The 128,489-nt window shown below is 36.0% G+C and overlaps 1 protein-coding gene across 5 annotated transcripts; it reads right to left on the bottom strand.

Annotated features, from left to right (window-relative positions):
* Positions 1-30,381: 30,381 nt before the first annotated feature.
* Positions 30,382-91,832, bottom strand: LOC102968284 (UDP-glucuronosyltransferase 2A1). Of its 5 annotated transcripts, XM_042982738.1 has the most exons (7): positions 91,117-91,832; positions 78,674-79,305; positions 42,180-42,328; positions 39,351-39,482; positions 37,164-37,251; positions 35,696-35,915; positions 30,382-31,393 (listed from the first exon to the last, which is right to left on the bottom strand). In XM_042982738.1, the coding sequence occupies exons 1-7, from the start codon at positions 91,830-91,832 to the stop codon at positions 31,114-31,116; spliced, it is 2,217 nt and encodes a 738-aa protein (XP_042838672.1). In that variant the 3' UTR covers positions 30,382-31,113. The 5 variants fall into 5 exon arrangements, with proteins under 5 accessions (XP_042838672.1, XP_007086969.1, XP_007086967.1 ...); XM_007086907.3 differs by lacking the exon at positions 78,674-79,305 and having other exon boundaries at positions 91,115-91,832; XM_007086905.3 differs by lacking the exon at positions 39,351-39,482.
* Positions 91,833-128,489: the final 36,657 nt, after the last annotated feature.

The following is a 128,489-nucleotide window of genomic DNA, read 5'->3' as shown; positions in this document are numbered from 1 at the left end:
GTAAAAAAGATCTTTGGTTAAAAAGACTAAAGATAATTTCCACACAAAGCCTTGGATATGTTTCAATTACTCTTCTCAATCTATCGAACAATGCTTTATAAATGGATGGTAAAACACAAAATAAAAGGAGGGTAGGAATGCTAGGTGAGGCCCAGCAAGATTTGGCCCAACGCTCTGGATTATGTTAGATTTCCCTCCTCCTGCAATATGATCGCCCATATTTTGGTCTTACCTTGTCAAGTCAGTCAGATATTTCCAACTCTAATACCTGGGATATTGAGAATATCAAAACAGAAACTTATATAATCTTTTTGTTGATTTTTTTTCCACACATCTCATAGAAAAATAAATTGCAGATGGCATAAAGAACCAAATATTGTATGCAACAATTTTTAAGTCCATGCATAAGAAAACATTTGAAATAGCAAAAAGATCTCCAAAGCTTGCCTTTAAATATTGGTAATCGAGCCTTTCGAACACAACTTAAAAAGTGAACCACAAAGAGAAGAAAGAAACCAAGTTAAGAGCAGTTCTTCTGCCTGACAAGAGACATGTTTAAACAGTTGGACAGAAATGAGGCATACTTTGCACTTTTGATATACGGGGATATTTTTATAGCATTCTTCTATACAACAAAATTATTTTCAGCAATAATCACTGATGAAACTAATTATAATAATATCCAGAAAGGAAACAATGAATATTTATTAAACTTGGAACATATAATAGTAAAGTACAAAAAAGAAAAAAAGTAAGGCATTAGTGTTCTTTAATACATTAATATCTTTTTTAAAAAAAATAGGAGAGCGGGGGAGGCATCAGAGGAGAGAAGCCTTACACATACGTATACATTAGCATGAGGCATAAGGAAGCCCCACTGTGCAATACTGAAACTGAATTCCAACCTATTGGTTTTCTTAATGAAGTTAACTTCTGCAGATTAGGTAATGACTTTGTCAAAACTGATCTTTTCAGGAGGAGGAGCCAAGATGGCAGAAGAGCATGGAAGTTTTTTGTATGTCTTGCGTCCATGAAATACAGCCAGACCAACACTAAACCATCCTGCACACCTAGAAAACTGACTGGAGGATTAACACAACAGTCTGCACAACCTGAACCACAGAATTCAGCAGGTACGAAGCATGGAGAGGTGAACTTGGGGAGAGAGAAGCCACGGCGGCCAGGGAGGTGCTCTTGCGTGCAGAGAGAGGATGGAGATGGTGGGGAGATTACGGGAAAAACACCCCTCCCCAAAAGCAGCTTGGAGAGAAAGTGGAAAATTGGAAACAGCCGCAGGGACTGAACTAAAAAAGGAGAAAGGAGAAAGGATAAAGGAGAAAGTAGAGGGTTTAAATTCCATTAAGACTGTAAACAGGGGGGAGCGCAGAGTCTGAAACTCCGCAGCTCAATACCTGGCGGTGCTCTGGTGGGAAGGGTGAATACCCAAGAGCAGAGTGGGGTCTAGGAGGTTCTTGGGCCACATGGGGAGAAGTGGTTCCACTGCTGGAAGGACATTTGGTAGAGGCTGTGAGACCACCTGGACCCAACAGACCCCAGAGAATGGCCACATTTGCTGCTACTGGAACAAGTTCATTGTGGGTGAAGCCTGGTGCCAGATGTGTGTTGTGATTTTCCATAATCCCTGAGGCACTGCTGCTACACTGTCTTGCAAACTTTTTCTGGGGTGGGCCGGCACCTGGCCACAGTCTATGGGCATCGGCAGCAGCACAGTCCCACAAGCATTCCTGGGTGCGGCCGGCACCCGGCCATTGCTCGGTGAGACCCTCCACAGAGGGGGAGAGTGGGTCAAAGCTGCAGTTCCTCAGAAGTGGGGGGCTGGAGAAGGCAGCTGCATCTGAGACAAAACTCAGGAGGGATGTGCTTCCTGGAGCTTGGTCATGGACAGTGTGGAAAAGAGGGGTGGACTGAACCCAAGACGGACTGGTGCTCGATTGCTGACCAGGGAGAATAGAGTTCCAATACTAGAGACTGAAGGTGGGTGATGCCATTTTCACCACTCCTGCGCATGCACATACGCAACTACAAGCGCCACAACAATTCACCCCAGTAGGCTAGCAGCGCCATCTAGTGGATAACAGAGCCGTTACACTAAGCCCTGCCCAACTGGGCCAACCTCGCTCTTCAGGAACACAAGTCTCATGCCTACTTAGTTTATGAACTATAAAGCGCCTCATAGTTGGACTTCTAGGGGAAAACGAAGGAATTTCAGTCATGTTTGAGTCTGTTAGCTGGTCCATCTATTCAATTTTCTTTCTTTCTTTTTTTTTCTTTTTCATTTTTCTTTTTCTTGAATACAGAAAAAGAAAAAATTCATTTTTATTATCAATTTTTATTAAAAATATTTTTAAAAATTTGTTTCTACTATATTTTTTACTTTTGTGAAAATTTATTCAAATTCTGTTTTACTTCCATCATCTCATCTTAGTCTACTTCAGTGTATTCATTTTTTCAAATTTTCAAACAATTCTTTTCCTCTTTTTTTCTCTAATCTATCAAGCCACTTTCCACACACAGAGCAAAACACACCTAGGATCTAGCATCAGCTATTCAATTTTTTGTGTGTGTGTGTTTCGAATTTTTGAATTAATATTTTTTTAATTTTATTTTTTTCTACCTCACTAATTCCTTTTCTCCCTTCAAAATGACAAAATGAAGGAATTCACCCCAAAAGAAAGAGCATGAAGAAACGACAGCCAGTCACTTCACCAATACCGATACAAGCAAGATGTCTGAACCAGAATTTAGAAACATGATAATAAGAATACTAGCTGGAGTCGAAAATGGATTAGAATCCCTTTCTGCAGAGATAAAAGAAGTAAAAGCTACTCAGGATGAAATTAAAAATGCTATAACTGAGCTGCAATCACGGATTGGTGCAGTGGTGGTGCCAAGGATGGATGAGGCAGAACAAAGAATTAGCGACATAGAGGACAAACTTATGGAGAATAATGAAGCAGAAAAAAAGAGGGAGATTAAGGCAAAAGAGCACGATTTAAGAATTAGAGAAATCAGTGACTCATTAAAAAGGAGCAACATCAGAATCATAGGGGTCCCAGAAGAGGAAGAGAGAGAAATAGGGTTGGAAGGGTTATGTGAGCAAATCATAGTGGAAAACTTTCCTAACCTGGGGAAAGACACAGACATCAAAATCCAGGAAGCACAGAGGACCCCCATTAGATTCAACAAAAACTGACCATCAACAAGGCACATCATAGTCAAATTCACAAAATACTCAAGCAAGGAGAGAATCATGAAAGAAGCAAGGGAAAAAGAGTCTCTAACCTATAAGGGAAGACAGATCAGGTTTGCAGCAGACCTATCCACAGACACTTGGCAGGCCAGAAAGAAGTGGCAGGATATATTCAATGTACTGAATCAGAATAATATGCAGCCAAGAATTCTTTATCCAGCAAGGATGTCATTCAAATTGAAGGAGAGATAAATAGTTTCCCAGACAAACAAAAATTAAAGGCGTTTGTGACCACTAAACCAGCCCTGTAAGAAATTTTAAGGGAGCTCTCTGAAGGGAGAAAAGATGAAAATATAAATAAATAAATAAATAAATAAATAAATAAATAAATAAATTCCAAAAGCAACAAAGATTAGAAAGGACCAGAGAACACCACCAGAAACTCCAACTCTACAAGTATCATAATGGCAGTAAATTCATATCTTTCAGTACTTACTCTAAATGTCAATGGACTCAATGCTCCAATCAGAAGACATAGGGTAACAGAATGGATAAGAAAACAAGACCCATCTATATTCTGTTTACAAGAGACCCACTTTAGACCTAAAGACACCTTCACATTGAAAATAAGGGGATGGAGAACCATGTATCATGCTAACTGTCAACAAAAGAAAGCTGGAGTAGCCATACTTATATCAATCTAGACTTTAAAATAAAGACTGTACCAAGAAATGCAGAAGGGCATTATATCATAATCAAGGGCTCTATAGACCAAGAAGACCTAACAATTGTAAACATTTATGCGCCAAATGTGGAAGCACCCAAATATATAAATCAATTAATCACAAACATAAAGAAACTCATCAGTAGTAATACCATAATAGTAGGAGACTTCAACACCCCACTCACAAGATGGACAGATTGTCTAATCAAAAAATCAACAAGGACACAATGACTTTGAATGACACACTGGACCAGATGGACTTAACAGATATATTCAGAACATTTCATCCTAAAGCAGCATAATATACATTCTCCAGTGCACATAGACCAGAATAGTCTATTCTCCAGAATAGACCATATACTGGGACACAAATCAGCCCTCAGCAAGTACAAAAAGATCGAGATCATACCGTGCATATTTTCAGACCACAATGCTATGAAATTCGAAATCAACAACAAGAAAATTTGGAAAGGTAACAAATACTTGGAGACTAAAGAACATCCTTCTAAAGAATGAATGGACCAAAAAGAAGTTAAAGAGGAAATTAAAAAGTATATGGAAGTCAATGAAAATTATAGCACCACAACCCCAAACCTCTGGGACACAGCAAAGGCAGTCATAAGAGGAAAGCATATAGCAATCCAGGCCTTCCTTTTTAAAAAAGGAAGAAAGATGTCAGATACACAACCTAACCTTACGCCTTAAGGAGCTGGAAAAAGAACAACAAATAAAACCCAAAACCAGCAGAACACATGAAATAATAAAGATTACAGCAGAAATTAATGCTATCAAAACCAAAAAAATAGCACAACCGATCAATGAAACCAGAAGCTGGTTCTTTGAAAGATTTAACAAAATTGATAAACCACTAGCCAGTTTGATCAAAAAGAAAAAGGAAAGGACCCAGATAAATAAAATCAAGAATGAAAGAGGAGAGATCACAACAAACACAGCAGAAATACAAACAATAATAAGAGAATATTATGAGCAATTATATGTCAATACAATGGACAATCTGGAAGAAATGGACAAATTCCTAGAAACAGATACACTACCAAAACTGAAATAGGAAGAAATAGAAAATTTGAACAGACCCATAACCAGTAAGGAAATCAAATTAGTAACCAAAATCTGCCAAAAAGCAAGAGTCCAGGGCCAGATGACTTTCCAGGGGAATTCTACCAAACATTTAAGGAAGAGTTAACACCTATTCTCTTGAAGCTGTTCCAAAAAATAGAACTGGAAGGAAAACTGCAACAATTCCACTGCAAACAATTAACGTGATTCATCACATCAATAAAAGAAAGGACAAGAACCATATGATCCTCTCAATAGATGCAGAGAAAGCATTTGACAAAATACAGCATCCTTTCTTGATAAAAACCCTCAAGAAAGTAGGGATAGAAGGAGCATGCCTCGAGATCATAAAAGCCATATATGAACGACCCAACACTAATATCATCCTCAATGGGGAAAAACTGAGAGCTTGTGCCAATGACAAAGTATACCTCTTCAATTATATATTTTGGGGACTGAGAAAATCATCAGTTGTTCCAGGGATTCTGTTGTCCCTTTAGGAAAAAATTGAGGGAGTTATTAGCAAGTACACGCACTGTGATGTTACAGGATTTTTTCTCTGGGGGACCCACTCTTATATCAGTCAATGAATTTGAGGTATGAAAATACTCAGGTCCAAAAACTTGGCAAGTGATTGTGATTCTAGGGAAGCAATTGTCCTCACCCTTTAGATATCTATCTTTGAAGTAATCTGGTAGTATAGACTGAGCAATGCCGTTTTTGGTGGCTTATCTATTTTGTCCCTAGCTCTGCCTGCTGTATAACCATATCCATAGCTTTAGGCCTGCCTGGCTGCCACTCTGACCTTACTGCTCATTGTGATCATCCTTTTTGGTTGACTTCTGATGACCGAAGCACCATCAAGTGTCTCTATTATTTTCAGATTTGATTATAATTAACCTAAAACTCAGTTTTGTAATTACCAAAAGAACTAATTGTCAGAGAACAGCCACATTGAGCATTTCTTGTAACTTAAGTAAATAATCACTGGTAGATTTTCCAGACTTATATAGTACCTCTATCTTAGTATATCCACTGCTCTAAGCCTTTTGATTCCTTCTTCCACTATTTACCATGGCACTTTCAGCCTGTCAGTTTTACTTTGTGTAGGCCATTGCTTTTCCCAAGGTTCTGTGGGCATCCTAGTAGTCTGTTACCACCATGTCCTGGAGTTTGAACACAGGTATTCTGTGTTTTGAGAGAGTGCTACGAAATAAAACTATTCTTCCTTCTGCAGTTTTACATTCTACTTTCCTTAATCTTGTCCCTCAGCATACAGTTTCCAATATAATCTCCTAGTTACTACTAGGAGATATTTTCTAGGTCCTCCAGTTCTTTTGAATTAGAGTAATATCTTTTCTCCCTTAATAGGTCCAGCTTATACCTGGCTGTTGACAATGTGATTTAACCCTACTTATTGAACTATGGCCAAGAGCTATGGTTCTGAGAGGGACACATGAAGCCCTGTGGAAAAGATCATAATATATCATCTTCAAACAATGGAAAAGTGTTATTTCTTAACAGCGAGGAGCAGGCCACTGTAGACTCAAAGCGTTCAGGGGAATCTTGGGATTCAAGATTGCCAAATACAATTAACCATTTCTCATATGACTTGGGATTCTATTCTCTTTCAACTAGGGCCCTGACATTGGTAAGAGATCAGACTAGGTTGGGAATTTAAGTAGAACTGGAAATGTCCTATTTTAAAAATGTACACTTTTTTTTTTGCCTTTTGCTAGAGATGAGAATCTCTTTATATGCCACAAAGGAGGCCTCTCTGGCTTTCACACTTTGCCTTAATTTGATGGTTAATAACCATCACCTTTTCATTTTATTTTCCAAAGCATGAATTTTGCAGAAACCACTATCTCCACTGTCTTCGTAATTTGTCCTGTGTTCAAACTCCAGGAGATGGAGTTGTTTATCAAATACCTGAAATATCAAACTACTAGTGCCTTTTCTCCCAAAAGTATATGAACCCATTCACCATAGCTGAAAGTAATAAATATTTCAGTTCACACTGTCCAGGGCTCTCTGGGTCAACACTGGAGTATTAGGTAAGTGAATTGTTTATTTATTACATTTTCCCTGCAGTTAAATAGAAACTTTGATTTGTGTCATATGTACATATGTATGTTTGTATGTATATATATATATATATATATATACACACACACATATATACACACATAATCATTATAACAATTTAATATGATATATTATATATTATACACGTACATAATACATATATTCATATATGTTTATATAATACATATATTCATATATGTTTATATAATACATACATTCATATATGTACATAATACATATATTCATATATGTACATAATACATATATTCATATATGTACATAATACATATATTCATATATGTTTATATAATACATATATTCATATATGTTTATATAATATATATATTCATATATGTTTATATAATACATATATTCATATATGTTTATATAATACATATATTCATATATGTTTATATAATACATATATTCATATATGTTTATATAATACATATATTCATATATGTTTATATAATACATATATTCATATATGTTTATATAATACATATATTCATATATGTATATAATACATATATTCATATATATGAATTAAAATATTTTACATCTGTTAGGAGTAGTGAGGAAGTGGAAATATGATGGTTTCTTAGTCAAAATATATTTAGGCCATTATAGACAGCTTGTGCAAAGTATCCTGTAATAGTCCAGACCTCTCTCCAGTTAAACATTTATCCATTATATTTACATTCTTAGGGCTTATTTGAAGAGCAAAATATGCATGGTATTTTTCACAAATCCTAATGTCTCTGTTTATTGCTGTGTAACCCACTATCTTAAAACTTAGGGTTTAAATCAGAAACATTATTTGCTCATGATCCTGTGGACCAGCAATTTGGGCTGGACTCAAGGAAATGTTTCTTCTTTGGGGCTTTCCTGGGCTCACTCAGTAGGCTGAAGCTAGCTCTCAACTTAACTAAGGAGGAAAGGTCCAGGAAAGTGTCACTCATGTGGCTAGGTTTTCTAGATTAGCAGGACACTTTGATTCTCACTTCATGTGGTCTCTCCAGTGGACCATCTTGTGCTTTTTCTAGTGACAGCAGAAGTCTACAAGAGCTTGCATGAAAGTTCTAGGCCTAAATGTAGCAGTCACTCTATGTCATTTCTGCCACCTCTATTGGTAAAACAGGTCATGAGGCAAGTCCAATCAAAGATTGGAGAAATAGTCTCACCCCCTGATAGGAGAAATTGCAAAAAAATGTAACCATTTTTAATATACTATAGCAAAAAACTTCATTAAATATATTTATGAAATCAAGTGAAAGTTAGTCTTGGGGAAATATATTTTCCAAATTTGTTTATAATAAAAATATATACTTTATCTGTATGGAAGTATGACTACTTTGCATGAACTTTAAGTTTATTGTCCTTTACAATTAAACATTTCTATGAACTTATAGCTAAGGTTCCACTCAGCTTTGAAAATCAAAGTCTCTGATATCTGTTTTCTAGATTCAATTTTCAGTTATATCTGTATTATTTCTTTGATCTGATCATGGAATATCTCCCTTAGGAAAGAAAATTGCCTAGTTGTGGATGAGTTATTTCTGGGAATTATTTACTATTACTCCTTTCTTTTCATTGGATCAAAATTATCTGCTAAGTAAACCTAAAATATTGGGAATTACATTAGAATTATCAATTTCTGTTTTTTGATGCTAGATTCAGCACTTCTCCTCAGTTTGAAAAATGAAGAAATATTTGAGGGTCCAATGTATTTTTCATATCCGACTGATTCCTGTCATGATTCTGTGATCACATTCATTCAATAACAAAAATTTACTGAGCTTCACTTATGTCTTTTGGTTAAAGGGGAAATTAATAAACATTTGTTGAGAATTTACTGTCTCCCAGAAAATCTTCTATATTTATTAACTCATGAAAAACACACGGAGAAATCCTTACTTTTTTTAAGTTTGTTTTCATTTATTTTGAGAGAGAGAGAGAGAGAGAGGGAGGGAAGGGGAGAGAGAGAGAGAGAGAGAGAGAGAGAGAGAGCTGGGGAGGGGCAGAGAGAGAGGAAGAAAGGGAATTCCAAATTCCAAGCAGGCTCCATGCTCAGCAAAGAGCCCAACATGGGGCTCATTCCCACAAGTGTGAGATGATGACCTGAGCTGAAATCAAGAGTCAGATCTTAACCCACTGAACCACCCAGGTGCCCCCAGAAATCCTTTTTTTTTTTTTTTTGGGACAGAGAGAGACAGAGCATGAACGGGGGAGGGGCAGAGAGAGAGGGAGACACAGAATCGGAAACAGGCTCCAGGCTCTGAGCCATCAGCCCAGAGCCTGATGTGGGGCTCGAACTCACCGACCGCGAGATCATGACCTGGCTGAAGTCGGAAGCTTAACCGACTGTGCCACCCAGGCACCCCCAGAAATCCTTTTTATAGGCTTATTCTTTTCATTTTACAGATGTGGAAACTGTAGTACAGAAAGTTCAGGTAACTTACCCTAGCTATCATGGAGAGAAAGTGGTGGAGATGTGATTGAAATTAGCAGCAGTCTGGCTCCTGGACCCAATCACTTCCATATTGCATTTAATAAAAGGAAATAGAGGGAACCTGACTTCAAAACCCAACATATTACTCATAAAGACATTGTACCAAGCACCAAGGAAGACCATTAGGTTAGTTTTTTTTGATCTGGGTGGTGTTTTTAACAGACACCTTCCATAGCTAGAATATCACTCACCTATCCAAATTTATATTTCCTAAGAGAGATGTTCCCTCACTGCCATTTACTAAGATATGTGAAGCATTTTTGGTTGGGGCATTATTGTAAACATTTTAGTAACCTAAAAAAATCCCTTTTGAATGGAACTTAACTGTCCTTAGCATAAATGTAATAATTACTCTCAAAGACTAAGAAGGTATGCAAGATTAATTTACAGTTACAGAGGAAATAAATACTTGAGTTCTAATAAAATATTAACCTTTGTCTGTATATATATAATACATGAGGATACCAGTGCCAGTGAGTTGAAGCATAGGCCAAGACCAAAGTCTCCAGTATAAATCTGTAAAAATTAATCATGTATCACAGGTCACAGAAAATAAGCTCTTGGAATGAGATTCCGAAGAAAGGCATGCAAGGTGACGTGAAGGAAAACAGTTCATCAATGGTAAAGAATCAAAGTAGAAAGCTGGATGGTGATTGAAATGAATCAGTGGGTTTGTGGATCTGTGGGAATAAAAGACTAAAATGAATAATCTGAAGTCACAAAGAAGCTTAGGGAACATTTTAGGTACCCTAAGCGATCCATATTTTATAGGTAATAAAAAGTATCTTGCCAAAAATCATAGAACTTGTCACATGGTGGGCCATCTGATTGTGAAATGGAGATGTGTGACCAAGATAATTATTAGAGGCAATGGTTGTATAAAAATTAGACTTATTCAACACATAATAATAGTCTTACTTCAGTCCTGTGATATTTATTTTGCACACTGGCTTCTGTTCACTTAAGTTTTACATTCAAATATATATAGATGATTGACTTCGTGCATGTATAATTTCTTCAAAATAATATTTAAAAATCACTATATTCAGTCATAGTCCCAATAAATATTCTATTATCCAAAGATTATATTGTGAGCTAACCTCTAATGACTTGTGTAAGACATAAAATGAGAAAGAAAGAGAGGAAAATGGTTAGTATATACAAATAAAACATGTAAGTGAGAAGCAAAGAGAAAATGTCAAAGCTACTGTAGTCCTCACTTCTGTAAATTGGTCATGATGTCATAGTTGATATCGATGGCTTCCTTCCTTAGCACCCATCTCATACTTCCCTTATCTTCAGCCAAAAACTTCTCGGGATTCTTTATCTGGTGGAGTGACTTAAATCTTTATTTCTGAAAGGTCTGAGTCTTTAGTCATTCTTCCTTTTTTGGTTGCTGTTAGTGCTCTCTTAACATTTACAATTTGACATGGAAGTAAAAAGGCATTCTAGAGAATCCCCTGGGTTCCATACATGGTCCTATTTACCTCCATTGTGTAGCAGTAACAACTTCTCCATGTTAATCAGAATAAACCACTCCATACAGTAGACTACCTTTTTCCACCCTGTGGTTCAGAGGCATAAAAAGTCCAAAATGGCTAGGTGGTCATCTCGTCTTTCAATAGAACCATTACTGTGTTCCCTGGCAGAAACATTTCCCATTGAGGATTAAGATCAATTGCTGGAATGGGAAGCAAAAATTCTGCAGGGGTAATAGTGTAATCCCACTTCTACCCCTTGATTCTTGCACCCATATATTCTGGCTATGAGGAGAAGCACTATATAACAGTCTCTGAATCAAAGCATACACTATCTCCTATAACAAAGAACCCCACCTTTTAGGTGTTGCCTCTCAAGTGTTACCATAACTTACTCATCAGTAAGCCACCCCTCCTTTCAGTTAGGCCAGATACTTCTGGTCATATGATAAAGTCCATTACAAACTTGTCCACTCACTCTATGCCTTGTCTATTCACTGTTTTCATGGTGTCTTTAATGGGTTAAAGTTCTTTCCTTTGATGTGCTTAAGTTTGTAATTTTTTTTATGATTAGTGCTATCACTGTCTTCTTTTCTAGAGATTTTTCTCTGTGTTGAGATCATGGAAATGTTGTTCTATAACATACTTTTTAAAATAGTTGATAGTTTTGCCTTTCACATCAGGTTTTCCATACCTTGGGGTTGATTTTGTTTTGTATGCTGTGAGAAAAGGGGATTTTTTTTTCCTATGAAGATAAACAATTGTCCCAATGCAGTAAAATGGAACATGTACCCTTCTCCTCTTATGCCTCTAATCATTCCTGTCATATAGCAAATATCCATACATGCATTTGGTTCCATTTCTCAATCTGCCTTTCTGCTCTAATGTCATATTGTCCCAATGGTTATAGTTTTCTCATGTGTTTAAAGTTGGGTCCGCATTACAGAAGGCCTGTTACCAGGTTGCTTGCATGGATGTGGTTCTCTCCATGTTCCTGGGAGGATTCCTACTGAGTCATTGGGTTGGTCCTTGGGCAGGTAAGACTAGCCCTGTACCACAGCTAAGTGGGGTCTGGAACTAAGTCACAGAGATGCTTTAAGGTCCACAACTGAATCCAAGGTTTGCAGGCCTGCCTGTGGGAGCATTAATAGGCATCTCTCCTACTAGATTCCTACTCATGCAAGACATCTCCTGGATTGTGACTAGGAGGGGTAGGAACTCAATGAAAGGATTGCATCAGGACTTGCAGTGGACTGAGGTTTGCAGACCTGCCTCTAGGGGACAACGATGGGCATGTCTCCCATCGGGCCTCTGGGCTGCACCACGGCTAGGGTGGGGCTGGAGCCTCATGAGTTACAGAACTACTTCAAGGATTCATAGCAGGGACCAAGGTCAGCAGGCCTGTTACCCAAGGCACACGTAGGCGTAGCTCCTCCTGGGTCCCTCCTTAAATGATACTAATGGCAGGACCAGGATCAGTCATGACTCTAGCAAAATCCACAAGGGTATGGGGATATTTCTGGTCTGTAGCTAGCATTATGGTTGGCCAGCCTGCCACCTGAGTGCCTGCCTTTTTAAAGGCCTTTTTAAAAATAGCCTTTCTTAGTCCTAGGCTTCATCGGGGTTTCCAAACTTCCTACCTGGATCCCAAAGCTCCCACAAAAGCACTTTTGTTGACAGATGGCTGCAAAATTATTGTTGCTGTTGGTGGATATGAGTAGGGATCTCCTATTCTGCCATCTTGTTGGCATCACCTAGCCATGGGCATTTTCCTAACTGTATAATTCGAACAAGTCTCTAAGGTTATTCCTTAATATAGCAAACAATAGTCCATTCTGTTCTGTATTGAGCAAACTATACCCTCAGCATCATGTTCATATTCTAAATGCTACAATCAAGAATTATGTTTAAAAACAGAATTCTTTGCATATCAGAATTTCTTGGAGCAAAGAAAGCTAGAACGCTATTTTATCTCAGATGAAAAATACAGGTGAAGCTATGTGACACTATCATGAAGAAAATAAGCGTTAGTGATTAAAGCTTGAAACTTATCTATAATGAGGTTATATTTTAAAATGCATTTATAGAAAAGCTGCCAAACACTTAGATGTATTTTATTCAAGCAATTTTTGTGATATTGGTGGTTTGAATAAAGATTGATTTTTAAGTACATGGTGGCAGTTGTAGTTGCTGTGTAGGGAAAAATGGGTTGAAAAAACAGCTCTGTTGAGATTTGTCAGGACAGACAATTTTGTTTTTTCTTTTGAAGGACTAAATTATTACTACAATATAAATGCAGTTATTTCTCTGGACTTTAATAAATGAGAAATATATAGGACTCAGAAATGAGCAGCAATATGAAACTAATTATGAAAATTGAGATTTTTAGATCTTTCTCCTGTGATTTGGTATTGATATCATGTAATATACTTATATTACTATAAAATATTTAAGTATAGACATATTGGCAGTAAGAGTATAAAAGTGTATATGTGTGTGTGTGTGTGTGTGTGTGTGTTTTCTTTAATTGATACCTTAGCAGTAGTTACCTAACATATGGTCTGCCCTAATTAGATTACATGCCAGAGGAAGCTCCTAAAGTCATTTTAATTTTTCATTTAAAAAAGTCTTTCTCTAGGGGCACCTAGGTGGCTCAGTCAGTTAAGCAAATGACTTCGGCTCAGGTCATGATCTCACGGTTCGTAAGTTCAAGCCCCACTTTGGCTCTGTGGTGACAGCTCAGAGCCTGGAGCCTACTTTGGATTCTCTGTCTCCCTCTCCTCTCCCCCAGCCCTCGCTCATGCTCTGTCTCTTTCTCTCTCTCTCTCTCTCTCAAAAAATGAATAAACATAAAAAAAAAACAAAAACAAAAACAGAGGTCTTGCTCTAACTAAACCCAGACTCAAATCAAGCACAGGAAGCTCATAATCCAGAGTTATGATAAATGTATTCCATACTTCATTCTTTCATCCAGTTAATGGTGAATGGACTGAACTTTGGACAGCCTGCCTATGCCAGCATTTGAAATTGAGTATAGTAGTTCTGATGTAAAATGTCAATAAAATTGAGAAACATTGCTCAAACTACCAACATTTTTCTAAAAGCCACATTTAGAGGATAGGAATACAAGTGCTTAAAATTTAATCAGAGTAGTTTCTAATTGAATCTGAAAGAAGTCATCATTGTACACAAGTGATCATTGTATTATCAGTACTTTTGCTATTCAAAGGAGAGTCTGCAAAACAGAGAACACTGACATCACCTGGGATTTTGTTAGAACTGCAGAAACAGGTTCTACTCTGAATTGCCTGAATCAGACCCTGCATTTTAACAAGAATCCAGGTGATTTGTTGCACATTAAAATTTGAGAATCACTGCTTTAAAATGTATGCGAATTCTATGAGTCTTCTTTTATATTTAATATATATTTAATAAGAACTATTTTAGAGTATTGAAAAAGAGCTCATCATCAATGCCTGTTCAAATATAATACTTGGTTTCTTTAGATTAATTTGAATATTCATTTGAGCAGAATATATATTTTCTCTCACTGTTGTATTTTCTTAATATTGGAGTGATGGTAGATGTATGCTTTGAGGACTCATACTCTGATTTACAACTTTTTTGGTTTTGTTTTTGTTTTCATTTTGTAACTGGTTTATTTCACTTAGTATAATGTTCTGAAGGTTCATCCATGTTATGGCAAATGATAAGATTTCTTTTGTTTTTAATGCTGAATAACATTCTTTTGTATGTGCATCCCCATTTTATCTATTCATCTGTTAATGAATATTTGGATGACTTTCACATCCTGGCTATCGTAAATAATGCTTCATGAGTGTGCAAATATCACTTTGAATATATACCCATAAGTGAGATTTCCAGATCATATGGTAACTTTGGGAACTTGCATAGTTTTCCATAGTATCTACACCACTTTACATTCCCACCACCAGTGCACAAGTGTTCCTTTTTATCCACATATTTGCCAACGCTTGTCATTTTGTTTTTAGCTAATGGACAGGTCCAAAAGTTTCCTTATAACTTAGTAGTCTAGAGTTCAGAATCTCTTTCTCTTATAGAAACAACTTATGCTCTATGACCCAGCAATTGCACTACTAGGTATTTATCCAAATGATACAAAAATACATTTGAAAGGACACATGCACCCTAATGTTTATAGCAGCACTATCAACAATAGCCAAATTATGGAAAGAACCCAAATATCCATCAACTGATGAATGCATAAAGAAGAGGTGGTATGTGTGTATATATATATATATATATACATATATATATATGAATAATATATATGATTAATATATAATCATAATATATAATGTATAATATGTAATAGTAATATAATATAATATATAAGAATATAAGAATATTTTTCAGCAATCAAAAAGAATGAACTGTTGCCATTTGCAATAACATGGATGGAACTAGAGTGCATATACTAAGCAAAATTAGTTAGAGAAAGACAAATACCATATAATTTCACTCAATGTGGAACTTGTGAAACAAAACAGATAACCATAGGGGAAGGGAAGGAAAAATAAAATAAGATAAAAACAGACAGAGAGGCAAGCCATAAGAGACTCTTAACTATAGAGAACAGACTAGGGGTTGCTGAAGGGGAGGTGGGTGGGGAATGGGCTAAATGGGTGATGGGCATTAAGAAGGGCACTTGTTGGGATGATCACTGGGTGTTACATGTAAGTGATGAATCACTAAATTCTACTCCTAAAACTAACACTACACTATATGTTAAGCAATTTGAATTTAAATAAAATCTTAGAAGAAAAAAAAAGAGGAAAAAAAAACTAGGTTTGAATTTTGTCTTTGCTATTAACAAATTGTGTTAACTGGGCCATTTAACCTTTTTAGACCTCTGTTTCTTATACATACAAGGTTGTTTTAAGAATCAAAGGATAAATGAGGTGCCTGGGTGGCTCATTTGGTTAAGCGTCCGACTTTATCTCAGGCCATGATCTCGTGGTTTGTGAGTTCGATTCCCCCCCACCCCGTCAGGCTCTGTGCTGACAGTTCAGAGTCTGGGGCCTGTTTTGGATTCTGTGTGTGTGTGTGTGTGTCTCTCTGCCCCTCCCTGGCTCACACTGTCTTTCTCTCAAAAATAAATAAGCATTAAAAAAAAGAATCAAAGGATAACCATAGCAAAATAAAATCCCTAGGTTTATACTATAAGTTAAAACAATGCAAATTATATTTACTGAGTGAAATGAAAAACAAAACAGAAAAATAAGTCTGCCTATTTAAAATAAAGGACAAAAAAATCAACAACAACAAAAAACCAGTATTTGCCTAAGTGATAAGATATCAAAAATTTGATATTTATTTATTTATTTATTTATTTATTTATTTATTTATTTTTCAACGTTTTTTATTTATTTTTGGGACAAAGAGAGACAGAGCATGAACGGGGGAGGGGCAGAGAGAGAGGGAGACACAGAATCGGAAACAGGTTCCAGGCTCCGAGCCATCAGCCCAGAGCCTGACGCGGGGCTCGAACTCACAGACCGCGAGATCGTGACCTGGCTGAAGTTGGACGCTTAACCGACTGCGCCACCCAGGCGCCCCAAAATTTTGATATTTAAACATTGAATGATTGTGAGGAATAATGTAGCTGTGGGTTTAAATAAAATATCTAAACAAAATCATTATATAATCATTATATAATCAATATATGTTACATATAATCATTATGTATATAATCATTATATATAATTATTTTTAGAGAAGACTGTATTTGACATTATGCAGAAATAAATAGTAAGCAGTGTAGAAAACCTACTTTTGATGTTCAGGTTTATCACCTAAGTCATTCCTGTTGATTCATTTCATAACTCATATTTGGATATGTTGATTGAAAGGCCAGACTAGCATGTTCTGAGGAGATTTGAGTCTATTAATGTTATCTGTAAAGTGCAATGACAACATCAACAACATCAACATATGGAATTATTGAGAATTATAAGTTACTATATGAAAATCATGTAACATGATTTCTGGTAATGTTCAGTGTGTTGGAAATGGCGAATACTATGACATCACAGTGTAAGTAGCATATTTGTTGATAATAAAATAGAAAATAAATAATAATGTTGAAACTTTCAAAAGGTATTTTCTTTTGCAGAAAGCAGAAATGGGAGAAAACTAAAATAGATTTTAAAGAGAAAATGGCCACTCGTCAATAAGACTGATATGGATAAAACACATACAGTGGAACATAAGCATGTAGGGAGCAAGACAATCATAACACAGGCTTCTTACCTCCACTGTATCACACAAAGCTGTTTCTGAGAAAAAGACATTAAATAAACTTATTTCTGGGCTGGCCAATAGATGACATGGTTGGACTCGATAAGACTAACAAAATCAGGACCTAGGGAATGTGGAAACAGTGTGACTAAATTCATGTGCACCAATGAATGGCATAGAAACAAGGAATGCCACTCTTTTGAATAGTATTAATACTTTGGAAGGAATCTTTTAAAATCATTTACTTAGTTTGCACAAATGTGGTAAAACTTATGCATAGGCTTTTAATGACATACATACTTGATACTTAATTTAGGCAACAGAATGGCTGACACTTAATTGACTAAACCATCCCCAAAATTTATCTGTAAATTATGGATCCCAAATAGAGTAATAACTATGTTCTCTGCTGAAATTGGATAAAAATGTATCAGTAGTTTTATTTATATGACCTAAATTTAATAGCATTTTCCTATATCTGCTAAAATTCTTCCTATACTTCGTGACTTATCATATTCTCCAGGCTTTTCATCTACCTTCTATTTGTTCCACTTAGTGTTTTCCACCTCCCCCCCACCCCCGTTATAGTAGCTTCTGTCTGTCTAGTAAATATGAGGGTTCCTTATTTATTCACTATTCCAGTTAATAATTACTAAGTATCTTCTATATCTTCCATTGTTGTGGTCTCTGGATGGGATGCCCCTTCATTTTTTCTGTCTTTTTTTCCAATTTTTTATTTAAATTCTAGTTAGTTAACACATAGTATAATATTAGTTTCAGAAGTAGAATTTAGTGGTTCATCACTTACATATAACACCAAGTGCTCAATGCAACGAGTGCCCTTCTTAATACCCAGCACCATTTATCCCATCCCCCTATCCACCTCTCCTCCAGTAATATGTTGAATAAAAGTTGTGAGAGTGGAATCCTTTCTTGTTCTTGACCTTACATGAAAACCTCTGTTTTTCCCCACTGAGGATAATATTAGCTGTGTTTCTTTGTTATATGGCCTTTATGATTTTGAGGTGTGTTCCCTCTATCTCTTCTTTGTTGAGGATTTTTATCAAGAATGGATACTGTATTTTGTCAAATATTTTTACTGTATCCATTGAGAGGATCATATTATTATTAATTCTCTTATTAATGTGGTGAATGACATTGATTGATTTGTGAATATTGAACTACTCTTGCAGTCTGGGAATAAATTTCACATGCTTGTGGTGAATAATTCTTTTAATGTACTATTGGATTGGATTTGCTAGTATCTTGTTGAGAATTTTTGCATGTTCATCAGGGATATTGGCTTGTAATTCTCTGTTTTAGTGGGTCTTGGTCTGGTGTTGGAATCAAGGTATGGTTGGCATCGTAGAGTGAGTTTGGAAGTTTTTCTTCAGTTTCTGTGTTTTGGAATAGTTTGAGAAGGATAGCTCTTAACTCTTCCTTAAATGTCTGGTAGAATTTCCCTGTGAAGCCATCTGCCCTGGACATTTGTTTTTGGGGAGACTTTTGATTACTGATTTCAGTTTCTTTGTTGGTTATCAGTCTGTTCAAAGTTTATATTTCTTCTATTTCAGTTTTGGGAGTTTGTATGTTTCTAGGAATTTATCAATTTCTTCCAGATTGCCCAATTTGTTGCAATATAATTTGTCATAATATTCTCTTATAATTGTTTGAATTTCTGTGGTGTTGGTTGTGATCTCTCCCCTCTCATTTGTGATTTTATTTATTTGGGTCTATTTTTCTTTTTGATAAGTCTAGCTAGAGGTTTATCAATTATATATAAATCAAAAAAACAGCTCCTGGTTTCATCAATCTGTTCTACTCTTACTTTGTTTCTTTATCATTTATTTCTGCTCTAGTCTTTATTATTTCCCTTCTTATGTTGGCTTTAGGTTTCACTTTCTGTTCCTTTTCTAACTCCTTTATGTATAAGTTCAGGTTGTTTATTTGAGACTTTTCTTGCTTTTTGAGGTAGGCCTGTGTTGCTATATACTTTTCTCTTAGGACTGTCTTTGCTGCTTCCCAACGGTTCTGGATTGTTGTGTTTTCATCTTCATTTGCTTCTGTCTTTTTTTTTCTTTAATTTCCTGGTTAACCTATTCATTTTTTAGTAGGATGTTCTTTAACCTCCAAGTATTTGTGGTCTTCCAAATTTTTTCTTGCAGTTGACTTCATTTCATAGTGTTATGGCTGGAAATATGCATGGTATAACAGCAATCTTTTTGTACTTCTTGAGGCCTGACTTGTGACCTAGTGTCTGATCTATTCTAGACAGCATTTCATGTGAATTGGAAAAGAATGTGTATTCTGCTGCTTTAGGATGAAATGTTCTGAATATATCTGTTAAGTCTATCCAGTCCAGTGTGCCATTCAGAGCCATTGTTTTCTTGTTGATTTTCTGCTTAGATGATATGTCCATTATTGTAAGTGGGATGTTAAAGTCCCCTACTATTATTGTTATTATCAATGAGTTTGTTTATGTTTGTTATTAATTGTTTTATATATTTTGGTGTTTCAGGTTTGAGGCATAAATATTTACAGTTCTTGGGGATTGCCTGAAGCATGGCCAGTACACACTTTAGCTGTTTCCCCCCGCCTAAACACATTAGGCTGTTTCCCCCCGCTTAATTATCCTTTGATAATGCTTCTGTCCTCTTGTTATCAACATGAGTCCTTCCAGAGGTCTTTACTAAAATAATCCAATTTATAGTTCCATCTCTTTAACTTACCTCTGAGGTGGACTTGAGGCCAAGATCCTTATGTTTTTTACCCAATCTATATATAGTCTAACATGTAGTCTGCATCTAGGCAATGTGTACTGATTATTAAATTAATTAAATATAGTAAATCAATGCATTTACATTAAAATCATGTCTAAATCTAAGGACTTTTGAAGTGGGTTCCTTTGAACATCAATTTGGTGAGATAATTAGACATTCAATGAATTAAATTAGGTAATATTTTCTTTCTAATATGAACCTTTGTTCATTACTTCATATCTATGTCTAATACTCAGAGACAATTGAAGTGGAAGTCTGAGTTGATCGATTCTGACCATACTTGAGTTTATGAAAATTTCAAAGAAAAAGCATTTTTATCAGAAAAGGCAAGGAATTAAAAACAAGTAGAATAAATTTATCAGTGAAGTAAAAAAAGTCTCTTTTTTACTGCTAAGAAACAACGTTTCTTAGAGTTTTCTAATTGCTTTTTCAGGATTTTGTATGGTACTCTCTCCAAAAATATAAAGCATTCTAGGAAACTTTTCAGTGACAAGCCATGATGAAACTTTCCAAATATGACTTTCTGAAGTTTCATCTAAAATTTATAAGAGGGCAAAAATGATGAGCAGTCTGTTCCAATAGGAATGGTATAAGATTGGGTGTAATAATCCCTAATTATCAATAATTTTTGGAGCAGATTCAGATAAATTAAATCTTTTTGTTAATCTCCTTGTTAATGTTGACATATTTCAATTTACTACTGGTGTCAGTAAGTAGGTTTTATCTTACTCTTAGAATAAATATTATACTATTTTTACCAAGAATATCTACAATTTCTTCCTATATGAAAACTCTTGGTACTGAACTTGTATGTCATAACCAAACCTGATAAACAATCTCTCTTACAGAGGATTAATAATTTTTTGAGTGTTTTGCATTGTTTTGGACATGAATTTAACAAATATGAAGGTATCTTATGGGAAATGATTTGATGACTATAAAGAGTAACCATGGCAAGAAATTTCTTGTCTCCATTCTCACTTAGTTTTTGATAACCAGTTCATTGTTGTCACTTGCAGAGTTAAAATGGAAGACGAATGTTTTAAAATGTATTCCTTTCATTGATATAGATTTCACTTAAATCTTTCTAAATTTCTTCTGATAACAAGTTTAAAATGAAAAGCAGTGTCTCTTAGCTAATGCCTCACTATAAAACTGTTTCAAAATGAATGTCATAATCCTGGATCCAGAAGTCAAAGAAAACAGAAAGCATTGCATTTCTCATTCCTTCCGGAAAGGACATTCTGTTAATCCTGTCATGTGAACAACTACATAGGAAGGTAGGGCTGGAAGTTTCCCACAATGTTTCTCCTTCATGCTTCCTACAGAGGCTCTTAACGTGGTCACAAAAGGGACTGCAAGCAATTCTGCCACCAGCTCCCCAGAGGGCATCACAGGATCTGTAATCATTACATTGTAGTTGATTTCCTGGAATGTGATTGTAGATTATACTCTCCCACAGGACTTTTTTAGTTTCAGTCATTTCGACAAAGAAATCTCTGTTTCATTGTTGACTACCAGTATGTTAATTCTGGCAAGACATTAAGAGGTAGGTCTATAAGTTTATTATTTGAATTTTCAAATAATGTTTTGATATCCACTGAATAGATTACCTTGAAGTTCAGAGCAGGAAAGCTTCTTCTAGTCAATGAGGAGAGCATATGAAGGAGTCAACACTGTTACCTCATGGTCTTTCACTGTGAGTTTGTCCAGAATGATCTTCCCATGAAGCCAGTGGCTCATGTCACAGGGTCAACCCCAGAATCTTCCCACAGAGTCTACAACCAGAGCAGAGCTGCAACAGGAGAACTGCCCTAGCCCCCTTCTCGGACACCAAGACAACAGCACCCTCACACATTGTTCTGCAGAGGTTGCAGTATGTTGCTGCTGGATGCAGAGAAAAAATGACAGTTTAGACACAGAAAAAGTTAAAAATTAATTTTAAAGGAAAAATTTTATTTATTGCTTGCAAGTTTATGTTGATTGAGAGAATAAAACATACAGGCAAAAATACCTAGGAAAAATTATTCCAAACTTATAGAACTAACATAAAATAGAGATACACGTATTCTCTGGATTGACAATGAGATAAACAACAAATAAGAACGCTCTATAATTAGTATTTCACACATTGAAACACACACACACACACACACACACACACACACACACACACACACACTATGTTTAAAGGGGCCAGGTGGTTTAGGCAAACATATTCCACATCTTTTTCCCAACGTGGAATAGCAACTAGTTTGCTTAAATACACTTGGATACCTAGAGGAATACATTGGTAAAAGTCAAATAAATAGTGCGGGGTGTTCAGAATTCCAGAGGAAAATAAACGTCATTATTGCTATGGAACAATTAGAAACAACTTTAGTAAGTCAGATAACACATGAGATGAGATGAAAGCTTTGGTAGAATCTAGGCAGAGTATGGCAAAAAGGCAGGTTTCACGATATATAGAAGAAGGGGGAAAGTTAAAGGATATTAGGGAAGTATTCAAATGGATATGGATCTCAGATAAAGCTGTGGGCAGTAGGTTATAGAAGAAAGTTGGATTGACATAAGAGACATTAAGTTAAACTTGAATAATATAAAATAAGTTTGGATTTTAATTCATAGGCAAAAAATATTTACTTAGGTTTAAAAAATCACAAGATCAAATTTTTCCTTTAGCAGACAGTTCTGGCAGCTAAATATAAATTGGCATACAAAGGCAAGAGTTTAAAGAACAGAAAATGAAAAAAAAGAACAGAAAATCTTTAAAAATATGGGTTAATAACTTAAACATGGAATCAAAATAGCCTGAAACATGGACTGCTACTAGTAAATGTTAGAAACATAGTTGAAATTTGTAATTACTGATTAGGTCTGTGACTAGAAAAAATATATTAGAGTAAAGATGTATGGTTTTGTACAAAGAGGTGAAGAAATGTGATTTCTGCCTCAATAACCAAATGGCTGATAATATCATTAGGTAAGATGTGATACACAAAACACAGCAGGTCTAGGAATAAATATCATCTATTTGAGATTTTTTTTCCCTACAGTGATTGATTTAATAAGACAACTTTATGGGAATGTTTATATGCCCCTTGAATATTAAGATTTAAGTACATGATAATGTTTCAAGATATGAAGTGGATAATCATTCATCTATCTATCCCTCCATGTTAATAATGAATGTACATCAATGTAATTCTTTTTTTATTAACACACTCAATATACAATGTCTACCCTGTTGAATGAAAATGTTTCCAGCAGTACTCAAACTGCACAAGATTTTATATCAATAGGTGAATTTGGAAAGGGAGGAAGAGTATGATTTTTCCCATCTTGCATCACTGAGATGACTGTGAAGAATTGTGACTCATTGTGTGGTATGTGTATGTGCATGTGAATATGTGTGTGTGTTTATGTGTGAAAAATGAGAGTAGAAGAAAAAATATAATATTAAAGAATGGGATATTATCTAGAGAGCCATGAAAAATGTCATGCCTTATTTTTTATGTCTAATAAATATTGACTCATTACTCCTACAATAGTAACTCTCAGTCGAGGTTGGATTGCAACTATAACTTGACTAGGGAAAAAAAAGGATATTCAAAATCTTGAAATAAAATTTCAAACATCAGTACACATTGTACCATAAATAGGAATCAAGATCCCTCCTTTACCTTGCAATCTTCCCAAAGAGATTTTACTCATATTCCTACAACCCAAGCAAAAGATGGCCTCTCTTCACAGACCCTATTATTAGCTAAATAGTATTGGTCCCTATTTATTGTTACTATCTTTTCCTTCTCAGTACTGTTTCTTTCCAAAATCCCTAACACACTACATTTCTTTTTTGGAGACTTGGAATGTGTTATGCAATTTTTTTTTTTTTACTTAAAAACAATCTACCATCACACTGATAGAGAACCAACCCATGTTTAGGTCTCTCATTTCCATAAAGTCTCCTTTCTGCTGTTGAGTTTCAATTTATTTCTTTTGCTGTTTGCTGAGATTGAGACCTTGTGTTATCCAAATGACTTCTAAAAATCTCCATCCAAATATCACTTTGGCTCTTCAAAGTAAATAAGTTCGAGACAGAACACAGCATATTAATCTCAGTGAAGCTGCCCATCAAGTTGTTTTCTATTTCTGTAAAAGCAAACTCTGTCCAAATACACTCACAAGGTAGAAATCCAGGAGTCCATCTTAATTTTCTCCTCCCTGGACACTTCCCTTTCATTGTACTTTTCTCTATGAAAACTTGAAATCTAATAGAAGCTCTTAAAGGGCACCTAACTTAATTTCTGTTGTTGATAAATGGATAAGGACAGCCATATTTATGGTAGAAAAATACAGAAAGACATAATGGTCATAAACTTCTCAATATTATTTTCATATCCACACTTGCAATTCTTTTCTCTAGAAAATTACTCATTTTTCATAAAGAAGTACAGTGTTTAATTTATTAACTATCATATCCTCTGTAATAGCACAATTATTCTCCAAAATTTCTCCATGTTTTCTCTAAAAATATTTGTTGAATAAATGAGTGAATTAAATCAACATTGAATGAAGTTTCATATTTCTAGTCATTGTTCATTAGCACATATAATTTTTACAAGTGTAATTATACTTATATAAATGAGTTATATGTAACTATTTTTTCCCCTAAACTGAAGGTTGATGGCGGATGGGGAAGAGGGGAAAGTGGGTGATGGGCATTGAGGAGGGCACTTGTTGGGATGAGCACTTGGTGTTGTATGTAAGCCAATTTGACAATTATATTAAAAAAAATTCTAAGTCAAATGTAAGAGGAGACTATTATAAAAAATAAAAATATATATGCACTGTTAACATGTAGTTTATGTACATAGTTATATATAAACATTTGTTTTTTCATGTATCTTATGATTTTATTTTTTATTTTTTTATTAAAAATTTTTTTATGTTTATTTGTTTTTGAGAGAGAGAGAGACAGACCATGAGTGGGTGAGGGGCAGAGAGAGAAGGAGACACAGAAACCAAAGCAGGCTCCAGTCTCTGAGCCATCAGCACAAAGCCTGATGTGGGGCTTGAACTCACGAGCAGTAAGATAATGACCTGAACTGAAGTTGAACACTCAACGGACTGAGCCATCCAGGTGCCCCTGATGTATCTTCTGATTTTATGTCCCCACAAAATAACATTAAGTACATACATATGGCTTTCTTACTCATTCTACTAAGATGAATATGTCTGCATCATGGAGTTGTTTTAAGTACTACAGAAATGTGTATAAATCACCTCACAAATACTTGGGAAAAGTTTACTCAGTAAGTTCAAGGATGTAGAATTTTTAGTATCTGCTCATTTTACTGAGCTTCTATTAATTCTAATAGTTATTTGATTAAATAAGTTTAGACCTTCAGGTAAACAATTGTATCTGTAAAATTGATTACATTGGTGTCCTTCTCAGTGATAACTCATGCGTGTCTTAAAAGTTAGTGTATTGTAAAAGTTTCCCTGGTTTTGCATCATGTATCAATGAGAATGCTTAAATAATTTCACAATTATTCTTTCCCTCCTTCTTGAAGCAGCATCCTCTCCTGGTTTCCCTAACAATAAAATCTCCAGTTTTACTCCTGATACCTAGTCATTCTTTCTTATTCTCACTTTATAACTTCTGTTTCTTTGTCTCTGTTCTGAATGGTGGACCTGGAATGCTCTAATTATTCTTTATTTATATTCCCAGATTTATTATCCTCAATTTTCTTTTCTACTTTTGGCTCTCAGGAAGCTCACATCTGTGCACTGTATCATGTGAGTTCCTCTGCCTTGTCACTTCTGGTTCAGACAATGGTAGAACAGAGCAATTGTAGTTTTTTTGCTGTTTCCTCCCTGATTTGGGACCTTGTCTTCGGCAATTGGTTTGTCTTTCCATTACTACATCTCTTGTCATTGGTTTCTTCCTACACAGTTCCTATTCTCGCTAGTCTCTGGAAATATTACCGCTTTCTTTTATGCCTTAGCCTAATGGGTTAATGGTTTGAACTGTTGTTAGTCTGGGGGCCTCACCATTCCTTTTAGTATCCTTCACACTGCCCAGATATTTGCTAAGTATTCTTTTCATTGAAGTGATCTTGTTTGAAACATCTTAGGTGACTTTTGTCATCTGCATGGAAATTGTGTGATTAAATCTGAATAAAGTGAGCAGAAGATCTGAATAGACATATCTCCAAAGAAGACATACAGGTGGCCAATGTGTATATGAAAAAATGCTCAACATAAATAATCATTAGGGAAATGCAAATCAAAACCACAATGAGACATCACCTCACATCTGTTGTTAGAGTGGCCATTATAAAAGAAAGTATTGGTGACGATATGGAGATATCAGAATCATTGTGCACTGTTATAATATAAATGTAAGTAATGTAACACATATGGAAAGTAAAATGATGCATCCACTATTGAAAACAGTATGGATATTACTCAAAAAATTAAAAATTTATTTTTCTATGATACAGCAAGTCCTTTTCTGGATACTTCTCCAAAAGAATTAAAATCAGTATCTCAAAGAGATATCTGTACTCCCTGGTTAATTGTAGCATTATTCACAATAGCTCAGACGTGGAAGTAACATAAATGTCTACCCATAGATGAATGGATAAAGAAAATGTGGCATAAACATAAAATAGAATATTAATCAGCATTAAAAAAAGAAGGAAATCCTGTCATATGCTACAACATGGAAGAAACTTGAGGCCATTATGCTAAGTGAAATAAGCCAGGCGTAGAAGGAAAAATACTGCATGATTCCACTTATACGAGGTGTCTAAAGTAAGCAAACTTATTGAAGCAGAAGGTAGAATGGTAGATGCCAGAGGCTAGAGGGATGGGTCAACAGGAGTTGCTGCTCAAGAAGCAAAACATTTCAGTTATGCAAGATGAATGATCTCTAGCGATCTTTTGTACAAACACTGGGCTTATGCTTTAATAACACCGTACCATATACTTAAAATTTTGGTAAGAGGGTAGATCTCATGTGTTGCTTTGTTTACCACAATAATAAAGAAAATCCAAGGGTAACTACTATGCCAGTACCAGATAGCAATGTTAAATAAACTTTTGACAACCCCCAAAAAAGAGAATCTTAGGATGTTGAAGCAAAAATATGATCCATTTTCATGATATCTTTTTCCCATAGGAAAAAAAAAAAACATCGCCTGGCTTATTACTGAGCTCTGGCTGAGATGAGACACTTGACCATGGGCACCAAGTGACTCTGCTACTTGTGATGGCCTATGTTGTGGTAGCAAGAAAAATGTGACTGAACGTTAGCAGCAACATAACACAATTAAATAGATACAGTATATATGAGAACAGGCCAAGCAGGCCCAGAAAAACAAGTAAATTTTCTCTGCAGGTGGCTTAGACTCTCATGGAACTTAACGAATATTTTTAAATAAATTTGTCAATCCTCACTTTCAGAATCACAAAGGAATTACCCTTTGAAAATAGGGAAAACATTCCCAGGGCTAATTTATGTATGAGTATACATGATATTCTCCCAGCAGCAGGAAGTAGCCATTGTTACAGCTCCACTGAAAGGTGTCTCTGAAAGATAGTGGTGAAAACAAAATTTTCCCCATGTGTAAAATATCAAGGAGTATATCTAGGTAACTCTGTTTTTATGGGGAAAAGGTGCTTTACAACTCTATAGATTCATAGGCAAAGACTAATGGATTGAGTGGTTTGTCAAAGACAGGAATAATTAGAGAGAAGATTAAAGGCAAGAAGATCTGAGGGTAGAGGTATGTGAATAAGCCTCTTGGAGCTTGCATAGATTATGAAGATACTTATATTCTGTAAAAATTCCCTTCAGAAGTCATGTGCTATAGACAACGGTATCAATAATAAGGTGGTTTGGATGAGCAGTCCTGTACTGTTGGAGTCTTTTTCCAGACAGTCCAGAATTTTATCATAAAGCTCATGCACAAAGCAGTGAAGACTGGGATGAAACTATGTATGAATGCACAGCAAGGAGTTCACCTCACCAAGGCTCATCTGGCTGTGCCAGCTGTTACATGCTCAATCTGTTATTAGCAAATATGTCCCCACCTCCTTCCCAATATGGTAAACTGCCTAAGGTTCTAGCTAGCTAGAAAGTAGAAAAATTGGTCACCTTCCACTGAAAGGATGAACCATTTTATTCTTCATAGAAGTAGTTATAATTTCAAGATAACAGATTTCCCCTTCACCTTATCTGTAGTATTTCTGCCAGATCACAAACTATGCACATGAGGCCTTAGTAAAAATGTTGGTTTTGATATCAACATTGTGTATGACCAGGAAACATATTTACAGCCAAGGAAATGCAGCAAAATCTAATATTCATGGAATTTGCTGATTTTACCAAATACCCCCTTAGCTAATGAAAGATTTTCAGGGTTTTAGCTGGGAGACAATATCCTATGTATTTTAGTTGCTGTCTCAAAGGATGCAATGTATGCTTCAAATCAGAGTCTCATATAAAAAGTCTTCTGTATTTTAGTTTGAATACATGGTTCAGGTCTCAAGGGGTTGAAAATGGTAATGAGTCCCCTACACGTATGCTTCACCATTTTCCTTAGACAAGTTTGTTTTCCAGTATTAAAACTTGAAGTCAGGCAGTTGGAGGTTGCATTTCTCAAAAGAGGAATGATATGGCCATGATTTACTTAGATTATAAACCATGAATGTTTCTTGATTATTTTGAGCTCCTCTGCTTCAGAATTCAGTCAAAGATTGTGTTACTCTCTTGGCTGTAGTCATGGATTCAAAATACCAAAGGTAATTAAGCTGCTGACGTTTATTTGCTGTGGATGAAGTTTTGGATCACCCTATCAGGTAAAGAACCCTAACTAGAGGAGATGCTGCCAGAGGATAAGGGGAACATGTAATGCTTATGAACAAAATAAGTAAAAGTATTAAGTGCAGCCTCTTGAGTATCTCTAAGTTCTGAGAATGTAAGGGCTGTGGAACAGTGCTCTGATAGGACTTGGTTTCTGCTTGTTAGGGATGAGAGTTTCCTCATTTGAATAGTTCTACAAACAACCACTCAGGAAAGTTCATTTTCAGTGGGTATGTATGTATGTATGTATAAATGTATGTATGTGCATATGTATTATTTTTATTTAATTGTTTGTTTATTATCCAAATACATGTTGCAGTTAGACAGCTAACTAACAGGAATTTTTGCCAGCTGCCTTCTGATGTTCAGGCAAAGGAAGAAACCTGAAGATAACCAGTAGGAGGGGAGAAAGGAGGTGAGCAGTGGCTATTGAACAGAAACAAATCTCTATGTGGTAGGTGGCCAGTCTCTGAAACCAAATGGGTGTCTGAACATGGGTAGTGCTCAACACCATGAATAGCTAGCCAACCTCTCATTGGACCTTAAGCCATTTACTGCAATCCAATAGCAGAAAGTGAACTGGGCATAGAACAAACAAAAGCAGCTCTTCTGGGAACATAATCAAATTGTAAAATTAAAAACACATCAACATGAATCAACTACTAAAATGTTAACATTTAACAAACACATTTTCAGCCTTCACAAAAAATTTTTTTAAGAGTTTATTTGCATTTCCAGTCATGTACATATTCAAAAAGAAATTCTTATATGTTCATGTATCATATATCATTCAGTTATTTTAAAATTGGAAGTAATTTTCAAAATGCCACATTGAAATGACAACAGATTTCAAAATTTTCAGTAAGCCAATGGATGTTATTTATTGCCTCAACTATACAGCTAATACTGGAATTAAAACTTTAATTAGAACATGTCATTAAGTTTATAAAGGGTAAAGAAAGTGCAGTCTTTAATCTAGTTGCTAAATTAATGCAAAGCTGATTCAAATATGATCTTTGCATGATAACTATTTACTATAGCATGCCCTTAGTCATGTAGACCTGCTAATACCATACGTCCTTGGCATAATGCTTAATTAATAAATTTAAATTTGTAGAAGACAAAGAATGAAAAATGATACAATGATCTTATATTCCAAGTAAATGTTTGTTTTTGCTAGAAAACTGAACAAATTTGATTATAAAGAGTGATTATAGATTATGTGCATTAGTCATTTTTCAATATACTAAATTGGCATTTAACTTTATCAATTGTACTGTTAATTAAACATTTCATAAAATTACTAAAATATTTTCTATATTTCTTAGTTATTTCTTCCATAAATGATCTCTTCATCTTTAACATTGCTGACATTCTCTGTCCCTGAGAGCAAATAATGACCCACTTAATCTCTTTTGTTTGAGGGAAGTCCCCAGACCCTTGCATTAGAGTCCACACAAGAGTACTGGTTGATTACAGGCTGGAACATAGGCCATGATTATCTGTGTGTTCAGTGGGAATTTGTAGACTTTCCCTAGAATGATACATTATTACAGTTATCAATATAGGCTCTGACTCCAGTCGCTTTGGGCTAGCAGAAGGGCTTATTTTTATGCAAAAAGAAATAATTACTCTTATTATAGCATACTAATATTTTATGGTGGTTCCTTGATTTGTATATTCTAGGGGAACTTGTAAAGTTTAGTCTTCTATGTTCCCTACATCCATCACATTCAGCTCATACTTTGTGTGTTCCTGAGGATTCAGCATGTTGTCAGCCAGCATGTTCCTAAGGTTAAGCATACTGAAAAATAGTGGTATTTTGAATACAGTATACATAAAATTATTAGTGTCCCTGTGTCAGGAAAATGAGAAGAAGAGAGTAAAGGCACCTGGGAGAAGACAAAAGAAGACTGGGACGTGTTTACTAGTTAATGATCATGTTGAATTCTAGGCTTTATCTCTAAGCTAAGGTAGAGGAAAGGGAATTTTGAAAACAGGATGGAGATCATGTGTTTTCATTAAGGTCACTGTGGCTAGAATGAACAGGATTGCCCATTAAGGCCTTTGCCAAACTTAGAAAGATCTATTCCTTCTTTTTCTTCTTTCCTGTTTTACCAAGTTTTTGGCAAGAAAACAAACAACATTTTGTGACCAAGAAGATAGCAGTTGCTACACAGACCAGCAGGAAACCAATCACATCGAAAGAATGGTACTGGAACCAGGTGAGGTCATGGGCAGCTGGACGCAGGTGCTTGGCTCCTTTGTGACGCATGACAAACTCTATCCAGAAGACTGCTCGATCTAGGGGCTTTACAGGTTGATCATGTTGAATCCTTGATAACCTTGTAGCATTCTCTTTATAACTGGTAGGCAAAAATAGACAATTGAGAAACTACATAGGAATTAGAAAAAGGTTTTCTTCTCATTATAGGCAATATGTCATGCATGTTATATGTTAATTAAGCCAAAGGCCATAGATACCTTGAGAAAAAATTCATTCTTTGTGAGACATTAACTTTGTTGATTGTATAGAATCTCAAAAGAGGTGTTAAGAGAGGATGTAGAAGAAATATATTCTTAACAGAATGCGGTGAAATGCAAACATAAGAGATGGAATAAATTTGTTACAAATGTATAGCCTAAGTTTTCCAAGCAGCAATTTTGATCTTGTGTAAAGTACAGTTTCCAGGATCGTTCCAAAACCAAGACTGTGAATAACCCAATGTTGTGGGGAAATATCCATAAGAAGGTCCATAAGCATGGTCTCTAATCTCTGGCTAGTTCATGACGATAGACAAGTAACTGATAATTAACATAAGTAAACCATTTCTTCGGTGTCTAAGACCTTGACTCTGTGATAATTCCTCTGCTGCACGCACTTGTGTTTTTGTAATGCAAAAGACAGTGTCTATATAGGCAATATCAAGATTGTGTAAAGATAATAGGGTAATTTTGGAAGTATCAAGGACATGAACTTTCAGTTTTTCAGAATAATAGAAATATCTTGTTAGAATTATTGTCCCTAATCAATGTGACATCACTGTAGCAATAGTTATATAGAGTTTTAACAACTCTAATCTCTCAAATAACAATGGGCATAAGTATGTATTTGAAAAGCAAGTAATGTCTTCACTGGACATTTCTTGGCTGGTGAGCTAGAATTAGTATATTTTATTTTGGTTTTGTGTTAGAAATAAAAGTTCCAAATGGAGACATGAAGCTAAAGGAAGGTTGGTGAAATGCGAAGAGATGTCCTGATGTGAGTCGGACATTTGGGATTGGAAAAGGAGGAATGTGATCATCAATCACCAGTGAACATGGTATGCTAGATCCAGTAGCAGGGGGTAACTTACTTGTATTCTTTTTTGGTGTGCAGGGAGAAAGGATAGTCATACTATTTCAACTGGATTGTAATATAGGTAGGGTTAAGTAGAATTTCACATAGCTCATCCTAAAACATTTCAGGCAAACTGTGGTGGCAATAAATGCCTATTTTTCCAAATCATATTTTTGTTCAAGGTTTTCTCCATTTATAGACAGAGATTTAAAATCTGAAATACATATATACTAGATAGATACACTTGCATTTGTAAAATATACTTTCCTATCAATGTGAAAAGAAAGACCTATGCTCATATTTAAAATGATCATTTAATATTTTATCATACACTAATGTTATATGACTGTTATCTCAAAACATTCAATTAATTAAAATTACTATAGTTTATGTATTTAAGTGTAATCTTTTGTGTTCCTTAATTCCTTTATGGATTAAGAAAAATGGAAACTAAATATATCCATATATACACTCTACAGTAAACCCTTTTGTTCCCAGATAATTTCAGAATTAGAATTAGGTTTAGAGTTAATGGTAAGATATTTCAAAAGAAATAATTTTAGGTATTTTACTGGAAAATTCTGATTATTTATGTTTCTATCTTTTGTGTCAATAGTTTCCAAATTTACAATAAAATTTACTGGCATTCTATGCAATAAAGTAGAGTTTTAAAAAATTACAGAACTGACTTACTCTGATATTTAGTAAAAGGAACCACATTGTCAGCAATTAACAACCCAGCAAGTCTAATGCATTAGACATCGAGATCATCATTTATGAGAAACAGAAGATCATAGTAAGCCTTGATGAAGCTCTTAACCCTAGATCCAGCTCCTGAATTGATGATACCAAGACTATTTTGAAAATTAAGACTTAAAATGCATTTAATAAAAATCATTTGATTGGAATGTGTGTGAGAGGGGGAAATGAACTACTAGCACTGACTTTTTAAGTTGGATATAAAGCAAACATTGAGTGTTCTCCCGCTTGGGAATCAATACCTTGACCCCTTTGTCTAAAAAATCCTGCAAGTAGGGCTTTGAATAGATGGTTTTACATAGATTAGTTCCACCAAAAAAAAAAAAAAAAGCTGCACAACATTGCCTTTGAGTTTACCTTCTCCTCTACCTCCTGAATTTCAGATTTCAGTAATATAAACAGAATGTGATAACTATCCTTTGAGTTTTGCCTCTGAATAAAATAATGGAGTCTCAGATAACCTGGAAACAAGTTTAAATACAAGGCACCTGTACAAATTCAGAACAAACACCGAGAGAGCTAGATGAAAAAATATACAATATTGGGGGGAAACATAAAAATGATGGACTCAGAATGTAGTTAGGCATAATACATAGCTTAAGGAGAGTTGAATTTTAATAAGAATGCAATGGTGATCAACAAAAGATTAAAAAATCAAGTTATAAAACAAAAAACAGTGATAAAGGATAGAAATGGGCTGTTTGAATGGTTAAAATACCTCCTTAAAGGATTAATAATGAAATTAGAAACAGTAATTTTTTTTTTTTTTTTAATTTATTTTTGGGACAGAGAGAGACAGAGCATGAACGGGGGAGGGGCAGAGAGAGAGGGAGACACAGAATCGGAAACAGGCTCCAGGCTCCGAGCCATCAGCCCAGAGCCTGACGCGGGGCTCGAACTCACGGACCGGACCGCGAGATCGTGACTTGGCTGAAGTCGGACGCTTAACCGACTGCGCCACCCAGGCGCCCCAGAAACAGTAATTTTTTAATGGCAAAAAGTAAATTTACTAATTATGGATTGTTTGAGGAAATCTCAATGAGTTAAGAAAAGTAAAAAATATTAGGACACTTAGAAAATAATACAGAAGCAAAACAATCCAAAATATTTTAACATAGAGAACATTGAACTTTGATGTCTCTGAAATAGAAAAAAAACGTAACAAACATTCTAATAAATAACAAACAAAAAATTTTCTGAGAAGAAAAAAATTAAATATTTTTTATTCTAGATTAATAGTATTGAAAGGACATACCATAACCCAGGAAAAGTGTAGACAATAACTGATAAAGATACATCATTAACTAGGTTTCTGAATTTAGAAAAAAAGATGATTTTTTTCCAAACTGAAAAAGAAACAACCAAAAATAATCAGACAAGCTTCAAGTTCTTACAGAAGGAGTTAAAGCCAGAATACCATGAGTAATATTTACACAGTTCTGAAGAAAAGAGAGAGCTAAATATATTATATTCAGAGAGGTGTCATTCTTATATCAAGGCATTCAGCAAATAAGGCTAAACATGTTCTCGGGGAATTCATACAATATATTCAGTTAAGAATGAATCCAAAATATTTTGGAGTAAAAAATCTCTGAATCAATGGCAAATCCAGATTCCCTTAAGATACAGCCAAAAGAGTAAATATGAGGAAAATAAGTGGCATACATATTGACATGTTAAAAAATAATTTGGAGGTGGGGGAGAGAGAGAAGGAGATCACGAGTTGGGGGACATGCAGGGCCCAACATAGGGCTTGATCCCAGGATTGTGACATCATGACCTGAGTTGAAATCAAGAATCACCTGCTTAACTGACTGAGCCACTCAGGCAAGCCAACAAATTAAAATTTTAAGTAATACATATTAGAGATTATTTCTATAGCAGGAGTTCAACTATTGCTAAAATTAAAAATACATAGTTAAAAATAAAGACAAAACTGAGTTCATGTATTAATTCTTAATCTTGGTGAGATCTTTCAGGGAAAAAAAACCATAATGATATATACCTGAAGTTCAATATAGTTTATTGATTTATTGCAATTAATCTTTACCTAATTCAGATAAAATACAAAATTTTGTTTAAAAATCAACACATAGTAATAACCAATATTTATAAAATTATTGCCTACTCTATATTTATCCTCCCTGTGTATATTCATAAACTGCAGAATGGTATATAGTCAGCGTTAATGATGGGTATTTTTGAATGGCAGTGTTAATTATTACTTCCAATTTTGTACTTACTGAATGGTTATACTATTTAAATAAGCATATATATGTGTGTCTATACATATAAGCAGATTATTAAAAAATATCTGGGAGTTTATGTCATCATGGAAATTATTGATTTTGAAATTACATTGATAAAATATTTGAAGTATTAGTCTTCTTTTGCAATTTCAGCAAATTACTCCAGTGTATGGGAAATGAAATAATAGAGTGGTTCTTATATTGATAATGTTATTGTTATTTGAAAATAAATCAGTTAAAAGGCATGAGACAATGGATGTTTTTCCAGGAGTGATGGGCAGTATAAACAATGGTAAGCTTTTAAAAGCAGTAGTACTTACGAAGGTTCATTAATGACTGTTCTCAAGGCATTGAGCAGATCTTCACTTGTCATTGTGTTTATGTTCACCTCCACAGCTGCTCCTTTGGCCTTCATGTGAGCGATATTATCAGGCTGATCAGCAAACATGGGAACTCCCACCATAGGAACCCCATGATAAATAGCTTCATAGATCCCATTGGTTCCACCATGAGTGATAAAAGCTTTTGTTTTGGGATGACCTAGTTCGGGAATTGGGTGAGAAGTGGGTGAGGATTTCATTAAGACAGGTTAACAGAGTTTCAGGAAGAGACAGGGAAAAAACTACAGGGTAAGTCAGTGAAGAAAGCAGCATTTTCCACAAAAGCTGAGCACATGGGCTATTTCTATGCACATAGAAAACAATGATCCCAGGAAAGGAGGAATTAGTTCCTTCTGCATTGTGCAGAAAGATTTGCTTGAGGAAGTAACACCTGAACTGAGATTGAAACTTGAAGAATAATGAGAGTCTTAATTGAAGATGCTCTTTTGTGAACCGAAGAAAGCATTGAATCTATAAAATCCAGAGCCAATTCTCAAATTATTTCTGCTTTGAAACTGTAAGTAAAATGTAACATTTTATTATTTTTTCTAGCTTTAGTTTTTAATTTATTTTTTAAATTTTATTTTAAATTCCGGTATGGTTAACATACAGTGTTCTATTAGTTTCAGGTATACAACACAGTGATTCAATAATTCCATATTTCACCCAGTGCTCATCACCATAATGGCACACCTTAATCCCCAGCATTTGTTTGATCTACCTCTCCCCCACCTCCCCTCTGGTAACCATCCATTTGTTCTCTGTAGTTAAGAGTCTGTTTCTTGCATTGTCTCTCTTTTATTTTTCCTATGCTCATTTCTTTTGTTGCTGTTTCTTAAATTCCTCATATGAGTGAAATTATGTGGTATTTGTCTTTCTCTGACTCAGTTCTCTTAGCATTACACTCTCTAGATCCGTCCATGTCTTTGCATATGGCAAGATTTAATTCTTTTTTTATGGCTAAATAATATTCCATTGTGTAAATATACCACATCTTCATCCATTCATCCATTGGTTACACTTGGGCTGCTTCCATATCTTGGCTACTGTAAATAATACTGCTATAGATATAGGGGTGCATATATCCCTTTTAATTATTGTTTTTATATTCTTTGGGTAAATGCCCAGTAGTGTGATTACCAAATCATATGGCACGTCTATTTTTTTTTTTTTTTTTGAGGAACATCCATACTGTTTTCCAGAGTGGCTGCACCAGTTTGCATTTTCACTAACAATGCAAGAGAGTTCCTTTTCCTCCACACCCTTGCCAACACTTGTTTCTTGTGTTTTTCATTTTAGCCTAAAATGTGACATTTTTAATTACATACTTATTGAATTTGTTTGTTGTTAAACAGTCACTTTACTTGTCCATTTCCAATTGTACAGCTTTTTTTCTCCTCAGTCTTACCAAGAAGATCATTCTGGGGTATCCAATCATAGAGCCGAGTATTGGCTCCTAATGTGGCTGGTTTCTTTCCTTTGTATCTCCATAAAACCTGTGGAAGACAGTACTTTAATTTTGCAAGTGAAAACACACAATGAAGTCAACTTAAGGCTATAGAGTTATTTATAAGTCATGTAGCCCACCACTACTTTATGTGATAGTGAGAAAAGTGGACATAAGGGATAGTTTGCAAACATGGAGATATAGTGGGACTGTTTACATCAACCTTGTCAAAAAGGGCTTGTGCTAATAGTCTATTAAATATAGTTTTATCATTTTTATATTTGTCACTCAAAGTATTGAGGTGTGAGATTGTAAGTGAAGAGAGAGAAAAGACTAATTTAATCAACCAGAGTGTGGAGGTTCTAAAAAACATTAAAATAAACATGAATACTGTGTAAATTTATTTATGTCATAAGGCCATCCTAACTCTCATGTTTCAAATGCAATGTTTTCCAGAAATATAATTAGCTTTAAAATTGTATTGTCTGGTTTTTGAATGATAGTCTTTCCTTCTTTCCTTCTTCCCTCTCTCCCTCCATCTGCCTCTTTTTCTTTCTCCATTCTTCTGTTTTTCCTTCCTTCCTTCCTTCCTTCCTTCCTTTCTTCCTTCCTTCCTTCCTTCCTTTCTCTCTGCCTTGTTCTCCTTCCTTCTGAAGTTGGAAGGAGGAGGAGACAGAGGTTTGCCTTCTGTAATTATTTAATAAAGTATCTTCTTGGGATGTTAACCTTTTGTTACATACTTTTAGGGGTGAGCTCTGTATGACTAAGTTCAGATTGAATATAAGTAAGTGGCACACTGTTTAAGTTTTTATTTTATTCAACAATTCCATAACTCAGTGCTCATCACAACAAGTGAATTCCTTAATGCCCATCACCTATTTAACTCGTCCCCCCAAACTCTTCCCTTCTGGTACCATCAGTTTGTTCTCTATAACTAAGAGTCTGTTTCTTGGTTTGTCTGTCTCTCTTTTCTCCCCCTATGCTCATTTGTTTCTTAAATTCCGCATATAAGTGAAATCATATGGCATTTGTCTTTGACTTATTTTGCTAAGCATTATACTCTATAGCTCCACCCATGTCTTTGCAAATGGAAAGATTTCACTTTTTTTTTTTGGCTGAATAGTATTCTACTGTGTATCTATACCACATCTTCTTTATCCATTCATCAGTTGATGGACGTTTGTGCCCTTTCCATAATTTGACTATTGTTGATGGTGCTGCCATAACATCAGGTGCATGTATCCCTCTGAATCAGTAGTATTGTATTCTTTGGTCAATCTCTAGCAGTGAAATTGCTGGATCATAGGGTAGTTCTATTTTTAACTATTTGAGGAACCTCTATATTATTTTCCACAGGGACTGTACCAGTTTGCATTCCCAACAGTGCAAGAGAGTTCCTTTTTCTCCCCATTCTCAGATGGCAAAATTTTAGCAGAAAAGCTTAGAAATAAAAATTCAAAGGTTTAACAAGCCTCATTAGTGCACTCACGGTTATAGAGTTTTATATAGTTTAACTAATATGCCAATATAATGAATTCTAGGGTATTTAATGAACAGGAGTATATAAAGAGTAGAAATCTCGAACTATAATGACAACAAAAAGTTAATTGAGTATCATAAATCAGAAAATACATACTGTTTGATAATAATACTAGGATTTTTAATTGTGTTTGTAGAAATTTCAGTTTAGAAAGATGAAGCTTCTATTTCTAAACCAACTAGATCATGATAAAATCTTAATAAAACCTAGAGATATAAAGTATATCCTTGAGTATGATTCCTGTCTACTTTATGTAGAACCTCTCTCCTTTCCTGGACCTTGGAGTTAACATTCTTGAGAATTTGAGGAGTACTCAGCGCAGGTCCTAAGATTTCAAAAGGTTATTGGGATCTTAACATTTTAATCTCTATTTCATTGAAAATAAATGATAGTATAAAAAGATGTATTTCCATAGCAACGCAAAAGTTTATTAAACAAGTGATCAAATGTGCCCCAATACACCGTTTTAATATTTTTAGAAAATTTTACTTACAGATGGTACTAGTTATGCTCAGTGTTTCAACTTCGATCTAGAAAGAGAACTGTTAGCCACACTTTCTCTCCATTTGGCAAAGTTGCTTTGCACCAGGATCCAATGTTGTACTAACCTTTTGTGGAATCTGGGCCAGGGCTGAGGCAATGAGATTGGCTTTTTCATCTGAGAGGTTTCTGACCATTGACCCCAGAGAAAACACCACAATACCATCTTCACCTGAACTTTGGACAAATTCTTCCATTTCCTACAAAGACAAAATTATTTTCATTGCAAATATGCAGGATCATAGGGGGAGAAAAGTTTTCTCATTTATGCATGACATGTGTTAAAATTGTACCATGTCAATTTAGATCCAATAAATTATTAAAAAATCAATCTAACGCCCTATTAGGCATTCAGGATATTTTTCTCGTGTTTATTCTTTTCCTGACTAATAGGCCTACAAATGAATTTTTTAGAACTTCAATATATAATTATATGTTTTAAAAGGTAAACTTCTGGGGCGCCTGGGTGGCTTGGTTGGTTAAGCGTCCGACTTCGGCTCAGGTCATGATCTCACGGTCCGTGAGTTCGAGCCCCGCGTCGGGCTCTGTGCTGACTGCTCGGAGCCTGGAGCCTGTTTCGGATTCTGTGTCTCCCTCTCTCTCTGACTCTCCCCCGTTCATGCTCTGTCTCTCTCTGTCTCAAAAATAAACGTTAAAAAAAATTAAAAAAAAAAAAGAAAAAAAATAAAAGGTAAACTTCTGCTATTGTCCTATCATGATAGCATTTATGAGACATTATTTGTCTACCCTCCCACAAGTAGCTGACCTGCCCTTAACTTGAGCCTTAGCGCACTGGTAAATATAAATTTTTCGACAAATAAAATTTTCTGGGTCACCACTTACAGTTATGCAGGTTGGGCTTTGCAAAGTCTGGGATTACAGTCTTTTGTATCATAATTTATGTGAATGTCAACTTCTAGAGATCTGTTATGCATGCCCTGTGCAACTATTGTGGCTTCCTTGTAATATTTCTCAATATATTTATTACAATGATCAATTATATTTATTTCTCAATGTATTTATCAATTTAAAGGTAGTAAAATTACTAGGGAAAGGATGATGTCATAAATGAAAGTAGATTGCTATTTTAGCTTAGTTAATGTTAGGAGAATATCTCTGAAGTCCCAGGAATTGGTGTTTTGCCATTTTGATTTACCACCCTAAGGACAGTGATTGAATAAACACACACACACACACACACACACACACACACACACACACACGTACATGAAGCCTTACACATCTAGCAGCTGGATTTGGATTCTTGATTTGGCTGTTGTTCATTTTTTTTTTTTTTCTGTGTATCCAATGACTGGCATAATTTTTTCATCAGAGATATAAGCTATGATTGGTGTCCATATTGTCCAAATGTTTGTATTAGTAATTGGGCTTGGGATGGAATAATTTTTCCTCCTTTACAAAAACATGTCTGAACTATGTTGTGAAATTGTGTGTGTGTGTGTGTGAAAAGTGAGGATGGGAAGATAAATATAATAGTGTGGTATGGGATTTTATCTAGTGAGCAAGGAATATGTCACATCTCTTTCTGTAACTCTGTTTAGATACTGGTTCATTATCTGCTATAATAACACTCAGTAGAGCTTACCTGCAGCTATAACTTGAGTGGTAAGAAAAGTATATCCAGAATCCTGCCATAAGATTTAAACTTAAATGTGCATTTTACCCTAAATAGAAATTGAGAACTCTCCTAAGAGCACTATTTAACCTGCAATTGTCTCAGAGATTGTTTGTTTATCTGCAACACGAGCAAATGAGTGTCTGCCTCTTCAATTCTTTCATAAAGACAGTTATTGATAAAGAGACTTAAATACAATATTCTTATCATGTTTTTCTCTCATTCTCTTTTACTTCTCAATATTGTCTTCTTCCAACATTTTTGGCTATCAATATTTATTTGTTGGTGACTTTGGAATGCGGTACACAATTTTCCTTTTTACTTCAGAGAAACCAGGCATCATGGTACTAAAGAACAAATTCAGTGACTGGGTTTCTCAGTTCTATGACTACTTTACCTAATCTGTTCCTAATGCTCTCTCTGAAACCCAGACTTTGCATTACCTGAATGATTCCTAGAAATATCCACCTGAAAATTCCTTTGGCTCCTAAAAGTGAATAGGTCTGAACTGAATCCATCCTTGTCATCTCAAAAAAGCTTTTCTGTGAATTATTTTCTGTCTCGGTAAAGGTCACTGTTATCCAAGAACTGCTACCTAATTCCATGTCTTCTGTCAACACTTACTTCTTACTGACCAAAGTCTGTGAAATCTATCTGAGAGTTTTCATGAAGGCATCGTTATCGCTCAAGGAATCATAGTAACTGTCTCACCTCATAACCCCATCACACTTGTTAGGAAGACCAAAGCACTTTCCTGAGGGAATTCCAAGGCTATAGCTTCCTGTTCCTTCCATACAGTACCCAAACTATAGACACATTGATGTTTTATTTTAAATTTTATTTGTTTATTTTGAGACATAGGGAGAGTGCAAGTGGGGAAGGGGCAAAGAGAGAGGGAGAGAGAATCCCAAGCAGGGTCTGCACTGACAGCACAGAGACTGACATGGAGGCTCGATTTCATGAATTGTGAGATCATGAACTGAGCTGAGATCAAGAGTTAGTTGCATAACTGACCCAGCCAGCCAGGTGCTCAACACACTGATATTTTAACATGCCACTTGAATCACTTCTTTCTTCAGCTGAAATATCAAAGTGAAGTTCAAAAAGGTAATATAATTCATAAAAGACTCCTATGGTTTGTAAAATAGATTTGGAGTAGCAAATAGTATATCTCTGTTATTGAGGCAGCACACTTTAAATAAAGAAATAATAGGATTATATCATACGGTACACAAAACATCCTCCACTGTAATAGACATACCTTAGGTAATGGTTTGGCTGGTTTACAGTGCAACCCTCCTACAAACTCAAAATTAGGTAAGTATGGACGAGGAAATTCAAAATCCCAATATGTCCGGATTAGCCAAATTTCTGCTTTCCCCATAACCTCACATAATGTAGTGGGTCTTCCTAGAGAAAATGAAAAAAAGGTAAGTGAAAGTTATTAGCATATATGTGTTTTAGGATAAAATGTACCACTAATTTTCTGACAAACAAGGGAAATCTTTGTCCTCTAGCTATCTATCACATCTAGAGGAAAAGGAAGATGTGAAAAGGAAGATCACATCTAGTTAAAAGGAAGGGGAAATTAAGATTATAAGGAGAGAGGGAGAAAGAGAAGGAGGGAAGAAAGAAAGTGGGGTGGGGGTTGGAGGAAGGAAGGAAGGAAGGAAGGAAGGAAGGAAGGAAGGAAGAGAATAAGGGAGGAAAGAGGGAGGGAGGGAGGAAAGGGGGTAAGGAAAAGAAGGATGAGAGGCGAGAAGGAGAGAAGGTAAGAATATATTTGGGTAGGAATAGTAATATGCAAATGAAGTTTCACAACTTCAAATTCAATCTAAAATTTAACCACAACTCCATGTACTGATGAACTTAATACTCATTGTTTTTCTCCGGTTAAATGGCAGATGACAGATTAGCCCCAGCATATCAGCACCAAATTCCCTATCAATGGTTTTCTAACTATCTTCCAGCTTGTTATAGTCTCTGATTTACTCCTATTGTTTAAGAATCCCACCAGTATTTGTTTACTTTATCTTCCTCAATAAAATGCCATTATTTTCCACTACAACTGATTTGCCACTATTTTCTTAGTAGGAATTCCCTGATTCATACCCAATACAACCCCCTTTGGAATGTGAAATATACATGTCACCAATATCACACAGTTATTTTAGTGTTATCTTTGAATTATATTTTTTGAAAGGGATATTCTACGTATTAATTTTAGAAGATTTGTGGAGAAGAACGAGTGTTTGCAAATGACCAGATCAACCAGTTTTAGACACAGGAAACATGTTTTGCCCTAAATAAAGAAAAATTCAGATGAGAAATCTCCTTTTTTAAGGATTATAAGCAAACTTGGTGATCATGTGCAACACAGAATGGATAGACTCTCTTTCTATAGTCATTGCTTTGTAGTGCTTGAATTTACATCTGAAGCTAAATGGTCAGATGCCTTAATTTACTAATGAAGAGGAATTTCTCAAGGAAACTTAACTTGAAATTGCCAGAGATTGGATGAAAACCCCACCTCACAACCTCCATGTCAATATATTTATGTACTTTAGTTGTCTTATTCCATGTGTGTGACATCCGGTCTTGATTACCAACTCCCTTGGTGAAATTACTGTGTATAATGTACAGATCACATTTTAAGAAATACCCAAATTAAAGTATTGACTAAAATTCTATATTTGAGATAGTGGTGCACAGTTACAAATACAAAGGCAATCAAAAGTAAAGGAAATAAGGGGAGGGACCATGATAGCAGAGCAACATGGAAGATTTTGCTCCTCTTGTCCATAAAATGCAGCTAGAAATTCAACTCATCCCTGAAATGCAACAACAAACCATCTTGCACACCTGTAAGATTGATCTGAGGATCAACCCCACAATCTACATAACTTGAGTCACAGAATTTGGCAGGTATGTGGCACAGAGGTGAACTGGGAGAGAGAAGCTGCAGAGTGTAGGGAGCTATTTTTGCTTGTGAAGAGAGGACAGAGACAGAGGGGAGAGTACAGGAAAAGCACTCTCCCTGAAAGTAGCTGGAGAGAAAGTGAACGAGTGGAAATACCCATAAGGGACTGAACAAGAAAGGAAGAAAGGAGAAAGGAGAGGCTTTAAATATGATTAGGACTCTATAAACAGGGAGCACAGATTCTGGAACTCCACAGCTCGATAACTGGTGGAGCTCTGGTGGGAAGGGCCAATCCCCAGGATTGAGGGGTCCTCGGACCACATGGGAGAGAGGCAGTTCCCCTGGTGAAAAGACATTTGGTAGAGGTTGTGCGGCCTCCTCACAGGCAAAGGTCTCAGCAGACCCCAGAGAACATCCACGTTTGCTGGTCTTGGAACAAAGACATTAGAGGGAGGTGAAGCTTCGCGCCAGATGTGTGTTTTGATTTACCATAATCCCTGAAACGCTGCTTCTACATGATCTCATGGACTTTTTCTGGGGCAGGCTGGCACCTGGCCGCAGTCTCTGGCATCTGCAGCAGTACGGTCACACAAATGTTCCTGTGGACTGGCTGATACCTGGCCATTGCTCGGCAAGATACTCCCCCAGATGGTCAGAGCAGGTCAAAGCCACAGGGACCTCAGAAGTGAGGGGTTTAGAAACACATCCTCATCTGAGATAAAATTTTGGAGAGAGGTGCCATCTGGTAGGCTGACAGCTTGATCATGACAGTGTAGAAGTAGGGAGTGGACAGTAGCCAGAGACAAAGGAGGGGTGTTTTATTGCCGGTGGGAGAGACTACAGAGTTCTGTTGCCAGAGACTATGTAGCCAGGTGATACCATTTTTACCTTTTCTATGCATGTGCATACACGTGTACATGTGCCATAAGGATCCACACCAATAAGCTAAGCAGTACCATCTAGTGGAGAACAGAGCCGTTACACCAAGTCCGTCCAACTGTTCCAACTGTGCTCTAGAGGAACACCACCAGTCTCTCTGCCTGCTAGTTTATAGACTATAAAGTGCTTCATAGTTTGACTGTTAGGGCAAACTGGATGTAATTTCAATAATATTTATTCTTTTCTCTGATCCATCTATTCAATTTTTTTCTTTTTCTTTTTCTTTTCCTTTCCTTTCTTTTCTTTCCTATTCTTGAATACAGAAAGAGAAAGGGTTAATTTTATTTTATGCTTTATAAAAAACATTTTTCTTTATTGTTTTCTACTGTATTTTTAAATTTTTTATTTCATTTTACTTTCCTCATTTCATTTGAATCTATTTTATTATATATATATTTAAAATTTTTCATACGTTTTCCAACCTTTTTTCCTTTCCTTTTCTTTTCTTTCTTTCTTTTTTTTCCTTTTCTCTTCTTTCCCTTTTTTCTCTATTCTACCAAGCTTCTTTCATCCACAAGACCAAAACACACCTAGGATCTAGAATCCTTCATTTGATTTTTAAATTTTTATTTATTTTATTCTTTTTCTTCCTTCAAAATGATGAAGCAAAGGAATTCACTCTAAAAGAAAGAATAGGAGTAAATGAGAGCCAGGGACTTAGTCAAAACAGATATGAACAAGATGTCTGAACCAGAATTTAGAATCATAGTTAGAATACTAGCTCGGATTGAAAAAAGTGTAGAATCCCTTTCTGGGAGATAAAAGGGTTAAAATTTAGTCAGGACAAAATAAAAAATGTTACAACTGAGCTGTGATCTCAAATGGATGCCATGGTGGCAAGGATGGATAAAACAGAACAGTGAATCAGCAGTATAGGGGACAAACTTATGGAAAAAAATGAACCAGAAAAAAAGAGGGAAACTAAAGCAAAAGAGTGTGATATAAAATCTAGAGAACTCGCTGCCTCATTAAAAAAGGAATAACATCTGAATCATAGGGTTCCCAGAAGGTGAACCGAGAAAAAAAGGGGTACAAGTTTTATATGAGCAAATCATAGTAGAAAACTTTCCTAACCTGGGGAAAGACACAGCATCCAAATCCAGGAAGCACAGAGAACTCCCATTAGATTAGACAAAAAACAACCATCAACAAGGCATATCATAGCGAAATTCACAAAATACACAGAGAAGGAAAGAATCATGAAAGAAGCAAGGGAAAAAAGTCCTTAATCTACAAGGGAAGACAGATCAGTATCATTGCAGACCTATCCACAGAAACTTGGCAGGCCAGAAGCGAGTGGCAGGATATATTTAACATGGTGAATCTGAAAAAATGCAGCCAAGAATTCTTCACCCAGCAAGGCTGTCATTCAAAATAGAAGGAGAGATAAAGAGTTTCCCAAACAAAAACTAAAGGAGTTTGTGACCACTACACCAGCCCTGCAAGAAATTTTAAGGGGGACTCTCTGAAGGAAGAAATGATGAAACAAAACAAAACAAAAAGTCCCAAAGCATCAAAGACTAGAAAGCACCAGAGAACACCACCAGTGACTCCAACTCTATAGGGTACACAATGGCAATAAATTCATATCTTTCAGTACTGACTCTAAATGTCAATGGACTAAACGCTCCAATCAAAAGACATAGGGTAATAGAAGGATAAGAAAACAAGATCCATCTATATGTTGTTTACAAGAGATCCATTTGAGACCTAAAGACCAGATTGAAAGTAAAGGGTTGGAGAACCATCTATCATGCTAATGGTAGCCAAGAGAAAGCCGAAATTGCCATACTTATATCAATCTAAGTTTTAAAATTAAGATGGTAACAAGAGTTGAAGGAGGGTGTTATATCATAGTTAAGAGGTCTATCCACCCAGAATACCTAAAAATTCTAAACATTTGTGCCCCCATGTGTAAACATGCAAATATATAAATCAACTAATCACAAGCATAAAGAAACACATTGACAATAATACGATAATAGTAGGGGACTTCAACACCCACTTACAGATGGAAAGTTCATCTAAGCAGAAAATCAACAAGAAAACAATGGTTTTGAATGACACACTGGACCAGATGGACTTAACAGATATATTCAGAACATTTCACCCTAAAGCAGCAGAATACACATTCTTCTCCAGTGCACATGGAACATTCTCCAGAATAGATCATAAACTGGGATGAAATCATCCCTCAACAAATACAAAATCGTACCATGTATATTTTCAGACTACAACACTATGAAACTCGAAATCAACCATAAGAAAAAATTTGGAAAGACAACAAATACTTGGAGACTAAAGAACATCCTACTAAAGAAGGAATGGGCTAACCAAGAAGTTAAAGAGGAAATTAAAAAGGACATGGAAGCCAATGAAAATGATAACACCACAGCCCAAAACCTCTGGAACACAGCAAAGGCAGTCATAAGAGGGCAGTATATAGCAATCCAGGCCTTCCCAAAGAAGAAAGAAAGGTCACAGATACACAACCTAACTTTACACCTTAAAGAGCTGGAAAAAGAATAACAAAACCCCAACCTGGCAGAAGACAGGAAATAATAAAAGATTGGAGCAGAAACCAATGCTATCATAAAAAAATAAATAAATAAAAGAAAGAAAGAAAGAAAAAGCAAAAACAAAGTAAAAACAAAAAGCAGTAGAAGAGATCAATGAAACAGGAATTGATTCTTTGAAAGAATTAACAAAATTGGTAAATGACTAGCCAGTCTGATCAAAAAGAAAAAGGAAACAACCCAAATAAATAAAATCAAGAATGAAAGAGGAGAGATCACAATCAACACTGCAGAAATACCAACAATAATAAGGGAATATTATGCGCAATCATATACCAATAAGATGGGCAATATGGAAGAAATGGACAAATTCCTAAACACATATAAACTACTAAAACTCAAATAGGAAGAAATAGAAAATTTGAACAGGCCCATAACCAGGAAGAAAATCAAATTAGTAACCAAAAATCTCCCATAAAACAGGAGTCCAGGGCTGGATGGCTTTCCAGGGGAATTCTACCAAACATTGAAGGAAGAATTAACACCTATTCTTTTGAAGTTGTTCCAAAAAAAACAGAAATGGAAGGAAAACTTCCAGACTCATTCTATGAAGCCAACATTACCTTGATTCCAAAATCAGAGAAAGACTCCAGTAAAAAGGAGACCTACAGACCAATTTCTCTGATGAACATGGATGCAAAAATTCTCAACAAGATATTAGCCAACCAGATCCAACAATACTTTAAAAGAATTATTTATCAGGACCAAATGAGGTTCACGCCTGTGATGCAGGGCTGGTTCAATATCCACAAACCAATCAATGTGATACATCACATCAGTAAAAGAAAGGACAAGAACCACATGATCCTCTCAACAGATGCAGAGATAGCATCTGACAAATTACAGCATCCTTTCTTGATAAAAACCTTCAGGAAAGTAGGGATAGAAGGATCATACCTCAAGATCATAAAAGCCATATATGAAAGACCCACTGCTAATATCATTCTCAATAGGGAAAAACTGAGAGCTTTCCCCCTAAGTTCAGGAATATGACAGGGATGTCCACTGTCACCACTGTTATTCAGAATATGTTTATCTTTGTAAGAAACCACCAAAATGTCTTCCAAAGTGGCTGTACCATTTTGCATTCCCACTCGCAGAATGTGAGAGTTCCTGTTCCACAACTTGCCAGCATTTAGCCTTTGTCACTATTCTGCATTTTGACCATTCTAATAGATGTAGAGTACTATCTTATTATTTTAATTTGCATTTCTTTCATGGCACATGATATGGAGCATCTTTATATATGCTTATTTGCCAACTGTATATCTTCTTTGATGAGGTGTCTCTCTTTGTCCTATTTTTAATTGTTATGTGTTTTCTTATTATTGAGTTTTAAGAGTTTAAAAACATATATAACAATCTTTTATCAGATATGCCTGTTGCAAATATGTTCTATCAATCAACGTCTTATCTTTTCATTCTCTTGACACTGTCTTTTATAGAGCAGAAGTTTTTTAATTTTGATGAAGTCCAGCTTATTCATTATTTTTATTTTGTGTCTTTGGTGTTGTTTATAAAAAGCCATTGACATACCCAACATCATCTATGTTTTTTCCTATGTTATCTTCTAGAAGTTTTATAGTGTTGGGTTTTACATTTAGATCTATGATTCACTAATAGCTAAATTTTGTGAAGGGTGTATGTTCTGTACCTACATGCTTTTTTTTTTTTTTTTTTGCATGTGGATATCCGGTTGTTCCAGCATCATTTCTTGAAAAGACTATCTTTATCTATTGTACTACTTTTGCTTCCTTGTCAAAGATCAGTTGACTCTCTTGTGTGGGTCTATTCCTGGCCTCTCTATTATTTCCTTTTCTTGTCTTAGTCCCTTAGCTAGAACTTTCAGTATTACATTAAAGAGGTATGGAGAGAGATGACATCTTGCCTAGTATACGATCTTGGAAGAAAAGCTTTCAGTTTTCCATCATTAAAGATGATTTTAGCTGTAGGATTTTATTTTTAACTTTTTTTGTTTTTGTTTTTTAGCTATATGTTTTTTATGGATATTATTTATCAAATTGAAGAAAGTCCTTGTTATGCCTAATTTACTGAGAATTTTTAACATGAATTGGGGTTGGATTTTAACAAATAATTTTTCTGCATCTATTGATATCCTCTTGTGTTTTTTGTTTGTTTGGTTTTTTTTTTTTTTTTTTTTAGTCTCTTGTGATGGGTAACATTAATTGATTTTTGAATGGTGAACTGGTCTTGCATACTTAGAGTAAATCCTACCTGATGATGGTATATAATTTTTTTTATACATTGTTGGATTCACTTTGCTAATATTTTGTTAAGGATTTTGGATCTATGTTTATGAGAAATATTGGTCTATAGTTTTCTTTTGCTGTAATGTTTTTGTCTGGTTTTGATATTTGGACAATACTGGCACCATAGAATGACTTAGGAAGTATTCCCTCTGCTTCTATCCTCTATAAGTGATTATAGAAAATTAGTATAATGTCATTATTAAATATTTTGTAGAGGGGGCAGCTGGGAGGCTCAGTCAGTTAAGCATCTGACTCTTGGTTTCGGCTCAGGTCATGATCTCATGGTCATGGGATTGAGCCCCATGTTGGGCTCCATGCTGAGCATGGAGCCTGCTTGGAATTCTCTCTCCCTCTTTCTCTGCCTCTTTCTCTGTCTCTCTATCAAAATAAATAAATAAACATTTAAGAAAAAAATAAATATTTAGTAAAATTCACCAACAAACAGCCTGGTGCTTTCTGTCTTGGATGAGTAATTATTAACCCAATTTATTAGATACAGGGTTATTTAGATTGTCTACTTGTCCTCGTGTGAGATTTGGCAAATTATGTATTTCAAGGAACTGTGTTTTTCATGGAATTTGTGGGCAAATAATTATTCATAGTGTACACTTGTTATCCTTTTTAATGTCCATAGCATCCGTAGTGATATCCTTTCTTTTAAGTTTTTTATTTTGTTTAGGTTGGCTAGAGTCTGATCAATTTTATTGATCTTTTCAACATATCACATTTTTTTTCCTTGATTTTTTCTGTTGATTTCCTGTTTTCTGTTTCATTGATTTCTGCTTTAATTCTTATTATTTATTTTCTTCTGCTTACTTTGAATTTAATTTACTCTTCTTTTGCTAGTTTTCCAAGGTGGAAATTTAGATTATTGATTTTAGATCTTTCTTTTCCTTTTTTATATTGAGGTATAATTGACATACATTGTATTAATTTCAAATGTACAATATGGTGATTTCATATTTGCATATATTGCTAAATGGTCAACACGACACATCTAGTTTACATCCATAACCATAAGTAGTTACAGAATTTTTTTCTTTTGATGACAACTTTTAAGACCTACTTTGTCAACAACTTTCAAATATGCTATGTAGTATTATTAACTATAGTCGCCATGCTGTACATTACATTTTCATGACTTTTTATTTTATAACCGCAAGTTTGTACCTTTTGCCTCCCTTCACCCATTTTACCCAGCCCCCACCCCTGCTTTGGTAATGACCAATCTGTTCTGTTTATGAGCTTGTCATTTTGTTTGTTTGCTTTTCTCACAGGTAACTGAAATTATATTGTATTTGTCTTTCTCTGTCTGGTTTATTTCACTTAACATAAACCAAACTCGGGAATGAGAGTAGAATGCTGGTTAACAGTGCTCGGGGCTGGGGCAAATGGGGATTGTTGGTCAAAAGGTACAAAATTCCAACCACAAGATGAGGAAGTTCTGGGGATCTATTATTCAACATAGTCACTACAGTTAACAATATTGTATTATATACTTGATAGTTGCTAGGAGAGTAGATATTGAATGAATAGTTTAATGATTTGTTAGATCCATTGACATCACTACAATTAAGTCGATGTAAAGAATAATGTAGATTTTAAAATATTCTGTGTCAAATATATATTTGTTAAAAAGAAAGGCAAAATGAATATTTAGTAATTGCTCCTATTGGCAAAAAAGAAAAAAAAGACATATATAAATACTTATGCTTAATGATGCATAGATAATATCTTGATGTAATGACAAGAATAGTTAATAATACTTATGTAGAGGAAATATGAAGCCAGTTATTATTCATTATATATATTTTTGTTCCGTTTGAATTTTTTTACCCATTTGTATTAGTTATCTTTTATTATGAGATTGAGAATTAAATCATATTCATGGTGCATTCAGAATTTCCTGATAAAGAAAATGAGAGAATGAAAATCAACAAAAGTACACAACCAAACAAACAAACAAACAAACTTGTTAAAGATGATAGAGTTGAAAAATTACCATAGATCCTAAGGACTACATTTAATCCATAAAATTTATACATACAGAATCTTATAACTTTCCCCTATTTATGCATAATATGACAAATGTCCTAAAAACTTATTGATTAGAACTAGGAAAACATCCTTAGTTTTCAGAATATATTTATTTTTTTATATCTTGCATTTCTTTTCCTGACAATAGAATTGAGGCCAAGATACTGTCTGATTTACTTTAAATCCATAGAGCCCAACACACTGCCTACACCCAGGTAGTGTTTCTGGTGCTTGAATTATTTACTGTGAAATTGACATAGTATAGATTTAAATCATGTATAAACCTTAGGATTTTTAAAGTGGCTTCCTTTGAATATCCGTTTGTGAAAAAAGGTATCTACTGGAAGTCAGCATTATGGACTGACTTGTGTTCCTCTAACAATCATATGTTGAAATCTGATTATATTTTGAGTCAGGTCCTTTAAAGACATAATAAAGCTTAAGTGAGGTCCTAAGAGTGGGCCTTAATCCAATATCACTGGTCTTCTTATAAGAAGAGGGGGAGACACTGGGATTATATATACACAGAGGAAATACCATGAGAGAACATAGCAAAAAAAGTGGTCACATTACAAGCTAGGAGACAGGCCTGAAGAGAAACTGGCCTGGCAACACCTTGGTTATGGACTTCTAGCATCCAAACTATGAGAAGACAAATTTCTGTTGTTTCTGCCACTTAGTCTGTGGTATTTAGTTGTGGCAGACCTACAAAACTAATACAATCAGAGAGTTAAATTAGTTAATATTGATGGAATCAAATGAGAGCTATCTGTGTAAAAATAACAAAGCAAAACCATTCCTGATAGAAAAATGCAAACCATTAAAAATAGATGAAATATATTTGTAAGTAGTGAAGTAAAAAAAACATGCTTCTTTCAACACCTAAAGCTATAATTTTTTACAGTTTTCCATTTCATTGTTCAGGTTTCTGTGTAGTACTCCCTGAAGAAGTACAAAGTATCCTAGGAAACTTTTCAGTATGACTAGCTACGATGAAACAGTTCACTTAAGACTTACTGAAGCTTCATCCGAAATTTACGAAAGGGATAAGAATGTCAGGGACTCAGATTCAACACAGAGAATACTATAAATTTTGAATGTAATAATCCATGATTCTCAAAATTTGTGGGTCACAATTCAGACAAAATAAATTACATGCAAAGTTAATCCCATTGTTAATATAGCTCAGTTTTCAGTTTATTAGTGGAATAAGGCAAGGAGATTATATTATTCTTACAACAAATGTTACACTTTTTTGACCAATAAAAAGTCAAATCTCTTCCACTATAAAAACTCAGTGTACAAGACTTTTTTGTGATACCCTATATTGGACAAAAAATACATCTTCCATTAGGTTGACATTTATTAGTATGTTTCATATTTTGTTTTGTTTTGATAACAATCTTTAAGTATCAAGGTTTCTTACAAAATGGTTAGATGACTTTAAAGAAAGGGTAACCAAGACTTTTCTTGCCTCTCCCTCCCAATTGGTTGTTGATAACAGTCATTGCTATCACTTATGAAGTTTCATGTGAAAGTGAAACTTAAAAATACACTCTTTTCATTTTCCTAGGCTTTTCTTAAACCACCTAAGTTTCTTAACTCCTTTAGAATGAGGAGCACTCTCTTACCTAACGCATCACTGTAAAACTGGTCCCAAAGCTGAGTATCATATTGTTGGATCCAGAAGTCAAAGAAAATGGAGAACATTAAATTTTTTACCCTTTCCAGAAAGGTCATTCTCTCTGATAGTGCCGCCACGGCAACAGGCACATAGGAAAGTGGAACCGGAAGTTTCCCACAATATTTTTCCAGCGTGTAACCCATGGAATTCCTTATTGTATACACAAAAGGGACTGCCAGCAACTCAGCAATCAGCTCTCCACAGGGTAACACCGGGTCTATGACCATTACATTGTAGTTCGTTTCCTGGAGTTTCTTCATCATTGACTGGTTGTAGACTATACTCTCACACTGGAGTTTTAAATGCCCAGTTATTTGAAGAAGGAATTGTTGCAGTTTCATCGTTGACTGCCAGAGTGACAATGTTGGCATAACATTAGCAGCTATATCTAAAAAGTCATTTAGCGTTTTCTCAGCAGTCTCTCTGTTTTGTGGCACAGGGACCACCTCAAAGTTCATTGCAGAAGGCTTGCTGTAGTCGATGATGAAACTCTGTGGAGACACCAACACGGTCACCTCGTGGCCCCTTTCTGTGAGTTCCTCCAGTATGATCTTTAGGTTGAGCCAGTGGCTCATGTCACAGGGCCACACCAGGACCTTCCCACAGAGTCCACAGCCAGCGTAGCAGAGCTGCAGCAGCACAATTGCTGAAATCCATTTGTTAGGGACCATGACAGCGGTTCCCTCAGACACTGCTCTGCAGAGGTTAAATGTTTGCAGAGCACAGAGCTGAAGACGCAATTTAGATACAGATCAAGTTAAAAATTAATTTCTAGAGTTAGGAAATGATACCATGTAGAGAACTTTGTCAGTAGCGTGCACCGGGCACAATACTATAGGATATTTGTTAGGAGAATGCATGAAATATTTAAATATTCTGGAGGAAATGGCTGCAGCATTTTAGGAGTTCATTTCAAATATATTAAAATAAAAATGATACTTTTCAATGGACACTTTTTAATTACAATAGAACCCATTTAAGAAAGTCTAGTAAATAATATGGTATATCTTATGGAACATGATGATTGAAAATTTGGGAAAACAAAAATGTAGGTCTTGACATAAATTTGGTTGTATGATAGTATGTGGACAAGATGCACACATCACATCACATCACAATAACAATAGGAAGAGTATGCTAAATATTATACTAAGGTACAATATTTCCAGGCTCCAGAAGATGCTATCACTCCAATGTGGAAAAAAATCTCACAAAGCTTCAGGATGTGGGTGCCTTTCATTGAGCCCAGTAGCAAACATGACAGAAGATGGGTTCTGAAGGTGAATGGAAGACAAGGAGAAAAAGAATGATGATGTGGAAATGATGGCCATTTAAGTATGCAGTTATCAGTTCAGTATGCATAGAGTCAAGGCTAACACAGAACAGTACAGACAAAGAAAATACTAGTTAAAACAGAACACTTTGGAGAGTCTTGAGTGCTATACTCTGGGATCAATTTCAGTTTCCACAAAAGAGGTCTACTTAGATTTTCAAATCATGTCCAGAAAATGATCATATGTGTCCTATAATAAAACTCTTCCAGAATCTAAATAGGATTTGAGTGGTAGGGAAAAAACAATCTGTAACAGGCTAAAAGTAAATATTAGGAAAACAAGATTTGATGAGTGTCAGGGAAAATATGATATTGGTTTGTGAATGGAAATCACAGAATGAGTCTTAAAAAACAGAGAAGTGCTCAGTTTGTGGTTTGACCAACCGGAGTAATGGATAATGACTAGCAAAACCACAAAATGTTAGATAAGTAGTAGCTACGGAAAGGTTTTTGACCTTCAGTGTGTGAGTTAATAATTGGACATGTCTGTGGAAATATTAATTGGGCTGTGAACACTACAATCTCAAGGGAGGGGTACAATTTAGAAGTGTAGATGTTGTGTGCAATCATCCATCTATACTTTAACCCAATTTCAGTTCCTCTACAAATCCTTTAATATTTCCTACCTCCAAAAGACAAGTTTTTAGCGCATAGTGTATGCCAGATTCTATATTATGCACAGGGCATAAACAAGAAAGACCACTTCAGGTTCAAAATGAGTTCACAGATTACTGAAGAAAATGTCATTGGAACCAATACTTATTCTACAAATATAATGGAGATGGATCTTAGATGGTCAGAACGAGTTGAGGAAGGCAAGCCCATGAAGGAAGTTGCTTCCTGGAAGAAGAGAATAATGCAATAATGCTTTAGCTAAGTCTTTAAGAGTGCTTGGTAGCCACCAGGTTGAAAAGTATCATTTGGAAGTAAAAGAGAATACTAATGTATCTATGTTCTAAGAAGTGTAACATAGTTATATCAATGTTATATTCAGTGACAAAATTATATTCAATTAGATAAATTGACAGGGACATACTGAAATTTCAAGTCCCTTGAGAGTTTTTCTGTTGCACTAAAAAGAAGACCCAAAGTAGAATTGTTTAAAAGATGCAAAGATAAATCTAGCGTCAAATCTGCAGCCAATCCTGCATAATTAGAATTTGTTTATAAGGAAAGGAGGCTTCATGACTGAGATCCATAAATATTAACAGAGACCATAAATATTAACAGAAACAGAGACCATAAATACTAACACAGTGATTTGAAATATTATTCGAAATGAAGTATATAATTATTTTTTTCAGTGTTTAAGATGATGAAAGCAAAGCCTAAAAGCATAAGGAGCAAGAGATTAAAAAGAATAATTGCCGGGACACCTGGGTGATTCAATTGCTTAAGCATCAGACTCTTGATCTGGGCTCTGGTTGTGATCTCATGGTTTGTGAGTTTGAGACCTCCATCCGGCTCTTTGCTGATGGCACTGACACTGCTTGGGGTTCTGTCTCTCCCTCTCTCTACCCCTCCCCCATCTGTGCTCTCTCTCTAAAATACTCTCTGTCAAAATAAATAAATTAAAAAAAAAACAAAAAGAATAATTGTGAAAAATTACTAAAGAACCAAAAATAATTTCTAGAAATTACAAATTCAACAAATGAAATTTAAAACTCAATAGATATAGTAAAGAGTAAATTAGATACCCCTGTAGAAATAAAACATAACCCAGAAGAGAAATCTTAAAGATAGTCTTTAGAATTAAGTTCTGAATAAAAACACATGGAATAGGAAATAGGATAGAATGGTTAAGAGACATGGAGATTAGACTAAGATATCTGCATCCAAACGTTGGTTTGACCTACTTGGTGTCTCCTCTCTCAACTCCTTTTCTACTCTTTAAAGCTGGCTCTTCTTCATGCAACCAGACTGCAAAACTAAGCCCTAAATTTTAGTTCTCTCAAACATATCTTCCAGTTTCTTTTAATTTTTTAATAATAATTTTAGACAAAAAAGTTACAAGTGAAGTATTGAGACTTCTTTATACCCTGCAGTAATTATTACTCTATCACTATTGTGTTGGCCTAATGGTGAATTACCATTTTCATGATTCCTTATGTAGTTACTAACTGGAATTTTACTGTAAAGGATTGTAAAAATATGTGAAAACATATGGTTAGTATAATTTGCATGGTTTTACAGTATCTCCCTACAAGATATGTATTAATTACATAGGGAGAATCCTGGCAGAAACTATCTTATATAAATTATAAAAATTATCATCAATAGTGATAATCGATTTATATTTTGTACCTCCAGATATGCCACACTGTGAAGGACACAAATTGCTTCTGTAGTATTCTTACCGAAAATGTAGAATCCCACTCTAATCATGAGAATATATCAGAAAACCCAAGTTGAGGGATATATATGTATACATATATATGTATAATGCCTCATACTCTTCATAAAGAAGAGGCAAAGAAAGACTGTGTGAACTATCACAAGTTGGAAAAAAGTAAGGACCCTGGGCAAATAAATGCAAGAGGGGAACCTGCATTATTTACTGGAAAGAAAAAAATTAGAAAGATAATTGACATTTTATAAGAATCCTAGTTTTGATCATTTTATTATGCTTATGTAAAATGTTATTATTAAAAACATAATTAAAATTTTTTCACTCTTTCTATTTTTAATTTTTTAATGTTTATTTTTGAAGGAGAGAGAGATAGTGTGTGAAGAGAGGAGAGAGAGAGAGAGAGGGAGACACAGAATCTGAAACAGGCTCCAGGCTCTGAGCTGCCAGCACCAAGCCTGTGCGGGACTCCAACGCATGAACCAGGAGATCATGACGCTGAGCCGAAGTCGGACTCTTAACCCACTGAGCCACCCAGGCGCCCCATCATTCTTTCTATTTTTAATTGGCATTTAAGAAATTGCCTGTTTATTAATTTATTTATGCATATCAGTATAATGCATATAAATTTATTTTATTTTATATATTTTATCTAGCTATTATCATTATTTAAAATTTTTTTCAATTTATTTTTTGAGAGAGAGCAAGCCAGGGAAGGGCAGAGAGAGAGGGAGAGAGAAAAATCCCAAGCAGTTCTGTGCTGTCAGGGTAGAGCCCGACGCAGGGCTCCAACGCAGGAACTGTGAGTCAGAACCAGGAGTCAGATGCTTAACCAACTGAGACCCCCCCCCCCCCCCAGGGGCCTCTCAGCTATTGTCATTATTTATTTTTATTATTCAGGTTGTCCCAGATTTTGGAAACTTTTCCATATATTGTTTCCTATTTCCTTTTGATATGACCCCATTCTTTTAAAGCAATTTTCACTTTCTATTACTATAAGATATTTCAGGCTTAGTTACTATTTTCACTGCCTCAACCTTAAAATCAACCATGTCTCCAAGGAACACTGTTTCATTTTAGTAGAGAATGGCCTTTAAAAATCAAGATGAGAATGCTAAATGTGTTCATTGCTACCGACATGTTAGTTTTAATCAGAAAGTAAACAAGCAAATATAATTGCACATCCTAATACTGTTATAAATCCCTATCTATAGTTGTTTCTATATCTAGCCTTCTCTGTTTATTCCCAAGTCCTTTCAACAGTGAGAAACCTGTCTCCAATACCACTTTATGCTTACTTATTTGATCAGTTTTAGTAGACACATAAAATAGTTTCAGAATTGTTAGTCTATAGACCTGTAAAAAATTTTTTTGCAACCAGAGTAAAATATTTGCCATATAGATTCATTTGTTAAAAGAACAGAGACAGCAGTCAAATTCCTTTGCATGGAGAGAATACTACCCCCATATGATTTTACAGGTATACACTAATAAAATTACAGGTAATAAATCTTTATTCCAAAGGTTGGTGGGAAGGAAGAGGAAGAAATATTCATTTCATTCATCTCCCCCACCCCACACCAAAAAAACAGTACAATCTTATAGGAAAATATTGAAATAGAAACATATTCAGAATCTATAATCACTCATGAATACAAAGGTATTTCTATTTCTATCAACACATGAGCAAAATGTACTACTAGGTATTTATCCAAAGGATACAAAAATGCTGATTTGAAGGGGTACATGCACCCCAATAGCAGCTCTATCAACAATAGCTAAATTATGGAAAAAATTCAAATGTGCATTGACTGATGAATGGATAAGAAAGATGTGGGATGGATACACACACACACACACACACACACACACACACACACACTGGAATAGTACTCGGCAATCAAAAAGAATGAAATCTTGCCATTTGCAACAACATGAATTGAACTACAGTAATATGCTAAGTAAAATAAATCAGTCAGAGAAAGACAGACATCATATGATTTCACTGATATGTGGAATTTAAGAAACAAAACAGGTGAACATAGGGGAAGGGAAGGAAAAATAAGGTAAAAACAGAGAGGGAGGCAAACCATAAAAGACTTAAATACAGAGAACAAACTGATGGTTGCTGGAGTGGAAATGGATGGAGACGGGCTAAATGGGTGATGGGCATTAGGGAGTGCTCTTGGGATGAACACTGGGTGTTATATTAAGTGATGAATCATTGAAACCAAGATTACACTGAATGTTAACTAACATGAATTTAAATATGTAAATTAAAAAATAATAGTAATCAAATGAAATAAAATATGAGACTGCCCTATAATACCAACTTCTATTTAATATTAAATGGAAAATCTCACTAACCATAAGAAAAATATATTAAATACCTAAGAATTAAAAAGAATGTGACTGCCATATTGAAATTCAAAGAAACCTACAGCCACTGCCAAGTTATAGTTTTGCACAGAGTCAAGATTTAAATTTATATACGTAAATTATTATAAATTATAAAATATACAGATATTTTAATTATGTAATTCTATAAATTTATAATTATATATTTAATATATATAATTTTACATATATTAGAAGATGTCATACATATGTATTTTTTTTTAAGTCCCACATATGCATGTTTAACTAGATATGATATTACATAGGGTATTCTATATATAATATTATATAAGATATAATACTTTATGTAGATAGATATGTTCAACTTTAAAAAACAATATGAACATCACTATGAACATAGATACACACACATATATAATATTGATGATTTTGGAATCAGAAAGTCATTAGAATAAGAAGTAAACCATAATGGATAATTTATTAAAACAATGCAGTTCATGACTGCAATGTCAATTTCTTTGTAAAATGTTTTCTCTAAACCCCTTAACCTTGAATGTGTATTTATAGCAAGTATTCCGAAAACAGCATGGAAACTATTTTAATTTATTTCCCAGACTTAAATGTGACTTTGAGTAGATATTGAAGATTATCTTCTTTATCCATTCATCAGAGAAGGACAGATATCATGTATTTTCACTCATATGTGGACCTTGAAAAACTTAACCGAAGACCATGGGGGAAGGAAAGGAGAAAAAAAATAGTCACAAACAGAGGAGGGAGGCGAACCATAAGAAACTCTTAAATACAGAGAACAAACTGAGGGTGGACAGGGGTGGGGAAGAGGGGAAAATGGGTGATGGGCATTGAGGAGGGCACTTGTTGGGATGAGCACGGGGTGTTGTATGTAAGCCAATTTGACAATAAATTATATTCATAAAAAGATATTGAGGATCGTATAAAAAGAAATTATCTCAAATCCAACCTAATAAGTTGGAACTTTAATGAGACTTTATCCTAGTAGAGTCTTACCTTTCTCTTTGTTTTAAAGAAGATTTACCAATAGTAACAGCTCAATCTACTCATATACATTCTCCTGTATTTTTTCTCTATTTCTGAGACAGCTAGAGTAGGACCATATACATCAAGACCTGTACAAAATTTCTTTCTCCCCAAATGTTCTCTGGGTGGTCTTTACTCCCCATGGTTCTCCTCTTCCACCTCCTTCTGGTTATAGTCTTATGCTGACTATGCCAAAGCTATATTTGTCATTTCCCCGGGACCATAAGCTATCATTTTTCACACCCTTACTATATCATCTCCTACTTTTTATAAGCTTCATTACAGTTATGCAGATTTTATATTTACAATTTCAATTCTGAATTCCTACAAATCACTCCAAATATGGATCTCCCTCACTCCAAGTAGAAAATATTATAAACAAGGAATTACAAAATAAGCATCTAAATAAACACCAAGAGAAATGCAAATAAAATGATATAAATATTCAATAATTAAACCGATTAAAGGCATTGATTATAGCTGAGTTGTCAAGGACATATTAAAATTATACACCTCAAATATTTTATTTTGTTAGTGGCATGGAATTACTTAGGACAAAACCATGAATGCAATCCTATAATCCCCTGGAGAAATCACTGGGGAACAGCTACTATAGTGCGTGTGCATGCTGCTTGCACACACACACACACACACACACACACACACATTTACATTATACTTCAATTACACATACGTATGTGCAAAATTACTACATGGTGGTGTTTACTAAAGAATCCATGACTATGTGTCAGAGCTAACAATATTACCTAAACACTATTAATAATTGGTATCTGCTTTCTGTATTGGATCCCTCACTCCCCAGCTATAGACAAACATTAATATAACTTTCTTTACTGTTCCCTTTTGAAAGAATATAGTGTTATTTTCCTATTCTGTAAAAGAAAATGAGTGTTACATGACCAATACCAAATGATTTTTTTTTTTTGGCGGGGGTGCTTTTCCACTGGTTTATTTTCCTAAAAGCAGAGAAGTAAGGTTTGCGTTAATCCTAGAACCATGGGGATTCATATAAGGTCTTTAGTGAAATTAGTTGGGTGGACTTTGGGGATAAAGAGAACTCTGTTTATATACTGTACAAAATGATGTTTATGAATGAGAGTTACTAAATCTTAGCCTTTATTTCATTATCCATAAAAATGGAGTTAATGATATTTTGTTAGTAAGTTGTGAAAATTGTAATACTAACAGAAATATTTAGGAAGATGCTTCAGCAGAGGGTTAAATCGCTATATATTTTAATACTAAACTGAAGATAATGCCAAAAGAAAGTATGCCATCCACAGATTAACCACCTAGACATCAATATTGAGAAATAGGTCAGAGACACTTCCACATTCCAAAATATGACAGAATTCATAATATTATTTTGAACAAAAGTATTATTAACATAATCATAAAATCAACAAAAATTGTCAGACAAGAAAAATACAATGCTTAGTATGAGAAATAAATGAAAGTTAAATGTTGATTTTTATTTAGTTGGCTTAGTTTAGAAAGATGTGGAGTAAATACATAGAAGGATACACAGTGTAGAGTTTAAAAGGTGCAGTAAATATAACCTGAGTTTAAATTTTTTTTTAATTTTAAGTTTTTATTAAATTCTAGTTGGTTAACATGCAGTGTAATATCAGTTTCAGGTGCACAATTCAGTGGCTCAACACTTCCATATAACAGCCAGTGCTCACCACAACAAGTGCACTCCTTAATCCCCATTACCTATTTCACCCATTCCCCAACTCACCTCTCCTCTGGTAACCACCAGTTGGTTCTCTATAGTTAAGGGTCTGTTTCTTGGTTTGCCTCCTCTTTTTTCTCCCCTTTGTCATTTGTTTTATTTCTTAAGTTCCACATGTGAGTGAAATCATATATTTGTGCTTGACTGACCTATTTCGCTTAGCATTATGCTTGTTAGCTCCATCCATGTCATCACAAATGGCAAGATTTCATTCTTTTTTATGGATGAGTCATATTCCATTGTATATGTATATGGCTGAGTATATATATTCCATTATTTGGCTACTATAGATAATGCTGCTATAAACACCAGGGCGCATAATATCCCTTTGAATTTGTATTTTGTATTCTTTGGGTAAATACCTAGAGTGATTCCTGTTCCTGCCCATCTTCACCAGCATGTGGCTCTAGTTTGTGTTCCAGATTTTGGCCATTCTACGAGGTGTGTAGTAGTATCTAATTATCATTTTAATTTGAATTTCTCTAATGACAAATGATGTGGAGCATCTTTTCCTATGCTTATTTGCCATCTGTATGTCTTTGGTAAGGTGTCTGTTAATGTCTTTGAACCATATTTTCATTGGGTTGTATGTTTTCTTAATGTTGAGTTTTAAGAATTCTTTTTATACTTATAATTGTTCTTTATCAGGCATGTCCTTTGCAAATATTTTCTCCCAGTCTATAGCTTGCATTCTCATTCTTTTGACATTGTCTTCCACAGAGCAGAAGTTTTTAATGAAACCCAGCTTAAAAACTATTTCTTGGGGCGCCTGGGTGGCTCAGTCGGTTAAGTGGCCGACTTTGGCTCAGGTCATGATCTCGCAGTCCGTGAGTTCGAGCCCCGTGTCTGGCTCTGTGCTGACAGCTCAGAGCCTGAAGCCTGTTTCGGATTCTGCGTCTCCCTCTCTCTGACCCTCCCCTGTTCATGCTCTGTCTCAAAAATAAATAAACGTTAAAAAAATTAAAAAAAAAAAACTATTTCTTTCATGGATTGTTTCCAAGAGTGAAGACATAGCATAATACAACAAAGTTAAAAAGAATTAAGTTTGTTAGTTTAGTGAGGCACACGTACTAAAGTGTAGTAAAAATTTTCCCATAATTGGAGGAAATTCCTTCCTAATCTCTAAGTGGCATTATTCTATTATAGCATCATCAAATTAACATGTGGATTAAAATATTTTTTCCAACTTCCGTTTGAAATGTTACCTTCATGAAATATAAAGCATGGTCAGGTATTGAGCTTCTATTACCTTTAAGGGCTAGAAGAGTGTGATACATCAGAGATCCAGTATTTCCTTGGATGCCCATTGTCAAAAGTTAATAAAAAGTGTGATTGTCTTTGTGTTTGTATTTTTGATAGTATCTACATGGTCTGACATGTCAAGTTTAGTGCACATTTACATTATTAGGGAAATATATAAGCAGTAAAAGGCCTGTAACATGCAGAACAGTTGACCTGATCCAAAAATACTAAATTCTAAAAGTAATTACTATTTTTATATATATTAAAATGTTTATTTTGAGAGAGAGTGCACAAGTGCGGGGTGGGGGAGGGAGAGAGAGAGGGAGAGAAAGAATCTCAAGCAGGCTCCACACTCAGCGTGGAGCCTGACATAAGGCTCAGTCTCATGAACCATGAGATCATGACCTGAGCTGAAATCAAGAGTTGGATGCTTAACCAACTAAGCCTCCCAAGTGCCCCTAGAAGAAATTACTAATTTTTAAATAAAGGAAATTAAGAATACTGCATGAAATAATCAATTGTTACTTTTCATTTTTTTCTTCTCTTTTATATAGGTATCTAGTGCATAAAAGACTTTTTTTGAAATTTCAAGTATCCTGTGGCAGTGTACTAGATTAGTAAGTTGTTGAACTAGTTCTTTATTGTAGTATTGTTAGATTGCATATTATTTTTTCTGGAACATGATCCTTCCTAGAAGGTAAACTTTTTAGTAGTATCTTGGAAGACATTGGGAAAGAGAGTTATTGTATCCATTTAACTTTTCAGAAATATTTAAAAAGTGACAATTTTCTTGAAGAGTAAAAAATGATGTATTTTAAAAATGTATGTATGTAAGTGGAGATGGGAGTTCTGTGGCTATAAAAATGATCTACAGAGGAGGGCATTTATTTATTGCCCAAGATTTCTCTTGAGGAACAGATTTCTCCAAGAGAGAAGCTTCTGCTTTACTAAACACATAATTTGTATAAGCTTATAGTTTGTTATATAAAGAAATCTCTGGGTACAATATCCATAGGCCCAGATATTAGTCTGTAGCATGTGTTGGAGCAAAGACTATTTTTCAGCATAATAAGACTTATGTCCATGAACTTTGGGCATCTGAATGGATCAATGCTGGTGTCATAAATGGATACGCTAGAGATTATCTGGACCTGGTTATTGCAGGCTAATGAAAGTTAATTGTTATCTTCCATGTGTTTTGCCAAGTTGCTCGTTATATAACAAATAGCTTGAAACTAGTCAAGGTGGAAGGTTTTACACCACAGATATTGGTAAATGCTATGCAAAAGTGTTTTTTTTTCTTTTTTCACCACAGAAAGCCAATTGGTAAACATTTATAGCACATCATCAGATACTGAAGTGCAAAAAAAGAGAGTGCATATGTAGAGAGAGCAAAGTAGAGTTCCAGGATTTAACAAATGGAGTACCTAAAAGCTAGAAGTATTTTTATTAGTTTTCCATTATTGAATGATTTAGAGTCTTAAAACAACTTTCTATTTAACTTTGACTCTGCTCCCAATTCTGCTTTAGACTAGAGAGGTTTTCTAGGCTGGCTTTGTTCATGTTCATGTGAATCAGACTCATCAGAGGGTGAGCTTATCTTAGAGGTCATCACATGCATGTTTTGCAGTTGTCTCTCTCATATCTCTGTGGGTCAATCTCCCGAGTTGTGTGTCCCTCAGCATTCAGCATGCCTGAAGGTTAAATCACAGAACAAAGAGTTCACAGCAATATGGATGGACCTTAAGGGTATCATGCTAAGTGAAACAAATTAGACAGTGAAAGACAAATACTGTATGATCTTACTTGTATGTAGAAAATAACAACAACAAACAACAAGCTTATGGATACAGAGAAAAGTTGGTGGCTACTGAAGGCACAGAGTGGGTAAAATAAGTAAGGGGGGTCAAAAGGTACAAAGTTCTACTTATAAAATAAATAATGGGGAAGTAATATGTAGCAAACTAACTACAGTTAACAATACTGTGTTGTATACTTGAAACTTGTTAAGAGAGTGAATCTTAAGGCTTAAGATTAAAGACTTTCCCAGACAAACAAAAACTGAAGGAGTTCATGACCACTAAACCAACCCTGCAAGAGATCCTAAGGGGGACTCTGTGAGTAGAACACTGCACAGGCTACAAAGGACCAGAGACATCACCACAAGCATGAAACCTTCAGATAACACAACGACACTAAATCCATATCTTTCAATAATAACGTTGAATGTAAATGGGCTAAATGCTCAAATCAAAAGAGATAGGGTATCAGAATGGATTAAAAAATCCATCTTTATGCTGTCTACAAGAGACCCATTTTAGACCTGAGGACACCTTCAGATTGAAAGTGAGGGGATGGAGAACCATCTATCATGCTACTGGAAGTCAAAAGAAAGCCAGAGTAGCCATACTTATGTCAGACAAACAAGATTTTAAACTAAAGGCTGTAACAAGAGAGGAAAAAGGGCATTATATCATAATTACAGGGTCTACCATCAGGAAGAGCTAACAATTATAAATGGTTATGCCCCCAACTTGATGACACCCAAATATATACGTCAATTAATCACAAACATAAACAATCCTATTCATAAGAATATGATAATTGCAGGGGACTTTAATACTCCACTTACAACAATAGATTGATCATCTAGGCAGAAAAGCAGTAAAGAAACAATGGCCTTGGGCTCAGGTCATGATCTCACAGTTCGTGAGTTTGAGCCCCACGTTGGGCTCTGTGCTGACAGCAAGGAGCCTGCCTGCGATTCTCTCTCTCCCTCTCTCTCTGCCCCTCTTCCACTCTCTCTGTCTCTCAAAATAAATAAACTTAAAAAAATTAAAAAAAAGAAACAATGTCCTTGAATGATACACTGGACTACATGGATTTTACACATATATTCAGAAGTTTTCATCCAAGAGCAGCAGAATACACATTCTTCTCAAGTGCAAATGGAACATTCTCCAAGATAGATCACAAATGGGGTCACAAAACAGCCCTCAATAAATATAAAATAATTGACATCATACCGTGCATATTTTCAGATCACAATGCCATGAAACTTGAAATCAACCACATGAAAAAAACTGCAAAGCCTCCAAATGCATGGAGGTTATAGAATATCCGACTAAAAGCAGAATGGGTCAACAAGGCAATTAAAGAAGAAATTAAAAAAGACATGGAAGGAAATGAAAATGAAAACATGGAGGTCTAAAGCTTTTGGGATTCAGCAAAAGCAGTCCTAAGAGGAAAATACATTATAATCCAGTCCTATCTCAAGAAATGAGAAAAATCCCAAATACGAAACAAAACAGCACACCTAAAGGAACTAGAAGCAGAACAGCAAGGAAACCCCAAAGTAAGCAGAAGAAGAGAAATAATAAAGATTAGAGCAGAAATAAACAACATAGAATCCAAAAGAACCAGTAGAACAGATTAATGAATCTAAGTCCTGGTTTTTTTGAAAAAAATAAATAAATAAACAAAATTGATTAACCCCTAGCCAGACTTCTCAAAAAGAAAAGAGAGAGGACCCAAATAGATAAAATCACAAATGAAAGAGGACAGATCACAACCAACACCACAGAAATACAAACAATTATTAGAGGATACTATGAAGAATTATATGCCAACAAACTGGACAACCTGGAAGAAATGGATAAATTCCTAGACATCCACATGCTACCAAAACTCAAATGGGAAGAAACAGGAAATTTGAACAGACCCATAACCAGTGAAGAAATTGAATCAGTTATCAAAAATCTCCCAACAAATAAGAGTCCAGGACCAGATGGCTTCCCAGGGAAATTCTACCAGACATTTAAAGGAGAGTTAATACCTACCCTTCTCAAGCTGTTCCAAGAAATAGAAATGGAAAGAAAGTTTCCAGACTCATTCTATGAAGCCAACATTACCTTGATTTCTAGAGCAACAGAGACATCACTAAAAAAGAGAATTACAGGCCAATATCCGTGATGAATACGGATGGAAAAATTCTCAACCAGATACTAGAAAATCTAATTCAACAGTATATTAAAAGAATTATTCACTATGATCATTTGGGATTCATTCCTGGGCTGCAGGGCTGGTTCAATATTCGCAAATCAATCAATGTGATACATCATATTAATAGAAGAAAGGATAAGAACCACATGATCCTATCAATAGTTGCAGAAAAAGCATTGGATAAAATACAGCATCCTTTCTTAATAAAAGCCCTCAAGAAAGTCAGGATAGAAGGAACATACCTTAACATCATGAAAGCCATATATGAAAAGCCCATAGCTAATATCATCCTCAATGGGGAAAAACTGAGAGCTTTCCCCCTGGCATCAGGAACACGATAGGAATGTACACCCTCACCACTGTTGTTTAACATAGTGTTGGAAGTCCTAGCTTCAGCAATCAGACAACAAAATGAAATAAAAAGCATCCAAATAGGCAAAGTAGAAGTCAAACTTTCACTTTTCACAGATGACATAATACTCTATATCGAAAACCTAAAAGCCTCCACCAAAAGGCTGCTAGAACTGATACATGAATTCAGCAAAGTTGTATGGTACAAAATCAAGGTACAAAAGTCGGTTGCATTTGTAAACACCAATAATGAAGCAACAGAAAGAGAAATCAAGAAATTGATCTCATTTACAATTGCATCAAGAACCATAAAATACTTAGGAATAAACCCAACCAAGGATGTAAAAGATCTGTATGCTGAAAACTATAGAAAACTTATCAAGGAAATTGAGAAGATACAAAGAAATGGAAAAACATTCCATGCTCATGGATTGGAAGAATAAATGTTGTTAAAATGTCAATACTACCCAAACCAATCTACACATTCAATGCAATCCCAATCAAATTTGCACCAGCATTCTTCTCAAAGCTAGAACAAACAATCCTAAAATTTGTATGGAACCACAAAAGACCCTGAGTAGCCTGAGTAATGTTGAAAAAAAAAAAGTGAGAGGCATCACAATCCCAGACTTTAGTCTCTACTACAAAGCTGTAATCATCAAGACAGATTGGTATAGGCACAAGAACAGACACAAAGACCAATGGAATAAAATAGAGAACCCAGAACTGGACCCACAAATGTATGGCCAACTAATCTTTGACAAAGGAAGAAAGAGTATCGAACGGAAAAAGACAGTCTCCAGCAAATGGTGCTGGGAGAAATGGACAGCAACATGCAGAAGAATGAAACTGGACCACTTTCTTACACTATACACAAAAATAAACTCAAAATGGATGAAAGACTCAAAGGTGAGAGAGGAAACCATGAAAACCCTAGAGGAGAAAACAGGCAACAACCTCTTTGACCTCAGCTGCAGCAACTTCTTACTTGACACGTCTCTGAAGGCAAGGGAAATAAAAGCAAAAATGAACTATTGGGACCTCATCAAGATAAAACCTTCCGCACTGTAAACAGTCAACAAAACTAAAAGGCAATCGACAGAATGGTAGAAGATATTTGCAAATGACATATTGGATAAAGGGTTATAACCAAAATGTACAAAGAACATACCAAACTCAACACCCTAAAAACAAATAATCTGGTGAATAAATGGGCAAAAGACATGAATAGACACCTTTCCAAAGGAAATATCCATATGGCCAACAGACACATGAAAAGATGCTAAACATCTCTCATCATCAGGGAAATACAAATGAAAACCACATTGAGATACCAACTCACACTTGTCAGAGTGACCAAAATGAACAACTCAGGAAACAACAGATATTGGTGAGGATGCAGAGAAATGAGAACCCTCTTGCACTGTTGGTGGGAATGCAAACTGGTGGAATCGCTCTGGAAAACTGTGTAGAGGTTCCTCAAAAAATTAAAAATAAAAAAAAAAATCCTATAACCCAGCAATAGCACTACTAGGAATTTATCCAAAGGATACAGGAGTGCTGATTCAGAGGGGCACATGTACCGACTGTTTATAGCAGCACTTTCAACAATAGCCGAATTATGGTAAGAGCCCAAATGTCCATCAACTGATGACTGGATAAGGAAGATGTGGTTTATATATATGATGGAATACTACTTGGCAATTGGAAAGAATGAAATTCTGCCATTTGCAGCAACATGGATAGAGCTGGAGGGTATTATGCTAACTGAAATAAGTCAGTCAGAGAAAGACAGATATCATATGTTTTCACTCATATGTGGAACTTGAGGAACTAATAGAAGACCATGGGGGATGGAAGGAGAAAAAATACTTTCAAACAGAGAAGGAGGCAAACCATAAGAGACTCTTAAATACAGAGAACAAACTGAAGGTTGATATGGGGACAAGGGAGAGGGGAAAGTGGGTGACAGGCATTGAGGAGGGCACTTGTGATGAGCACTGGCTGTTGTATGAAAGTGATGAATCACAGGAATCTACCCCTGAAGCCAAGAGCACACCGTATACACTGTATGTTAGCTAACTTGACAATAAATTATTATTAAAAATTTTTTTAATGTTTATTTATTTCTGAGACAGAGAGACGCAGAGGATGATTGGGGAAAGGGCAGAGAGAGAGGGAGACGCAGAATCCGAAGCAGGCTCCAGGCTATGAGCTGTCAGCACAGAGCCCGTTGCGGGGCTCAAACTCACAGACCGTGAGATCATGACCTGAGCTGAAGTCAGATGCTCAACCGACTGAGCCACCCAGGTGCCCTGACATTAAATTATATTTAAAAAAAAAAAGACACACCAAAAAGCCAAAAAGAAAAAAAAAAGAGAGTGACTCTTAAAAGTTTTCATTAAACAAAAAAATTTTGTAACTGTGTATAGTGACAGATGTTAACTAGACTTATTGTGATTATTTTGCAATATATACAAATTTGGTTCATTACGTTTTATACCTGAAACTAATATAGTGTATGTTACTTACACCTGAATTTAAAATAAAAATTAAAATTAAAATTAAAAAAAAAAATTAAAAACTCTACAGAGCCAAAATTTGGTATATGGAATGTTCTTTCAAACCTTACAGCTGTTTTAAAAGAAACCTGACAGAGGTTTTCTCAAACTTGGCAGTAATTCTTAAAGTTTACCTGATATGACCCAAAAGCAAGTTGTGGAACTGAAAAAAATTTTTTTTAATTTTGAATAGTAAAAAATACATTTTGGTCAACCATGCTAGACAATAGGTTGAAATACCCTTATTCTCTATAGAATATTGAATTATAAAATGTCATGTGAATAGGGCAAGCAAAGAATGTTCAGCCAAAAAAATTATGAAAAAGGGTTATAACGAAATGCCAGGAAGTAAATTTAAAAATGTGTTATTTTTCTGGGGCACCTGTGTAGCTCAGTACGTTAAGCATTTGACTCTTGGTTTCTGTTCAGGTCATGATCTCACAGTTTGTGGGTTTGAGCACAATGTCAGGCTCTGCCCTGAGAGTGTGGAGCCTGCTTGGAATTCTCTCTCTTCCTTTCTCTCTGCCCCTCCCCTGCTCGTGCTCTCTCTCTCTCTCCCTCTCTCAAAATAAATAAACTTAAAAAAATGAAAAATAAAAATGTGTTATTTTTCTGGATTTTGTGATGCTTATGGTATTTGTCAGTTTTTAAAAACCCAACATATTGAAGGGCAGCTGGGTGGTTAAGCCTCAGACTTTGGCTCAGGTCATGATCTCACGATTTGTGAGTCAGGGCCCCACATCGGGGCTCTGTGCTGACAGCTCGGAGCCTGGAGCCTGCTTCAGATTCAGTTTCCTTCTCTCTCTGTCCCTCTCCCACTCACTCTCTCTCTCTCTCTCTCAAAAATAAATAAACATTAGAAAAATTAAATAAAAAACCAAAACTCAATATGTTGTAATGGTTTCTTTTTTTAAAATTTTTTTATATTTATTTTTTTTGAGAAACAGAGCAAGACAAAGCGTGAGTGGGGGAGGGGCAGAGAGAGAAGGAGACACAGAATCTGAAGCAGGCTTCAGGCTCATCTGAGGCGGGCTCCAGGCTCATCTGAGGCGGGCTCCAAGCTCTGAGCAAGCAGTCAGCACGGAGCCTGATGTGGGGCTCAAACCCACAAACTGTGAGATCATGACCTCATGACCTGGGCCGAAGTCAGATGCTCAACCAACTGAGCCACCCAGGTGCCCCTGTTGTAATGGTTTCTTATGCTAAATGAATATTTCCATTAATAGTTTTAAAAATAATTTCACAGAGCAGTGAGAGTAAGCTGCTTGTAAGAGTCCACTTGTATTACATTCACATAGGCCAAAGCAATGTAAATAGCTAAGACCAGAGTCAGAGTGGGAGATGACTCCATATGGGAATGCATTATAGGGAAAGCTGGAAAATCATAATAAAAAAGAACTTTAAAAAAGTAAAGAGAATAGATATAAAGAAGACACTTAAAAAGCTAGTTACCAGAACTCTAAGAAAATACATTTGACAACTTAAAGATGGGTAAGATTACCTACCATATTATCTATGTATCTACATATCCATGTATCTGTGTATCTATATATCTATGTGTCTATGTATCTATCTACTTATCTATCTCTATCTATCTATCTATCTATCTATCTATCTATCTAACTGTCATCTATCTATCCTATTTAACATTAGCCAAAATTGACATAAGTAGAAAAAGAAATCTTCTAAATTTTAGGAAGTATAGGTATTGCCAAAGACTCCCCTGCAATAAATTCCCCAACCCAAGATATTTGACAGAAAATTATAAGAAACCCATAGCTAACATCATCCACAATGGTGAAAGGTCAAAAGTTTTTCCTCTAAAATCTGAAACAACGCAATGTTGCCCACTCTCAGCATTCCTATTCAACATAGTATTGGAAGTCCTAGTAAGACAGTCAGGCAAGAAAAAAGAAATAAAAGATATCTGAATTAGAAAAGAAATAGTGAAATTTTCTCTGCTTGAAGACGGCACCATTTTATATATAGAAAGTTTAAACGACTTCACCAAAAATCTGTTAGAATTAATAAATGAATTTAGTAAAGATGCAAGATACAAAGTCAACATACAAAAATCAGTTGTTTCTATACACTAACAACAAAATAACTGTAAAATTAATTAAAAATTATTTTTATCCCATTTGCAACAGCACCAAAAATAATAAAATACTTAGGAATAAATTTAACCAAGAAAGTAAAAAATTTGTACTCGGAAAATTTTATTATTTTTAAATTTAATTACAGTATAGTTAACATACAGTGTTCATCATGAGAAGTGTACTTTTAATTCCCCATCACCTATTTCATCTATCACTCCAGTCCCCACCAACTCTCCTCCGGTAACCATCAGTTTGTTCTTTATAGTTAAGAGTCTCTTTTCTTCTTGGTTTTGTTTTTTAAATTCCACATATAAGTGAAGTCATACAGTATTTGTCCTGCTCTAACTTATTTCACTTAGCATCATACCCTCTGGATCTGTCCAAATTGTTGCAAATGGCAAGATTTCGTTATTTTTCATGGCTGGAGAGTGTTCCATTGTGTATATGTATAGCACATCTTCTTTACCCATTCATCTATCAGTGGATACTTGCGTTGCTTCCATAATTTGGCTGTTATAAATAATGCTGCAATAAACATAGGGATGCATGTATTTTTTTGAATTAGTGTTTTCATATTCTTTGGGTAAATACCTAGTAGTGGAATTACTGGATCATATGGCAGTTCTACTTTTAATTTTTTGAGAAACCTCTATACTGTTTTCCACAGTGGCTATGACAGTTTGCATCTCATTAACAGTGCATAAGCTTTCCTTTTTGTCTTTATCCTTGTCAACACTTGTTTTTTGCGGTTTTGATTTTAGCCATTCTGACAGGTGTGAAGTGATACCTTACCTCACCTGGTTTTGATTTGCATTTGCCTGATGATGAGTGATGTTGCTTATCTTTTTAATGTGTCTGTTGATCATCTGTATGTCTTCTTTGGAGAAATGTCTGTTCATGTCTTCTGCCTAATTTTAATTGGATTGTTTGTTTGGGGAGGGAGTTTGAGTTAATATGAATTCTTTATAGATTTTGGATACTAACCCTTTATTGGATATATCATTTGCCAGTATCTTCTCTCATTCTGTAGGTTGCCTTTTAGGTTTGTTGATGGTTTCCTTCACTGCACAGAAGCTTTTTATTTTGATGTAGTTGTAATAGTTTTTTTTTTCTTTTGTTTCTCTTCCCTGAGGAGACATATCTACAAAACTGTTTCTATGATTGATGTCAGAGAAATTGCTACCTGTGCTCTCTTCTAGGATTTTTGTGGTTTCAGGTTTCACATTTAGACCCTTAATTATACATGGAGAACTTTAAAACATTAATGAAAAAATTGAAGAAGACACAAATAAAGGGAAAGGTATCCTATGTTCAGGATTATAAAAGTGAATATGGTTAAAATGTACATACTACCCAAAGCAATCTACAGATACAAGCAAATTCTTATTAAGATTCCAATTCCATTTTTCCATTTTTTATAGAAATAGAAAAAGCCATCCTAAAATTTGTATAGAACCATAAAATACCCTGAATAGCCAGAGTAATCCCAAGAAAAAAGGATCAAAGTTGGAGGGATCACACTTCTTGTTGTTAAACTATATTTATAAGGTACAGTAATTAATATGATACTGATATAAAAACAGACACATAGACTAATAGATCAGAATTGAGAACTCAGAAATAAACCCATGCATCTATGGTTAACTAATATTTGACAGGGGAACCACAAATACTCAATAGAGATAAGATAATCTCTTAAGGAAAGGTAGCTGGGAAAACTGGATATTCATATGCAAATGAGTGAAATTGGATTCCTATCTTACATCACTCACAAAAATGGTAAAGACAAATATAAGACCTAAAACCATAAAACTCCTAGAAGAAAACAGAATCAAAGCTGCTTGATATTGGTCTTGGCAATTGTTTTATGGATAAGACAACCAAAGCACAAACAAAGGAAAAAATAAGTAGTACTGCATCAAACTCAAAAGCTTCTTCACAGCAAAAGAAATGAAATGAGGAAGCAACCTATGGAACAGGAGAAAATATTTGCAAACGACATATCTGATAAAGGGTTAATATTCAAAATATGTAAGGGACTCATACAACTCAATCCCAGAAAACCTCAAATAATCCACTTAAAAGTGGGAAGAGGAACTGAAGAGATATTTTTTCAAAGAAAACATAAAAATCACCAACAGATACATGAAAAGGTGTTCAACATCACTAATCATCAATAAATGCAAATCAAAACCACCATGAGGTATCATCTCACACTTGTTAAAATGGTTATTATCAAAAAGACAAGTTATGGGTGTTGGTGAGGATGTGGAGGAAAGGAAACCCTTGTGCACTGTTGGTGAGAATGTAAATTGGTGCAGCCACAGTGGAAAACAGTATGGAAGTTTCTCAAAAAGTTAAACGTGGAGGTACCATATGATCCAACAATTTCACTTCTGGGTTTATATATAAAGGAAATGAAATTACTGTCTTAAAAAGATATCTACACTCCCATGTTTACTGCAACGTTCTCATAATAGACAAGATATGGAAACCATCTAAGTGTCAGTACTGACAGTACAGTATGGTACTGACATGTAAAATAGGCTACATTGGCCAAATGGTGCCTAGATTAATACTGGGTTTCTGCTCTCTTGATATGTACTGTGCTTAGAAAGATGGAAACCAACTGGGAAACCAAAAGGTACAGACAAAATGGGGACATGCAGTTGCTGTACCTGTTTAGTTTTACTATAGCATTCAGCCCTCATCCTTCCTAGAGCTGTAGAAAAGGCCAGTCCCCAATCCTACCCACATTAGAGCTATCTACATGCCATACAGCAGATTTCTCAGAGGCTGGGGGGAGATCAAGCTCAGTACAATTTGAAGGTACTCTACAGAACACTTGGCTTGACCAAGATTTATTATCCATTCACTCCTGTATATGAATAGCAATGATTGTCATTTCTCAGATATGCCTGCTCCATTAGGCATTAGAAGCATATTTAAAATTGAATTGATGATGATTTTTATTTGCTTCATCTATAAAATTTAACATCACACTGATAAATAAAACAAGATTTTTAACCAATGTAGTTAGATATTTCCTTGTCACTGACTTGTTTCCTTCAATATAGATATTTGGGTATATTCTTTACCATGGTTAAATATGCTATTTTTCTCATCTGCTTTTCCCAGAGACCTAAAGAATAGTCATTTAGAAGTGAACTCCACAGAAATTTGGGGTTATTAAATCTCCTGTGTTCTCCTATGCTTGAGGATAATATGAAGTGCAAGGCACCTGCCCTATTTCAGTATCAGTTTACAGTTACCAGGTGTCCTGAATAAGAATGTAATTGCAAACAAAAGACAAATTGGATTATACCACTCCTCCTGATTTGAAATAAAATACCCAAGAGAGTTATTTGTTGTTCAAGTATGTTTAGTAACATGAGAAGTATAAAGGATATAGATAAATAAAATATTTAATTTCTCAGAATCTAGGATTTCTGAAACTATTATCCTGTGAAAACAAGAAGTCAAGAACATTGTGTTTTACAAAGGCTTTTCCATGTATTATATAACTTGTTATGGGTCCCTTTGAAAAGGGAGATTTAGTAAACTCCAGAGGCCATTTATTCTTCATACACACACACACACACACACACACACACACACACACACACACACATATACACACACTACTCTACAAGCACAAAGCCCCATGGTAGTATAATTAGGGTTTTGTCATTGCAGAGTTCTTGTGCAGTTTGGTATAAACAATATTTAACATAAGTATAATTCTTTATAATTGACATAGCATATCCATATATATGGTGTCTAATGGTCATCCTAAAGAGTACAGTGAAATAATTACCCTCTTTTAAAGAGGCGGAAATGTTGTGACTCAGAGTTTAAGTCATTTGCCTGAAGATACATAGCAAATGGAACTTGAACTCAGAGCCTCATGACTTTCCAGGAACCGTCACCATGTTACTTTTTGTAATCCCCTTTTTTAAGGAATATAGACTGCTATCTCACCAATACCTGCAATAGTTGGTATGTGATACATATATGGGCAGGGGTAATTATTATAGAACACATTTAAAATGTCTTGGGAAATAATCAGATGAATAACATCTAAATTTAAATCAAAATATGTCTTTGAGGCATAAGAAATTTGGAATCCAGGAAAAGCAAAATATAATTAGGTGACATTATAATGAATATAAAAACACAACATTTTACTTTCAAAATTCTAATTACTGTATGTATCTTCAAAAGTCTATGTAAATCTAATTATCTTGCATATGTTTTATTTATATGTGTGATGTGTTTGATATTTTCTCTCTAGACCAATTCTATGAAGCAATTTAAAAGTTTAAGTGATGGAAAATTGGATGAAAAATATTCCAAAATCCAATAAAGAAAAAATATATACAAAATCTGTTTGTGAAAGGTAAGATTAAGGTCAAGTTACAGCAAGGATATTCCTGGTTCTATGACTTACCACAGATCTTTCCATCTACTTGTTCTTATCGATGTCTAAAATACTTTCCCTCAGGGGTACATGGGTGGCTCAGTGGGTTAAGCGCCTGACTCTTGATCTTGGCTCAGGTCATGCTTTCATGGTTCCTGAGTTCAGGCCCCACATAGGTATCTGTGCTGACAGCACTTGTGATTCTGTCTCTTTCTCTCTGCCAGCTCCCACCCCCTGCTCTCTCTCTCTCTCTGTCTTTCTTTCTGTCTCTCCCCCACTGGCACACATTCTCTCTTTCTCAAAATAAATAAATAAACTTAAAAAAAAACTAAAAAACAATTTTAATAAAATGCTTTTCGCCCAGGGATCCAATGGCGCTCACCCTCACTGCCCTCAAGTCTTCATTCAAATGTCACCTTTTGAGACCTTCCCTGACCACCGTATTTAAAAGTGTAACCCTCCTCCCAGAACTATTTATTCTTATTTTACTATACAGCATATATCACAGTCTAACATCTTATATTGTATTCATTTATTGTCTGTATCTTCTTACTGGGATGTAAGCTCCATGGGGGTAGAGATTTTGATCTGTTTTGCCAACTGTACTTAGAAAAGTGGCAGGTACTGGGTTGGTGTTCAAGAAATGCTGTTTTTTACACAATGAAAGCATGATAGAAGGAAGGAAGGAGGGGAGGGAGGGAAAGAAGAGAGGAAGGAGAAAGAAAGGAAAATAAAGAGTGAGAGAGAGGGAGCCTGAAAGGTATGTAAAAGGACAATATTTTGCATCTTATCTTCGTGAAAAAGTAGCATTGATATCATCAACAGTTAATTTCTGCTGTTAATTAATACTCCTGGTGCTACAGATAAATCTAGATAAAAAAAACATTCAGGAGAGAAGAAAATAGAAAAATGAAGGAGGGTTCATAAGTATCAGAAAGAGATCAGAAATATAAACAACCAACCAGAGCTGGCCTTGTTTATATTATTTTATTTGATCCTCCTAAGGGATCTGTGAGGCCATGAAACTTGAGGATTGCCAAAAGATACAGGGAAATTAAGTTGGAGCCATGCTAGTCTAAGCACCCAAAGGAGCCTAAGGATGGAGAGATAGAGAAGGGCAGGGTATAAAGTCAGGTTTCCAATCCCCAATGCTAGGCCTTTTATCAGGGTTGAACCTTTTTTTTTTAATGTTTATTTATTATTTTTGACAGACAGACAGAGTGTGACCCGGGTAGAGGCAGAGAAAGAGGGAGGCACAGAATCCGAACCAGGCTCCAGGCTCCGAGCTGTCAACACAGAGCCTGATGCGGGGCTCAAACTCACGAACCATGAGATCATGACCTGAGATGAAGTTGGATGCTCAACTGACTGAAACACTCAGGTGCCCCCCAGTCCTAGGCCTTTTAAAGTTTTCTGCAGACCTACAAAAGAATGAGCAGTGAAGAAGAGAAAGTAAATCATGTATACTTCAAAATATTGGGCAGGTATTTTTTAGCGGGGTTGCAGTTCATCCTAGTAAAGACACTTTCATTTATATAGGAAGATTGATTTACTCACTGGAAAGCCACTACCTAAATAGGCACGAGATTATTTGCATTGAAACACTACATACATATTAATAACACCATTACATTTTTTACAAACTTATCCAAAAATAATGATCTTGTAGAGAGAATTATATTTATAATAACTATCTGTACTTCGCCTGGCATGTGCAGTGGAATAGAAACCTTTGCTGTATTACTGTCAAGATAAATAAGGTATCTGGAGTCATTAATAAGACAATATTTTAGAGACTTACCTAGAACTTTGCTGTAGTATGAATTCCATTCTCCCCAATAGGATTCAAATATGTAGTCTTGCAGAAGATAGGATATAGTATTTTTTACCCTCTCACCAAAGGTCATGTGGTCAGTGAGCTCTGACAAAGCTGCAGGAACATAGGAGGCAGGTGCGGGGATTTTCCCACAGTGTCTCTCCACTGTTGAGGCTGGAGAGAACCTCAGTGTGTACACAAATGGAATTCCTAATTTCAGAGCAACCAGGTCCCCACAGACAGTTACTGGGTCTGCTAACAATACATCAAAACCACCTTCCTGAAGTCTTGCCAGTAACTTGGTGTTGTTTAATACTCCATCACAGATTTGTATATTCATTCGAAAAGCAGCATCTAGAAATTTTCCTAGTTCTTTGTAGAAAGTCCAGAGAGTGAGAGGAGTTGGTCTGTGGTCTATCCACAGCATTATCATGTGTTCAATTAAGGAGTCTATATTGCTGCTCTTATAGGAGATAGGTATCACTTCAAAATTCACAGGAGAATCAGGATTGGAGTTGATGAATAGAGTTGCTGATGAAGCCAGTACAGTCACATTGTGATTTCTTTGGATCAGCTCTTCTAGAATGAGCTCAATATTTAACCAATGGCTACCATCCGTTGGCCAAATTAGCACATTTTCATTAAGAACAATTTTAGTCAAAGTCAAAATAAAAACCAGCAGCTGGATAAACTTCTTAGACATGGGGATATCCACAACAAAAACCATCCTACTGTAGATCTTTTAATATAAAAAGAAATTTTCAAAGTATATTTAGGCATATTTTTCAAATAAAATAATATTTAATGTGATGGCTACACTCATTCATAGGTCAATTGATCTATAGATTAAAAGGAAAAAGATATAATTCAAACCTTTATATGCATTAATATGATTATTCTGACAACAGAAATGATATTTTAAATGATATTTCAAATCCTATTTTAAAGGAAAAGAAGTCAAGTTATAAGCCTGGTATCTGTGTACTCTGTGATAATAACTATAAAATGTGTCTTCAATTTAATAAACCTTTTCCCAAATTAGGTTAACAAAAAATATTAGTTCTTATTGCTAAAGCCATTTACTCAGAACTTATGGTATCTTCAAATTAGATGTCCTTTATTACAAGGCATATTTTTAGTCTTTACTTTTTACTTATTTATTTTTGAGAAAGAGCAAGAGAGCAAGCAGGGGGAGGGGCAGAGACAGAGGGAGAGAGAGAATCCCAAGCAGGCTCCACACCGTCAATTCAGAGCCTGATTTGGGGCTTGAACTCACAAACCGTGAGATTATAAACTGAGCCAAAATCAAGAGCCAGACCCTTTACTGACTGAGCCACTCAGGAGCAGCTAATATTTATTTATTTATTTATTTATTTATTTATTTATTTATTTATTCTTTAGAGAGAGAAAAAGCACGAGTAGGGGAGGGGCAGAAAGAGAGGGAGAAAGGATCCGAAGCAGACCCCATGCTAACAGCAGAGAGTCTGATGTGAGGCTTAAATTCATGAACCAAACCCTGAGATCATGACCTGAGCCGAAGTCCAATGCTTCACTGACTGAGCCACGCAGGCCACCCATATCACAAGGCATTTTTACATACATTGTCTAATTCAGTCTTTCATGGAACCTGTGAGGCACAAATGATTTGCTCCATTTCATACATAGTGAAATTATTACTGAGTTGCATACCCAAAAGCATATGACAAAATAGGGCAATTTGGGCCATTATCATACCATCATTTGAGAAATTGCTGGAGATCTACAGTATTATGCCTCATCTTTGAAAGTGTTAGAAGCTTTGGGAATGCACAATGACCAGCCTTATGATCACTTCCCCATGGCTCATATTTAGGAAAAAAATTAAAAACAACCTTCATTTAGAAGAGGTTTCTTGGACATTTCAAGATGTTTTAGATTAATTGGGTTATAGAGTAAATTACTACACATTTGATAGAGGAGAGTTTTCTTCTCTGATAAAGCATATTTACAATCATCTCCTTGGTGCAGGGAATTTTTCACTTTCTTCCATATGGCATCTTCACACCAAATCAGGAGGATAGGGCCTGGCACCAGAAGGAACAACATGCTTTTTCACTTGGAGCTGTGTAGTAGCTTAAAATATGTGGACACTAGCATTCAATAGCCCCAGATTTAAAAACTTCTTTTACAAGCACTGTGACCCTGGAAAACTACCTAGACCCTTTCAGCCTTGGTTTTCTCATGCATAAATGAGAGATAATGATATTCATTTGTTATATTACTTTGTGGATTAGCAATAATACCTGCAAAGTTGTCTTGTAAACTGCTTGGTTCAAAGCAGTATTTGGTAATATTCATAGTTTAATAAATTTACCTAAGGATTGATCAGGAAACCAATGGGTTAGCTACGGAATGACCAGCTAGACATAGATAAAATAATATCTATCAGTTGAGATTCTTACTAAATGCCAAACTGAAGGAGGGCAGCTATATCATGGTTCTATTTGAAAAATTAAAATTATTAGAGGTTTCTATTAAAAAGAGAAAATAAGAACAATAAAGTGATTAAAAGGATAGAAAGCAGGAATTGAGAGTGGAAATAAAGTGGTTTGCTTTTTTTTCATGCTCTGTTGCCTCTGAATTGACTAATTACAGGCCTTTGAGTAACAAAAAGACCAGAAAGACAGAGAAAGGGAAAGAGAGGAGAGGGAAGTGATGCTTTTAGAATTATTGTGCTTGTATACTTTTAAGAGTCAGCCTCAATTTCAATATTATGTCTTTAAATTTTTTTTGATGTTTATTTATTTATTTATTTATTTATTTATTTATTATGAGACAGAGAGAGAGAGAGAGAGTATGAGCAGGGGAGGGGCAGAGAGAGAGTGGGAGAGACAGAATCCCAAGAAGGCTTCTCCCTGTGAGTGCAAAGCCTGACTTGGGGCTTGAACCTATGAACCATGAGATCATGACCTGAGCCTAAATCAGTTGGACGTTTAACCGACTGAGCCACCCTGACACCCCTGTACTTTTAAAATTTATTAGATTTTGAAACACAACAGCAAAGGAGAGTATGAGTAATCCTGGAGACCATTAAAATTGACCTAGTAGAAAGAATTTGAAGTGTCCTCATAAATCTGTGCTATCACAACCTTCCAATAAATAGGACACAAAACACAGCAATGTACAAGGCATAATCAAAAGTTTATCTATAAAATACTTAGATATGTCTAATTATGGACGTCCGGATAAATAGAATATAATAAGTAATTAAGGATTATTCATTAACAATAGTTATATTAGCACTTAAAGCTTATCAAAATATATGCCTGAATCAAATACATGTAGGCAGCCCTAAATCACCCTGAATAAAAAACAAGGAGAGTCCAAGGAGTCAATTTGTCAGTGTTAAACAGCGGCCTTTCCAGGACAATAACATAATTATCTAATTATTGAAGAACAATAGCATATAATAGAATTTATTAATAGCTAATATATATGCTTTTTGATATAAAATTATACTTTGATGTTACAGTGTTTAATTTCACAGGTGTTGGTAGAGATGTCTGTTATACTTATCCTCTGGTTTCCTGTATGCCTGAAATATATCATAGTTGCAAATTCAAAAATTTTAAAAGATAAAAAATAAATTATGTTTGGGGACAGATGTAGGTATAACCTTAGATTTAAATTTCCATCAATGGGAAAAATAACAACTCTTGCCAAATATGCCTGGTTTCATGACAAAAATGAAGTTCAGTGATTTAAAATTATCACGTTTGTTTGCTAATAGGTAATCTGAATAAAGTTTGGGTAAGAGCATAGTGGATTGTCATTCTGCAGAGAGCATGGGTCCAGTTTGTCCAACTCCATCATTTTATATGTAAGAAAACAGATCAAGAAAGGTTTAAGTAATCTCAAAGTCACATTGCTAGTAAGTGGCAGAATAGATGAACACATGAGTATCCACTTCCCAGCCCAGTATTCTTTCTTTTTTTATTCTACTTTTAATTAATTAATTAATTAATTAATTTGATGTTTATTTATGTTTGAAAGAGATACAGAGCACAAGTGGGGGGTCCAGAAAGAGAGGGAGACACAGAATCAAAAGCAGGCCCCAGGATCTGAGCTGTCAGCACAGAGACCGATGCAGGGCTCGAACTCATGAACCGTGAGATCATGACCTAAGCCGAAGTCAGATGCTTAACAGACTGAGTCACCCAGGAGACCCTTTATTCTACTTTTTAAAATGTGAGATATAATTTATAACAGCAAAAATTAGAAAAACATATTTTGTAGTGGTGAATATTTGATAATATGACATCTTAAACATAAAGAGTCCAGAAAATGATATTTTTAAATATGTTTCTGAAACATGAACATATGAGTAGGTATGAGTGAAAACTAAGTCAGCCAGAGAAAGTTTGCACCAATTAGCATATAATCCTTGTGCTTTGAATCAAGTTCTCATTTTCATTCTGCTTATGTTGAAAGGAAGTATTCCAAATGGTGATAAAATAAACAGAAAGTTCTCTCAATCTTATTTGATAAAATTTGTGTTTTTAAAGAGAGAAGTGCAGGCCCCAAATGAAGCCATGCTAAGGTTCCACATCAGTAAACAAAGATTTAATATCTAATCTAATTGCAGTTTCAATCCTCAGTTTGAAACCTTTAACCAGCCAAGCTGGAATATCCGGGTAAACCTCAGGAAGTAATCTGCTGAACTTTCTGTTCCCCTTAGGAAGGCAACTTTGCCTAAAACACTGCATTCTTTGGTAATAATTCTCCCCAACCAGTCCTGTTTCAACCTTTCCTTTTCTATAGCTCTACAGAGCTCCCCTCTACTTACTAGATGGGATGCTGTCCAATCCCTGAACCATTTAATAAATCCAATTAGATATTCAAATTTACTCAGTTGAATTTGTGTTGTTTAACTGTGTATATAACACTTGTTGGAGAATATCATCCGTATGAAATTAAATTAAGATTCAAATTCTTTAAAATATGTATAATACTACCAGTTTGAATTGAGAATCCTTAAAATAACATTTTTGTATTCAAGTTCTTTCTTACAATTTTTTTCCCCCCAATTACATGCCCTGGCTTGAAGGTTTCCTCTTCCTGTGTGTGCTCACTGAGTATTATAATGAATGGGTAGAATTTAATTGTACTAATTCATTTCTCATGGATTTGGAGATGGTCCCAAAGGCCATAAAAGCCTGGAGACCATCCTCCATACTGATATGGAGAACAAAGGCAGAAGAAATTTAGAACAAATTACATTTCCTTACAACTTACAGCTGAAGTACTTAGGACTAACAGAGTGACCTTCCTCCAGAAACTCAACTGCCCTGATGTTAATACTTTGCTAAAAGCAAAAGGCAAACAACTTAACATTATCCTGACCTCCAGGACCCTGTAAGTCTCCTTTTACATATAAAAATTACTTTGGAAGATTCCTTTATCTTGAGGCCCTCAAGATATATGTTAGTAATCAACTTCCAAGCATATGGTCCCCTGATGTACAACTAAAGGGTCTCATGACTAAAGTTTTACTAGATGGTAATAAATGACCTTTGCCTAACAACAGCTAGCCCCATCAAGGTCCTGGAAACCTTGCTTCATAAATTCCTTAGAGACTTTTGCTATCCCTAACTCCCTCCCAGCTTGAAAGTATATAATCAGCCACTCCTCACAACCCCAGTGCAGCTCTTTCTGCCCACGGGTCCTGTCCCTGTGCCTTAATAAAACCACCAAAGATGCTCCAAAAATTCATTTCTGAGCATTTGCTCTTAACCCCAACATTTTCCCATCAATACTATTTTAAAAAACTGAGTAATCAACTCCTTAGTGATGTTAGAGTTTTAGCTTCACATTAGAGTTTCCTTTTTTTTTTTTTTTTTTTTTTGAGTACCTTGTTTGGTATTTAGTTAAACCTTTTGAAAGTGTTCAATTAGATTACTTTTTCCCCCTTTTGTTTTGTTGTATATAAACTGAGTATCTTTCTAGAACTTTCCTTTTAGCTCAGTGTCTTGCATCAAATGCTTCACGACTTTCTTGATTGTAACCTCAGGCAAGTTATTCAGCCTCCTCATTACAAAGTGGTGGAGAATGATGGTGCCTATTTCCTATCGTTATGAGGACTAAATGAAAAAAAAAATGCATGTAAATTATTCAGAATGGCATCCATGCTCAATAAGTGTTAGCTATTTATGATAATGTAAGGAGAAAATCTTACTTTAAGAATTACCAATTCAGTGGCGCCTGGGTGGCTCAGTCAGCTAAGCAACCGACTTCAGCTCAGGTCATGATCTCACGGTCCCTGGGTTTGAGCCCCGCGTCAGGCTCTGTGCTGACAGCTCAGAGCCTGGAGCCTGCTTCAGATTCAGTGTCTCCCTCTCTCTCTGCCCCTCCCCCGCTTGTGCTCTGTCTTTCAAATAAATAAACATTAAAAAAATTTACATAAAAAATAAAAAAGAATTACCAATTTAACCAGATCTCATCACCTAGACCCACCTCCTCTCTTCCACTTCTCAGGTAATGCTCCCCTGGGGCACCTGAGCTTTGGTGCAGGTTTTCCTGTGTCAGTCATGCTCAGTCTGAGGCCCATCACAAATGATATGGTTAACAATGTATTCAGTACCAAAGTTCACAAAGGGTTTACTTTAAGAAGTCCACACATATAGAATTCAAGATTATACCCATAAAAATGATCATCTTCATTCCCTTTCATTGAGTGGGGGTAAAAGAGTGACCATACTCTTGAAACTGCTCATGTCCCATACCAAATTCTATCTTGGATGTCATCTCATGGCTGTCAGCCCACTCAGAGGTTATTATGGAAAAGGAGATGCTACCAGAGGTCATTTGATTGGTTCTAACCAATCAAAATTAATTTACATAAAAAAACTGAAGGAGAAAGGAAGGAAGAGAGGAGAGAAGGGAGCAAGAAAAAGGTTGGGAAGAGAGAGAAAAAGAAAAAAAAATGTTCCGAACCAACATGTATTACTCTTTAGGGAAAAAACTCCAATACATTTTTTTTTCTCCTTTAAAATATCTACTGGAAATCAAGCATTTTGGAGATATACACATTCACATTTGTTTCATTTCTAGCACTTTATTTTACATTAATTACCTGTGCTTAGTGTTTAGTTCATGCAAAGGTCTGAATATTACAATCATAAATTTTTTTGAAGATCTGTTGTTTTTCTTATTTAATATATTTACAGGAAAGTCTATTGTTATTATAGATGGCATTAGTTCTCAGAGATTATTCACCAAATATTCATGGATAATAAAACATATGTATTCATATAAATCTAATATATAAAGATTATTCACATAAAAAAAGCTATTTGTTTCTATACTGGCTAAAGGATAAAACTGTTGATAGCAATAGGTAATGTTTATGGATTATAAATATTTTTTACTGGCATTAAAATGCCATATTATTATTTTCTTAATTGTTCCCCCAATTTTGGTGGAGTTTTATTGTTATTAATATGTACACAAAAATATAATTTTCTTGGTTCAGTTTTATATAAATACATTTGAAATCTGCAGAAGCCTTTTCATACTTTCAGTTAAAGTTTGCTTTTAAAGTTCTTTTAGGACCAGAAACCTATCCTCAGACAATTCGCTCCAGGCAACAGTCACATGGAGACATATGCCTAAAGAAACAACAAGTTTCCTGGTGATAACATGAGTTAATTAAACTCCATTTAGCAAATTTAATTAAGTAAAAGCTGGGATAGCAGATTTCAAAAGCTAAGTCCACCTAAAGGAAGAGGAAAAGTACCCAAGCAAGTTTAACCTAAAAAATATTCTGAATAATTGATGGATTTGCAACTGAAACTTTGAAAGGAAAGAAAAATTGTTCTAGAAGTTTTGGTGTCAGACTTTCATATGAAAACTGTTTTCTCCTACCAGTCACTATATAATTTTATGTTGACAATCGATATTTCCAAGCCTCAATATTCTCACCTGTGATAGTAGTTTTTTCTTCATAAATTCATTGCAAAGATAAAGAGATATAATATGTGAAGGACTTATCACAGTATCTAGTGCACAGGAAGGAATCAACAAATGTTAACTGCTATTGCTATTAAGATTTTGAACCATGAGTTTGAACCAAATACCCACAACCTGGGATAAAAGAAGTAATTTAGACATTATAAGATCTGATTCCTAATAATTAGCAGAGATTAAGAACTCACTCTGAGCTTATTATTGCATTCCACTACAGAAAAGTAATCTTAGAGAAAGTCCTAATTTTTGCTCAGGTGTGCCAGTTTGAGACTTGAGAGTTCATTGCAACGACTTTGATCAGAGCATTCAAACTAAAGTAGAAGAAATTACACATTGGAAGGAAGTGATTTTTATGTCAGCACTATTTATCATTCTCCCTGTACAAAGGCTTGCACAAAAATAAACTACTCTGTCATGTCAATACTTTTACTTTCTTACCTGGTCTTTTCAATATGAGTGTTCATGTCCCTCAGCATCAATAAGAAGAATATTGCTTGTAAAGACAAACTTAAATAGTCATTTTAAGTCAAAAGAGTGTAATTTGATTGGAAACATGATATTATCAAAATCGAAGGATAAGAACATTTTTAGAAATCTTTATTACACTTCCATGAACACATGGTTAAGAAAGAATAGTCTCATGTCTTATGACGGGAAAATTGTGTAGTCTTATTACCAGTATTAATTTACAAGCAAAATACAAAGGAACATGTGATTCTATGACTCCCAGTATGAGGAAGGTTTATCTGGGGAATAATCTCACCAATATGAATAAGAGGCATTACGATCGTGATACTTATTATTTCAAGACTGAGAACAAATAGTTGAAAAAAAATAAGTAATAAGATAAAAATGTAAACATATCATGACCAAGGAGCTCTCTACCTACATTCCTCTATTTCATTAACTGAGATACTGCGCATGTTCAGATGTCCCTGTTTACTATATGCATGAGAAGATTAAAGGGTTTTTGCAGATCTTGACAACTTAATTGCCTCATAAAATTGTCATTTCATTATCCTCTTTCTTCATTTTTAAGATCCTGTTTTAGCCCTACAATATTGATCATTCACTTCTATCTTCATAGGATAGTTTATAATCAACATAGTAGCTATGCTTATTCTCTCTGAATAACAGTACAACTCAAGTCTTCATTTACATCCCAGGAGATAAAACATCTACTTTTGAATTTGGGGAAAACTATTTAACATACCCACAGGAGATGATGAGCCAGTTAACAATCCTCTTAACAATCCTCATCAATGAACCCACACATTTATGGTCAATTAATTTATGACAAAGAAGCCAAGAAAATGTAATGGGGGAAAAGATAGCCTCTTCAATAAGTGGTGTTGGGAAAACTGGACCGGCAGAAGAATGAAACTGGATCATTTTCTTACACCATACACAAAAACTAACTGAAAATTGTTTAAAGACTTGATGATAAGACCTGAAACCATAAAACTCCTAGAATAAAACTTAAGTGGTAAGCAGATTGACCTCAGTCTTGGTGATGATTTGACTCCAAAAGCAAAAGTAACAAAAGAAAACAAAAACAAAACAAATGTAACTACATCAAACTAAAAAGTTTCTACACAGCAAAGGAAAGCACCAGAAAATGAAGAAACAACTTACCTAATGGGAAAAATATTTGCAAATCATACATCTGATAAGAGGTCACTATCTGAAATATATAAAAACTCATATAACTCAAGAGCAAACAAAACAAAACCACCTGATTAAAAAAAAAAAAACAGCCAGAGGATATGAATAGATATTTTTCCAAAGAAAATATACTAATGGCCAACAGGTACAAAAAAAAGTGGTCAGCATCACCAATCATGAGGGAAATGGAAATCAAAACTACAATGAGATATTACCTGACACCTGTCAGAATGGTAATTATCAAAAAGATAAGGCATAACAACTGTTGGCAAGGATATGGGGAAAAAGGGAACCCTTGGGTACTGTTGATGGGACTGTAAATTGGTACAGTCACTATGGAAAACAGTATAGATATTCCTCAAAAAATTAAAAATAGAACTACTATGTCATCCAATAATTTTACTTCTGGGTTATACATAAAGGAAACAAAATCACTCTTTCGAAAAGATATCTGCACCCCACATGTTCATTTCATAATTATTTACACTAGCCAAGACATGGAAACCACCTAGGTGTCCATCAATGGGTGAATGAATAAAAAAGCTGTGGCATATGTATCTAGAATTGAATATTATTCAGCCATAAAAAGAAGGGAATCCTGTTATTTATGACAATGTGAATGGACTTTGAGGGCATATGCTAAGTGAAATAAGTCAGAGAAAGACAAATATTGTATGATTTCATTTATACATGGAATATGAAAAAAAAAATCTCATTGTTACAGAGAACAAATTGGTGGTTGCCAGAGGTGGAGAGTTGGAGGGTGGTGAAATGGGCGAAGAGGGTCAAAAGGAACAAACTTCCAGTTACAAAGTAAATTAAGTCCTAGAGATGTAATAATATACAGCATGGCAACTATAGTTAATACTGTATTGTGTATTTGAAAGTTGCTAGAAGAGTAGATCTTAAAAGTTCTTACCACAGGAAAAAATTATTTATGTATGGTGACAAGTGTTAACTAGACTTAATGTGCTGATCATTTTGTATATATATATATATATACACACAATCTCTCTCTCTCTCTAAATATATATATAATATACAATATATATAATATATAATAATATAATAATATTAATATAATATATAATATATAATATTATATATTAATATAAAATAATATTATATATTATGATATATAATATAATAATACAATAATAATTTATTATTATATATACTATATAACATATAGTATATATAATATATGTAATATCTCTATAATCTCTCTCTAAATATATATAAATATAAATATAGATATAGATATAAATATATAAATATAAATATATATATTTAGAGAGAATCATTAGATTGTACACCTGAAACCAATATGTTATATGTCAATTAAACCTCCATTAAAAAAAGAAACCATCTTAATCTCTTCCTCATGCCTCTTAACATGCCTTACCAATTAGCCATTAGCTTTTACTAATTTCACAGCTAACACAGCTAACACAAATTGAATGGTTCTAGCTCATAGACACTTTTGTAAAATCCTTGTATTGTTAACTAATTTAGTCCTTGCAGTAGCCCTGTTAGAGATGGGATAAATAAATGCAGGTGTAAAGAGAATTAATTACTTCTCCATGGTCGCACACTTGTAACCAGAAATTGTTTATCAAGAGCCTTCTTTCCTAATTGCCTTACTACACAGTTTCATCTACATTATTCTTCTCCACCCGTAAGCTACTTCATTCATACATGCTCTTACCACATCTTTCCTGGAGTCACGCAGAAGCCTGTAGCCTAAGACCATCTCAGTCTGGGTCCACATCTATCTAGATATTTTATATAAGATGCAATCTATACATCCCTTTAAACAGTTCCCAGTTGTTCAATAGATAAAAAACCAAATGATTAGCATAACATACAAGAGGCTCTGAAAATAATTATTGGATTAATTCATTTTTGCAATCCTGATATCTCCATGGTTCTTTTACATGCATCTTACACTTTGACCTTCATAAAAAATGAATCATCAGTAATACCCAGCACACATGTGCTATTTTAAGACTCCACAACATTGGGCACAGTTTCCTTCCCCACACTTATTTTGCAGGGAAATTCATATTCACTGTTTAAATTTTTCTTTGTATATCACCTCTAGTTTCTCAGAATGTCACTCTCTTCTGTCACATACTGTTCATCTCCTTTATGCCCTCTCTGTTCTTTATACATATTTCCATTACCCAATCGTTCATATTATAAACATTCTCTTTCTTGTATGACTTCTCTGCTTGACTTAAATTCTTGAAGCCAGGAACTTCATCTTAATCTATGTTGTAACCTCCCTACCTAAGGGCATACCTAGTAAACAGTGAGAGATATATGAACAATGATCAGAGATTATCTGTATGCCTGTATGTTTTTAAACACACACACACACACACACACACATTCTATGTTAATAATGGACTTGTAGGAAACAATCTCTTCCAGTTTTCCCTACACACCACTGAAGTTTCTAGGCAATATGTGTTTTCAGTGCAATATCTAAATGAGAATTCAGTCCTATTTTTAAACTAAAATATTTGCTGTTATATGTTACCCATAAAAGAATTTAGTTGGCAGCTTTGAGTCCATAAAATTAGAAAACCCATGATAGTTACAAAGCATATTGTTACTTATCTTCCTTCCTGCTCTCAAGTGATACTAATAGTAATCAATAGGTAGGATTGAAAAATAATAGCCACAGGGAAGTAAAGAGGTGATACAAAGCTCTGTTCTAATTCAGATAATAATAAAAAAAATATTACATACCCAAAGCTTTACTATAGTAGGAATCCCATGATTTCCAAAGAGTGTTAAACATGTAGTCCTGTAGACTGTAGGAGATGAAATTTCTTATTCTGTCAGTGAAAGACATCTGGTCCGTGAGTTCTGATAAAGTGGCAGGAACATAGGAAGGAGGGAATGGTACCTTCCCACAATGTTTTTCCACTGTTGAGGCTGGAGAAAACCTGAGGGAGTACATAAATGGAATTCCCAGCTTTAAAGCTACTATATCACCACAAGGAAATACTGGATCTGATATCAGGACCTCAAATTTGCTTTTCTTCAGCTTGTCCATCAGCTTTTGGTTTTTAAGAACACCATCACAGATTTCTCTAGATACCATGTGGAAGTCCTTGATGACTTTGGCTATATCTTGATAGAATCTCCAAATGGTTGAAGGAGATGGCCTCTTTTCCATCCATGTCAAAACAAAGTCCTTGATCAGTCCTTCTATTCTTTCTTTGCCAAAGGCCACCTTATATATTTCAAATGTCAGAGATGGGGTCGAGGTTGGCGTGATGAAAAGTGCACCAGAGGCAACTAAAACAGTCACATTATGCCCTTTTTCAATCAACTCATCTATAATTATCTTAATGTTCAGCCAGTGACTACCTTCCATTGGCCAAATCAGAACATTCCCACCAAGAGTGATTCCTAGGAGACTAATCTGGAGACACAACAGCAGAATGTTCTTGTTTAACATGATGTAGCTTGATGTAGAAGATTTGATGAGATATGACAAACGAATTTCTCTGTTTTTCAAGCAAAAAAGAAAGAAAAATTATTTCAGTTTTGATTCAAAATGATACCCTTAAGAGCCTTCTCTCTACCAAATGGTTTTCCTCATGGTAGCACCATATTTTATGATAATTATAGGCTTGGAGTAACATGTGTCTTACCTCTCAACCTGTTGCTTTAGCTTGGGTCATGATTCCTGCTCTCTGATCATTTTCTTAAACTTGATCCTTTAACTTTTTCATTGCATCTCATAATTGTGAAATTCTTACTGTTAAATTGCTTGAAGCTGTTGTGTACATCAACTCTACCCTCAGGCCTGGCTACTGAAGCCTCAGTTTGGGGCAGAACTTATTCAGAAATGTGGAGAGGCTAAGGCTATCAGTTTTCCAATATTTAACACATTCAATATAGTGTCGATAGCAACAATGAAACATTATTATAGTAGTTACTGGTTGTTAATAGATAAGATTATTACAAAGGGAATACTTAGAAAAAATGTGAAGTACAAGCAGATAGAGTAATTATAATGTTTATTGCTACTTTAATAATATGTTTAGGAAAATATTTTATGTTAATACTGAGAAAAAATTATCAGTAAATGGATGAACTGTGTACAAGTATACATTCAAGAGATGATGGGTAACATTACTAGTCAATAGGAGTTCTTTGAAGAGGAATGCTAACTCAAGCATGCTTTTATGGAAAGTGGTGCTTGAAAGCTAGTTGGCTGGTCTGAGTAATAAATAATTTACATCAACATTCAACCTTTCATAATTGCTAGCATTAATTAAGCACTCACCGTGTGTCAAACAAGACATTGTGTAAAGTGTTTTACATATGTTAATCTCATTTATTTCTCACTAAAAATAGATTCAATGAAGTCGATCCTATCTTCTCCCATCAGAGAAGGAAGAACCATTGCTCGGAGAAGTTTAGTAATTTGCCAAGTTCACATACTAGAATAAGAAAAGAACTGGTAGTAGCAGCCTTCAGGCTCTTTGGCTTCCAGGGTCTATTGTATAAACCACTAAGATAGATTGCCCTATCAGCGTGTATCATGTCCCCTTATCAAGTATAAGCAACCTACCCATGTAAACCACAAAGTGCCCAAAACATGCTGACACAATATAAATTTGTGTCACAAATTCACACATTATGAATTTGTGCAGCCGACACTGGATAATGTAGGACAAATCATCTGAAGAAAATCACCTCTATGAAAAGTGTACATGTATGTGTATGCATATATCTGTGAATAAGTAGAAATGACTTATATTTGTTTTAATAAATCTATTGAAATTAGAAATCCTATGTTTTTTAATGATGCCTTTGCTGAACTCCCCTATAACCACAGATAATCAATAGTGAGACATTTGCTGCTTCTTTAAAGCAGTTACTAACTCATCGTACAGTTCTTGGGAGTAGATTTCAATTCAAGACTCTGTATACTAAGATTTTATGGTATGCACAAAATTTTTGCCTGCTGGCGTCAACCTCATCCATAGTTAATTGCCAGGATACTTTAAAATAGTTGTCATGATTCACTAGAATGAACAATCGGTCACAATTCACTGATATTTTACTCATGTTATTCACTATCAGGGAATCAGATTCAGTTCTAAACAATTAAACTGTAGCCTTTATTAAGTTTATTTGTGTTTATTGTGTGGCTACTAGACAGAGAACTCCCTGCTAAGTGAAAGGCAGATGAATAAAGGAGATAATCTCATATCCATTTTATGCTCTCTGTGAAGATAATTGCAGACGTAACTATAACAAAAATAGGCATAGTATATTAGAGTCAGCATGATATCATGAGAAGAATTTAGGTTTTAGAATCAGGCCAAAGAATTTTGGCCTGTTTAACATTTATGAGACTCAGTTTTCTCCTTTGTAAGGTAGAAATGAAAGGCGATTTAAGAGGATTTTATATTAAGTAATATAAGATAAATAAAATGTTTATTAATATATAATAAATGAATAACTATTCAATAAATACTATAAATTATGTAATGATATGAGCATCATATAAGATAAAGTTATATGTTTAAATAAATAAAATAATATCGATTAAGCTACAACTATAGTGCCTGGAATAAAAGACACATTTAAAATCTATTATCTCTCTCATTTAATTCCTTCTCCTTCTCCTAACTTTAGAGAAAGCGACGAGTACCTTCAGATGAAATGACACAGGTAAAATGTGTCAGAGCTTTGTACAGATTGCTTTCTGTTTTTTGGGAATTAGAGGTAGGGGTAAAGAGAGGGAAGTTTTTATTAGAAATGTGGTATTTGAGGCTCATCTTGGAGCTTGAAGTGTTTGCGCATGAGTGATAGGCAATGACCAGTATTATGTCATAAATTAACTTTTTGATTTTTTATTTATTTATTTTTTTAAATTTTTTTTTTAACGTTTATTCATTTTTGAGACAGAGAGAGACAGAGCATGAATGGGGGAGGGTCAGAGAGAGGGAGACACAGAATCTGAAACAGGCTCCAGGCTCTGAGCTGTCAGCACAGAGCCCAACGCGGGGCTTGAACTCACTGACCGCGAGATCATGACCTGAGCCGAAGTCGGCCGCTTAACCGACTGAGCCACCCAGGCGCCCCAACTTTTTGATTTTTTAAAAAGTATCTTACTAATGGGACAGTGTTAAGAGAACTTCTCCAATTATTGAAGTTAAATTTTAGATTTGTGTTCTTAAATTTAATAGAAACCTAAGTGAAGAAATTATATTAACCATAAAGATTTGAAGAGGTTGTAAAATAAGTTTTTTTTCAAAAACTAAAAATGTGATTTTAATTATTCTGACCTTAAGATCCCTGAAAAGCTAGTCTCTTTCCAGAAAAATTATAGGAAACTATAGCTAAACATATGACTAATATATTTATGAAATCTGATGAGTTGAAAGGAAAGCTAAAGTAATTTAAAAGAAGCTACTGTATACAAATAGTTTTATCATAGAGAGGATAATAGAAGCCGTGCTTCAATTAATTGCACAAAAAGAGAGCACACATAGTATTTACATTACCCCAATTGATCATTGCTTTTACAACAGAATTTTCTTTCTTTCTTTTTTTAATGCTTATTTGTTTATTTTGAGAGAGAGAGAGGACACGTATGGGGTAGGGGGTGGGAGGGACAGAGACAGAGGGAGGGAGAGAGAATCCCAAGCAGGCTGCACACTGTCAGGGCAAAGCGGGACACAGGGCGGCTCCCTCTCACGAACCATGAGATCGTGACCTGAGCTGAAATCAAGAGCCAGACACTTAACCGACTGAGACACCCAGGCACCCCTATAACAGAATTTTCTTTAGAGAAACTTTAATATCCTTTTTTTAAATAAATAAATTTGACTTTGCATAAAACTTATTTGATATGTACATGTAAAATATATAAACATACAAAATACATGTAAAATATATAAACATACAAAATCCAGTACACAACATTAAGAAGATAAAATACCCATCGAAAGATGATATCTTGGCTCATCTACACATGTTATCTTAAAGATGGTAATGGTCACTGGTGAGAATCATATTTGCCTTTATGTATTTACTTCATGTGTTACCTATTAAAGGACCAAATTAACTTTTCACTGGTAGAAATTCGAGGAAATAGATAGGCCAGTGAGCTCACAGTTGTATACAACTTTAACTTTACTGCTTTGTCGTACACTTCCCTCAAGATCTATCAAATTATTCTGAAGTATAACACCCGGGGGGAAAACCCTCCAATTATGTAAAAATACAACTGAAAACTTTTCTAAAGTGATTAAACAAGCCAAAAGTTAACCCACAAGCATGTAATGATTGACCTTTCTTTTAGAAGAAAACATAAATCCAAATGTACATCATATATTGCTTATATATTATTTGTCATGAGATTTTTAAATTTCTTACCTGAAGTTTCCAGCCAGAACTTTAATAGCACTCATTTGCTATTTGAAAGTTGAATTTAAAGAAATCCTAGTTGACTAAGCATAACATGATGCGAAATGTGATCTTAAATAGAGGAGAGATTATACAGATTTGTTTACTCCTAAGGCATTCCACTTCCTCTACATTGTTAAGCACCTAATCTTCTGTTAAAGGTGTTTTCTCCTATTGGTTTTCTGGCAACTATTTGCATTAAATATTGCCTTTGTTATTATAGTCTCTGCAACCTTCACCACCACCCCTTCCAACCAAGTATGTCTAGGCATGAGAAGATGGACTGGGGATGAGTATGCCAGATCAGGACCCCTGTCTTCTCCTCGTTTGTGATGGTGCGTGTTCCATTCCAGGCATCAAGCGTTTCAGCTGGTGCAGCTTGCAGCAGGACGATAGGATCCCAGGGGAGATTGAGTAACTCCCCCTCTTGCAGGAGTGGGAAGTAACTCACCCATCTTGGTGGGCAATATTCTATTGTAAATTCCAGTAGACAACACCTTTTCCAACTGGGTGATAGGACTTGGTGTTCTCAGCAGCGTACCATATTAGTCTACAGTGAGAGTTGGGGCAGTGTCAGTTTCTTAGGATTTTCATAACTTATGGTATTGGGTGCTTTGGCAGAGGGTCCCCAGTCTGGCATATAGAGCGCAAGCCCTACTGGTTGATCATTCAAATATATTGAAACCTGGAACAGTACTTTAGTTCACCCAGCCAAGGTGGTTTTACCTGTTAACAATTTACTTTGCTGCTTTAATATTCATTTTCTTTTTCTATCAATCCTGCTCAGTGTAGATTATAGGGGAGATGGAACCTCCATTTAATGTCATGTGCTATTGCCCCATCTTGCAAATCATGACCTTTGAAATGTGACCTCCCAATCACTATATATTCCATGAGGGTATCCATACATGGTATTCCGTTTCTCCTATCCCTACTGAAATTGGGAAAGAACCGTGAGAAATAGTAGGTGGTGTAGGAATAGTTCATGTTTTCCCAACTAGAGTGGAAAGATCTGCAAGCAGTTTAAGCAGAGTCCTTAGATATGTACTACCTCAGTGGTGGAGTAAAATTCACCCTAAAATAAGTATGTTCTGAATATGATTTAACGAGCTCTATAGCACACTTCTAATGGATCAAATTCCAAATGTCTCTCTACTAGAACAAAGACCCTGTATACCTAAAAGAATACCAAGAAATGGAAATAAAAACCCATTACCCAACAATGTAAATCCATAATAAAAATTTATGAGACATTGAACAAAGTATGAATATATAACTTATAGGGTATAATATACAGTATCCCATTCAATAGATAAAATCATAGTGATGACAGATGATAGGATTAGTTGACAAGGACTTTAAAACAGCTATTATAACTAGCATGTGGCCAAAAACATAGTGATAAGCATAAGCATGTGAAGAGAGAATAAAAGAGCTCTAGAGACCTACCCATATTAAACTTCTGGAGATGGAAAATCCATCAGATGGGATTAGCACAGTATAGAAAAGATTAGACACAGTATAGAAGAAAAATTAACGTCCAGACATAGTAATAGAAGTTACACAAAATGAAAATCAGAGGAAATTAACCACTCCCCTCCACCACCCTCCCCAAAAGAACAGAGCAGCCTACCATACATGTAATTATGGCCCTGAAAGAGGGAGTGGATATAGAAACAAATATTGAAAGAAATAATAGCCAAACTTTTTCAAATTTGAAAAATCACATATACACATGGATATAAGAAGCTCTAATAATCAATTTTTTTCAAAAGAAAAAGAAAAAGAAAAGCACCTCTAGCGCATCATAATTAAGATGCTGACCATCAATGATTAAACAAAAATCTCAAAAACAGGAAAATTTAGAAAAACACATTACCTAACAAAGGAACAAAGAAACGAATTAAACATTGTAAGCAATGCAAGCTAAAAAACGGTGGAGTGACATCTATAAAGCACTAAAAGAAATTAAAACTCTTCTAATTAATATATATACCCAGAAAATTATATAACTAACAAAATTTTTACAATAAAGACTAATTAGACTTTTCTCATGGCTGCAAGAACCAAGAGAATCTTCCACAGACCACAAGTTTAAGAAATGTTAAAGGCAGAGGGAAAATTATCCCCAATGGAAATGTATTTCTAAACAAATGAAAGAATACTGGAAATGGTAAATATGTGGGTGTATATGAAAGACTTTTTTTCTTATTTTATTTAATATCTCTCAATGTCAAATGACTATTTAAAACTAAAATAATAACAAAGTATGGTGAAATTTATAACACATAGAAAAAAATACATGAAAAATACTGCAAACTCTGAGAAGGGGTAAAGGATGTACACTAAAGTAATTACACTAAAAATGATACTTACTCTTTAGAGCAGCCACTGGAAAATAAAACCAAGAGAAATATCTACTAAGCCAATAGAAATAATAATACTCTATTAATCCAAATGAAAGTGGAGAGGAAGAGGGGCGCCTGGGTGGCTCAGTCGGCTAAATTACTTTGGCTTAGGTGATGATCTCATGGTTCATGGGTTTGAGCCCTGCATCAGGCTCTGTGCTAACAGCTCAGAGCCTGGAGCCTGCTTTGGATTCTGTGCCTCCCTGTCTCTCTGCTCTTCCCTTGCTCATGCTCTCTCTCTCTCTCTCTCTTTCTCTCTCTCTCTCAAAAATAAATAAACATAAAAAAAAAGTAGAGAGGAAGAAAAAAAAGAACAAAGAAGAGATAAGATAAACAGAAAACAAATGGCAAGATAAGCAAATTAAATGTGAATGGTTTAATTATCTTAATTAAAAGTTAGATATTGTCATAATGGATTTTTTTAAGGAGGAAGATTAAACTGTACGCTGTCTACAGGCATCCACTTTACAAGAAAAAAGAGGTTAAAAGAATACACACACCATGATAATATTAACTTAGTAAAGCTGAAGTGGCTATCTAAATATCAGGTAAAGCAGATTTTCAGAGTAAAGAATATTATTGGGATTAAGAAGGTCACTTTGTAATTAAAAGTGTCATTTCATCGAAAAGACGTCACTACCTTGAATGTGTACGTACCTAACATCAGAGCTTCGAAATACATAAAGCAAATTGATAGAAATAAGAAAGAAATAGATCCACCATTATACTTGGTGATTATGGTAATTCTCTCTCAATAATTGATAGAACAAGCTGACAGAAAATCAATGAGTAATAAAGGAGTCTGTATTCATGGCAAAAAAATGTATGAAAATTAGGCAATCTTGTGTAGTTTACAATATACAACATGCCTCTTTAAGGAACTTTATTTGTGCTTTTTTGCCAGCGTTAATTTTGTAAAATCTGTTTCTTTTTTATTGCTTTCATTTTTTAACACATTTTTGCCCAGGTCCTTATATTTGTTTAATTTTTTTTCAGATTAATTTATTGTAAAAAGCATTAAGTTGGATTTTTAACTCTAATTTCAAAGGTTTTATGTAAATGATTCTAGTACTATATTATAAATATTACATATAAAGTGAGAGAAGCAAATACTAATCTGTAAGAAGGCCAGCTAAAAAAATTAGAAATTATAAATCAATTCTTTGTAGTTTACTTCTCATTTGCCCCTCATAATAATGAATTCTGTTCTTTGCATTCTCTTGAATTTCCTTGTACTGTTATTATTTTTGTTCTTATCATTAAATAGCATATAGTATTATTTTATATTTTTTAATCTTCATATATTGTTAATTTTCTTATATGTGAACAAAAATGCATACATACACTTTTTGTGTAGAGCAAAGAAAATTGTAAACATATGGTTAAATCTAACCATTAATTGAATAAAACATTAGAAAAACCCTCATGAAATTGAAAGATATAAAAGAGAAAGAAAATATTTCATTCCAATAGCATGTAAGTCATGAGGGATAAATAGAGCTAAAGTGACGTAGGATAATTTATTGAGAGAAAAATGAAAATACTAATTAATGTTATGAATTAATACATTTAATAAGAAAGTCAAATAAAAAATGAAGAAATAAGTTAACCAAACTGATGCAAGAAGAAGGGGTAAATCTATTTGTCCCAAGAACCATATAAGAATATTCAATCAGTAGTTAAATAAATTCCTACAAAAACACTCCAGGTCCAGACCAGATTTCTGAGCAACTTTTGCGAAGTACTCAAAGAACAGGTAACGTTAAATTTTCCCAACCAAAACTTGATACGTACTGTACAAAAGAGAGAAATTACAGGAAAATCACACTGATAAATATAGAGGCAAGTAATGACACAAATTTAGCAAAACTTTTCCAATTATGGATAATAAGCTTCAAGTACAAGTCAGGATTATTCCAGGAACTCAAGTTTAACTTTCAAAAATCAATTAACATAATCCACAACATTAAACAGATTAAAGGAAGGGAAATAATATGGTGATTTTTACAGATGTAGAAAAAGCCATCAGTAAAATTCAATATTTATTCATGATTTGAAAAAAAAATAGAATACTAGGATTAAAGGGAACTTCTTTAACATGATAAAGGGAATCTACAAAAACAAACTCTTGAATAGCTTCTTAAAATGTAAAAACAAGCAAAATTAAACTACATTGTTCAGTAATGAATTCGCATCTGAAAAGATAGCAAAAAGATTTATTATCAAAAAGTGAGGATAGGGGTAACCTTTGAAAGAAAAGAAGGAAGAAACAATAGTGATGAAGGGGTCTTCTAAGTTACCAGACACATTCTAATTCTAAAATGGGGGTGGTTACATTGGTGAACACTTTATAATTACTGTTTAAAATGTTGGAGAAAATTTCAATCTTTATTAGTCTCTTCTCTTCCCTTTACAGAGGAATCTTCCACCAGATTCATTAATTTGACTTCCTGAATTTCTGGCTCTCCTGATTTTCCTGCCCCAAAAATATTTTCAAGAGAACTATAACCACTCCAGTCAAATTCAATGCCTATCTCCCATTCCTCCAAACAAACACACAAACACTATGCTGCAGACCCATTTCTCTAGCTGTTCAATACGAAAAGAACCTTGCATTTAATTCTGGCTGAACCACAATGTCATAGAAAGAACAATATATGTAGCCAGTCACTAATTTCAACTTTACTATTACTACTACTACTACTACACACACACACACACGCACATTCTTGGACAAGTTCTCAACATGAGGGCTTTGGTTTCCTTGCATGTGAAATAATATCTTTCTCATAGAATTGTAGAGAATATATAAGATGTATATGAAATCTATTTATTAAAATATCCAAACCAACTTTTCCACAATTTGAATTTCTTTAGACTCCTAATTGAACAGTTCTGAAATAACTAATTCCTAAGGCCTAGAAAAATTTTCTCTTTTATCAAATTGCAAATGTGAATGATTTCCAAAAACTATGTTAAAACAGAATAATAGGATAATGACACCTTGTTTTTCATTGTTTTGCTGTTATTATTGTTACTATCTTTAGATTTCCCATGGAACTAAGGAGTGAACTTCTATTGATGAAAAAAACTATTCGCCAGCTGTATTTTGAAACCCAGTTATATTTTATTTCAATAGTCTTGAGAATTACATTAGACAATCTTACATATTTCTTAAATTGTAGGGAATATATTTTTAGAAATTTTAACATCTAATAAGCAATAATTTATATCATTTTAATAATTTTATGTAACATGCCATTGAGTCCTATATGTTGCTAATGAAATCGGCTTAAACTTTTAATACACTTGTTATTTTATAAATAGCAGTGGCCCTAATGTAAAAAGACTTTCCTGGCTAGATATCAAGGAAGTTATTGATTAGAGAATAGCCATGAAATTTCCTATTATAGATGTTGTGTATATTCATGTTGGTTTTGTATATCTGTGTACATACACAGACATACACATGTAATTTGTGTGATATCATGTATTCGTTTTATACATAAACATATCTTTATATTACATATTTATATAAACACACAAAAAAGGGGCGCCTGGGTGGCTCAGTCAGTTAAGCCTCCGACTTCTGCTGGGGTCATATCTCCCAGTCCGTGAGTTGGAGCCCCGCCACAGGCTATGTGCTGACAGCTCCGAGTCTGGAGCCTGCTTCAGAGTCTGTGTCTTCCTCTCTCTTTGCTCCTCTCCAATCGCACACTGTCTCTCAAAAATAAATAAACATTTAAAAAATTTAAACACAACAAATATATACACAAATATATACACAACTACATCTCGATAAACCTTATATTTATTCCATGAACAAAATTAGGAAAATCCTAAGAATTCAGACTCATGATACCTGGTCAGCATTATCCACTACCATCCACGTGGGGGCGGCATATCCCAAAGTTGGACGAACTAGGATCCGGAAAAGAAGTCCTGAGTGAGATCCAGGTCTAACCTAAGGCCTGATGATACACATTTGTAATATTATAACTTCAAATTGAATTATAAATTCAATATACTTCAAATATTTGTAATATTATAACTTTGTAAAGCAAACAGTTTCTTGTTGAATGGTCACAAATGTCTGTGATATTAACTTTATTTTATAGATGAAGAAATCAAGGTCAGAGAAGTTAAGAATTTCCTGACAATTGAAAGCTTTGGAATCAGAACTCATTTCCACCAATTACATACTTCTCATTTAGAGGCTAAATTGTTCTTTTCTTTTGTCTTCAAATTTTATTAGCTTTCCCATTCAGATTGACAACTATCACACATACATGATCATGGCAATCCGTCAAGGATTTCAGTTATTTAATGAAAAATTTGATAATTTTTTCTTATCTTCTTCTCAAGCTTTTCTGACCCCCCCATCCCTGTGGCTAATGTTAATCATTTGTTGTACATTTTTCCTGACTATTTACACACTCCTACACATATGTACCCACATATACCCTAATATGTATGTGTATGGGGACATGCATATGCATATATATATATGCACACAGATATATACAATATGTTTATTTATTTATAAATACTATGTTTTTTTATTTATAAAAGCTGATGTTGCTGCCTATGACATGTTTTTATCAAAATAATATCACATTGTGCGCGTTAATCTTGAGAAAGACAAAAGTAGCCTTGAGAGCTGTCAGCTGGTCTGTCCTACCATGAATATCACATTGACCATGTTTCCTATTTAAAAGATTTTGCAGAACACAAAAATCCAACAGGCTCTGTCTGTGACTGGATAAATGAGACAAAAACAGGATCACTCTGTAATCATGACTAAGCTCAGACAAAAACAAGAATACCATGGAACAACAAAAATAGTATCTATCATTCTCTTTTAGCTAACATGGGTGACTAATAGTTCTCTAACCATGACAGCTTTAGCTTCACTCCATCCCTCCCACTACCTAGATAAAATATAAAGATTTTCATCACAGAGTTGCTCCCATTTTCTGACTGGCCCACCATAGGACAAACCCCACCATCATGACCCCTTTCCCAAATCACTTAAAACAAACCCAAAGTTTCTTGATGCAGTATGTAACAAGTCTCACTTTTTAAAAATGTAATCTCTTTCCAATGTGGGCTTGAACTCATGACCTTGAGATCAAGAATTGTATACTCTACCAACTGAACCAGCCAGGCACCCCATACAAATTTCACTTGTATGACAGGTGGCCTTTAGCACTCTACAATTTGCTTCTTAAATTTGCTATACACCATGAGCCTTCTCAAGGTCAATATCATTGACTTATTTGGTAGTTTAGGTTTACCACAGTTTGTTGTACCAGATCCATACCGGTGTACAAAAAAAATGCAATTTTTGTTACCACTGCAAACAATGCTACAATAAATACATACTGTTGCTTCTGTTTCTTTCGAAGATATTTTCCAATAATGACATGGTATTTAAAAAAATATTTTAAATTTTTTTAATGTTTGCTTGTTTTTGAAAGAGAGACAGAGTTAATGGGGAGGGGGAGAGAGAGAGAGAGAGAGGGAGACACAGAATCTGAAGCAGGCTCCACGCTCTGAGCTGTCAGCACAGAGCCTGATACAGGGCTCAAACTCACCAACTGCGAGATCATGACCTGAGCCCAGGTCAGACGCTTAACTGACTGAGCCACCCAGGTGCCTCTATGGTATTTTTAATTATAGTAAACTTTATTTTTTAAAAGCCTCTTACATAGCACGTGGGTGGCTCAGTCATTAAGCATCTGACTTAGGCCATGATCTCAGGGTTCGTGAGCTGGAGTCCCACATCTGGTAAGCTTGAGCCCTGCTTCAGGTAAAAAAAAACACAAGTCCTGCTTCAGGTGAGCCCTGATTTTCTCTCTCTCCTCCCCCATCCCCTCTGCCCCTACTGGGATCCTCTCTCTCTCTGCCTTTTGCTCACTTGAGCCCCTGCCCCCCCCTCTCTCTCTGAAACAAAAAAAACAAAAACAAAAACACTCTGTTAAAGGAGCGCCTGGGTGGCTCAGTTGGTTAAGCACATGACTCTTGATGTCTGCTTCTGTCATGATCTCACAGTCAGGGGATGGAGCCCTGTATGGTCTCTACCCTGAGCATGAAGCCTGCTTGGGATGCTCTCTCTTCCTCTCTCTTTGCTCCTTCCTGCTTGTGTGTGCTCTCACTCTATCAGTTTTATTCTTATCTGCAGCAGTAGATGTCACAAGAATTTTCTTTGTCATTACAGAAGCTGAAATGATCTTTTACCATCTTAATAAACAGTCTTCTATTAGTGTGCTTGGGAATCTTCTTCTGTGTCCATTCATTCATTTAGTGAATATTATTTAGCACCTGCCACTTATTATTCTGCATGCTGAGCATACAGTAGCATACACGCAGATCAAGTTCCTACACTCTCGGAGTTTGTATTTTTTGAGAAAAGACAAACTCTAAACAAGTAATGAAATTAATATATGTTAGATGATGATAAGTGGTGTGGAGAAAAATTAAAGTTGGTCAAGAGAAAATGGATTGGAGAGTGAGCTATTAGGTTTATAGAGTGTTCAGAGAAGTTCTCTGGTAAAAAGACCTTTGAAACAACTGAGGGAGTGAGTCATCTGGATGTTTAAGGAAGCATGTTTCAAATACAGAGAAGAGCTGTAGTCTGAGGCAGGATCATGCCTAAAAAGCTCACAGAGCGCTAAGAGGTCAGACAAGACTGGAGAGGGGAAATAAAGAGGTCCAAGAGATAAAAGGAAAGATACATTGAAACTTGAAGGCCATTATAAGAACATTGGTTTCTACTCTGGTGAGAAATGCAGTGTCGTGGTAGGGTCCCCTACCTAAAGAATGAAAAAAACAAAACAAAACAAAACAAACCCTCAAGGCAACCCAGCTACACACATATGTAGCAACATCCCTCACGACCTTGTAACATGAGACCACTTAATCAGACTGCATGTTTGTGTGTTACCATATATGGGAGACAAAGAATTAGAAAACGTATTTAAAAAAAACTATGCCACGTGGCGTTCAGGGCTCAGTTCTGCATGTAGGAACCCGACTGAGCCGTGCTGACAAATAAAATTGCTTCCTGAAAAAAAAAAAAAAGCCTCAGTGTCACTGGTGACTCTCTGTGTGAGAATCTTGCCACAGTGTTAACAGGAGGGTTTTAGGCTGAGGAGTGGCATTATTTGATTCCTGCCTTTATGGAAGCTTTCTGTCCTGGGTTGATGGTTGAGGGTAAAGGCCAAGGGCTGAACCACAGAGACCAGTTAGGAAGTTGTTGCTATAATCAAAGCTATTAGTACTGTTGCATCCACACGACTCCTGAAACAGAATGCTACGGGCACCAGTGACAGTCACAACAAAGTTTATTACAATGAGAGGCAAGGCTGACCGAAAAAAAAAAGAGTGCGGCCGGAACAGCCCGGGGGACAGAGTTTTTATAACCAATCACATCGTTTTATCATCACCTGGGAACAAAACAAAGAAACAGGTTCCAGATGAGTTAACAGTTGCCTAATGAGGTGTTTACTTTAGACTTTTTGCCTCTAAGTTGCAACCAGTGGATCTCCTTGACCCTGCCTCTGATGCTCTTTTCTTTGAACTTTTGTTTCCTTAATTGGTGAAGCCTAATTTACAAGGGTATGAGGCGTAGTTTACCAGAGCAAAGCAAGGCTGTTATCTCTTAACCTTCAGTGTCAACACAAAGCTGTTATTTTTCAAGCTAAGCATTAGCCCTACACTACAATTTAACCCTTATATTTCCCCCTTTTCTTGTCAGTGAATCAATCCCTTGATTCATCATTAGGAACTAAGGGGATATAATTGGACCTGAACATCATAATTTTTATTTCACTAACTCGCTTCTTGACATATTGTACTAACCAATTGATAAGGCACGGGCCAATAGTTAACCCGAGAAGTAACAACAGCAGTGGCCCAGCTACAGCTGTAAGCAGTGATGTGAGCCAGGGGGACCAAGAGAATAAACTCTGATACCAATTATTGCTGGCCTCCCTGGCACGTTCCCTGGTCCTAAGATTATCCCTGACCAAACTGAGAGTGTCTCGGATTACTCTGGAATTGTTTGCATAAAAACAGCACGTTTCTCCGAGGGCCACGCAGAGGCCCCCTTCCTTCATGAAGAGTAAATCAAGCCCTCTTCTGTTTTGTAATACAACCTCGGCTAAAGAGTCTACTTGGTGTTCTAGCCGAGAAATTGAAGTTTCCAAGTAGCCTAGGTCTCGGTCTACTTGCTTACAGTTTTGAAGTTTTGGTCCCCCACAATGAGTCCAGCAGTTCCAATAGCTGTGGATCCCGCAATTCCCAGTCCCACTAGGAGTGGAATGAGGACTGGTGCTGCCCTTTTTACCCTGGTATGTTAGCCAATTTTTGTTCTTGATCCCTGTGTCCACATCCATAGGTAACCATATAGGGGTTTTCAGGGACCGGAGGAGCAAAGCCCGTTGGCTGTTTATAATTAGTAACTAAAGTCCCCCATGAGTCCCCCACCAAGTCGCATAAATCAAACAAACAAACAACAACAACAACAACAAAAAAAAACAAGGCACAGTGGAAGAGGTATTAGATGCTATCACCTTCCTCATGACAGTGTCCCTGAGTTCCCATTTGTATGGCCAAAAAGATAGGGGATGCAATTCCATACAGTCCCCCACACTTAACACCATACAAACCCAAAAAATTATTATGCTCGCATCAGTCTTAGCTTTAAAGGATCTTCTGGGTGCCTTTGAAACTCCCGTTGCTGTTTGTTATCTGGTTCTGTATCGGTCTGGGTTGCTCCCGCCTTCACGCAGTTTTTCTTAACCTGAGAGTGATGAATCCAGGTTCGGACACCATCTACCTTGACGGCCGTGTGCGTAGTCAGAATCACGGTGTGTGGTCCTTTCCAGCGTGACTCCAGGGTTTTAGGCTCATGCCTTTTGACCCAGACTAAGTCTCCTTCAGGATCTTGAAACCACTTTTGTCCCGGCATCTTGCTTCCCCCTTTTCTGGAAATCCACTCCAAATCTTTAGGAGTGTAACTGGGCTCCAGTGGAAGCAGGGGGTCTGTCAAGATCGGTAGCTCCAAGGCACTTTTACTTTTAGTTGGGGCAGCTTTCTCGGGCTGCTGCATCAGCCAGGCGGTTTCCGATTGCCTGTAGGGAGTCGCCTTTCTGATGTCCCAGGCAGTGAATGATTGCCAGCCTCGCAGGTTCCCAGATGGCTGCTAGAAGATCTAAAATTTCAGCTTTATTTTTGATGGCCTTGCCTTCTGCTGTGAGGAGACCGCACTCTTGATAAATGGATCCGTGTACATGCGTGGTTGCAAAAGCATAGCGGCTGTCCGTATAAATGTTAACTGACTGGTTTCTTCTGAGTTTTAGGGCTTTTGTTAGTGCGATGAGCTCTGCGCATTGGGCTGAAGTTCCTGGGGGAAGGGTCTGTTGCCATAAAACTTCACGGTCTGTTGTCACCGCAGCACCGGCATACCTTTGCCCTTGAAACACAAAACTACTGCCGTCTGAAAACATGCTGATATCAGGGTCATGTAAAGGAATGTCCGTAAGATCAGAGCCAAGGTTTCTGGGCAAGGGTGTACAGGGGGATTCTGGCCTTCGGGCAGCAAAGTGGCTGGGTTTAAGGTTGTGGGAGCACAAAAACGTATTCGGGGCTGGTCGAGTAGCAATGCTTGATTTTGGGTAATCTAAGCATTTGACAGCCATCACTCTGGGGAGCCCGCAGTAAAGTTTCTACTTCATGGGGCCCTGTGATAGACAATGCTTGCCCTAAGGTTAGTTTGTCTGCATCTTTAACTAGAAGCACGGTGGCGGCAATTTGTCAAATGCATGGGGGCCATCCAGAAGCAACTGGACCCAGCCGTTTGGATAAATAAGCCACCGGTCAGTGCCAAGGTCTTAGGCGCTGAGTCAGAACTCCCTTGGCTACCCCTCCTTTTTCGGCTACAAACAAATGGAATGGCTTGGTGGGATCTGACAAAGCCAAAGCTGGTGGGGTTATGAGAGAATCTTGTAAGGCTTTAGTTTGAGTCTCCTCCCACGTGAAGGACTCTGGAGATCCTTTGAGAGTGGCTTATAAAGGGGCCTCCAGTTCAGCAAAACCAGGTATCTACAGTCTGCAGTAGCTTGTTGCCCCAAGGAACTCGCGGACTTGTTTGCGAGTTCTAGATTGAGGAATATCGAGTATAGGCCGAATTCTTTGTTCACCAAGATAGTGCTTACCTTTTTTAAGGTTGTAACCTAAATAGGCCACTGCAGTACGACAGATCTGTGCTTTTCTGGCTGACACTCGGTACCCCAGTTTTTGTAGAAGACTCAAGAGTTCTTTGGTGGCACTCAGGCATTTCAGATGAGAAGGGGCTGCCAACAAGATATCATCAACATATTGCAGTAGAGTTACCTGTGGGTTGAAGATCCGAAATGGCTCTAAATCTTGGTGCAGGGCTTCATTAAAAAGAGTACGAGAATTTTTAAATCCTTGGGGGAGTCGTGTCCAGGTGAGCTGTCCGGCTTTTCCCTCTTCAGGATCAGTCCATTCAAACGCAAATAGTGGCTGGCTTTGTGGGGCCAGCGGGATGGCAAAGAAGGCATCTTTTAAGTCCAGAACTGTATAATACACCTGAGAAGGGGGAAGCAGACTAAGGAGAGTATAAGGGTTGGGTACAGTGGGATGAATGTCCATTACCCTGGCGTTTACTGCTCTTAGGTCTTGAACTGGCCAGAAATCGGATGAGTTAGGCTTCTGGACAGGAAGAAGCAGAGTATTCCATGGCGACTTGCACGGGATCAAAATGCCAGAGTCGCACAAACGCTTGATGTGAATAGCGATTCCCTGCCTAGCCTCCCGGGACATGGGATATTGTTTTACTCTTACCAGAAGAGCGGATGCCTTAAGTTCCACTATTATGGGAGCTTGATAAATTGCCAGCCCAGGTGGATTGGTTTCAGCCCACACATGGGGGAAATCCGCTTGGAGGCTTTTAAGGAGGGGATTGACCGCATGGACATTTTCATTAGGCACTGGAGTGAGCAGGCCCTCTTCCCCAAGTGGCACAGTCACCATTATTGTTGTTGGGCCATCCTGGCCGACTTTAATATGCATACCCCCTTCAGTGAATTTCAAAGAAGCTGTTAGTTTATGCAGTAGGTCTCTAGTAATCCACGGTAGGGGCATTCAGGCATGATTAGGAAAGAATGTGTAACAGTTTTACGGCCTAAATCTACTTGTCGGTCAGTGGTCCATTTACAAGTCTGGGACCCAGTTCCTCCTTGCACCAGGGTTGCCCCTGGCCTGGTGGGGCCCGGATCTTGTTTTAGAACTGAAAATGTTGGCCCAGTGTCCACCAAGAAGGTCTTAGGTTGTCCCCCTATATTAACAGTAACCAACGGCTCAGAAGGGGCCACCAAGCTGCGGCCCCGTCAGTCGAAATCGACTCCCATCACAGATACCTGGGGTGGCCAAGTTTTGCGTTGGGCTAAGTTGGGGCAATCCTTTTTCCAGTGTCCCTCTTGTTTGCAATATGCACACTGATTTTTTTCTTAGTGACACTTTAACCCTTTGTTTATCTTTTTTCTTTTGTCCAGACCAGAATTCTTTGGGCGTTCTGGGTCCTCTTCCCTCACGGGCATCCAGGACGGCTGCCACCACCCTGCTTAATTTTTTTTTTTTTTGTCTGTCTTTTTTCCTGAGAATCCCTATTGTTGAAAACTTTTCGGGCTATTTCAACTAACTCAGATAAATTTTTTTTCCTTCAAACCCATCTAATTTTTGTAATTTTTTCCGAATGTCTGGGGCTGCCTGTGAGACAAAAGCCAGATATAATGCCCTACTATTTTCAGGTGCCTCAGGGTCAATAGGGGTAAAGGTGCGGTACGCCTCCATGAGCCTTTCTAAGAAGGCTGAGGGGCTTTCCTCAGCTCCCTGAATTACTTCTGTTACCTTAGACGTGTTTGTGGGCCGGCGGGCGGCCGCTCAGAGACCTCCCAGTAGAGTCTGGCGAAATAGGGTTAATGATCGCCTACCGTGAGGAGTGTTTGGGTCCCAATTCTCAGGATGCAAGGAAGGAAAAACTTCCTCCAGCACAGCAGGATCCTCGGTGGGTTGCCCATTTGGCCCCATCACTAATTTTTGGGCCTCACGACGGATCTTATCTCGTTCCTCAGTGGTGAAGAGAACCTGCAAGAGCTGCTGGCAGTCATCCCAGGTTGGCTGATGGGTCACAAATATAGTTTCAAGAAGAGAAATTAATATTTGGGGTTTCTCTGAGAACGGGGGGTTTTGAAGCTTCCAATTATAAAGGCCACTAGTGGAGAAGGGTACATAAGTCATAAAGGGTTGGATATCACCCTGCAGGGGTGACCCCGGACAAAGGGGTAGGGCAGCGGGAGGGGGGTGGAAGGGAGTCCTTAACTGGGTGTGAGACAAGCTCAGGGGAATGTCCCGACTCGGGCTTGCCTCCTGATCTGAAGCATCTTGACCCGTATTTTTTTGGGCGAGAACTATAGGGTGGCGGGTGGTAAGTTTCTTCTTCTTCCTCTGGTGCAGGTGATAGAGGGGGCAGCCGCTTAGTCCCGTTAAGATTCTTATTTTGAGCTCCAGATGGGCTGCCTTTGAGTGGTAAAGCCTGTACTTTAGGGAGGCAAGGGGGAAGGGGAAGGAGAAGTTTTAACCAATCAGGAGGGTTTTCGATGAGGGTCCTCCATGCCCCAATATATGGGATTTGGTCTTCGTGTCTAGAAAAGACAATATCATGAAACTTATATACCAATGTAAGGTCAAAGGTCCCCTGTGGAGGCCATTCCACCTGAAAGCTGGTCCATTCCACCTCGCAGAGAATTCGAAGGACTGGCTTCTTAACGTGGAGGCCGAAAACTGAGGTAGCTCTCTTATAGTCCTGGAAATGGGTTAGTATGAGACTCAGAGGGGTGGGGGTACTCTGATTTTGACCCATGACAAAGATAGGCAGAACTGACAAGGACGCACAGACAGTCAACAGGAAGACAATTAAGACATGAAGAAAACACAAGTTTGAGATCTCTAGGCCAGTAGGCCGTGGCAGCCACCTGAAAACAGGATCCTCATTGACAAAAACCAAACCAAATGGGGTCCACCAGCGTCCTGGTAGGATCCCTGACTCTGGGTCTATAGCCGCGTCCAGCAGACCCTCCTGAGTCATCCAAATGGCGCGCCCCAAGAATTCCTTACCTCTCCCAATCCCGAGCTTCTTCCCAGGGGTCGGCAGAGCAATCCGCAGAAAGGGCCCTGTTTCAGACCTTTAACTTTCCCACGGAACAATCCAAGGAAAGGGCCCTGTTTCAGACCTTTAACTTTCCCGGCCAACGCACCAAATGTTGCATCCACACGACTCCTGAAACAGAATGCTACGGGCACCAGTGACAGTCACAACAAAGTTTATTACAATGAGAGGCAAGGCCGACCGATCGGAACCAACACTCTTGATAAGAGTGCGGCCCCGAACAGCCGAACAGCCGGGGGACAGAGTTTTTATAACCAATCACATCGTTTTATCATCACCTGGGAACAAAACAAAGAAACAGGTTCCAGATGAGTTAACAGTTGCCTAATGAGGTGTTTACTTTAGACTTTTTGCCTCTAAGTTGCAACCAGTGGATCTCCTTGACCCTGCCTCTGATGCTCTTTTCTTTGAACTTTTGTTTCCTTAATTGGTGAAGCCTAATTTACAAGGGTATGAGGCGTAGTTTACCAGAGCAAAGCAAGGCTGTTATCTCTTAACCTTCAGTGTCAACACAAAGCTGTTATTTTTCAAGCTAAGCATTAGCCCTACACTACAATTTAACCCTTACAGTACCAGAAGTTTGGGGAAAGGTATTAGTGAGAGATGTGGTGAGAAGAGATCAGATTTGGGATATACTTTGAAGGTAGTGCTGCAAGTCTTAGGAAAAAACGAGTAGGGAATGATTCTAAGGTTAATTTACTTGCACAATTGAGAGAGTTGACATTTACTGACATGAGGTTGTGCTGGAAGCAGGTTTGGAGTTTGGAATCAAAATTTCAGTTTGGAACACATATATTACACTGGACACACTCATTTAACATTCAGGTAGTCATACTGAGTACACTTTTGGAGGCAGAAGTTTTAAACTCAAAGCAAAAGTCCAGAATGAAATATAAACTTGGAAGTCATCAGCTTGCAGATGATTTTTTTTTAAATTTTTTTTTTAACATTTTATTTTTATTTTTGAGACAGGAAGAGACAGAGCATGAACAGGGGAGGGTCAGAGAGAGGGAGATACAGAATCTGAAACAGGCTCCAGGCTCTGAGCTGTCAGCACAGAGCCCGACGCGGGGCTCGAACTCACGGACCGTGAGATCATGACCTGAGCCGAAGTCGGCCGCTTAACCCACTGAGCCACCCAGGCGCCCCCGATGATTTTTAAAACAATGACAACAGATGAGCTCATCTATGGAGTAAGTATAGGTAGAGAAGTGATCCAAGAACTGAGTTCTGGATGACTCCAGTATTTGGAGGTTGGCAAGATGAGGGGAAAGCAGGAAAGGAGACTGAGGGAGAGCAGTCAGGGAGGTAGGAGAAGAACCAACTGGGAAAACAGGCATACCTCCTTGTATTGCACTTTACTGTGCTTTGCAGATACAGCCTTTTTTTTTTTTTTTACAAATTAAAGGTCTTTGGCAACCCTGTCTTGAGCACCATTTTATAGCTGATGGCATCAAGTCTTCTAACACCATTTTCCCAATAGTATTTGTTCTGTCACATGATGATCATTCTTGAAATATTCCAAACTTTTTTATTATTGTTGTATTTGTTACAGAGATCTGCGATCAGTGATCTATGATGTTACTATTCTCATTGTTTTGGGGTGCCACAAACCATGCCCATACAAGACAGTGAGCTTAATTGATAAATCCTGTATGAGTTCTGACTACTCCATCAACCAGCCATCCCCCCATGATTATCCCTCTCCTCCCTCCCTGTTCCCTGAGACACAACAATATCGAAACTAGGCCAGCTAATAATTCTGCAATGGCCTCTAAGTGTTCAAATGAAAAGGGGTCAATCAATAAGGCAAACTTCATTGTCATCTTATTTTAATAAATCACCGAAGCCACCTCAGCCTTCATCAACCACCACCCTGATCAGTCAGCAGTCATCAACATTGAGGCAAGACCCTCCACCAGCAAAAAAAATGACCATCACTGAAAGGTCAGATGATGGCCAGCATTTTTTTAGCAATAAAGTATTTTCTAAATTAAGATATGTACATTTTTTTAGACATAATGCTCACATTTAATAGACATGATATAATGTATATATAGTGTATATGTAATATGCACTAGGAAACCAAAATATTCATTTGACTAGTATTTTTTGGATATTTGCTTTATTGCAGTGGTCTGAAAATGCACCTGCAATATCTCTGATGTGTAACTGTAGTGTTCCAAAAGCCAAATGTCAGTTTTCAAGAAGAAAATAAGAACTATCTGTGTCCATTGCTGATTGTAAGCCAATTGAGATTTGCCATATAATTTAGCAATATGAAGGCTTTTGGTGAACTTGGCAAGGGCAGTGTGATAAAGTGGTGGGGGGGAAGCCTCACTGGAGCGGATTCAAAGAGATTGTGATGATAGTCAACACCTAAGAGTTTACTGTAAAGGGAGTAGAGAAATGAAGTGATTGCTGGAGGCCAATGCAGGGTAAAGAGATTTTTGTATATATATTTTTCTAACATAGAAGGAATAACATTCATGGGATGAGGGAATGATTGTGCAAGAAAGAAGGAAATATTGGTGGAATGAAATTCTTGAAGAGGTAAGAGGGTGAGGAGAACTTATTTTTGCAATCCTTAGTTAAATACCAAGCCCCATGACCTTGAATAAACTCCAGAGTACTGAATAGAATTAGTTAAAAAAATCATCATAAAAGTGAACATTTACATCATATGTCCTGTAACAACGATGGAAGTGCCTAATTCTCCTCACGGCTTTCAATGTCCATAAGGAGAAAGCACTTACTTTTTCAAGTGAACATTGTTCTGAAAAGTAACTAACCCCAAGATTAGCAAGCATGAATATACCATCCTTCTTTCTTTATCTTTAATCAAAGGGGCTCCGCATATTATCACTAAACTTTTATTTCTCAAATTTAGCTGTAGCATTTTGTAAGAAGTATATGATTTAGGATGTGGCAAAGATAAGTCTTTCAATAATTTCATAAAAACAAATAAGCCACGGAAAGAAAAATTTTGAAAGCCTCAAGTATCCAGCCTTTAGGATTCTGACTCAGATAGAGGACCCTCGCTGAGCTCAGAGCCATCTGGAACCAGACCTAAACTGTCTGGCTTAACCTGAATATCACTGTTCTCCACTTTTGCACTGTAGTCTTCTGAAAAGTTTCTGCACCTAGATGAATTCAAGTTAAATGGTACTATTTTCATCAGAAGAATTTTAAGTGGTAAACTTGTTTTGACGTCTGCTTCAGTGTAATCAACCATTACCCTGAATCAACTGTAGTCATGAAATTCATTTGTAAATCACGTGTTTTAGAACACATTTTCTGTTCTGTAGTTCTCAACCGGCCTAAACAAAACTCTTTCCCTAGGACTGATTAACTTCATGAAATATTGCACATAACAAACTATTCTATATGTCTTAATCACTGTGTAACAATAACTCTCTGGAATGTGTGCTCAGAGCTCCAAGTTGGAAGTGTCAGCAGTGGTGGGTGGCCCTACTGGTGACTGTACACCCTGTACCTTTTGTTTAGACAAATAATAATACAGGGTGAAATGTATTACATTCCCATATCTATGGACTCATATGTCAGGAAAATAAATTAATACGCCAGTGTGAAGAGAGATTAGGAAAGAAGAGCAATTTTATAAGTTGCTATTTCTTATTATTATTTTTTTTTTTTACCAAACAGAAACAGCCCGGAACTGGCCCACTGCTGACATTTGTCAGCACAAATGGAAGCCCTGGACCACAGCCCCAGTTAGCTCCATTTGTCACCCAAAGGGCCTCATATAAATGTATTTGGACCAACTAAGCCACAAGCTTATGCTCTGTCCACACCTCTCCCTCCTGGCTAAAAGCTCCCACTTGACCATGCTGGGCACATGCCTGCTGCAGGGGTCAGCCCGGGGAGGACTGACCTGAGAAGAACTTTTATAGATCTGAGAGCAAGCTAGGGCTATATGTGCAGGGAATTCCAGGGTTCAAGACTCCCAAAACGTGGTCCAGAAGGAGGAGCAGACTCCCTGGCTTCCAGAGAGGTGCAGCCAGAGAAGGGCCAGAGTGTGGCTCTCTAAAGCTTATGAGCAGGTAATGGCCAAGAATATATTTCTTCCAACTAAAGTATGACTGACCAAAAAGATAACAATTCCAGAGGACTAAACATGTGAGAAGAGGAAAGGAAAAGCACGGATCTCCATGAAATCCCACTCAGGTAGGGAGGGGGGGAGGGCGGGACTGAGCAGTAAGGGTTAGTTTTTACTTTGTGGTATCATCTAGCTGTTAGGTTTTTACCTCTTTTACAACAGGTTGGTCCTCTTGCTCCTATTTCTACGCTAGGCACCTAATATTTTTAACCAGGACTTTGATCTCCCTTTACTCAAGCAAAAATCTGCTGTCTTACAGCCTACATGTAAATTTTTGTACCTAAGGAGAGCCCACAAAACTGCTTAGTGTTATTTCAATGCTGGGGAGAAAATCTAGGAGGAGAACGGATTCATTTCCCCTCCTGAAGATTTCACTGCTCTTCTTTTACTTAGAATCAATAGGAAAAGCAGTCATAATTAAAATCTAGGGATATTTATTCCAATGAATGAAATAGTGAGAAATCCAGATTTCAGCTATAATAGGAAATTTTGTTTTAATATTTATCTCCAACACTATTGCAGTGGTTTTTAAAAACATGAATGTAAATTTTTAATACTCCTCTCAGTAAGAGTGGTGCTCTTTACCTCCCCTTGAGAAGGGGAGTGACTGCTTTAACTGAAAGAAGACATTGAAAATGCCACTATTTAACTTTTGATGCTGAACCATACAACGCTATGCAATTACTAACGTGTTTACCAGAACACTTGCTCTTGGAGCCTTGCACTGTCATGTAAGAAGTCAAGCTACAGTGAAGCCACCATTCTGGAGGAAGCCCAAGCCACGAGAAACAAACATGTGGCTCCCTGGTCTCCCTTACCAGCTGAGAGTAGTCTTCGAGTCAACACAACCTAGACTCCCAATGTGGGATTAAAAATGCCCCAAGGAAATTTCAGCACCCAGCCACTTGAGATTTGAGTCTTCCCAGTTGAATGTCCTAACATTACAGAGCAGAAACAAGCCACACTGTCTTCGCCTTGTCTAGATTCCCTGATCCACAGCAACTTTGAGGATAATGTTTTGCTTTCCACCACCACCATTTTTTTTTTTAATTTTTTTTTTAACGTTTATTTTTGAGACAGAGAGAGACAGAGCATGAACGGGAGAGGGGCAGAGAGAGAGGCAGACACGGAATCGGAAGCAGGCTCCAGGCTCTGAGCCATCAGCCCAGAGCCCGACGCGGGGCTTGAACTCACCGACCGCAAGATCGTGACCTGAGCTGAAGTCCGACGCTTAACCGACTGAGCCAACCAGGTGCCCGCACCACTAACGTTTTTGAATAGTTTGTTACATAAAAGTAGACAATCTCAATGCTGACAATGGCCTTTGTGTGTCCGTGTGTTCTGCATATGCATGAATATAAGTCACCTAACACAATAAGTAATTCAGCTATTTATAACTTGATCGTGTAGTCAAATGTAGGTGGAGTGGGATGGAAGGGACAAGAACACGTTAACACTAATATTGTGGGAGAAAGGAAATTTGTAAAGGAAAGAAGAAAAAAAAGAAACTTTTCCATTTTAGAATCATTACAAACAGCCCTTATTCGTCTATCAGGACTTCGTAAATCATCTTGTCTTAGAATATCAAGACAAAAAGAGAAAATATGCATGAATCCAGTTTGAAAATCCTATCTCTATAGTGACATTGTACTGTATTTTCACTTCGGAAATTTGTCATATTGGCCTTCAGAACCCAGGGGTTCTTTTGTCTCTAATAAATGAGTCATGAAACATAAAATTCAACACTTGCTTATATTTGGGGTTTCACTGACTTCAGAGGACTCATGCAAGAGCATTAAAATTTGGCTGCTATACCAATGCATTTTGGCAATCACATCATAGTATCTCATTATTACTCACATCAGAATGTTCTCACTATCTGGGAAATTTCACTGGAGAAATGGTTTCAACCAAACAGACCTGTGGTAGTTGAATGGGGCCGACTTAACACAGCTCCAAAACAAGCTTTGCCTAAGGCAGTTTGTAAATGTCTCCCAGTCCCAGGCATGCCTGTGTTTGTCCTCTTTTTCTTTTCTTTTTCTGATTTCTTCTTCCTCTTTTTTGTTTTTGAACGTGTTCTTAAGCATGTGTTTACTCAAGATTAGTCATATTTAATTTTGTTTTCCATGGTACACATGAGACAGATTGCTTCGATAAGACAATTATGAGGCAGTACTCTCTGTGTGTTTCTTTAAGAGTCATTTTTGTTTCCTAACTTTTTTTCAGAATGAATCATCTGAACACAATTGTCTGTTAAGGATTTTGGAATCCACCCTTATATATTAAATTTAAAAGTTGAAAACACATTATAATCCAGTAAGAATTTACTGATGCAAGACACTATACCAAAGCTTCGATAATATATTGTTTTCAAGTGTGGTTCTTCCTTCACAGTGTAGATTAGTAGCGTGGAGATTAATACTTCTAATCTTTTTTCTCCACAAGAATCTTCTGGCTCTGTGTGTGTAAGTGTGTGTGTGTGTGTGTGTGTGTGTGTGTGTGTGTGTGTTTCCCATTCTGCCATGTTTGTTTTAGGCATATTATCTTATGTTTGTTTTTAGAAAAGTTACGTTGCTTTCAAAAGTAAATGTGTCTTTGCCAGGCCAGTGTCTAAAGATGGCAATACATTCACTCTCTGAAATGAAATTCCTTCTGAGAAGAGTATTTAACATTTATTGGGTCCTACTATGTGTGAATCACAATTCTAAGAGCTTGACATATGTTACAAACTTTACCCTCATTACACCATGAGTAGGAACTATATTTATGCTCATTTTTACAGAGGAGAAAACTGAAGCAGAGGGATTAAGTCACCTGACAAACATCACATTGCCAATAAGTGGCATGGCCAGGATTTGAACACAGGCACTCCAACTCCAAAGCTTACAATCTTAACAACTCTAAGACACTCTGTCATTGAATACTTTCAGTAACAGTACTACTAATATCAGCAATGACCATTTCTTACATGCCTTTTAGGTACTGCGCACACATTATGAAAACATTCTTCTTCCTTTTTTCACTTCATGTACTTTGCAAGAACTTCAGTTGCTCTTAAATTCTTCCAGGATTTTTCTGGAAGTTGTTAGGGGATGCGTCTGGTCTAGTTCCAGGCTCCTGTGGTGGTTTCTGATTTCCTCTTTCATCCCAGTTCATGGAGGCATATATCCTCTGATGCCAGTGTCCATATTGCAACCATTTACAGTACCCATCTAAAGACCATGATTTCTGAAATTCTCAATACTTCCCAGTCTCCATATTCAGTGATGGGTGAAACCAAGAAGGATTTTTCTTAGTGGTGTCTGCCCTTGTGTTGTGAAGCTCTGAATGACAGGGATAGAGGGAAATATGAATGACAGTAGTTCCTGTGCAGCACTAAGAATTACTCTACCCCTCATACTCTGGCCCACTGTCTAAGAACCAAAGTTTGGGCTTCGACTCCCTTCTCCTCCTGAGTAAGCTGTATGGATCTACATGTGAAAAAGCGTATTTAGATCTTTAATGCCACCATAGACATAACTAGACAATATGTAGGTAAGTCCAATCTATCTATAAAACCATCTATTAGAGGTCCCTTATAGTAGAATGATTTTGGAGGGGGGTGCTATTCGTCAGTATCATCTTTTCTTAAAACCTCTACAAATAAAACTCAGGAGATAAAGCTTCCAACCCATAAGTTATAAGTCAACCTATTTATAACCCTCATCAACTAAAGTTTGAAAACATATTTATCCCAAGATATAGCAAAAGAAGACAATTGCCTTATATTCTAGAAACAACAAAATATCTCAATAATACTCATAATCACTTCTTCAATTTATATTTGTAAACAAATTTACAGTTTATATAAATATATTCAACAACCCTTTAGTGAATGTTTAGCTTGTGACTTTACTATGCTAGGAATTGGGAAAAAAACAGAGGTAGGATACACTGTCATTTGTGGACAATTAAAACAAATTATTTATGTATCAATGCATAATCCATAGTGGTAAGAAATACAAAAGGTTAAAAAATGTGCTTTGGTTTTCAACAGAAGAGGACAACATAATGAATACAATAAACACATAAATACATGAACTTTCATGACTTAAGACTGTGACTTTCCTCTATATTTCCAGAAATATATTTCTGTCTATCCAGAAATGTGAATGTATATAATATGTGACATAAAAAAGAAGGGGTTGTTAAATCAGTGGGAAAGGGTAATCTGATCTATGAAATGGTATTGAGAGAACTAGTTAGCTAGTTCATTACTCTGTCAAATTATATGCCTTAGAAATGTGGCTGTAAGTTCTACGTAGGGAAAAGGCAGTAGAAGATGTGGGGATGGTTGTTTAATAGTTGTACCTGGAATAACTGGGAAAATAATATATTTATGGAAACCAGATATTAAGCTCTCTAAATAGATCCCAATATAGAGAATCCCTGCTCTCCATTGAAGTTCTGAGAAAGGACATATAAGGAAAAGATAGAAGCTAAAATAACTTTATTATTGATTGAAACCAAGTCCATGAATTTAATTTTATATTTGTCAGTCAAATAGGCTTGTTAATACTGGTCTCAAAACTAGGCAGACATAGTTGTGAGTAATTCTGAACTGGGATAGGTCTATAGGTCTATATGGTCTACAGGTCCAATAGGGGGGTGGCCTATACCCGGAGAAGCAGAGCAGAATACCTTAGTGGCCAGAATAACAGTCAGAAGGTGAAGAGTGCAGCAGAACAGTGCTTGCTTAGTTATTTTCCCCAAATTTACTAGTTTTATGACTTAACCTCAGCTTTAGAATCAGTAGAGGAGAGAGGCCTTGAATTAAATATCAGTACTCTTTTCACAAAAAGAAAACACAAAGAGGAGGAGATGCTTCCTACTAATACTCTTTCAGTATTTGTTCTCTTTATTCCTTTGGCTTAACCAATCAACTATGATCAACTAGGGATAATGTCATTTCTCTTGAATGATATTAGCAGTTTAAATTTTTTTTAAAGTTCATTTATTTATGAGAGAGAGACAGAGTGTGAACGAAGTAGGGGCAGAGGCAGAGGGAGACACAGAATCTGAAACAGGCTCTAGGCTCTGAGCTGTCAGCACAGAGTCCAACAAAGGGCTTGCACTCATAAACCACGAGATCATGACCTGAGCTGAAGCTGGATGCTTAACCAACTGAGCCACCCAGGCACCCCAAGATTAGCAGTAATCAGGACAGTCCTGGTGACACCTTTCCAAAGCCACTCCTCCAATACCAGTCTATCCTTTGGGACTGCTGGTCAGTAGTTAGATTTTGGCCTTAGAAACCTGTGAAATTATCCAAACAGCACATTAATTAAGTCAACAGAAAGGCCATTCTATAATTTACTCCATATTCTATTTCTCAACCCAATTATGTCTATCCCTATTGATCATCATCAGATTATTAGAGATTCTGCAATGAAATTAAATGATATAATTAGGATAAAGCACAAAAAAAATTCTAAAAACTGCTAACAGCATAAAAATATCCCAAATTGGACTATATTCTCACTTCTTTTGTCAGATTCCTAAGAGAAGTTAAAGGTTAAACATTAAATCCCATTGCAACTCCAACTCCAAAGAAACAGAATTACCAAAATAAAATTTTCTTTCTTTTCTGAAATAGAAGTACATAATCCAGGGGCAACTGGGTGGCTCAAGACGGTTGAGTGTTAAACTTTCGTTCAGGTCATGATCTCACAGTCTGTGAGTTCGAGCCTCACGTTGGGCTCTGTGCTGACAGCTTGGAGCCTGGAGCCTGCTTCGGATTCTGTGTTTCCCTTTCTCTCAGCCTCTCCCCCACTCGTGCTTGTTCTCTCTCTCTCTTTCTCTCTCTCTCTCTCTCTTTCTCAAAAATAAATATTTAAAAAAATTCTTTTAATGTTTTTTTTAAATTTTTTAATGTTTTTATTTATTTTTGAGACAGAGAGAGACAGAGCATGAGCAGGGGAGGGGCAGAGAGAGAGGGAGACACAGAATCTGAAGCAGGCTTAAGGCTCTGAGCTGTCAGCATAGAGCCCAATGCGGGGCTCGAACTCACAGACCATGAGATCATGAGCTCATGAGCTGAAGTCAGACACTTAGCCTACTGAGCCACCCAGGCACCCCTTAATGTTTATTTTTGAGAGAGAGACAGGGCGTGAGTGGGGGAGAGGCAGAGAGAGAAGGAGGCACAGAATCTGAAGCAGGCTCCAGGCTGTGAGCTGTCAGCACAGAGCCCCACGTGGGGCTTGAACCCACAAACTATTAAAAAGAATAATAAAAACAAGAAGTTCATAATCCAAAGCCCAATTTCTCTCAACTTGGAATTCTCCTGAGTCACAGACAGATGGATTCTTAATAATTTAGTAGATTCTGGGGTTCTATTAGCAGTTGCAGCCTAAATTTTGTCATTAGAATGGACCTAATTCCTTCAGGGTCTCAGAAAATCTAACAAAAGTTTCTGATATGCAGCAGATTAAAAAGTTTGAAGAGTTAGTAACATACAAAATAATATCACGACCCTGCCACCATCTATACCATATTTAGAAAAAAAAAACTATTCAGCTCATCTGGTTAAGTGTCCGACTTCAGGTCAGGTCATGATCTCAGAGTTTGTGGGTTCAAGCCCCCCATCAAGCCCTGTGCTGACAGCTTGGAGCCTGGAGCCTCCTTGAGATTGTGTGTGTGTGTCTCTCTCTCTGCCCCTCCCTCACTCATGCTCTGTCTGTCTCTCTTTCAAAAAAAAAAAAAAATAAATAAATAAATAAATAAACATTACATAATATTTAAAGTAAAAAAAAAGATAACATTAAAAAAAAGGGGGCACTTGGGTGGCTCAGTCGATTGGGTGTCCAATTTTGGCTCAGGTCATGACCTCACAGCTTGTGGATTTGAGCCCCCCATCAGGCTCTGTGCTGACAGCTCAGAGCCTGGAGCCTGCTTCGTATTCTGTGTCCCTCTCTCGCTCTGCCCCTTAACCGCTCATGCTCTATCTCTCTCTCTCTCTTAAGAATAAATAAAACATTAAAAAAAAAAAAAAAGAAAAAAAAACTATTCCCTAAGGCAATTATTCCAGGCAATGTTGAGCTACTGAACCTCAATATTTAGTATTCATCAAGACCGTAGCAGGAACTCAATGGTATTCAAGGAAAAGAGAAACTATTCCTCGTTTTAACTTTTCCAGAGTGCCAATTACTTTATGCCTGTTGCCCAGATACCATGTGAGGTTTTCAGGATTCTTCAGAGCAACAAAACCAATATATGTATGTATATATGTCTTTATATTCATACATACACATCCAACCATATATATATATATATATATACACACACACATTTATGTGGGAGAAAGTCTGGGTGATTGTAGGTATGTGAGTGTGTAAAGAGATTTTTTTTTAAGTTTATTATTGTTTTTTAGTAATATCTGCACCCAACGGGGGCTCAAACCCATGACCTTGCGATCAAGAGTTGCATGCTCTTCCAACTGAGCCAAGCAGGCGCCCCTGAAGAGATTTATTTCAAGAAATATGCTCACATGATTTTGGGGGCTGACTAGTCCAAGATCCATAGAGTGGGTTGGCAGACTGAAACTTAGGCAAGAGTTGATGTTGCAGTCCTGAGTCTGAAATCTGTAGGCGGCCTGGGGAACAGTAGGGTAAAGTTTCTATGTATAGTCTTGAGGGCAGAATTTTTTTTTTGGGGGGGTGGTGGGGAATCTAGCTTTTTGTTCTTAATGCTTTCAACTGATTGAATAAGGCCCACCTACATTGTGAAGATAATCTCCTTTACTTTAAGTCAACTGATTAGAAACATTAATCACATTCCAGAATACCTTCACTGTACCATCTAGACTAGTGTTTGATCAAACAACTGGGCAACATAGCCTAGCTATGTTGACACATAAAATTAACTATCACATCATGCCCTGTATACTTAAATTAAGCTGTGAACAAACTCCCAGAAAGATGTTGGTTTTGACACAAGATTTGGTATATTAGAGAGAGTTGAGTACATGAAGGAATCCTAAGCTTCCTCTTATTAAGTAAGTCAATAGCCAACATAAAATCATGCCATGGGAGGAGGGTAGCCCTGAGTTTGTGTTCAGTACCAGATGGGTCCAAAGTTAGCTTTTCTACAGCTCCTCTGTGGCCCTAAGCATGGAATAAAATTTGGGTTAGTGATTCTACTGTTGTCTACATCCTGCTAGAACCTGAGTTTTAGAATATCTGCTTTCTAGAAGCTGATTTCTATAATAACAAGGAATACAACTGCTTTGCAGTTTAGAAGCAACCAATACTGTTCTGCCAACCATTGACCAAAAAGCTTTAAAGGATCTTTCCTCTGTATGGAATGTTTGTCTCAGCTGCTTCAGTTGAGGACAAGCAGGGCCTGCTAAGAGGCCTCAGAGCCATACTTTATTAAGGCGCTATTGTTGGTGTTCTTGTGTATTTGTGCCTATAACTGAGTCTTTGAGTCTACTGAGACAAAGCAGAAAGTTCTGCTGTCATCTGCAAACTGTCTCACAGACCTCCATCCATTCTCTGAGGCTATCCATTTGGCCGCCTTTGGCTTGGATCCTCTTCTGGCTCTTACCGAGGCTGTTCTCAAGGAATATACCACCTTTGCCCAAGACCTGCTTGAAGAAAAAACAAAAAAACAAACAAAAAAAACCACTCATTTAAGGTGAAATCCTACATAAGCTGCAGTTATCTCTAAGGCCACTATACCACATTATTGATACCAAGGTTACAGGGGTCAAAACTGGCCCAGTATAACCCTTATTAAAAAACATCAACGTCAAAAATCTTTCCCTTTATACCAGAGATTAAGGACAGAAACAATGCCCTTTTCATTCCAAAAACCTCTCCTCATGAGTGTTTTATCTAATATTTTGTTATTTCATTTTTCAGTGTTCTCAATCCAAGCACAATTGGGTCCTTTACAGACCATTGAAGGCTACTCTTCTTGGCTCAGCTTCCGTACAATATTAAGAAACAAAATAAATGATTAAAGATGATGCAAGAATATTGCCATTATTATTGACAGAGGCCAAGCTGGAAAATATGACTTTAGGCCCTAGCCAAAGAGAATTACTAAACCACAGAGTTAGGCAGAATTTATCTTTAAAGAAAGAGTACATGCCCACTCCCAGAAGAGAGTAGCAATGAGCAAAACATGCCAGCCCTTCTCCCCAATTTACTAGTTAGATAAGACACTTCACCTCTGCAGGAGCACAATGAATAAGGGAGTGAATAGCAATTCAAAATTAAAACAACGAATCTCCTTTTGCTTTGAGGAAATCTCAGAAGTATCCTCATTATCATGGAGCAATCAATGATCATCTGTTCACATCCCCCCCTCCCACACCTGTCCCAGTCGTTCATTTTTTATCATTTTGGGATTTTGGCCAGACCGGCCTGAGAAGGGGCTTCCTGGTGCTTAGCTACAAAGCCTGAGAATCATCATTGTTAGTGGGAATCATGCAGTTGGGAGGAGTTCGGCAATTAAGATATATCTTGGTTCCTAGCACTGCTAAATCCTTGGAAGGGTGCTATTTGAACCTAATTCTAACTGCATAAAGAAAAATGGATTTTGTGAAGAAAATACCTGCAGAAAAGGATATGGTTATTGAGCTCTATTGGAATAAAATAAAGGGTCAAATAGGTCTTCAGGGACCATCTGCCAAAAAGAACTCACAAAGACCTGAGGCATAAACTGTAAGCACTGTATGACATTCCTCAAATTGTTTTTGTTGTTATTCTTGTGAGCCCATTGTATTATCAATAAAAAAAGGCACAGACAAATTGGGTTTCAGGTATCGATTTGAGAAATTGCAGGTAAGTAGTAACAAAAACAATAAAGTGAGAATGTTTGGTACACTCTGCAGGCAGTTACCAGAGACAGATGACAAGGTATATAACAGATGGTGGCAATTTAAAAAATCTGTTATTAGATTGCCTTGATGAAGAATTACTTTGAAGATGATGTTTCTCTATCTTCAGACTTTCCTCTAATTCTAAGCCTAAGACTAATTATGAACTATTATTATAAAAGAAAGTAGTGAGAAAGGAGGGTCATGACTTTACTGTGGGTGAGGTAGGTAGAGATTTGTTTAGTAAATAGTTGTTTTCCTCTTCTATACGCAGTCTCCCAATTTTCTTTGGAATAGAAGTCATGTTTTCATTGTGGAAGTGTTAGTTAAGAAAATAACCTCAGTCCTCAAATGCTTTCAGTACATTTGTTCTATGACAGATTAGTTAAGGAAATAATTATTTCCACATATCTTTGGCAAATAAGAACAAATTCATAAAATGTCATGTGCATGATCTTGTGAATCCGAGTTTACATATCTTAGTTATTTTCTTTCATAGTAATTCAGAGCTGAAATTTATTCATTTGAACATCTTAATTCTTAGCAGTGGTTGCCCTACCTTCTGTCTGAATGAAATTATTTTACAAATAAGAAAATAGATAAGCCTATGAATTAGAACAAGGCATACTCTTATTATACTAATCATTAGACTTTATTATTACCTGCCAAAACATAATGTGATTATGTATATTTAAAGCTGAAAATATTTTCTTGAATATCTTAGTTTTCTCAGAATTATTTGAATGGTTAGAGGTGGGGGTGTGGTATTATGGAGAGCCAGAAAAAATATTCTCGAACATTCTATTCTGGATATGTCTATGGAGGGAAAACATTTCTGGAGTTCTACCATAAAAGTATTCATTACAGAATGACTAGACTTGTTAAATTAAGCAATAAACCTTTTAGAGGAAGAGTAGAACATCTTAATGACCTGATATTAAGCAAATATTCTTACATAGGACATAACTATAAGGGAAAAAATGACAAATTAGATTATATCAAGATAATAATACCAAAAGATACCACTAAGAGACCAAAAGTTAAGTCACAGAATCAGGGAAGATATTTGAAGTACATATAATAAAGGAAATATAACCAGTATGTGTGTGTGTATATATATATATATATATATATATATATATATATGTACATATACACACACACCTATATACATCTATGTGTAAACATACTCAACACACATACACACACTCATAAATATAATAGACACACAGTATCTTTCAAATCAATTTTATTTATTTATTTAGTTTCAAGTTTTTATTTAAATGGTAGTTAGTTAACATAGAGTGTAATATTAATTTCAGGAGTAGAATTTAGTGATTCATCACTTATATGCAACACTCAAGTGCTCATCACAAGTGCCCTCCTTAATACCTATGACCAATGAGCACATCCCCTGCCCAACTTCCCTCCAGCAACCCTCAGTTTGTTCTGCATATTAAAGGTCTGTTTCTTGGTTTGTCCCTCTCTCTCTCTTCTCTTTTTCTTTCCCCTAGTTTCATCTGTTTTTTTTTTCTTAAATTCCACATATGAGTGAAATCATATGGTATTTGTCTTTCTCTGATTGACTTATTTTGATTAGCATAATACACTCTGTCTTTAGACAGTCAAGACATTGAAAATAAGTAAAAGATTTGAGCATGCATTTCACAAAAAAAAAGGGTATTAAAATGACCAGTTAACATAAAAAGTTACTCAACTTCACTAGTCAATAGGGAAGTGTAAATTATAACCACGGCGTGATACAAACTCACCAAAATGACTAAAATGAAAATTACATAAAATAAGTCATGGGGAGAATGTGGGACTGAACACCAGTAATGTAATTGAAAATTAGTATAACTACTTTAGAAAAATCTATGTGGTATTTTTTAAACCTGTGAATATCATATTTAACTCTGAGGTTAAATTCAAGGAAAATACACCAAAAATATGTCTGCCAAAAATATGAACAAGAATGTTCATAGCAGTAGTATTTGTAAAACCAAACAGGAAACTCTTTCAATGCCATCAAGAGTACATAAATATTGGTATATTTCCACAATGAAATGTTATATAGTAATGAAAATAAAAAAAAAAAACTACTAGTACAAGCAACATGGATAAATCCTCCAATTATAATATTGAGTGAAAATAATCAGAAAGCCAAAGAATCTATCTGTATCATTCCAATAGTATAAATTTCAAAAAAAGCAAACCTAACCCGTGGTGTTGGAACTCAGGATTGCAGTGTCATTGTGGGGAATACTGACCGGAAAGGGGTCCAATGGAGGGGAAGGTCGGTATGCTGTTCTTCTGTTTCTTGAGTTGTGGATCTAGTTACCCAGATGTGTTTACTTGGGCATATTTATCTGGATACTTAGGATTTGTACATTCTTCTGAATGCATGTTATGCTTCACAAAATGTAAAACTGTATTGACAGCTGAAAATTCACATATTGCCATAGAACTTCTGTAACACTAAACACTATGCCTTCCCTAGTAGGCTGCATTGAGCTTTATTTTATATCTATTTACTTTATGTCTATTTGTTATGTATTCCTGCCTTTTTCTGATTTACTTTCCTTGGGTATTGGCTTTGTTGTAGAAATCCAGTGTACTTCAAGTATAAGACCTCAAAATATGTCCATAAGGACAATTCAGGCAAAACAATGCAAGAACGGAGTTTTCACACATAACAATCTGTTTAGAAATTTAGCTTTTAACCAATGGAAGGAATAACATTCATGAAATAAGCAAAAATGTTAATGAAATGGAATTTGCACCAATTATTTAAGCTAGTGAATAGGTCACACATTGAGCAAACTGTCCTGGAAAAGTTACTAATTTCTTTTATTTTGAAACAGTGCACATTTGGCTAAAGGTCCAAGGTAGAGCTGTCTAATTCACTAAAATTCCTTCCTCCTTTCCAATTATTTTAAACCACTGGTTTTAAGTTTTATTTGCTGAATTTTTTGCATTTCCAAATAGGAATCCAGTCAGTACAAAAGAGTATCTTGATAGCTGTTATCTTTCTCTTTCTC

The sequence above is a fragment of the Panthera tigris genome, chromosome B1 (genome assembly GCF_018350195.1).
Source record: "Panthera tigris isolate Pti1 chromosome B1, P.tigris_Pti1_mat1.1, whole genome shotgun sequence".
NCBI lineage: Eukaryota > Metazoa > Chordata > Mammalia > Carnivora > Felidae > Panthera > Panthera tigris.
Note: the sequence above shows the minus strand (reverse complement) of the source record. Positions and strands in the feature narration are given on the sequence as shown.

Coding starts and splice junctions, on each gene's coding strand:
- LOC102968284 (XM_042982738.1), bottom strand. CDS start 91,832: ATGTTAAACAAGAACATTCTGCTGTTGTGTCTCCAGATTAGTCTCCTA. Junction 79,306..91,116: donor TCCTACTATAGTAAAGCTTT/GGGTATGTAATA, acceptor AATTTGGCCAAC/GGATGGTAGCCATTGGTTAA. Junction 39,483..42,179: donor CAGCCAAACCATTACCTAAG/GTATGTCTATTA, acceptor TTGTCTTTGTAG/GAAATGGAAGAATTTGTCCA.